This window comes from Lemur catta, chromosome 1 (assembly GCF_020740605.2).
Source record: "Lemur catta isolate mLemCat1 chromosome 1, mLemCat1.pri, whole genome shotgun sequence".
Lineage (NCBI taxonomy): Eukaryota > Metazoa > Chordata > Mammalia > Primates > Lemuridae > Lemur > Lemur catta.
Genome location: NC_059128.1, coordinates 280,650,155 through 280,794,333, shown reverse-complemented (window position 1 = coordinate 280,794,333; position 144,179 = coordinate 280,650,155). Strand labels below are relative to the sequence as shown.

At 42.8% G+C, this 144,179-nt stretch overlaps 2 protein-coding genes, 1 long non-coding RNA gene, 1 other non-coding gene and 1 pseudogene across 6 annotated transcripts; 2 read left to right on the top strand and 3 right to left on the bottom strand.

Annotated features, from left to right (window-relative positions):
• Positions 1–27,535: 27,535 nt before the first annotated feature.
• On the top strand, positions 27,536–31,432 carry LOC123642825. Of its 3 annotated transcripts, XR_006736533.1 has the most exons (3): positions 27,536–27,858; positions 29,355–29,425; positions 29,556–31,432. XR_006736533.1 is itself a non-coding variant. In XM_045558300.1 (2 exons), the coding sequence occupies exons 1-2, from the start codon at positions 27,743–27,745 to the stop codon at positions 30,046–30,048; spliced, it is 609 nt and encodes a 202-aa protein (XP_045414256.1). In that variant the 5' UTR covers positions 27,536–27,742; the 3' UTR covers positions 30,049–31,432. The 3 variants fall into 3 exon arrangements, 1 of the variants encoding a protein (XP_045414256.1); XM_045558300.1 differs by lacking the exon at positions 29,355–29,425; XR_006736532.1 differs by lacking the exon at positions 27,536–27,858 and having other exon boundaries at positions 28,270–29,425.
• Positions 31,433–85,913: 54,481 nt separating this feature from the next.
• On the bottom strand, positions 85,914–99,316 carry LOC123630751. Its single transcript, XR_006732754.1, has 4 exons — positions 99,230–99,316; positions 90,496–90,525; positions 88,901–89,027; positions 85,914–86,276 (listed from the first exon to the last, which is right to left on the bottom strand). It is a non-coding gene; the product is annotated as an uncharacterized LOC123630751 (long non-coding RNA).
• A 147-nt stretch (positions 99,317–99,463) lies between these two features.
• SH3BGR (SH3 domain binding glutamate rich protein) lies at positions 99,464–140,510 on the bottom strand. The gene is made up of 5 exons (XM_045526229.1): positions 140,190–140,510; positions 133,270–133,455; positions 123,366–123,446; positions 100,145–100,219; positions 99,464–99,502 (listed from the first exon to the last, which is right to left on the bottom strand). Exons 1-5 carry the CDS (start codon positions 140,421–140,423, stop codon positions 99,464–99,466), a joined length of 615 nt encoding a protein of 204 aa, XP_045382185.1. The 5' UTR covers positions 140,424–140,510.
• Positions 109,083–119,487, bottom strand: LOC123643309 (annotated as a pseudogene).
• On the top strand, positions 129,025–129,125 carry LOC123630950. The gene has a single exon (XR_006732877.1). It is a non-coding gene; the product is annotated as a small nucleolar RNA U13 (small nucleolar RNA).
• Positions 140,511–144,179: the final 3,669 nt, after the last annotated feature.

Here is a 144,179-nt window from a genome sequence, read left to right as displayed (position 1 = left end):
ACACTTCTGGAACACTGTTACAACTCTCCTTTCCTGTTAGGTCAAGTCCAGGGACCTAAAGGAAGAGACGTGGCACTTCATGGATCAGCTCCATGGGATATGACCTGTTTTGTTTGCTTAATGTGTGTCTTCCATTTATAGCGCAGAAATTTGCCCGGGACTTCCTTCCATTATAAGACAGGAGGGAGGCTGTGGGAAGGAGAGGCCCACCCAGCCCCTCGACCCATCAGCAGCTTTATTACCTGCCAAAAAGACCGAGCGAGAGCTGCACACGGCCAAACTCGCTGCGGTCAGCACACACCCCGCCCTCCCTGCTCCCTGCCTCTGTGATCCCTCTCCTCACCAGGCCACCTCTGGGGCAACAGACACAAAAGCAAGAGGCGGCCTGGCAAAGACACACACTACTTTCTGAACGGAGATTATTTTCCAGCTCTTAATCATCATACGCCTAACCCCTGGGACCGAGTGGCTAAATGCCGGAATCTGCATTTACTTGCCTCCAGTGTTAATGCTGCGTATGTGCCATTAGTTTCCTTGTCCCTCTTCTCTTCATAGCTTTGTATTCCCTTTGGTCCCAACATCAGAATCTTTGCTAGGGCTGGGACTACATCTTTTGCTTTCTCTTAACTCCCAGCAACAAGATAGGACAATAAAATGTGTGTTATGAAACTGACCGTGGGGTTTCTAAAATTTCCATCCATGGACATGACCCATCATAAGCCACAGAAGTCAAATAGTGGCATGTTTACAGCTGGGCAGTTCACTCAGCATCTCTAAGATTCTTTAACAGCTGGACCAAAAAGCAACCCGCTGACCCCCACTTGCTCCAGGAAATGGCCGGCCACAGAAAGATCCCTGAACCCCGAATAGTGAGCAATTCTTCCTCTTTCAAAATGCCCCCAAAGGCCCGTGTGCCCCCTTGCAGACCACTATGGGCTGCCAAGTGTGCCCAGAGACCAAATAGAAAGTCCCCCGCTTCCAAAACTGCCACCTTCAGAGAATGCCTGCCCACCAGCCCCTGTGCCGTGTTCCCTCTTTCTGCTCTAAAAAAATTCTCTTTCCAGCACCTCTGAATGCTGCCGCGAGAAAAGCTGTGGCACCTGGGTTCCCTGGTGGCAAGTTTATGAGTCAATGGCCTTTGTTAAGGTTGTCTCGGATTTAGTTTTATCTTTAACGAGAGCCTGGGCAGAGCATGAAGCCGACTGAGCAGAGTGCTGGAAGGGCAGGAAAATGCAGGGCGTAGCCCAGCACAGGCCGGGCGGGAAAGGTGGGTGCTGAGCTGTCTCCAGCGCCCGGGAAACAAACCCCCGGCAGGGCAGCAGTGGAGGAGCCTGGAAGCACAGAAGAGGGCATGACCAGGAGTGCCCCGTGTAGCTGCTTCCTGCATATAACAGGGAAGCAATGAATGTTTCAGCTGAATAACACCATTAAATTCAGTTGGCCAACATGATAAGATTTTATACGGTTGTTTTATGCCAGCAAAGGCATATTGCCCTCAACCTCCTACTTCCTCTAGTTGTGGGGAAACTCTCTTCACAGATCTCACCACACACAGCTACCTCTCAGCCCTAACAGAAGATAACCTCAAAAATCTATGAATGAGCAAAAAACTGAATCCAAATATCAACACTGGTTCACACAGGCAGGCCCACTCTCGAGACCGCCATTGTTAACTGCAGTTATCATCATTTATCTTATGCTAGAATGTGCCTGGATGGTGGGCTTCTCTGGGCCCTCAACATTGCTGCAGACAGCGTAGTCGGGTTCACAGCGGGACACCCTTGTAAAAGGTGGACAATTTCTACGTCGAGGCAATGAACACTTTCCTGTGCCCACCACTCGCTTTGGGAAAGCAGGAAGATCCCACTGCCCGGACACCAAGGGGGAATGTGCTTTGAGCTGTTTTTCTAATAGCAGTGAGCAAAACTACGTGGCATCTGCTCCTTGGGTTCAAGATCACTGGGCTCAGTCTGAGGCAGGTTCCCACACCCACACTCTGGACAACACTTTGAGGCAAAGACGCTTGGTCAAGAACCAAGAATCCCACTCATGGGGGAGGGGCAAGCCCCCTGCAGGGATCCAAACAGGGGCCTGCACAGTCGCCAAGAGACTTCACTCAAACTTCCCAGACTGCACAACCTAGACCTTCGCTTACAGAGTTGAGCGATCCACGGTAGACATTCGAAGAGAGCTGGCAGCTAGGAGGAAGGACGGGCAGCCTGAGCCAGCCATCACGGCGGACAATGGCCGAGGGAGTGGACTGAATGCAGGAAACAAGAGATGTGGCTGAGAGTGGGGTACACCACCGCCTCGTCAGCTCCCCGAGAGGTTCCCACCCTCTGATGGTCAGTGGGGCCACGTGGCCAGTTCTGAGAAACGGGCATGAGAGGCCACTTCCCGCCCACCCCACCCCACCCCAGCAACACACACCCCGTTCCTCCCCACAGCCCTTCGTTTCCGACCTTCCTCTACTCCTCAGGGGAGGAACGAAATATGCAATTTTTTCAAATTCTTCATCATGACCCATTAGAGCATCATAAAGTCAATTTGATAGGACCAGATGCTGAAAAGAAAACAGAATTAAATGAACTAAAATATTATAAAGCATGGGACGTGTCAATGCAAATATTGTAGGGTGGGTCATATGTGTGTACGGAGTCACCATGTAAAAAGGATTTAGTGTTGTTCAAAAGAGTTTTAAAAGCCACTGACTCAGAAGTAGAGCGGTGCACTGAGCCATGCCCAGACGCTTAACGACCAACACTCGGTCTCAGGGCTCCACCGCTTCCGCCATCCTCGCGATTTGGCGTGGTCAGTTTCCTTAAAGCCCTGACCCCCATCTCTTCCACTCCCACTGCTCATCTGTCACCAACGGCCTGCTTGGGCCAGGAAAAAATTAACGTGAGGTACTCAGAGCCAATTCCTGGTCCCCAGCCTATCAAGAGCATTGCCTTCGCCAGCTTGTCACTTGCGTGGAATGCTGGGAAAGGCAGCGGCGTACGAGAGGAACAGAACAGGATGGACAAGGAAGACGCGAGGTGCTGGAGGGAAGGCACAGGCCAGCGAGGTCTGCATCGGAGAGACTCGGAGAATGTGGAGAAAGGAAGTAGGGGAACACAGAGGGCTTCGGGGACAGAGAAGATTTTAGATTGTGTTAGACATCCATCCTTGGTGTTCTTTGAAAAATTACAGTAAAGATTCAGATTGCTCTTTGGATATCAGACTGGTGATCTGTGTCAGATGAGACTGACAGGAACAACATCAAGACCAGCCCCAAGGCACATGGACTTTATGAGGGCTTTACCTTCCATGACCTGTTTGTGCTGCTGAGTGTGTCTGCCCAAAATTTTCTCGTAATTGCCAAACTCCTCGACTGCTAAGCTGTGCTCCTTTCTGGCTCTCCTCTGCACTTCCTGATTTTCCACTCTCAGTCTCCTTCATCAGCTCTTCTTCTTCCTCCTGCTCCTAAAATGCAGGTGTGCTTGACTCTCTCTTCTTGTTCGACCTGGTCTTCCTTATCCACCCCCCTGGTTATGCCCCAAATAATGCCCAAATCCATACTGCCCTCCCACACTTTTTGTCTAAGCCCCACATCCACAGATCCAAATGCCAACTGGGCCTCCCAGGACTCCTCTAACCCCCCTCCTCCTTTTAGGCTCACGGGGGCATGGAGTCCAGTGTCACCAGCAGCAGACCCTGGCCCATTTCCACCACCTTGTCCTGCAGCCTGCACCTCCATGCCAGCCTCCATGCCGCCAGCCAGAAGAACCTGTCAAAATTGCACATGCAACAGTGTCACGCCAACACTTAAAACCTGCCAGTGGCAGCCCATCCCCCCCACAGTGCACACTACGCCCCGCCACACGATGGCCTGAAGTTCTGTGAACACACCACCCTGTTTCAGATCTCTGTACTGTCCTTTCCGGTCAACATGGTGAATGTCTCTTAATCCCTTGTAGCCAGTTCAAACATTGCCCTTTTGGAGGAAGTTTCCCTGACATCTCCCCCAATAAGTAGATTTGACCAATACCTGCTTCTTGGTACCCACACAATGTCTCGTGCATAACTTTACATAGCTCCGCCATAGTATATAGTTATTTGTTTATACGTCTCTACCTCCTTACTCAGGTGGCTTGGGTACAGGAAATACTTTATCATATTTCGTTAAATCAGAATACCTCCTACAGTACATTTCACATAATAGATGCTCAATAAACATTTCCTAGGGGAGTTAATATTTACTGTGATGGGTTGAACTGTGTCCTCTAAAATTCACATGCTCAAGTCCTAACCCCCGGTACCTCAGAATGTGACCTTATTTGAAAATAGGATCTCTGCAGATATAATTCATTATGAGGAGGAACTTATAATTAGGGGAAATTTGGACCCAGACACACACACACACAGAATGCCATGTGAAGATGACAGCAGAGATGGGGTGATGATCCTACAAGCCGAGGAACATCAAATATTGCCAGAAACCACCAGAAGCTGGAGAGAAGCATCTAACAGATTCTGTCTCAGAACTCTCTGAAGAGCTAAACCTGCCAACACATTGATCTCAGACTTCTGGCCTCCAGAACTGTGAGACAATAAATTTGTGTTGTTTAAGCCACTCACGGCCGGGCGCGGTGGCTCACGCCTGTAATCCTAGCCCTCTGGGAGGCCGAGGCGGATAGATTGCTCAAGGTCAGGAGTTCGAGACCAGCCTGAGCAAGACCCCGTTTCTACTAAAAATAGAAATAAAAATTATCTGGACAACTAAAAATATACATAGAAAAAATTAGCCGGGCATGGTGGTGCATGCCTGTAGTCCCAGCTACTCGGGAGGCTGAGGCAGTAGGATCGCTTAAGCCCAGGAGTTTGAGGTTGCTGTGAGCTAGGCTGAAGCCACGGCACTCACTCTAGCCCCAGGCAACAAAGTGAGACTCTGTCTCAAAAAAAAAAGAAAAAGAAAAAAGCCACTCAGTTTGTGCTACTTTGTTATGGCAGCTCCAAAAACTACTACTTTTGCTACATGGAAATAATGACTCCAAGCAGCCACTACCTGAGTATTTGCAACGCGCCATCTGTATACTTTGCTTAGCAGCAAATACAGTGAGAGCAACATGAGGTGGAATTCTACCACCAGGAACATCTCACTCAGTTGTGTCAGTACATGTTTCCTCTTTTCTCTATGAATATTTTGAAAGGAAAAAAAATGGGTTTTTTTCCATGTGATTTTTCCCCAATATATTTTTATTTCTGTCAGGAGAACACTCTACAGGCAGGGACAGTTATCAAAGGGTAGACAGACGGTTAAGCGAAAGGCCTAAAGGCAGCAGGGAGCCATTTCCACAGAGGTGTGTCCCACCTTCCTTTGGTATCCCTGCCTCGACTTACCTCCCAGGACTGCCCTCTCTCCCCTGGTCACCACTAGGCAATCACACTTCTCAGTGAATCGAGGAAAACCACCTTCGCTGAAACCAAATGAGCTTGGCCTAACGCAGCACACGTGAAAGGACAGAAAAACGCTAACATGCAAACGTCACCTCCCAGTCAAACGCAAGTCATCTCCTGTGTCTGTCACTGTTCTCACTTGAAAGCTGAAACTCAGCACAGATGCCGTGGGTTGATGGAGGAAGCCAGGAAGGCAGGAGAGAGACAGTTTGCTCACCTAAGTCACTGATTCCCAAGCGGTTCTGAGTCAGTCCCTGGAACGGGAGTGGCAGGAGAGTGTGGCGAGGACTGTCAAAGGGGGCATTGAGAGAAATAAGACTCAGATGCTCAAAACACCCCCTCCGACATTTGGGTTTCTCGTGGAATCTGCTTCCAGCTTCGCGCACATTCACTTCTCTCCAAATCTGGCTGCAAGTACACAGCTCTCACTAAAGATAACTTTGGCAGGAAAGCCACAGACTTCAATGTGAAATGATTCACAGCTAAAATATGACACGTTTTAAAAGCTTATTAAAATTGTTAAACATTAACAGGGTTGTTAAAGAGTCCTCCTGTTCCATTTTAAAAATGCCTCTTAATTTTTTCACAGGTATCTGGTTCTGAGTAGTGGTTGTTAGAAAACAGGCTGGGACCATTTCCCCGTAAAAGACAAAACTAGAAATTTGCTCTAAGAATTTTATTGAGAATATGTATTCTATTTGAATTTTAAAAATCAGTTGGAAAAACGAAAACTCAAGTTTATACTAAGATAAGTGACTTATAAGCACCATTTTCAAATCCTAGTCATTTTCACTTTACATCAATCAGCATTGTTATGACAACTACATGTACTTCTGCACACCAAGGGACTACAGACTGATTTAAGAGGAGGTGATTTAGGCCATCACCCTTGTCGGAAAACAATAAAACCAGGAATTAACAGTAAGTTTAATAAAGATCATTAAAAAATCCCAACCACTTAGAAATAAAATTAACTGTGACATAAAGGAAAAATTAAATGTACAACAACAAATTATGAAACAAATGAGAACACTAGGTATGATTCCTTTTTTTTTTTTTTTTTTGAGACAGAGTCTCACTTTGTTGCCCGGGCTAGAGTGAGTGCCATGGCGTCAGCCTAGCTCACAGCAACCTAAACTCCTGGGCTTAAGCGATCCTCCTGCCTCAGCCTCTCGAGTAACTGGGACTACGGGCATGCGCCACCATGCCCAGCTAATTTTTTCTATATATGTTTTTAGTTGTCCAGATAATTTTTATTTCTATTTTTAGTAGAGACGGTGTCTCGCTCAGGCTGGTCTCGAACTCCTGACCTCGAGCGGTCCACCCGCCTCGGCCTCCCAGAGGGCTAGGATTACAGGCGTGAGCCACCGTGCCCAATGGTATGATTCCTTTGATGCATTCAAAGTTGCTTTCAGAGGTAAATGCATAACCTTAAGTATTTTCATTATTAAAGAAAGAAAAGGACTAAGCTCTCAAAGAATTTAGAAAACTGGAGTTATAGAATACAGTAGGAATAATAAAACTAAAAGCAGGATTGAATTACTTCAAATATTCAAACAAAATATTACTGATAATTACGCACACACACTCTCCTTAAAGTGGACTAAGCTCCAATCAACATAGAGAGTTGGGGGGGAATAAAGTGAGAAATGGAAAATGAGAAATGACACACACAGAATATAATCAAGAGGTTAAGAGGTCAGCATTTGGGATCCAAGAGAACTAGGTGGAGTCCAGCCACATGCTAGTCATGAGACTGAGCACAGTTAACCTCCTAAAACTCAGTTGTCTCTGTAGTTGAGAAGTGGAAAAGTAAATACTACTAACCACCTCCTAAAGTTTTTGTGAAAGTCAAATAAGTACTTCACAATAGTCAGGAAGTAGTAATCACTGAGGTAATAATCTAGACCTGCAGTCCCCAACCTCCAGGCCAAGGACTGGTACTGATCCGTAAGTGGTGGGAGAGTGAGTGAAGCCACTTCCCATCGCTCACATCACTGCATAAGCTCCGCCCCCGGTCAGATCAGCAGGGACATTAGATTCTAATAGGAGCATAGACCCTACTGTACATTGCGCATTGGAGGGCTCTAGATTGTGCTCCTTAGGAGACCCTAATGCCCAATGATCTGAGGTGGAGTGAGGGGGTAATGCTCTGGGGAGCAGCTACAGATGTAATAAATGTAATGTGCTCAAATCATCCTGAAAGCATCCCCACTCCCCAATCTGTGGAAAAATTGTCTTCCATGAAACTGGTCCCTGGTGCCAAAAAGGCTGGGGACCACTGAGACCATTCTAAAGTCTTCTGCGATTTCATTTGATTCATAAAGCCCTGCAATCCCTTCCTACATCTGCTCAGGATATAATCCCTTGACATGGTCAATTTGGTAAACTGTGCAGGGTGACATCTGTGACTTCATCTTCAAAATAATGCAAATCATAGAAATTGGTGAAAGGTCAAATTCTTCCGTCTCCGAGTGGCCCTGACAGGGCTGTGTGGGAGCCAGTGCGGAGGCAGCCAACGTAGACTGACTTGACACGCATCGGAAAGCCCTCCAGGAACCACGTCCTCCCAGCGGTTCTGCGCTGCAACAGCCTCCCGTCAAGTGTGGAGCGAGGACGTGGTCGGAATCTGCCTGTGCAAAGAGGGACATTGGAATGGCAAGAGGGGGATATCATCTAAGAACAGAGCAATAAAGAGCAAAGAATAGAATTTAGAAAACAAGAGGCAGGAGGGAGAAAAATGGGGGCGAAAACAGACTGAATGGATATAGAGACCCGGTAAGTGCTCCAACAGCAGCTAACACTTACAAACACTTCCTGTGTGACAGCCACCATTCTAAGTGTTTTTCAAGTGATTTCCCACGGAGTCCCCAGGGCACAGCTACGAGGTAGGTGCTCATGTCCTCCTTCACTGAGGAGAACCCTGAGAGGTGATGTGACCGTCCTGGGTCCGAGAGTGAGTTCACGGGCGAAGACATTGTCTGAGGCCAGGTGCCTGCATGCCACAGTCCACACGGAAACCCTCCTGCTCACTCCCCTTCATGACATCACAGAGGAGTGTCCCAGGGACCAACAGAGCCTCAAGAAGGAAGGAGTAGTCACCAGTATCAGACATTCAGGAAATTTGGGAGCCAGAAGTCCTCAGACCTGGAAAATGCAGCTTCAGCAGAGTTATTGTGGCTAAAGTCAGAGAGCATTCGAAAGTCCTTTGGGAAGGAAAAGGAAGGTGATCATGGCAGTTGGCTTAAATAAAATCCCCCCTCCAAGGAGCCAACAGCTAAAGAGAAGAGGGCCTGAGATATGGGACGTGGAGGGAGCAGGAAGGATTGCAGGTGTCTGATCTGCATGAGAACAGGACGAACCAGGAAAGCAATAAACGATGACTACTGGAGAGTTATGATGGGGACAGGAAAGTAGAAGAGAAATGAATGCCAGTCAATCTCTTCCCAGAAGTCAAGTCCATGACAGTAGGAGTATCTTATCTGTTAAGAATTAGGAGTTTGTCAACAAAAAAACAAACAGCCCAATTAAAAAATGGGCCAAGGACTTGCTTGAATAGACATGTCCCCAAAGAAGATTTACAGGTGGCCAATAAGCACATGAAAAGAAGCTCACCATCACTCATCACTGGGAAATGCAAATCTCAACCACAGTAAGATACCACTGCATACCTACTAGGATGGCTATTATTTCAAAAAATAAAAACAGAATATAACAAATACTAGAAAGAATGTTGAGAAACTGGAATTCTTATGCGTTGCTGATGGGAATAGAAAATGGTGCGTCTACTACTGAAAGCGGTATAGCAACTCCTCAAAAAATTTAAAATAGAATTGTCTTATCAACCAGCAATTCCACTTCTGGGGATACACCAAAAGAACTGAAAGCAGGGACTGGAACAGATAGGTGCACACCCATGTTCACAGCAGCACTATTCACAATAGCCAGAAGGTGGAAGCAGCCCAAGTGTCCCCTGACAGATGAATGAATAAACACTGGGGGCAGCTGGGTCGGGTTGAGAGGGAGGAAGGACTGCAAATTGGAAAACCACTGCACTAGACAAAATTAAACAGTGCAGGACTTTTTGGAAACTACAAAGTTAATGTGCAGAATGAATCTCAGAAGGTTCATAGTCAGGATTACATAAATGTATTTGCAACTAGAACAACTTGGGAGGAACATACCCCACGGACTAAGGAGGAAATCCAACAGATAAATAAAAGATTGACCGAGTGGGGTTACACTTAGGTCATGAGCACAGGGCGTGGTGATGTGAGCAGGATGGGGACAGCCACCAGGCCTTGTGAATCTGAATAAGTAGATCACACAAAAACTGCCTTTCTAACTTCATAACTCTTCTCTAACTGTTTAGATCTCCCCGTGATATTTGGCATTATCAGTTCTCATTAGCCAGAGAAAGCTTCTCCCTTTACCTGGTGGTATAACATGCACAAAACACTTTGCATTCTCATGCCACAGTTGCTGCAGATGATCAGCGAAAGAGCTTCCATTAGACACACGTAAATGTCATGTGTGAGAAGTCGCCAAAACAGGGAACTGGGAAAACGTATGTGTGATATTAGACATAACTGCTGCACCGTAAGTCTGAAATGTGAAGTGTAGATCTGTCAAAGACCAACCCAGAGGAGACTCCTGATTTTGCATGTAGTTTAGTTATCTTTCATATGAATGATTTTCTCCCATGGGAGAGACCCAGCTGGTAAACTGAGTCTCAGAGCAGAAGCAAAAACAGGATTTGAGAGGAAGACGGGGGAGGAAAAAAAACTTTATAGCCTTGAAGCAGAGAATTTTATTTGCACATTTTTTTGAGGTAAGCTGATTAGCAAACAACTACAGAAGAGGTAAATTGGGCATTTCTGTCCTTGAGAAAGCCAAATAAAGGTATCCCAAAAAATCCAAATTCAGTCATTTATGGATTTTCCAGAAAACTCTGAGAGTCAGCTGCGGAGCCTTCACGACAGGTTGTATCTACGGAACGTTGACCACCATCCTTCCCTCAACACCTCCAGCTTAACAAAACCAGCTTTCTGCCATTTGCCCCATTCACATTTCTCAATTGCTAATTTACACCCAATTATAACAGGCACCCGTTTCTCTCCAAAGCTTCCGCACATGGGCACTGTGCCAGACTGTGTACAAAACTGAGGCACTACACACCCACTCTGACCAGCTGCTGATGGGTGGGAAAATATTAGCAGCTAGGATCACTGAAATGCACAGTGGGGCACTGAGGCATTTGTTCCCCTACTTTGTCCACACTGAAGTGAAAAAATTAGTTCAAATTGGCCAAGAATACGCAAACAGCGCTCAAACAAAGGGACACAACTCTTGGCATGCTCCTTGACATCGGTGGCCAGGGAAAAACACTGAAAACACCAGAATTTTAAATGTACCTTTCATGGGGGAGGCAAAAACAAAGAAAAGATGAGGAACTGACATTCATAAAATAGTCACCCATCCCAGGCTGGAGAAAGGTAAACAGAGGTGGTAAATAGGGACCTAAGGGACATGATCGTCTGGAGTAAAAGGAGAAAAAACTCCAGACTTGCCTTTCCACTTCCTATAGAGAGAGGGAAGGCTCTGTCTTTCCCCACAGAAAACTATCTCCACTCACAGCCAGGACTTGTCAGAAAGACAAAGGAGAGGGAGCACGTAGATGAAGTCAGCTGGTAAGAGTTCATGGAGGAAAAGAAGAGGAAAAAATATGTGAAGAAATATCAGCTCAGAATTTTCCAGAATTGAAAATATGAATCTTCATATCAAAACTGTACCCTAAATGCCCAGCATTATAAATAAAGATAAATCCATGTGTCACCACATCATAGTGAGACTTCAGAACATCAGGATGAGAAAGTCCTAAGAGCTACCAGAAAGACAAACTATCTACAATAGACTGACAATTAGACTGACGGCGATTTCCCATGACCAATAAGATGAGTGATAAGATATTTTCAAAATGCTTGAAGGAAATAACTGCCAATCAGCATATGTAACCAAAATGTTTGTACCCCCCATAATATTCTGAAATAATAAAATTAAAAACAAATAAGTAAAATTTTATACCCAGTTAAACTAAAACAAAACAGTAAAGCCAATTAAGACATTTCAAACACAGAAATAGTAAGAAAGTTCACCACCTATGTAGCCTCACTGAAAGAATTATTAATAGATGCACTTGGGCAGGAAGCTGCATAAACTCAGACATATGTCAAAAGATACAGGACACAAAAAAGAGCATAGAAATTGATCAAATGCATCATTCAATTTAATTAATTTATGCTCACAAAAATAATTAAATTTTCACATTTAAAAAGTTCAAACAACAGGGCGCAGTGGCTCACACTATATTCCCAGCACTTTGGGAGGCCTAAGTAGGAGGATCGCATGAGCCCAAGAGTTCAAGACCAGCCTGGACAACACAGCAAGACCCTGTCTCTACAAAAAATCTTTTTTAAAAAAGTAAAAAATAAATAAATAAAAAGTTCAAACTAGGGAAAAGTTATTAAATAAGGGAATGAGGTTGTTTGCTAATTAAAATATGCTAAGGTCCTTGTCATGATGGAGAAAATGATAGAAACACTGAAAAATTTTATATTATATATAATCTAAAGTACATGACTCAAGATTAAAGATAATCACTAAAAGAATGGAAATATAGTCTTTGCTACACACCAACAAAGAGAGAAAAATGGGAATATAGAAAACTTGATCAATCTAACAAGAGACAAAAAAATGAACAGAACTAAAGAAAAAAGTTACTAAAGAGAAAACACATAATGAGATAATAAAGTCCAAATGTCTCAGAAATCACACATATTATAAATGGATTAGGGCTGGTCGCCCTGGCTCACATCTGTGATCTCAGCACTCTGGGAGGCTGAGGCGGGAGGATCACTTGAGCTCAGGAGTTCAAGACCAGCCTGAGCAAGACCAAGATCCCAACTCTACAAAAAATAGAAAAAATTAGCAGGGCGTGGTGGCACATGCTTGTAGGCCCAGCTACTCGGGAGGCTGAGGCAGTAAGATTGCTTGAGCCCAGGAGTTGGAGGTTGCTGTGAGCTAGGCTGACGCCACAGCACTCCAGCCAGGAGACAAATTGAGACTCTGTCTCAATAAATAAATAAATAAATAAATGGAGTAAGCTCATTCGTTGAAGAACACAAGTTATCAGGCTGGAAAAAAGCCAGCTGTGTACAAGTTGAAAGGACACACCCAAAGTAAAAGTATGAAGATAGGTGGGGAAAGATACCTGCAAATAGTTGGGGGAGGTGGAGAAGAAACAAAGAAAAAAAGAAACCACCCCCTAGTGCAGCTGTGAGAGGCAAAAAGAATGGAAGCCAAAAACCACAGAGCAATTCAACATATAATATTATATTATATTAATAGATCCTTAGAAACTTGTAAGTCTCCCTGTTTGCACCCTTCCTTTTGCTCTCCTTTTGCTGTGACGATGAGTCCAGTCATCATCTGTGGCGTGTGTATCATACTCTGTAAACCTATATACTCTTGCCCTATAATCCTACCTTTCTCTCCTCAATAAAATTCATTTTCATGCTTGCCTTAAAAAAAAAAATAAAGAAAGAAACTTGTAAGCCTCTAGCAACATATAACAAAAAAATTAATCTAGAAATTAAAAATTAACAATAAAAACATAATGGGAAAAATTATGTTTTGAAACTTTCAAAGGCATACCTGAAATAACTTGTAGCTTAAAGAGGAAATCACAATAGATATTTTAAACCAAGTAACAATGAAAGACCAACATATTAAAACTTGTGGAATGCAAATAAAAATTACTTAGGAATAAAGTTATAGGTCAAAAAAGAAATATTTAAAATAAATTAATTAAGCATATAAATCAAGAAGCTAGAAAAAAATAAACATTTAAAAGATAAAAAAAGGGAAAAATGAAGATACGAGTATCAAGTGAGGATATATAGAATAAAATAACCAAAGAAAATATTTACATTCTCAAAAAGTGTTTCTTTCAGAAAACCTAATAAAAGAAATCTCTAGCAAGATTTAAAAAGGAAAGAGAAAAGGGACACAAATAAACCATATTTAAAATAAAAAATGTTCACAAACACAGAGAAATAAAACTTTTTTAAAATCATAAGAAAATATTAATTCTATGAACAATCCTATGCCTATAAATTTCAAAATAGATGAAATAAGTTTGTAGCAAATCATGAATTAACACAGTTCATTGGAGAAGAAATAGAACTTGAATAAACAAATAACAACTACTTGTACAAACAATGAATCTATAATTAAAAGTCTACTGCCCCTACTTCAAAGTAAAGCAACCCAGACAGATTTAGAGATGAGCTTTGCCAAATTTTAAAAGAACCAAAAAAATCCTTTTGTACAAGCTATTTCATTCAGAGAATCAGAGAATAAATACTCAACTTCAGACAAGGATAGTAAAAGAAAAGACTATAATGAATGATATCTCTTTTTAACATCAATGAAAAGTTCCCAAATAATACATAAGAAATATATTAACATATTGTATCATTAAATTAGAGGAGGAAAAAGTGCATGACTACTTCAAAACATACACCAAAAAATGTATAAAATTCAGTACTAATTCATAATTAAAAAGAGAATATTCTTAATTTAACAAAGGATATCCATCAAACACTTAAACATCATATTTAACAGTGAAACTTAAAAGCATTCCCTTTAAGGTCAAGATCAAGACCAGGATGCGCATTTTCACTGATGAAGTGTTGTGCTTGAGGTCCTAGCCAATGGAAGAGAACCAGAAAAAGAAATAAGAAATATAAGAACTGGAAGAGAAAAAACTAAGCTATTCTTGCTTATAGACAATATGATTATTGTACCAGACCAAATAGACCAGGTTATGCCACAAATAACCCCCAAATCTCAGGGACTTAACCCTGAAAGTTTATTTTCACAAAACCAAAGTCCATTGCTAATTTAGGCTGCTCTTGAAGGCAGTTGTGTTCTGTATGTTGGCTTATCATTTTCTGCTATTTTAATCTCACAGCATGTTCATATCAACATGTATTTACACAAGCAGAGCAAGGAGAGCTGGCAAGCCAACCATCTGCAATTAAATGCCTCAGCTCATATCCCTCCAGCTTCCATTTCATTGGCCAGGAAAAGTCACATGGTTGTGCCTAATTTCAAGAGGTTGGGGAAGCAAAATCCTCCCACGTGCTAAGAAGACAGTAATAGCCAAAATATCAAATACAATTATCTACATAAAACATTCAAGAAAATCTACATATAAACTATTATCAATGAGAAAATGCATCAAATTTATCAAATTTCTGTGCTAGTATTACTAACATGCATAACTAACCCTAACCCTAACTTCAGTCTGCATATAAGAAAATGTCAGGCAAGTCCAAATTAAAGAATATTCTACAAATAACTTCCCTGAACTCTCTCAAAATGTCAAGTTCACGAAAGACAAAAAAAGACTGAGGAACTATTACAGATTGAACCAGAATAAGATAACATGACAACCAAATGCAATATGGGATTCTGGCTGGGGTCAGAAAAAGGACATTAGCAGGAATACTGGCAAAATTTAAATAAGATCTGAAGGTTAAGAATATATTAAGGATATTGTATCCGTGTGAATTTCCCAGTCTCAATAATTAAACTATGGTTATGTAAGATGTTAATATTAGGGAAAATTCAATGAAAGATATACAAGAACTCTGTATAATCTTTACAACTCTTCTGTAAGTCTAGAATTCTTTCCAAATAAAAAGGTTTTTAAAAAAACAGCAACAAGGCCGGGCACAGTGGCTCACACCTGTAATTCTGGAACTCTGGGAGGCCGAGGTGGGAGGACTGCTTGAGGCCAAAAGTCAAGACCAGCCTGAGCAAGAGTGAGACCCCGTCTCTAGTAAAAATAGAAAAAATTAGCTGGGTATGGTGGTACATACCTATAGTCCCAGCTACTCGGGAGGCTGAAGCAAGAGGATCGCTAGAGCCCAGGAGTTTGAGGTTGCTGTGAGCTAGGCTGACACCACAGCACTCTACCCAGGGCGACAGAGTGAGACTCTGTCTCAAACAAAATAAAATAAAATAAATAAAAAGTAAATAAAAATAAAAAACAGCAAGAAAAATCTCATTCACAAAAGCATCAAAAACTACAAGTATCAAGAACCAAATCTAACAAAATTTGTGCAAGACTTCTACGTTACAAAATGTTATTGAAGGAAACTCAACAATATAACAAATAACAATACGATAATAAATTTAAAAGATATGAACTAGGCATAGACATACTGCATTCATAGATAGATTTATATCGTAAAGATGTCTTTTCTCCACAGACCTAAAAGACTTGGAAGAACAGCTAAAAAGTGCAAGGTGGTAACTTACCTTCCCAGAGGAAGACATATTATAAAGCCAGAGCAATTAAAACAATGTGGTATTTGGGTAGAAACTGACAAAATACACCATGACAAAACAGAACAAAGATTTGAGAAATAAACCTACAAACTTTTGGACTGAACTTGACAACGGAAGCTAAAATTCTTATGTAGAACAAAAGGCCAAAAATAGCTAAATACATTATAAAGAAAAACAAGGTAGAGAAACTTGATCTATACATCAAGACTTGATATACACTTATTATTCAATAAGGTATTTGTGAGGTATAAACAAATGGACAAATGCTATGGACTAAATTTTGTCTCCCCAAAATTCATGTGGGAGCTCCAACCCCAACCTGACTGTACTTGGAGAGAGCTTTCAGGAGGTAATTAAGGTTACGAGAGTTTCATGGGGTGGGCTTCTACTTCAGTATGGTTGGTGGCCTCACAAGAAGAGGAAGAGAGAGAAATCTCGCTCCCCATGTAAGGACACGGACAGAAGGCAGCGGTCCGCAGCCCTGAAGTGGCCCGCATCAGAGTCCAACCGTGCCGGCAGCCTGCTTTCAGACTCCCCAGCTTCCAGAACCACGAGAAAATAAACTTGTGTTGTTGAAACCACCCAGTCTATGGTATCTTGCTATGGCAGCCCAGGCAGACCAAGATATCCTATAAAATAGAATAAATAGCCCAGAAACAAATCTACACTCACATGACAGAAATGGTATTATGCATCACCAGAAAAACGAGTGACTATTGAATTAATGATCAGGGACTTACTCACTATTCACAGGAAAACATTAAATTTGAATCCCTAACTCACATCACACCAAAAATAAATCCAAGGAAGATTAAAAACTTAAATTGTGAAAATGAAAACTTTTAAGACAAAAAGCTTTTCCTTAAGAAATGGCACAAACCATTAAGTGGAAATTTGGTAAATTTGACCAAATTAAAAATGAAAAATTATTATTCAATAAAATGTAAAACTACAAGCCACAGACTAGGAGTAGATATTTGCAATGTACATTACTAAAATAAAGGATCTAGAATTTCTAAATTAACTATACAAATCAATAAGAAAAAGATACCCCAATGAAAAATGAACAAAAGACATGAACAGGTCATTCACAGAAGAGAAAACACAAATGGTTGAGATACATATACATGAAAAGATGATCAGGAAAACTCACCTTAAAACACTGAGATTTTCTTTCGCACCCATCATATTAACAAAAATTTAAAAGTCCAATAATTCTAAATGTTGGAGAAGCTATAGAGAAATAGAAACTGAGTTACTGAGTTACAAGTGGGCAGGGATATCAACTGGTACAGCCCTCTTGGAAAACATTCTTCAGTATTTAGTAGGAAAGATGCCCTTTGACCCCATCATTCTTTTCTTGGTATGTGCTCTAAAGGAAACTCATACATGTGGGCAAAAGGAGACATGCACAAGAATGTATATTATAGCATTTTTATATGAAAAATGAAAATCACCTAAACAGCCATCAACAAAACAATAGTTGAACTAACTGTAGTATAATCCTACAACATAATTTAATATAGCAATGAAAATGAATGAACTAGAGCTATGGCTCAACACGGGTAAATGTGAAAAACACATTGAATCAAAAAGAGTTGCAGCACAATACCACAGTGTGAAACCATTTGAGAAAGCTTGAAAAATTGAAAACAATAGCATAATTAATTATAGATTCACACGTAGCAGTGATCTGAAAACATGCATGGGAAAGATAAGTAAGAATTCAAGACAGTGAGAAGGGAAAGGGGGTGGAGAGGATTGGGGAGGGTGCAGAGGGGGCTTCCACCATGCTTTCATATTGTCGTATCTTCTAAATCAGAAACAAGTACAGTCAACTGTTAGGACTCAGCAGAGCTGGGATGTGCATTCACACACGGTTTGTCTGTTATTCTCTGACGGCTGTATGTTTGAAATACTTTCTAATTAGGAAAAAAAATGTATTGCCTCCAAGCTACACCCTGAATTTGGGGGCAATCCAAAACCTGAGTGTGCCCTGAAAGCACCTTTTAATAAAATTATGATTTTAATAAATTTAATAAAAATGAATAGACACTAAATCCACCAATCATGATTATCCACAGGGCCCGCTGCACCTCCCCAGCCCTCATACCCCCAGGCAACAGAATAGCAGCTAAACCAGAACAACCAGGGCACAAATGGAAGTTCTGGGAAGAAAACAAAGTTCACAAAAGGAGAGAAGCAATTAAGGACCATTCACTCAAATTGTATCTGAAGGTTCACCTGAAACTGCCCTTGTTAAACATGCTTGATGGAGAAAAACAGCAGAACAAATATGCATGAACACTACAGAAAAGATGGGGAGGAGGGCGGGGAAGGAAAAGGAAATGCACAAAGACAAATGAAGAAGCCAGTCTGGAAGAAAATACACTCCCAGATATGGATTAAAAATTTTCATGGTAAGTGACTTGCTGCTACAAGAAATTAAGAACATGAAATCAGCAAACAAGAAAGGACACATGAGGTGACACGAGACATAATTACATGAAAAAGGGAACTTGCTGAGTTCAGGAAACACAGTGATGGCCAAAACACCTCTATGGAATGAATAAATAAATTAGATACAGTAACAAACAGAAAAGGCAGAGTTGTTAAGGCAAATAGTAACACTGCAGAATGGCTTCAGATGATTATAGAGAATCAGACTGTTTGTTTGTTTTAGAAATGGGGTCTTGATATGTTGCCTAGGCTGGTCTTGAATTCCTTGGCTCAAGTGATCCTCCTGCCTCAGCCTAGAGCTTAACCAAAAGAGAGAGGGACCAAAATTTAGACAACAAACTAAATATTGTCCCTCTAATGCTGGTCATCTTATTCCAGTAATTCTGCTGTTGCTCAAAATATTTTTGGCTCGCCTTTTTGGCAATTACTTTTCAAACCACATTATTTTTTAAAATTCAATAAAAGAAAACTAGTTTTGTTTCTTTATTTCCATACCTTATTCTTGATCCAAAACAATGTTATTTACCAAGCATGGTAAAGTGCTTGGCACATAACAAGCAAATAACAATAATAACAATAATGAGTATACCCTACAAAGCACGTACATACCTGGCACTGTTCTAATGTTCTTTTCGTATATGGAACCATTTAATCCTCATAACCACCCCCTATGAAGTAAGTACTATTATTCTCTCTGATTGCAATTGTAGAAACTGAAGCATAGGGAAATTAAGTAACTTGCCCAAAGTCACATAATATATGAGCTGTTTATCTCTACAAGAGTATTTATTCAAAGAATAAATAAATGATCAGCTATTTTATTTACCCAACTTGGTCCCAAATGACTTCTGGCTTTTTGTCTTCTATTGAGGATAGGGGATGATGTTCAAAACTACATATAAAAATTCTGGTTGATTTGTTTTTCAAATGGGACTCATTACATGATATCCACGGCTCCTAATTCTGGTTTTCAACTAAAGGCCACATAAATTGTCCAAATCTCTACCATGGTGCCCACCCCTTCACTTTGCATCTTCAGACACAGGGCCGGTTAGGAGATCAGCTCCTTTCATAGGCAAAGAAAAGCGTTGTCAAAACCCTTGAGAGGCCAGCCACAAAACCTAATGAACCCTATCCTCAGGCCAAGGCAGAAGTGAAAAGCCTGGAATTAGAAGGGCTGAGAGGAGCCCTCAACCAGTCAAGCGACTTTCCTGGGAGCAGGGAGAGGCAACAGAGGAAATCAGGAGCAGAAGGACAAAGGTCAACAGAACAGCAACGTACACAGGAGGCGAAAAACCTGGGTTTACCCAAGGTACCAATCTGGGCTGGAGCCCAGGAACAAGACTGTTAGCTCCTAGTGGTTGGTTCATAGTCAGGGAGATAAGGGTGTGGTAGTTCCATGTGTGTCAGGTTCAAGAAGGGACTCCATCCTCAGCAGCATCCCAGTCACCTGAGAGAGAGGCTGGCAAGGGCCAGGCAGCTTTTCAAAGCCATTGGAACCAACATTGAGGATCAGGATCTAGTCCTGGCAGAAAACCACGCAGAAATCTGATCAGAAGCCAAGTCAAATGGACAAGCAGGCATGGAAGGCAAGCAGTTCCCCTGGGATGCCAGTGCCTGGGGTCAGAGCTCAATGCCAGTTCCATGCCCAGGAAGGAGGAGATGGAGATGCTGAAACCCTTCCGGGATAGGTCCGAACTGGCCCGAGCGGTCTGCAGCTGACAAGCGCTTGCATCAGTGGAGCAGACCCAGGAAGAAGGGCTACACTCTGGTGTCCCCTGCTGAAAGGATGAAGGTTACCACCCAAGCAGGGAGGCTTGGCCGTGGTTAAGGATGCAGAATCTCATAAAATCAACCAATAAAGGTGTCCCTTGTTCATTCACAGTACCTACTTAGAAATGCTGCAAAAGAAAGGACGGCCATGTCTGGAAAAACCTTTGCAAAGACAGCATTGTCCCTGTCAATTTTCTGAGGTGACAACATAGGGAAATAACTCTCTCTGAGATGCATTTCCAAGAGTTACCGTCAAGGGACCTCACATTGAACTCCTTCCGGAACACACCAGATTTTAGTTATTTTTAAATTTACCTTAACAAAGACAACATAAAAGATGAGCTGGCTTAAGAAAGAGAAGGAAAAAAGTGAGAGGAGATTTAAAAAAAAAATAGGTCTTAATACATGTGCAGTCATTACTTAAAAGAAAGATAGTAAATGCTCTCTCTTTTAAACCAAATTTGCATATTACATGCACCTGTTTTAAAGTGGCAACACCACGAAAAGATGGGGCATATACAAGGCCATACAATTGAACTGAAATATTTTACTATACATAAGAATGGGCAGAATCAGCATGCATTTACCCACAAATGCAACTCTAAGAATTTCCTACATCTATAAAATACTCAAAACAGCAGCCACTTCCCACCCCCAGCACTCACTGGGATATGACACGTCCCCGGATCTGTATCTTCATTAAATTCTACTCCTTCTCCCTTTCTTTGAGCAAGGACAGAAATAGTAAATGAGGGACAATGCGGAGACAAGCGGAAATATTAATATTTACAAGAAGTTGCTACACATAATATTTAAGTTTGTCATGCTAATATATAGCATGCATAGCTAATATAAAGGATGAGTGAAAATAATTTTATAACATCTGATTACTGCACATTCAGTTGTCAATTATTTGGAAGCTGTATTTATCCCCCAAAAGTCAGAAACCTAAACAAAAAGTGAAACAAAACACACACATAAACACAAACACACACACAAACACACACACGACTGGTACAGCTGTTGTTGGAAAAAATGTTGATTACTAAATCTTAAGGCACCTAACTGTATTTAGGAATGACCTAAAGAGACTCCCTGGTGGTCCTCCCCAAGAGCGAAAACCCCTGCTGTCTGTCACTCCTCAGTGAGCTGAGGTCTTTTGCGCCCTCTCGCCCATCAGCCCCCTCTGCAACCCCCACATTCTGCAGGAGCTGCTGCCGCAGGGTGCTCAGGAGTTGATTTTTTTTTTAAATTTTTTAACTGTGATGTTTCTATCGGATGTGAATTCCCGCATCTTACGTTTGCACTGCGCTCACAGTAACACAACTTCCCCTGCGTGTGGTGTGAGTAGCCACCGACTTGATGCAGGAATACACCTTCACGCCAAGTTGGATGACATTCGGTCTGGAGCAATTCTCTTTTCCTCAATTTAAGAAGAAAGAAAGAAAGCAGGAACGCACGCCCGCAGTGGGCGGCCGCCGCGGTCACCCGCGCCCCGGCACCCACGCCCCCCGCGCGCGCCGCGGGACCCGGCCCCGCGCCCCCGCGCCCCCGGCCCTTACCGCGCGCGGGGCAGCCCGGTGGCCCGGCCCGTTTGGACGCCGGAGCTCAGCGCCGCATCCCGGCCCGCAGAGGCAGGGCGCGCGCCGCTGGCCGAGGCGCCCGGGCCGGCCGAGGACCGCGATCCGCAGCGCTGCGCCCGGCTTTGAGGCGGTGGGAGGAGCGGCGCGGCGATGCGCACGGGAAATCTGATAGGTGAGGAGGCCGCGCGGGGGACGCGGGCGGCGGGGGCGCTGCGGCGCGGGGGACGCGGGGACGCGGGGCGGGGAGAGGTCCGCGCGGGCCCCTGGACGCCGCGGGACCCCCGCGCCGGGGCTGGGGAGGACGCAGGAATTGTCCGCAAAGGCGCCGCCTGCGAAGCCCCGCGGGGAAGAGCATCTTTCACGGAGCAGCAGGAATTGACGACGGTGGAATTTGCTCAGATCCCCTAGGCCGGCCCTTTGAGTTTACCTCCAGCCCTCCGGAGAACGGTCCCAAAGTGAACTTTGGAAACACTCGTGGTAGGGAGAAGGCAGCAGGGTCCCTTTCTCAACCCAGATGCCTCGGGAAAGAACACCGCACCCCTCTCCCGCCCCCCAGACCCTGACCCAGCTTTTTTGAAAAAGAGCTGCTATTTTCATTGTAAAAGATTTGGTTATGAGCAATGTGTCAAGGTCATATAGCAGCGTGGCGGGGGACCTTTAGGGGCTGCTTAATCCTTAGGACAACCGAATGAAGTAGGTACTATTGTGATTCCCATTTTACGCATGAGGAAACTGAGGCATGGAGAAGTTAAGGGGCTTGTCCTGGGTCCGCAGTTAGCCACAGGCCGAGCCCAGATTGAGTAAGAATGTAACGCGGGCATAGTCAGGGGAGTGGGACCCCACCTTTCTCTGGCAGGAAAAAATACATATATTTATGTACATTTATGCACAAAAATGTACATATATTTTTTTAAGCCTTGAGGACACACCCGGTTCAGTGGTCTTCAACCCTGACTGCACAGTAAAACCTCCTGGAAAGCTTTTTCAATGTCCAGTACTCGGGCCCCTACCCCACGCCCGGTGACTCTGGCTTAATTTCCTTCGTGTCATAACTTCCAACAGTTTCGGAACAATGCCAACCCTTATTTCCTCACGGCAGGCATGTGATCCTTCTTGCACAAAGATGGAGTGCGCTAATGGGGAGGGGGAGCAGAGCCCTCCAAAAACTGAGGGAGGTAAGAGTCCAAGCCCTAAAAGAGGTAGGATGTCTTGGAGAAAGGACAGGCCTCCTCGGAGGAGGGGAGTTGCGGCTGGGAGAGTGTGCCTGCAGTCTGAGGAGGAGGGACATAGTAGCAGTGCAGCGCAGTCACCAGCTGCGATTGTTAAACTCCCACACGATAGCGCACGTGGCTTCGCGCAGCTGCCGTTTCCTGGGGTAACCGGAGGGGCCTGGCCCATTCAGAGCCGGGCAGAGCCAGGCAGGATGCAGCCCTGCAGCCATTAAGTGGGGCTGGTACCAGCCCAGAGGGTGAGGAAGTAAGCCTGCCCGCCCTGCACACCCCTGCCCTCCCTCCCAGACCTCGGGGCTGCCCTCCCGACCCCCTTCCCCCCATGCCCACCTTCCCCAGCGCCGTGGCACCAAGCAGCACGTCACACCTGTCAGTCACAGACACCTTAGTTCAGGTGGGCACCTCAGGGGCTATGACACAAGGCAGGAGTTTTCTTAAGAGAGGTGAGGGGAAGAAGGAAGAAGCAGGACCCAGAGAAAGGGCTCTAGGGAGGATGCAACCCAGGGCCCCGCTCTGTGGGCAGGGGGCCGCACCTTAGCAGAGGCCACTGCAGCCTGGCATGGAGGGGTGAGGGAGTCTCCACAGGGACAGCGTTCAGGCTGGGACCCGGACACTGGAAAGGCCAGCAGGTGAGGAGTGGGCACTCCAGGCAGAGGGGCAGCAGAGGCCCTGCGACAGGAACTTACCTGCCCGCTGGTCGGTATGGCTGCGTGGAAAATGGGCAGATCAGACGGGTCAGTGGGCACAGTGTGCTCTCCCAGGATTCGTGGGACTCTCCCTGGCTTCACCCAGATCTCTGCTCAGACATCACCTCTCTGCCCTGATGCCGTGTCCAGCACACGCCCTCCCACTCCTTGGTCCGGCTTTCTCAACGTTGCTACCTGACATTGCAGCACACACTTCCTCATTTGTTTGTGCTGTCTCCCCTGCCAGAACGGGACTTTGGGGTACACCACTACACCCCAGCAGGGTCCTCAGCCTGACACCTAGGAATCCCCGCATTTCTGATTCAAGAACCTGAGTGGGACCAGCCTTGTGGCTGAGACAGCCCAGGGACCTTCATGTAAAGTTAGAGAATCGATCAGTCTTTGAAGCTTGGAAAATGGTTTTCCCAGGAAAGCCACTGCACTAATTAGAATGACTCTACCTGGAAGGCTTGTCAGGCTCGCTGTGGTGTGGTGAAACGTTAAACAAAGCTCACTCAGGCAGCAAGGAGGCAGGTGGGGGAGCTGAGAGCCCAGGCCTGGAGGAAGTGGCTGCCTGGAGAGTCTGCAGTGTGTGCTGGCAGTGCCCTGGGACCCCAGTGAGGCCATTGCCACACCGCCAGGCAGATACCCCCCACATGAGCTGACCCCACTCTGAAAAATAGGCCGACTTTTCCCCAACGGGGAGGAGGCCTTCAGCAGAGTGTGTTTATAGCCCCCACTCCTCCGAGGGGGCTGAGGAAGCCTGGGCCCCAGCCTGGCTGGCCACGTGGTTCCAACAGGGCAGTTGTGAGTACACAGGTGCGAGGCCATGGCCGGTCGCACCCTGCGGGTTGAGATGAGGGCAGCCTCTCGTTCCTGTAGGCAGGGGGGACCACACCCTCCCAGATGACGGAAGAACTCGCACTCAGAAGGGGGTCTACACTAGTTAAGAGAGGGTCAGATTAACCGAGGATGGTCTCTGGCCACCTCTGAAAAAATAGAGCCCTCCAGCCCTGAGGTGACACGGGAAGTACAGTAACTAATTAGTTTATTAACTTGCATCAGTACATTTTTCATTTCGCATTTTCATAGAAGTTTTTTTATTGATTTTGGGTTTATTCCAGAATAATGCAATTTTATGGCACATGAAAAACCCAGGGGCACTTAGAAAATGGTCACAGACTTTCGTTGTTGGGCTGGCTACTCACACTGAATTCTTGGCACGGAGCGCCTCCCTTCACCCAGGGCTGGGCTCTCCCTGACCTTGCCGGCTGGCTGCGGAGCATCTAAACCTGAGCCAATTCTAAGGTGTCTAAAAATCAAGGTCCTTGGCCTGATGCGGTGGCTCGCACCTGTAATCCTAGCACTCTGGGAGGCGGAGGTGGGAGGATCCCTGGAGGTCAGGAGTTCAAGACCAACCTCAGCAAGCCAAGACCCCGTCTCAACCAAAAAAAAAAAAATAGAAAAAAAATTCACCAGGCAACTAAAAATAGAAAAAATTAGGCAGGCATAGTGGCACGCGCCTGTAGTCCCAACTACTCGGGAGGCTGAGGCAGGAGGATCGCTTGAGCCCAGGAGTTTGATGTTGCTGTGAGCTAGGCTGACGCCACGACACTCCAGCGTGGGAAACAGAGTGAAACTCTGTCTCAAAAAACAAAACAAAACCAAAAAAAAAAAAACCCTTTATCATTAAAATAAAATATTATAGAATAAAAATCAAGGTCCATCTGGAGTCTTCAGGACAGAAGTTCCAAGCCAGGGAGGGGATGGAGGGGTTAAAAGACGAAAATCTCAGTCAACCGAGTTCTGCAAACTTCATGCTCTGAGTTGGTTCCACCCCTCAGTCTGCTCATCTGCCCAGTGGGTGTGTTAACGGGGTTGCTGTAAGGGTTATGGAACCGTGGTGCAAACACAGGCTGGGGGGCTCACATGGCACCCTTTCCTTTCCTTTCAGTAACACTTAATTCTCAGTCATTTTTTTGCTTGTTTGTTTTAATTTCTGCCTTTCCTGCTGCTCATGTAGTCAAGGATTGAGACTGTCTTACTGACTTACCTCTGACCAGCACCTGTCACAGTTCCTGAGATACAGCAGGCACCCAAGGCAAGTGCTAAATGAATGAATGAAGTGATGAGAGAATGAATTAATTAACTTTAAAATGAGTGAGTGATTTAAACTCTCAGCACAGTGCCATACAGAGTAAGCACCCGCATAACAATAGTACCATGCATCATCTTCAATACATATTATTTGATCTTTTGCTTTTAGAGCACAAGGGCCTTTTGAGGGTGCAGCAAGCTTGGTAGGAAAGTTGTTCACTTTAAAGATATTAATAGATGAACTAGTAGTAATATTGGGAAAGGAAACCTAAAGGTAATTTCACTACAAACAAACAAAAGCACTTTCCTTTGGTCCTTTCCATGTTTCTTCCAGAGAATAGACTGGAAAATTCAATTCTTAAAAAATGTGGGATGTCTTTCTATCTGTTGCTAGCGCTCCTGGCTTCCCTGGAATACAGCATCAATGGTGCGGCCCTGTCACACTCAGCCAACCAGCCCTTGGAGAGAGTGGATTTAAGCTCCTGCTTTCAACCCCAATCCGAGGCCGTGCTTTTGTAGAACTGCCTAGTATACCAAGTTAGACATCATATAGCTTGTATGATCGGGAAGGGAGTCAAAAATAGAATTCTGAAATAACAGAGCTGATTTTTTTCAGCCCGGGTTGCGGTATTTATGCATCCATCCTGATGCGCTGTCACGTTGGGAAGCCACACTCTCATCTCAGCGTCGCCTGCGGAACCCTTCCCACCCTCCCAGGGAACCCATGTTTTAAAGGCACACGTCATGCTTGTCAGAGAAGCTATCTTCCTAGGACTAAATGATTTTTTGATGTGTTGAGAATCAAATTCACACTCAAAGATTTTTCTGAGATTGAGGAGAGTTTCATGTGCCCTGAACTCTGCAGACGGCTTCTAAAAAGGCACATGGGAGAGAAGAGAGTGTGGGGCCGTGTGCAAGAGAGGACATTCACTGGAAATGTGCAGATTCTGGAGCGTTGGCTTCATGCATTGATCATCCTTTGGGGGGGGGGCACAAACACAGATAAAATCTTTCTCCTTCAGGAACACACAGTGGCAGAAGAGGGACCAACTTGGCAGTAACTGCCCCCTTGGGCCAGGGTGCAAATGTGAGCGACACAAGCCTGATGGTCTGGTGGGAATACAGAGAAGGGCCATTGATTCTAAGAGGGGATTGGACTTAGTCGGCTGTTTTCTACCTTTTTAAGAGTTAATAACTCGGCCGGGCGCGGTGGCTCACGCCTGTAATCCTAGCACTCTGGGAGGCCGAGGCGGGCGGATCGTTTGAGCTCAGGAGTTTGAGACCAGCCTGAGCAAGAGCGAGACCCCGTCTCTACTAAAAATAGAAAGAAATTATCTGGCCAACTAAAAATATATATACATAAAAATTAGCCGGGCATGGTGGCGCATGCCTGTAGTTCCAGCTACTCGGGAGGCTGAGGCAGGAGGATCGCTTCAGCCCAGGAGTTTGAGGTTGCTGTGAGCTAGGCTGACGCCACGGCACTCACTCTAGCCCGGGCAATAAAGTGAGACTCTGTCTCAAAAAAAAAAAAAAAAAAAAAAGAGTTAATAACTCCTTTTTCAAATGAAGTGTGTGTGGACTCTGATCTCTTAGGACAAAGTAGGTCCAAGCTCCCAGCCCACTCAATGCCCTTTCCTGCCATGGCCGCAGAGATGCCATCTTACACCAGACAGGAGGATGGGGACATTCCCTTCCAGGTGTAATCACCCACGTTGGTTAGTGTCACCCCAGCACCAAACGCGAAGAGGAAGCTGAAGGAGGTCAGAGCACAGGCGGCTTCCTGCCTCCGGGCTCTCTGCGTTCCCTCCGCCCCTGCCTGTTAGCCTTTGTTTCCTGGGTGGCCCATGCGTGGGCGTGCAGGAGCCGGCGTGGAGATGGAGGGTCACAAAGGGATGGGGTCGCACGTCAACCAAGAGCTAACGTGAGGTTCTGAGGACCTCCTGCCTTCCTTCACCAGAGCGCTGCGGCTTTCAGGGCGCTTTTTATACAGGCGCTCGCATTCACGCTTCTGACGACCCGTCGGGTACGGTGGGCAGGAGGTGTTACTGCTTCACCGATGACGCCTCTTGGCACCTCAGTGTCCAGTGTCCACAATGGAGATGGCGGGAAAAGTGCTTCGAATTGTGCCTGGCACGTGCTAAGCCCTTGCCACATGTCAGGGATGATCCTTTGGTAAGTGACCCAGGAGCACCTCCCTGGGAAGTGGGGACCGGGAACAAGGACTCCGGCCTCTACATCTCCCCTTTGGACGCTCTCCCTCGCTCTACTATTCCAGTGTCCAGCCCAAAACAAAGTAACAAGTGCCAGCAGTGCTTGGTGAGTGAGTGAGTGATGCTGTGGTGTAAAGGCTCTGTTTTCCAGAATTTATCATTATTGGTTTTATTGAGTAAAGCCTGGGATAAAGAACTAAGCAATGTCAATTTAGGAAAACTCACTTAAGTATTTTTCAGGAGTAAAATTACTTTTTATTACAACTTTTTTTAGGGATGGGGTCTCGCTCTGTCACCCAGGCTGGGGTGCAGTAGCGAGATCATAGCTCATGGCAGCCTGGAACTCTTGGGCTCAAGCCATCCTCCTGCCTCAGCCTCCTGCATAGCCATGAGCCATGGTGCCTGACTTTATTATTAATATTATTATTATTAAAGGTCTGTGCCAGTCATTACTCTAAATGTTTGACATCCATTAACATAGTTCTTTCTCACTACAATCTTGTGAGATAGATGCTATTATAGCCCCATTTTGCAGATGAGAAAACTGAGCCACAAAGGGCCCAAATAACTGGCCCAGGTAAAACAATCTCCTGACTAGTAGAAATAACCGAAAGTTATAATGTCTGTGTCATCTTGTGTTAGCCCACCGAATTCCTCTCCCCCCTCTCGTCACAAATGTTATGACTAAAGTGAGGGGAAATAATTAGAAATATAGCGCTTCTCACTTTCGCCTGAAGCCGTGGGGAGCCAGCGAGATTTAGCATAGATGTATTTCGAAGGGGGAAACCCAGACCGCTGTAATTAGCCTCTGAGCTAGAAGCCGGGTGAAATACCTTTAAAAAGGTGATAAAGAGCTAATTACCCTACCTTCATCTGAGGCAAAATATCAAGAAACAGGGTGAAGAGTAATAAGAAAAATTAATTAGAGGCAAGGTAAAAATGGAAAAGGAAGATCAAGATGAAAAAGAGAAAAGCCCTGTGGTCTATTCCCCAGATTGTCTTCCTGTTTTCTAGAGTCGACAGCATGGCTTGGGAAGGTTTGCGTGGTTTGTGCATGCTAGAGCAGCCTTCGCAGAAGTCTGTCCCCTGGACATCCAAAATGCATGTAGGAAAAAGACAAAAAACACTAAACAAGAGTCCAGGATCTCATGTACCAGCAATCTGGGGAGACCCTGTCTGCACAGTTGTTTAATGCAGGCCTTCTCAGAGCCTTTAATGCAAATTGTGAGTTAATGGTTCAAAAGGGGCAGAGGAAATGCAGCCTTTGCCAAACTCATCTGAAAATGAAACCCATTTGTCAAAGAACATGTTGTAGGACTAAAGTTTAAAAGAATCCCGTTTGGGGTAATGGTGTTCTAAAGTAAAATAAATCCCAAACAAACAAATAAATAAATAAACGTGTGATACATCTGTTTTTCTGCCATTACCTGATACCTACTTGGTGACATGAAATTCGAGTCGGTGAACACAGATGAGAGGAAGCTTGTTGAGGCCTTTGGAACCTTAGAAATGAAAGTCTTTGCATGAATGTAAGTTTTTGACATCTGTGGAGCCAGACCACACTGTCACCAAAGCCCACGGGCTAGGAAAGAAAGGCTCTGCTTGGAAACCAAGGTGCGTGTTTTAAGAAAAGCCAAGAGTGCATGTTGTGTTTTTCAGGCACCAGATCCTTCTCTCCCCTGAACCAGGAGACTCTCAGCACTTCCTGCTTTGCCACACAGCCCAAAAGCAGCCAGGGAAGGACGGAGTTCACCATAGGCCTTGTCCAAGAAAAAGCGAGAAGCTCCAGATTTCCTCGCTGGGACGAGAGCCAGGCTCTGGCCAGTGGGCTGTCGCCTGTCCGTATTACGCACAAGCTGGGAAGCGCCAACCCAAGCCGCAGCTCCTGGGACCGGGGCGCGTCTTCCCACCAGCTTCCTCACCGGCCGGCCCAACCTCCCATGACAGTGTTGCTGTCCATCCTGACAGCCGGGTCGGAAGCCACAAGCCCCCCTCTCACTCCCTCACCAAGCCCGGCCACTCCTCCCTACACCTGTCCTTGGAGTCCAGCCTCCCCTTGCACCCCAGTCGAGGCCTCGCCATCTCCAGCAGGCACTTTACCGCCACCCCGGGACTGGCCTCCCTCCTGAGCTCCACTGTGGGAAGAATCTGATCTCATTAAATCAGTTCCTAGCTTGAAATCATGACTGTTCCTGGCCAGAGGCATGCACACATGAAACAACATTCATGATCCGGCCCCAGACTGCTCCCCAGCTCACCTCTGGCCGGGCACTGCACGGCCCTCCCACCAGCCACGCTGGCAGTCCACCATTTGTGGCACAGCACTCTAGCATTATTTATTTCTATCCTTCCCACTCTTCCCTTCCCCATGTCCCTAGAAAACTCCTATTCAGCCATCAAAACCCTCATCACATGCCACCTTCTGTCCTCTGCTCAGAGTTACTGACATTGTCCTTGGGCACGTCTCTCCCTTCCTCTGCAGTAGCACTCACTACGCCACACCATGGGGGCTGCCATCTGTCACCTCATTTGGGGGAAAGGACCCATGTCATTTGTTTTCATGTCCCCGAACCTTGCATGTGTTCCCAGGTAAGTGTTAAACCGTGCGAGGGTGGATGCCAGGGAGCTCCCTGCCTGCATGCTGTGACCTCCTCGCGGCCCACTCTCTGCATCGTGCTGACTGATGAGGGAGGAAGGAGGAAGAGGCAGCAGCTCTTCCCTTTGTTCTCTCTCTCCCCCATCACTGGATACAGCCAGCATCAGTCATTCAGGTCAAAATATGGAAGAGCTGTGTGGAAACCAGAGTGTCATTTGCAGGAGGGGCTGTGTGCTGGGCACAGACAGGTCCATTTCAGTACGGGGTGGTGACTAAGGCCATAGCACTGCCAGGGACAGCAGCCTCCGGCCACAGAGAAGCTCCCGGAGTGCTCGGGGCAGCCAGGCCAGAAGCTCAGGGAGGGCAGAGAGTGCCGGGAGGGACAGGAAAACTCAAGGCCGTGTCACCATTTTGACTCTTGCTTATGGTTCATAGTTGGGGAGTGGTATTTTTGTTCATTTTGCACTTACTTCAAGCCCTGGTCACAGTGAAAGCACTTTTGGAAATTATCCCCTAAACTGTTATTTCTTGCTTATCTGCTGAATTATAATTAATATTTCAACTATATATCGTATTGGGAGCCTCATACAAACGAGTGGGATCTCTCCTGTTACCCAAGTCCCACCTGCAGGACTATAAACAGGACATTTTCATGGATTCCTGGTAATGGAATTATTGTCAGCCGTAAAAGACCTCCCTCATGTAAGAAAGCGCAGTGCCATGCAGTTCCTGAATAAAATTCTGGAATGAGTTGAACCACTGGAGTTAAATCAATACATTTAGAAAACCTAGGACCAAGTAAACAGGAGGGTAGAACTGTGCAGTGGACAGGAGCATCCGTCGTGGGGAGAAAGGGTCAAGTCACCCACCCAATCTCAAGACAGGGGCAGTCACCAGCGTTTTCCACATCAAAGGTTTTAATCTTAGAAAAAGGATCATAAAAAAGACACATCGTTCATCTTATTTTATAGTGTAAGAAAATGGCTTAAGTGTTTAATGCCTAGATTTTCCAATCTCTAAATGGAGTGCTATAAAACTTATGATGTCTATTTTTTTTTTTTTTTTTTAGCAACAATAATAGCTGTTCTGAAATGTCCAATTCCCTGCTGGTAAAAATAAGTTGCCATTCAGTAATGTACTCGGCCCAGGTCTCCGTCGTAGGATGCTACCGGACAGGCAAGGGCAGGCCCTCATTTCCAAGGCTTCACGCTTGACCTGCCTCCAGGGCTCTTGGAAACTTTGGACTCAAGAACGCGTTTATCAGGCATCCTCTGGAATCACTCTTAGCGCCCACCTCGAGTTACCTGCCCCCGAATCCAAACCTCTGCTGCAGATTCCTCCCAGCTGTACCGTATTGGCCCATCATTCCACCAAACCGATTATGCATTGTGAGTAAAAGTCATAAAACTGAAAGAGGCAGCTGCAAACAGGTTTTCTTTACTCGTTCCTTTGCTCAGCCTGCCTCTGCCAGGGAGTTAGAGGATCAAAGCACCAGGTGCATCCTGGTGGTCCTTCAGGAGGAAGCAGCCCCAGTGGTGGGGAGGGCTCCCAGCATAAGGGGGGTTGTGTGAGTCATGACACTGAAGAGCACGAGGAAGGTTAGGAATGATGTCGCTGGAGTCTCTTCCCGGGATCCCCCGCCAGGTGGCCTCCCCTCCTGGCCAGCAAGGCCAGCAGCACACAGAGGCAGCCGCTGGGCAGCCAGTGGGAAAGCTCACTCCCCTCCCCGACAGGTTCCAGGGGCTTCCACTCCATTCTGTCTGTTGTCCTCCCGTCCGTCCCTCTGACCACTCTGCACAGGGAGCCCTGCTGCCTCCTCTTGGCCACTTGGCCCCTGACCGTCCCCCCGGCTTCCGGCCCAGCCCGACTTACGTGTCTGTGCCTGTGGTCACCACCAGCCCTCAGCCCGGGGCTTCCCCAGGCCGGCTCAGGGCCCAGCCCTGCACTGTGGAGGTGGGGACACCGTCAGGGAGACTGAGGCAGCGCAGTGGCGGGACTGATGTAGGGCAAGGGGGCCGGATGCAGAGGGAACTTGAGTAAAGCCACAGGCCAGCGTGTCTGTTTGCCAGGGCGGCCGCAGCAAGAAGCACAGGCTGAGCCGCTCAGGGAACAGAACCATTTGCTCTCAGTGCTAGAGCCTGGAGATCACAGGGCGGCAGGGCTGGCTGCCTCTGAGGCTTCTGTTAAAAGGTAAACTGAGGCACAATAGAATGTTACAGTTTATTTGCAAAAACAGCACTTCATGAATCTGTCAGCTCCGAACCAGAAGAGATTGGGTGCTCTGCTGAGGGAACGCGGACGGAGCCAGTGAGGCCGGAAGGGGGTTTTAATCTTGCTTGATTTGCAAACACAAGCCAAACTATTAACAAAAAAAAAAAGCTAACAATTAGAAGCCAGAGACTTTCCAGCAGGAAAGAGCAAATAAAACAACTATTTGTAACCAATCAAATATTTTTTTTAATTGCAAGTTTCATTTATTTAATAGACACAGGACCATTAAGATGTTCTTGCTTTATTAACTAGATTTTTGGTAGTAAATTTCCCATTTCATGTTTAATAAATGTTAATAAAATTAATGAAATTAATTTTTAAAATTTATTGTTATAAAGTTGTATATAATGTCATCTTGGAATATTTTTAAAGACTGTAGCATCTGTAGAGTGATCTCCTTTTTTATTCCTGGCTTTTTGGTTATTTATGTCTTTTTGCTTTCCTTCTTGATTTTTTTTGCTAATGTATTATCAGTTTTTTTTACTTTTTTTATTTCAGGAAATTATGGGGGTGCAAACATTTTAGTTACATGTTATGACTTTGCCACATCCCAACAATGATTTGAGACGTGCCCTTTACGCCCTACAACGCTCACCATGTCCGTTAGTTGTGAGTTTACCCACCCCCCACCCCCCTACCCCTGCAGAATATTACTACTCTGTAAGCACCTTAGTGTTGATCAGTCAGTGCCAGTTTGATGGCGGGTGCATGTGGAGCCTACTCTTCCATTCTTGTGATACCTCACTTCTGAGGATGGGCTCAAGCTCTATCCAGGAAAATATAAGAGGTGCTAGATCAGCATCGTTTCTTATAATTGAGTAGTATTCCATTGTATACATATACCATATTTTATTAATCCACTCATGGATTGATGGGCACTTGGGTTGTTTCCACATCCTTGTTATAGGGAATTGTGCTGCCATAAACATTCGGGTGCAGATGTCTTTATTATAGAAGGTCTTTCACTCTTTTGCATAGATGCCTAATAGTGCTATTGCTGGATCACATGGTATTTCTATTTTTAGCTCTTTGAGGCATCTCCAAATTCTTTTCCACAGAGGTTGCACTAATTTGCAGTCCCACCAGCAGTGTAAGAGTGTTCCTATCTCTCCACAACCTCACCAGCATTTGCTGCTTTGGGATTTTATGATACAGGCCAATCTTACTGGGGTTAGGTGCTATCTCATTGTGGTTTTGATTTGCATTTCCCTGATGATTAGAGATGTTGAGCATTTTTGTATATGTTTGCTGGCCATTATTCTGTCTTCTTTTGAAAAGTTTCTGTTCATGTCCTTCGCCCATTTATTGATGGGGTTGTTTGATTTTTTCTTGTTGATTTTCTTGAGTTCTAGATAGATTCTTGTTATCAGCCCTTTATTGGATGTGTAGAGAGCAAACATTTTCTCCCATTCTGTAGGTTGTCTATTCGCTCTAATGATAGTTTCCTTGGCTGTGCAGAAGCTTTTTAATTTGATCAGGTCCCATTTATTTTTGTTGCTGCTGTGATTGCTTTCGGGGTCTTCTTCATAAATTCTTTGCCTAGGCCAATGTCTGAAAAAGTCTTCCCTACATTTTCTTCTAGGATTTTTAAGGTTTCATGCCTTAGGTTTAAGTCTGTTATCCATCTTGAATTGATTTTTGTGAGAGGTGAGAGGTGGGGATCGGTTTCAATCTTCTGCATGTAGCTATCCAGTTTTCCCAGCACCGTTTATTGAAAAGGGACCCCTTTCCCCAGTGTATATTTCTGTCTGCTTTGTCAAAGATTAGATGACAATATGCGATGGTGTAACCAATCAAATATTGTCTTTGCTCTACTTCCACATTCACCCTAGGTCTGTCTCAAGGATTAAATGCCACATTGAACATGAAGAAAGCCTTTTGGAAACTGTATGTGTAAATATTATTTCTGTCACCGTGTAAGAAGGAAGTTTTAAGAGAAAAAGAAAAGCAGTGTTCTATTCTGTTACGGCCTGGGCAAATCGTGGTTGGACACCTCCCCCACGACCCTGCGACGAGCCTGGTGTCCTGGTGTCCACGCCTCCCCCACAGACATCCACAGACGGGGAGGAAGACTCGTGTGCGTGTGTGCAGGAGGCTCCCCTGACAGAGGCACCAGGAAACCCTGCTTCCTCGTGGCTTCTTTGTTCCCAGGAGATATTAGTTCAATTAACTCTGCAAATGTTTATGAGGCACCGATTACGTGTAGCCTATAAGCTCCAGGAGAGAATGAAAGGGCCGTGTGGGTCGGATTGAGGCGTCACTGTATACCTGGCACCTAGAACACGTCTTTCAGACACAACATAGGCAGCTCAATAAATATTTGATAGACCGTCAGGCACGGTGCTAGGGACAAAGGCCATCTGCCATTCAGAGTGCAGCAAAGATGGCTGACACTGTGCCCTAGTCTAAGGTGCAGGCACAGAGAGGAAGCGATGAGTCCTCTCTGCCATGAGGAGGAGGGAAGTGCTGTCGGCAGGTGGCCGTGGAAGCTGGGCCTTCCAGGACAGGTGCAATTTTAACTAAGTGGAGAAAAAGAGAACAAAGGAGGAAATGTGTAGGGCACTGTTTCCTATGGCTGTTGTACCAAAGAAAAATCACTACAAATGTAATGGTTTAAAACAATGCAACTTTATTATCTTACAATTCTGGAGGTCAGAAATCCAGTGGACTCCACTGGCTTCTGTGCTTCAAGTCTTTCAAGGCCAAAATCAAGGTGTCAGCAGGGCTGAGCTCTGGGGCAGAATCCACTTCCAGAGTCCAGTTATGGGGGGTTGTAGGAAGAAGTCCTTGTTTCCTTGCTGGTGTTGGCCAGGGGCTGCCCTCAGCGTCTGAAGGCTGCCTGCCCTGCCTGGCTCCCAGCCCACTGCACCTTGACAGCCAGCACCCACAGGACGCGTCCCCCTCCCGCTGTGACTCTCTCCTGCCTCTTTTCCTGCCCTGCCTTCTGGCCTGTTGGCCCTGCTCTTTCACCTCTACGGGCTCTCACGTGGTCATATGGGGCCACCCAGCTCACCCAGGATAATCTCCCCACTTTAAGGTCTGTAGCCTTAATTCCACCTGCAAAGTACCTTTTGCCACATAAGGTGACAGACTCACAGGTGTCAGGGATCAGGGCACAAGTATCTTTGTGCCCTATTCTGACCACATGTGATCTGTGAGCTGGAAGAGAAGGCGCAGGGAGTGGAAGGTGTTGCAGGAAGAGAAGGAGCTCAAGGCTGTGACGCAAAAGCCTCTGACCTTCTGAAGAGCTGGAACGTGATCGTGCAGCCACTGGGAAAACACTGGAAGACTTAAAGCAAAGCGGTGGCGGACTCTTGAGTTTTGGGGGAAAACACAGGTGAAGGATGGATTCGGTGAGTCTTTGGCCTGGTGTCAGCTTTCACTGAGAGCCAAGCTGTTGTGCCAGAGGAGCCAAGCTGGGCCCCATCTGTGGTCCAAAGGATTGTTGGCCTCAGCAACCTAGTCTGCTTGGGCTGCCATGACAATGCCATGGACTGGGTGGAATTTTAAACAACAGGTATTTATTTTCTCACAGTTTTGGAGGCCAGAAGTCCAAGATCAAAGTGCTGGCAAGTTAAGTTCCTGCTGAGGGCTCTCTCCCTGGCTGTGGACAGCCCCCTTCTGTCCTCACACGGCCTTTTGTCTTGAGCAGTGGAAAGTGACAGATCTCTGGTGTGTCCTCCTGTTCTTATAAGCACACCAACCCTGTTAGCTTAGGGTCTCACCTTTATGACCTCATTCATCCCTTATTATAATACCTCTGCACAGGCCCTATCTCCAAACACAGTCGCCTTGGGAGTTAGGGTTCAACATAAGAACCTGTGGCAGGGGCACATTCAGTCCACAACACTCAGGCTTCTGGACCGAGGCTTCAGGTGGGATATGAACAAGGCCCAAAGGCCATCTTAACCTTTCGTGCCTCAAGGGTCTCTGACCACGGTTGCCATTAAATTACATCCATGCGCCAAAGGAAAAAAGCGTGAAGTCTTCCTCCATTTCTTCAATGCTTGCTGCTTGCCTTCTTTTTGATCTAGTCTTACTTTCCTGGTTTTGCAGTTTTGTGGTTATTGAATCTTAAAGGAAAAGTGAAAACACAACTTTTATTGAGAACTAATGTATGCTGGGCATACATTAGTCAGAAGAAAATCATCCCACTTATAGCAGCACTTGCCAAGTAATTATCAAAATAGACGTTGTGTTCATCTCAAATGGCTCCAACCTTCCGAAGGACGAACGCTGGAGACCTGGGATGTCAGGACCTGCTGGACTTAGCAAAAGATAATTTCCTGAAGGAAGAGCAGTGGGAATGCTCCTGGTGGACTGTGTCCAGACTCATGGCATCTTCTCATCCTATCTAAAAGACAAAAGTCCAGTGCTTGATTAGTGTGATCACCATGAATGTCCCCTTCCTAGCAGTTAAAACCCCTGTATCTTCCACTCTGCAAACTACTTGTATTATCCAGGGGCCCAGAGAGACAGAAACAATAGGATGTGAAGGGAAGGAGAGCGAGAGAAAAGGAGATTTAAGGATTGGCTCACATGATTTGGGGGGTGGGCAAGTCCACAGTCTGCGGGGCTGACGGGCAGGCTAGAGACCAGGGGAGAGCTGCATCTAGAGACAGTCTGGAGGCAGAACCTCTCGCCCAGGGAAGGCCAGCCTTTTCCTCTCAAAGCCTTCACCTGATCAGAGGAGGCCCACCCACGCTATGGAGAGATATCTGCTTAATGCAAATCTACCGACCTCTATGTTAACCACGTCTAAAAATACATTCACAGCAACATCTAGACCAGTGTTGGAACAAAGACCTGGGTACCAGGTGACGCATATCATTAACCACCACATCCCCCGGTGAACATCTGCTCTCTACCTTCCTTTCCCTGTCAAAGTAGTAGACAGCTTTGCGTTATTTAGCACGAGTGGTCTTTGGTTTACTCTTCAGCAGTCTGGAGACCCCACTGGGGTTGCCCGGCTGGGGCTAGTGCCCTGGACTTGTAGAGTAGACAAGCTTCCGGGGCCTTCCTGTGCTGAGGCTTGCTCCTCCAGCTCTGCCGCAGCCGGGCCCGGGCGGAGGCCGTTCAGACAAGAGCTCATTGAATTCTCACTGAATTTATCGTGCTGGAGCTAGGCTGTCCCAGCACCATAGCTCACGCCTTCTTGGGAACTCCGACCAGCAGTCTCCGGCGAGACTGTTTTAACTCTGGAGTTGTGTCCACTGAGGGTCCAAGCTTGGTTTGTTTTTGATTTATCTATGATATGTCAGGAGAAGAGAAACAGTTACCACCTTTCCCTGGACTTAGTCTGTAGAGGGAAGCCCTTCGATGTCTCTGTTGCGCTCCACATGGGACGGCTGTGCTTGAAATGGTTAAGCCCAGCCCCGCCACCCCTAAGGAACCTATTTCAATTCTGCAACGGTCATTGTCTGTGAACTCCAGGACTATCTAGCTCATATAGGTAGAGTGAACAGTAAAGAGAAGAAAATTAATACATCAGATGATAACTTTTTTATGATAATTGCTTTATAGAGAGCTGTATGCACTTATATAAATTTTAAACAGAATTAAAAATTTTCCAAAAGGAAGAAAAATTAACTTTAATGCTTCAAATGTTTTGGATCATCTAAATAAAACATTCTTACTGAGATTGCAGCACTGAAAGCAAAAAGAATAGTTCAGCCAGAGTTGATTAAACAGCCTTGGCTAACTACATTTGGTTTATAAGAAGGAATTGACCTGCATCCCCGCTATTAGCAATTTAAAGATATATATATGTACACACACACAGAGAAATTTTTCAAGCAATATTTTTAATAAAGATCAATCATAAAAAATTAGATCATTTTGAAAATCTGCCTTCTCCTTGATTTAATAATAGTATTAATAGTATAACATTCTAATTTATGTAACATATGTAACATATGGTTTACTTCCTCATAGAAAGCTTAATTAATCTGAACTTAAGTTTTCTATATTGGTTTTCCTCTTAAGCTAACATTGCTTTTATATGCTTTAGGATTACAAAGATGTGTTCAACTAAATTGAATTTTAATAACCATATGTCCACAAAAGGGATTCATTCTCATAACTGTTTTCCAGAGTAGCTGGACTATTTTGTTATACAATCCCATGACAATGCATGCGTGACCTGGGGTCTCCACGCCATCACCAGCACTTCCTGGTGTTACTGTATGTGCCGTGATAGCGCACTGTGGCTTTAACTTGAATTTCCGGAAAAGCCAATGATGCTGACCACCTCTCCATGCGCTTATTTGCCACCTGCATATCCCCTCCCAGGAACTGTCTTTTTATATCACTGGTCCATTTTCTAATTCGGCTGTTTATTTTGTTACTGTTGTATTTTGAAAGTTCTTTATACAAGTGCATGTATGTACGTGTATATAGTATACTAGTATTTTACCCTTATATACACTAGTTATTTGTCGGATATGTGCTTTGAAAATCTCTCCCTGTGTGTAACTTGACTTTTCATTCCTCTTTCACCGAGAAAAAGTTGTTAGTTTTGACAAAAGTCCAGTTTATTGATTTTCCCCTTTATGGATCATGCCTTCAGTGTCAAGTCTAAGAACACTTTGCTTAGCCCTGGATGGCAAAGATTTTTCTCCTATGTTTCTTTTTAAAAGTTTTATAGTTTTACATTTCACATTTAAATCCATGAGCCATTTTGAATTAATTTTTATATAAAATGTGAGTCTAAAGCCAAGCCTTAATTTTATGTCCATGGAAGTGCAATTGTCCCTGTACCATTTGCTGAAATGACTGTCCTTCCTCCATTAAATTGCTTTTGCACCTTTGTCAAAAATCAATTGGCCATACTTGTACAGCTCTATTTCTGGGTTATTTATTCTGTTCCATTGATCTATGTGTCTATCTCTCTGCTAATAACACACTATCTGGATTACTATTGCTAAATAATAAATCTTGAAATTGGGTCGGCTGCCTCTTCCCACTTTATTGTTTTTCAAACTTGTTCCTTTGCCTTTCCATATAAACTTTATAATAATCTATATTTTCTTCCTATTTGATTTGGCCTAATTATTTGTTTAGCTTCTTAAGGTGGAAGCTTAGATTATTGATTTGAGACCTTCCTTTCTCCCTAATAAAAGCATTTAATGCTTTAAAATTCCCTCCAATTATAGCTTTAGCAGAGTTCCACAAATTTTGATAGGTTGTATTTTTTTCACTGAGTTCAAAAAATATGTATTCTAATTTCTCTTGTCACTTCCTCTTCAACATAAGGCTTATTTATAATTTTCAAATATCTGAAGATTTTCTAGATATCTTTATGGTTGATCTCTGATTTAATTCTTTTGTGGTCAGAGAACATACTTTTAATCACTTCAGTTCTTTTAAATGTGGTAAGGTTTATTCTGTGGCCTAGAATATGGTCTATCTTGTTCAATAATCTGTGTGCATTTGGAAATCATGTATCTCCTGCTGCTGTAGGGTGGAATGTTTTATAAATGTCAGTTATGTCAAATTGGTTCATGATGTCATTCAAGTCCTCTATATCCTTGCTGATTTATTTTTTATATCAATTACTAAGAGAAGAAAGTTGAAGTATCCAAGTGTAATTATAGATTTGTCCGTGTCTACTTTCAACTCTATCCATTTTGCTTCACGTATTTTAAAATTTGTTATTATTTTAAAATTATTATTCTTGTTGGTGAATTGACCATTTTATTATTGTAAAGTGCCTGATAAGTTTTTTTGCTCAGAAGACTACTTTGTGTAATATTTATGTAGCCAGTCCAGATTGCTATTGATTAATATTTTCATCCTTTCATTTTTAACCTGTCATTATAATTAAAAATTAGTTTCTTGTATTCAGTATATCATTAGGTTTTGTTTTATTATCCCAACTGACAATCTCTGACTTATAATTGTTATTTTTAGAACATCTGTATTTCACATAATTATTAATATGGTCAGATAAGTCTACCATTTTATTCGTGTTCTGTTCATCCATTTGTTTCTCATTCCACTGTTTCCCCTTCCAATCTTCTTTCAGATTATTACAGTGTTTTTAGTTTTTTATTTTAATTTATCTATAGGCTTTTTGACAATATCACTTAGTATTTTTTTAGTGGTTCTAGGGATTCCACTATAAATAAATACATACATCGTTATTATATTTTATATATAAATTTTCAGATATATGTGTGTATTTCACAGCCTACCTACAGTTAATAGTTTACCACTTTAAGTAAAATGTAGATGACTTACAACCTCATAGGGTCTTTTGCATTTCTCACTTTATATTATAATTGTAATGTATATTATGTCTTCATATATTAAAACTCTACCGTTATAATTTTTGCTTTTGTCAGCCATATTTTAAAATACCTAAGAAGAGAAACATAGTCTATCGTATTCACCAGTATATTTACCATTTCTGTTGTTCTTCTTTTACTCCCAAAGTTGTAAATATCCCTCTGGTACCATTTTCTCTCAGCCTGAAGAATTTCCTTTAACATTTCCTTTAGAGCAAGTGTGCTGGTGACAAACTCTCTTAGTCTTCGTTTACCTGATAACTCTTTATTTTGCCATCAATCCTGAAGAATACTTTTCACTGGCTATAGAATTCTGAGTTGACAGTTCTTTTCTTTCAGCACTTTAATGATGTTGTTCCACTGTCTTCTGTCCTCCATGGTTTCAGATGAGAAATCTGCAGTCATTTGAAAAGTTGTTCTCCTATTTGTAGTTTCATTTTTTTGTGGTTGTGTTCAAGTTGTTTCTTCTTCTTTGGTTTTCACCAATTTTATTATTTCACATCTATATATGCTCTTCTTTCATTTTATCCTGTTTGAAGTTTGCTGAGTTTCTTGAGTCTATACAGCTATGTCTTACCAAATTTGAGAAGTTTGGGGCCACTATTTATTTAAATATGTTTGCTTCCCCATAATTTCTCTGCTTTTCTTCTGAGACTCCAATGACATAAATGTTAGACTTTTTGGTATTGTCCCAAAGGTCTCTGAAGTGTTGCTGCTATGAAATGAATGTTTGTGCCCTCCCCAAATTCATACGTTGAAATCCTAACCTCCAAGATAATGGTATTAGGAGGTGGGGCCTTTGGGAGGTGATTAGGTCATCAGAATAGAGCCCTCATGAATAGGATTGTCCCTTTTAAAAGAGATACCAGAGAGCTCTCTTACTCTTTCCACCATCTGAGGATACAATGAGAAGATGGCTGTCAGCAACCCAGAAGAGGGTCCTCACCAGAACCTGACCATGTTAGCACCCTGATCTCAGACTTCCAGCCTCCAGGACTGTGAGAAATAAATTTCTATTGTTTATAAGCCACCCAGTCTATGGTACTTTGTTATGGCAGCTCAAACTGACATTTGTTCATTTTTTTTTCTAATCTATTCTTCAGATTGGATCATATCTACTTATCTCTCTTTAGGTTCACTGACTCTCCTCTCATCTTCATTCTGATATTGAGCCCATCCAGTAATTATCTTTTTAATTTCAGATAATGGTATTTTTTAATTCTAAACTTTCCATATCACTTTTCTACTTTATTTTTAGAGGAAGGGTCTCACTGTGTTGCCCAGGCTGGAGTGCAGAAGCATCTCATTGTGTTGCCCAGGCTGGAGTGCAGAAGCTCAATCATAACTCACGGGAGCCTTGAGCTCCTGAGCTCAAGCAATCTACCCTCATCAGCCTCCTGAGTATCTTGGAGTACTGGCGTGCACCACCACAACTGGCTTTTTCATTTTTTGTAGAGGTAGGGGTCTCACTATATTACCCAAGCTGGTCTTGAACTCCTGGCCTCAAGTGATCCTCTCACCACAGCCTCCCAAAGTGCTGGGATTGCAGCTGTGAGCCACTGTGCCCAGCCTACTTTTATACTTTCTATTTCTCTGCTGAGAATGTCTAACTTTCTACTCATTTCAAGCATGTTTACATTTACTTCATGGTGTATGATTATAATAGCTACTTTAATGTCTTTGTCCATAATTCCAACATTTGGATAATCTCAGGGTTGGCATCTATTGATTGTTTTCTCTTGAGAATTGATCCCATTTTCGTGGTTCTTTGTATGTTGAGTAAATAGGCATTGTATCCTGGACAGCTCTAATATTATGTTGTGAGACTCTGGGTTGTATTAAAATCTTCTGAAGAATGTTGATTTTTTTAATATTCTTCTTATTATTTTAGCAGTCAATCTGACTAAATCCAGACCACAAATTTTGTCTCACCTTTTGTGACAGTGGTTTTAAGGTCAGTTCAGTTCTCAAAGTCAGAATTATTTCTACATTCTCCAGCGCCCAGGAGTTCCCTTTTCTATTCTTCTGTCCAGAAAGATAAATTTCCATCAGTTTTTAAGCTACTGACATTACTGCCATGCAATTCTCTGCAAATGGGGCTCTATTGGGGTAAAGCAGTGAGAAACAGGAGAGAAAAAAAATAACTCTTTAGAACACAAGGGCCCCTTTCTCCAGTTCCTCCTGCCTGCCAGAAGGATGAGGGCTCTCTCACAAGTTCAGCTGCCAATGTTGTTTCTATAAGAGACGGTTCCACACTGGGCCACAACCTGGGACGTGGTCAAGAGGGAAAAATTGAGGGGAAAAATATATGGAGGTTCATCCCACACTCTCTGGCTTGCAGAGGCCCATTTTTCAGATACTCTGGCCAGAAAAAAATGGAGCTTTTCTTCAAGTTCTTGCTGCCCACACCCACTGCATAGTGCCATGACAAGGACCACCCACAGGTCAAAGACAAAAGGTGAGGGGAAAAAAAGATAACTTACCTCATATAGGTCACTTCAAGCTTTGATTCTTCTCCTGAATTTGCCTACTATTTCTAGTTTTTTGCAGTCATCAGGTAATTGGGGGGTTTTCCTTTTATATTTAGTTGACATGTAATAATTGTGCATATTTATGGGATACAGAGTGATATTTCAATATGTGTATATATAGTGTGTAATGATCAAATCGGGGTAATCAACATATCCATCACCTTGAACATTTATCAGCTCTTTGTGTTGTGAACATTCAAAATCCTCTCTTCTAGCTTTTGGAAAATATACACTAAATTATTGTTAATCATATTCACCCTACAGTGCCACAGAACACCTGTACTTATTCCTCTCATCTAGCTGTAACTTTGTACTTATTAACCAACCTCTCCTCCTCATCCCTTCACACCCACCCTCCCTCACCTCTTATAACCACAAGTCTGTCCTCTACTTCTATGCACTCAATGTTTTTTAGCTCCCACATATGGGTGAGAATATGTGGTATTTATCTTTCTGTGCTTGACTTATTTCACTTAACATTATGTCCTTCAGGCTCATCCATGTTGCTACAAATGACAGGATTTTATTCTTTTTTATGGTTGAATAGTAGTACATCGTGTATTGTGAACTACAGTAAAATTTTAAGGCTCACCTGCCACTGGCTGACTGAATGGACCCCTTCGTGACCAAAGAAATATTCTAAAACTAAATTGCCTGCCAGGAGGAGGGAGGCCAGACATGCCTCATCCTGCCCCTCTTCTTGGGGACATCCTTTGTAACACATTAACAGGCCTAAGGGTATGCAAGACAAACCTACAGGTCCTCAATTTACATAACAAATCTATGTCCAGTGGCTTATCTCTGATAAACAGCTCCTTATGTTAAAACATTCCAAGCCTTTAGACAAAGCTTCATGCTTTTAACCAATTACAAGTCAAAGAATCTTTAAACCCACCTATAACCTGTAAGCAACCCCCTTCGCTTCGAGATGGTCCACCTTTTTGGGCCAAACCAATGTATGCCTCCCACATATTGATCGATGACTTTACCTGTAACCCCTGTCTCCCTGAAATGTGTAAAACCAAACTATAACCCAGCCACACTGAGTCCGTTTGCTCTAGACTTCTTGAGTGTGGTTCTGGGTCATGGTCCTCAAATTTGGCTCAGAGTAAATCTCTTTAAAATTATTTTGCAGAGTTTGGTTTTTTTTCCATTGACAGTATATATACCACATTTTCTTTGTCCATTCATCTGTTGATGGACACTTAGGTTTATTTCATGTCTTGACTATTGTGAATAGAGCTACACTAAACATGGAGTGCAGGTGTCTCTTCAATATACTAATTTCCTTCCCTTGGACAAGTACTCAGTAGTGGAATTGCAGGATCATATAGTAGTTCTATTTTTAATTTTTTGAGAAACTTCCATACTCTTTTCCACAATGGCTGTACTGATTTACATTCCCACTGACAGTATAGAAGAGTTCCTTTTCTCTGCATCCACAACAGCACTTGTTATTCTTTGTCTTTTTGATGATAGCCATAGCCATCCTAACTGGGGTGAGATGATGTTATTGTGCTTTTGGTTTGCATTTTCCTGATGATTAGTGATGTTGAATATTTTTGCATATACTTGTTGAACATCTGAATGTCTTCTTTTGAGAAATGTCTATTCAGATCGTTTGCTCTTTTTTAAATTGGATTACTTGGTTTTTTGTTTGGGTTGTTTGAGTTCTTTGTATATTCTAGATATTAGTCCCTTGTCAGATGAATAGTTTGCAAATATTTTCTCCCATTCTACAGGTTGTCTCTTCACTCTGTTTGTTTCCTTTGCTATGCAGAAGATTTTTAGTTCGATATAGTCCCATTTGTCTATTTTTGGTTTTGTTGCCTATACTTTCAAAGTCTTACCCATAAAATCTTTGCCTGGCCCAATGTCCTAAAGCATTTTCCCTATGTTTTCTTCTAGTAGTTTTATACTTTGGGGTCTTATGAAGTCTTTAATCCATTTTGAGTTGATTTTTTTTTAATGGTGAGAGATAAGAATCTAATTTCATTCTTCTGCATATGGATATCCAGTTTTTGCAGCACCATTTATTGAAGAGGGTATCCTTTCCCCAAGTATATGTTCTTGGTGCCTCTGTTGAAAATAAGTTGACTGTAAATATGTGGATTTATTTCTGGTTTCTTTATTCTGTTCCACTGTTCTATGTGTCTGATTTTATACCAATACTGTGTTGTTTGGGTTACTATAGCTTTTTAGTATATTTTAAAGTCAGGTAGTATGATGTCTCCAGCTTTGTTCTTTTTTTCAGTATTGCTTTGGCTATTCAGGGTCTTTTGTGGTTCCACACAAATTTGAATATTTTTTTTTTTCTGTTTCTGTGAAGAATGTCATTAGTACTTTGATAGGGATTGCACTGAATCTGTAGATTGCTTTGGGTATTATCAAATAATTGCTTTTTGTGTTTTGTCCAGAGTTTTTAGTTATAATCTGTGGTAGAAATAAGCTGTACTTGGCTTAATCCAAAACACCAGAATTAGGTGTCTTAGGCCACTTTAGATGAAGCAGTACGGATTGTTCGTCAGGAAGGGTTACTAGTCTTAATTATTTTTATGTTAACTTCCATCATGTTAATTTCAGATGCTGTATTTTCACTCTTACTAATGAGGATACCAAGATAACAACTACTTCCTGTTCTGTGGCCAATCTGTCTTGACAAATCATTTTAATATTGTTTTTCCCAAATTCAGGCCTTAAATTTAGAATCATAAAACTATTAAGATGTGCTTTACACCTAAAAAACCTTGGGGTTTTCTGGACAGCCACTAGGTAAGCATGAATGTTGGCTCCTTCATCTTATAAAAGGAGAAATAACAAAAATAATTGAGTTTGTTTGGCATTCTCCAGATTTTAATTAAGCAAAACTATCATAAGAGCTTCTGTTTATTAAACTCAGGATATAAAAAAAAAACTAACAAATTAAAAGAGAAATTTAGTCTTTCTAGCTTAACTATATATTATAGAAGCAATATATTATCAACATAGCTGTCTTAGTGATTATACACTTGGGAAGAAGGATACTCATGCTCACTGATAAATTAATTGTCTACCAACTGATTAGTTTTAAGAGAGATTTTGTTTCTACATTTAAGTACCCTTCTCATTTAAGGTAATCATAATATACTTTATGTTTTATAATAAAGCACTGGAGATGTGTCAATTAACGTGCATATACCTTAAGGGAGGATATTTTCCTTAATTGTGATACTATTTGTTGTTATAACAAATCTAAAGAGGCATATGGTTTACATTTAATTTTTCACCATTATTTGGTCATGAAACTTCTATTTCTTACTTTCCTTACCATTCTAATTCTATGACAAACTGAAACCAAGATGGTAATGCCAACCTGAAGGCATGAAAATTTGCATCAATGTCTAAGAATCATCAGAACTGACTGTTGTTTCACAACCAGTGAATAATTGAGCTTCTTTTGACAGACTTCTTTCTGCACACTTATGGGCTCATCCCACCCTGTCCAGAGAGCCATTTTTATTTTTTTTTTTTTTTTTGAGACAGAGTCTCACTTTGTTGCCCGGGCTAGAGTGAGTGCCGTGGCATCAGCCTAGCTCACAGCAACCTCAAACTCCTGGGCTCAAGCGATCCTACTGCCTCAGCCTCCCGAGTAGCTGGGACTACAGGCATGCGCCACCATGCCCAGCTAATTTTTTTTTCTATATATATTTTAGTTGGCCAGATAATTTATTTCTATTTTTAGTAGAGACGGGGTCTCACTCAGGCTGGTCTCGAACTCCTGACCTCGAGCGATCCACCCGCCTCGGCCTCCCAGAGTGCTAGAATTACAGGCGTGAGCCACCGCGCCCAGCCCAGAGAGCCATTTTTAATGCTTTGTTATCATAACCACCACGAACTTCTCTTTTCTAGCAGTTAAAAACCCCTGACTATTCCCACCAGGAAGTATAGTCATGTATTTGCTTAACAATGGGGATATGTTCTGAGAAATATGTCTTTATGTGATTTTGTTATTGTACAAACATCACAGAGGATGTTTACACAAGCCTAGGTGGTACAGCCCACTCCACACCTAGGCTGTATATTACAGCCTACTGCTTCTAGCCTATAAACCTGTACAACATGGAACTCCACTGAATACTGGGGGCATTTGTAACACAATGGTAAGTATTTGTGAGTCTGAACATACCTAAACCCAGAAAAGGTACAGTAAAAATACAGGGTTACAATCTTAGGGGACCACCATCATATATATATGATCTGTCATTGATGAAACGTGGTTATACAGCACATGACTGAAATAGACTCTGTCTTGTCATTGTTTACTTATTCCCTGACATGTACATTTTTTTCCTTTAACTCTCATAAAACCTGTAGGATAGAGAAACTGTTGTGTTCACTGGAACCTGAGAGAGGTTCTATTTTTCACCCAAGATTTGGCCGGCTGGTTAAGACAGAGCCGAGACGCAAACCCGGGACTGTCTGACTTCGAAGCTCATGTTCTCTCCTGTCGTGCTAGTACATTCGTTTCCTGCGGGGGCTGTAACGAACGACCACAGGTTTAGTGGCTCAACCCACACATATTTATTATCTTACAGTTCTGAAGGGCGGAAGTCTCCCATGGTCTCATGGGGCTAAGGTCAAGGTGTCAGCAGGGCTGCGTTCTTTCCTGACACTCAGGGAAAGCTCATTTCCTTGCCTTTTCTACCTTCTGGAGGCCACCCACATTCCTGGGCTTTTGGCCCCTCCTCCACCTTCCAAAGCAGCAACAGATAGGTGAGTCTTCCTCACAATGTCATCTGTCTGATTGTCCTCCTCCCTCCCTCCTCCACCTTCAGTGATGCCTGTGACTACACTGGGCCTATCTGGATAATCCAAGATAACCTCCCTAATTCAATGTTGGTTGATCAGCAAACTTAATTCATCTGCATCCTCACTGTCCCCTTTGCCACATGACTTAACATAGTCACAGGTTCCGAGGAATAAAATGTGACATCTTCGTGGGACCATTAGCCTGCCTCCCACACCCACATTATAGACCATCTCATGTCAACTCACCCTTGAGGTACCAATGAACCCTTCAGCTGCACTGTGATTAACCACCTAGTTCTCCACCTACAGATGGAGAATTTGCCATTTCTTTAAAGTTGTCTTTCTTTGTTTTTTGAGACAGGGTCTCACTCTGTCGCCCCAGCTGGAGTGCAGTGGCGTCATCGTAGCTCACTGCAACCTCAAACTCCTGGGCTCAAGCGATCCCCCTGCCTCAGCCTCCCAAGTAGCTGAGACTACAGGCATGCGCCGCCAGCAATTTTTTTCTATTTTTAGTAGAGACAGGGACTTGCTCTTGCTCAGGCTGGTCACAAAAAAGTTTATCTTTACAGACTGATGGTAAAGGGAGGTTACCACCTGCATTGATAATGTCATATAATAAATGACAAAGCCAGAGTGGCGTAGTAGGAGCATTCAGACTGCTCTCCGGGTGCCCTATAGCAGGATCTCTCAGCATCCCCCCCACGCACACGTCACATAGACCTAACCGACAACACCCACTTTCCCAGCACCCCACCTGCCCACCAGGTGCAGGGACTCCATTCCTCTGTTCACAGGTCTTGGCCTAGACCTTGGCCCACTGGCCAGCACACTAAGTGGCCAGCAGGGGCAGCAGAATCAAATATCCCTGCGAGCACCTCCCAGGAAGCAGGTAACTGTCCCTAGGCTCACCTGCCTACCTGGCATGTATGTTGTCACTGGAAAAAAAAGGGGGTCAGGGAAAAAAGTGACAGCTTATTTGCTGATCATCTTTCGAATTTAATTCTATATTACAGAGAGCAGGAACACTTGATGAGGCAGGACATCAAGACAGCTGGCATCAGCTAGGACTGAGCTGGCAAAACCAGGCCACAGGGGGCCCATCCCACTCAGATCCCACCGCCCCCCGGACGGCCTGCAGGTCTGGAGGCTACAAGGCTCTGTCCTGCTCCAAACCCATCGGCCCAGCCTGCTTGCCCCAAACAGAGGCCTTCCTGCTGCCGTGACCAGCTCCAGAGCCTGCACGCTCACACACGTCCCCACGGCTGTGGCCCTGCCAGGGCAAGGAGCCAGCCTGAGCTCTCCTTTCCCTCGGCCTTGTCTGGAATCCCACCTGCCTGGTCCCAGGACAGACTTAATCCAGTGCTTGGCCAAAAACATAGCAGGGTGGGTCAGGCTGCCTCCAAAAAAAAAAAAAGAGTTGCAAAAAAACGAATTACACCCCTCCCTTGATAAAATGCAGGAAATATTGAACTGGCATCAATTTAGATTTGTCAAGGAGATTAAATAAAAATATACGCTAGTATTAATAAAATAGAAGGAGCCCTATAAAATTGCCTTGCCTTAAGGTAAGACCCTTTTGTACACAAACTCATAACTTTGGGCAAGCCCCTTAAATAGTCTCAGACCTAAGTGGTGTGTAGGTTCAGTGAGAAACAGGCCTGCCACACAGTGGCTCTCAGCAAGTGCCAGCTGAATGAATAAATGAATGAATGAATGAATGAGTGTAGGATGGGCTGAGATCCAGGGCAGAAGGTATAAAACGACAGGTAAAGTTGCATTTAAATCCTTTATTGCTAACTAAAATCTTAAGATTAGGGCCAGGCACAGTGGGTCATGCCTATAATCCCAGCACTCTAGGAAGCCGAGGTGGGAGAATCACTTGAGGCCAGGAGTTTGAGACAAGCCCGGGCAACATAGCAAGACCCCATCTCTACAAAAAACTAAAAAAATAAACCAGGCATGATAATGCATGCCTGTAGTCCCAGCTACTCAGGAGGCTCAGGCACAAGAATTGCAGCCAGGAGACTGAGGTTACAATGAGCTGTGATCGTGCCACTGCACTCCAACCTGGGCAAAAGGGTGACAGGGTAAGACCCACCTCTTAAAAAACAAACTTCTCCCAGGAGGGGGGCGTAAGTCAGTGCCGTGCAGAAAGCGCCCCTTATGGTGCAAATACACTGGTGTCTCTGAGGGTCTTGGGGGAAAAGCTAAGTTCAGGGATTCCCACGTATTTAGTAAGAGGACTAGTTGCTTTTGATTTTTTCCTTTACATCAGAGAAGAGTCCTGGATCCTTTCACACGATGACATCTACTGTGTGAGAAGATAAACGCTGACGAAAAGGCTCCCAAATTTTAAATGAATCTGGGTCTTCTGTTTCATGAGGGCCTCACCACAAACTCACGCAGGAACAGGACACATAGTGCGGGGGTCCCCGCCAGGACACACACACCACGCAGGGCCCTTGTCGGAGCTCTCTGCGCCCGGGGAGTTTGGAAACTCCGGTACAGTGGAAATACCCTGGACTCTGAGTCAGACAGTTGACACTGAAGTTATTTTCTGGCCCATAAAAGCTGTGTGTGCGAGTTACACAAACTCTCTGTGCCGTTGCCGGAGCGGACGCTGGCACAGAGCAGGCCCTGGAAGGTCGGGGTCCTTCCTCGGTGTGAGGGTCCCACGTAAATCCACAAAAATAAAACTCAAGGGAAGACAATCAATACAACTGTGAATATGTATATCAAAATAATTACAGGCAAATCAAGTTTCCTCTATTCCCGTTTTTTTCCTTGATGAGTTTGGAAATTATCCTTTCTATTCTCTTGCTGGTTTTCTTTAAAACCGGACTAGGCATACGCGACTCGCAATGTCCAGAGTTAGTCGGGTCTCTCTCGTCCTCCTGTGAGAAGCAAAGACGGCACGAAGTGGACCCCGTCACTTCCCGCAGGTCACATGACGCTGTGGTCACACCTCGCGCTCTGCCCTACCTAGGGCCCAAAACTAGTCCTCCCTGTTTTTGTTATTTTAGATAGTCTCTGCTCTCTCTTTTCAGTGTTTTTTTTTTTTTTTTTCAGTGAAGGTCTACTACTTTCTGTTTGATCTGTCTGAAAACGTCTTTATTTTGCACTCACTCCTCAATGAGTGCTAGTTGGGTCCAGAATTCTAGATTGATAGCTGTTTTCTCTGGGATATTGGAAAATGCTCCTATCTGACATAATCGTTATCAACACAGGCTCAGAATCCCCGGGCTGCCAAGTTGGCTTTGCCAGTTATCAGCTGTCTGACCTCAGCAGGTGACCCAAAGTCCCTGTGCCTCAGTTTCCTCAATGGTAACGTGAGAATAATATTAGTCCGCTTCTTATAGGGTGGTTGTAAAACCTAGATGAGGTAATAAAGGGCTTAGAACACAATGCCAATAATGAGGTTAGCTATTATTTTTATTATTACTTTATTGTCTTCTGGCTTCTCTTGCTGCTATTGTGAAATCTGATGGTGTCTAATTTTTGTTCTTTTGTGTGTAACTTGACTGCTTTCTGATTACTTTTAGGATCTTTGTTTTGGTGTTTTGCAATTTCATTTCCATGTGTCTAGCTGCTGATCAATTTTTATTTATGCTGCTTAGGTCTCATTGTGCTTCCTAAATCGAAGAACTCATTTCCTTCCTTGGGATTAGAAAATTCTCAGCCATTCTTTCTTTTTTTGTTTTTACTTTTTTATTATTTAAATAGATTTAGGGGATACGAGTGGTTTTTTGTTACATGACTAACTCGCATAGTAGAGATGTCTAGACTTTTAATATACAGATCACCTGAATAGTGTACATTGTACCCAATAGGTAATTTTTCATCCTGCACCCCCCTCTCATCCTCCCTATTCTGAGCCTCCAGTGTCCACTAAGTCACTCTGCATGACCCTGCATTCCCACTGCTTAGCTCCCACCTGTAGGTGAGAACATGTGGCATTTGGTTCTTTGTTCCTGCATTGCTTCACTTAGAATAATGGCCTCCAGTTCCACTCAAGTGGCTGCCAAAGAGATTATTTCATTCTTTTGGATACCTGGGTAGTATTCCATGGCATATATATACAGCATTTTCCTCATCCAGTCTTCAGTTGGTGGGCATTTAGGTTGGTTCCATATCTTTGCAATGGTGAATTGTGTCTCAGCCATTATTTCTTTGATTATTGCCTATATTTCCTCTATTACCTCCCCCTAGAACGTCTGTTAGACAACTGTTGACTCTCTCATTCTGTCTTCCGTTCTACCTATTGACCTTACCTTTATAATCTGTGTGTGTGTATGTGTCTCCTTCTCTCTCTCTCTCTCTCATCTTCTTGGTTAATTTCTTCATATTTAACTTTTATTTCTTTTTTGTTTGTTTGTTTTTGCTCCATTCAGGTTTTAATTTCAATAGCTTTATTTGTTCATTTGTAGGAGTTCTACTTGATTCCTTTGCAAATCTTTCAGGTCTTTTTGTGCCTTTTTCTTTTTTCATGTCATTTATTCTTTCTCTTTATGTCCTTCATCATTTTGAAATAAGGATTTCATAGTGTGTAACACATGTTCTTTCACCGGAGCCCTTGGCGGTCTTATCTTGTGCTGTGTGTGTGTGTCTGCTGACACTCCTACATGGTAAATTGGTTCTGTGTGCACTTCGTCATTTTGGATTGTGAACTCATCGGAACAGACTCTCTCTGTGGTCATCCTGTGTAGTGTAATTTAAGGGTGTGTCCCCACAAAGCAGTTTGCTTCTGCTAGACACGCCAGGGAAATTATCAGCCTAAACCACCTTGGTTAATTGCTCACCTGGATGAATTGGTGATTATTAGACTCTGCAGGTAGAGTAAGTGCAAACCCCACCCTTACCGGAGGCAAGTGAACAGTTATGAATTGTCAGTGGAAACTCCTTTCTTCCAACTCATAGCCTGAGCCACAGTAGACATGCTTCTTTGCCACGTCTCCTGGCCAGCAGATTATTGTACTATGGACGCAGCGCTTTGTGAGTCATGACTCTGTGAGGAACTTTTCAGTTTGAGCCTTCAGCAGGCTCAAGCTGTTGCTTCTTTCCCAGTATGGATATCGAAATATAAACCCCCTTTTGTTGTCAAGATGAGCAAATCTCCAAGGACAACAAGAGCAACATTTCACTCCGGCGGTTCCACTTTTTAGGGCCTGCTTTTTGGGGGCCCTAAAGGTTTCCCTTACTTTCTTGCAAGTGCAGCCTTGCATTTAGTTTTTTGTTATTTTTTTATAGCAGGAGGATTTTCAGTGTATGTGGATTACATCATTGATAAAAATAGAAATCCTAATCTGTGTATTTTTAACATTTTTAAAGTTTAACATTAAATTAAAAAATAATACCAAAGGATATTTTAAAGCTCTAACTACTTAAATTATAGATATTATTAGTATTATAACTTCTAAGTGAATCATTGAAGCAAAGGAATGTTCGAATTTAAATTTCCTCTGACTGAAGTCCAAAGGAAGCACAAAAACCTTCCTGAGTCAGCATCCTTTTCTCAAAAGCTTAAATGCCTGTACGAACACCTGACCAAGGCCAAGAGCGAGAGAGAAGATATGCCATGCATTTCCCTTCTAGAGTCGTCAACCTGCCGATCTGTTACTCTCTCCAGTTTGTGGGCTAATTAAGCATCATGATTTCATTCTATTAAATATAACAATGCTAAATGTATGCATATTATGTATATTCAGGATACTTAATAGCACGTTAAATATGGCCAATTTTTCTTTGCCTAAATTTGCACTTTAAATCAATTTTCCCTATTTCTTTTCTTTAAATTAACTCTTTGCTAGGAAGAGAGTTCTCCTACCTTGACATTCTTTAAATCTGGACTTTGTTGAAGTCATTATATCATAGAATGTGGGCTTAGGGTTAGGGTTAGGGTTAGGTTCAAGAGGGCAAGGACTTGGTCTTATTCAGTCCCATAACCTTAGCCATGTAGTTTGTGCTCAACAAATATATGATGAATTAATTAAAGAACCTTTAAGCTTTTCCAAATTAACTTCCCTCCCAAGGCTGGAATCCTTTTTAATAGCATCCCCCAGCAAGCCAAACTTTGCCGAAATACTTCTAATGACAGAGCACTCTCAATGGAATGAGATGCCTGTTCTACTTATGGCTACACCTGGTTATTTGTTTGTTCATTTTTTTATTTGGGTCACTCTACTTCCTACAACTATTCTACCTGAGTCCCAGTGTATTCTTCTGCAGTAATGTTCTGCTATGGTCTAAATATTTGTGTCCCCCCAAAATTCATGTGTTGAAATTCTAACCACCAGTGTGATGGTATTAGGAGGCGAGACCTCTGGGGGTGATTAAGTCATGAGGGTGAAGCCCCATAGGAGTTTGCTCCTCCCTTCAACACAGCCGAACCAGGAAGGGGACCCTCACCAAAAACCAGATCCATTGGCCTCTTGATCTCAGACTTCCCAGCCTCTAGAACTCTGAGCAATGAATGTCTGTTGTTTATAAGCCACCCGGCTTATGGAATTTTGTTATAGCAGCCCAAACAGACAAAGACATGCTCCCCAGAGTTACACCTGGTTCTGCAGGATAACCTGTAAAAATACCTCTCCCTTATGTCATAGCAGATTCCTGGAGCTGGGCGCAATCTCGGGTTTCATCCCGGGACTCTGCAGGTTTTAGGGTTTCCTCAGCACACTTGGATGCAGCTGGGTCCTGGGCCAGCAGTGACCCAACACTCTATCCTGGCAACACGTTCACCCCCAAAATTTCTCTTCTCAGTTAAATTTTTCCCATTTCTTTAACCAGCTCTGTGAAATGACAGTTTTCATCTCCAGAAGTGGTCTAATCTGGGCGTTCCTTCTGAAGACTCGTCATGCATATGAAGGGACACCGTGCTCCAGGTGTGACCTGTCCGGCAGCGGAGGTGGTGGTAAGGAGTGGACTCAGTGTGGCCTGAGCCCTCCCAGCGCCTGACGTCGTGTCCCGTTTTTAACTGATTGTCCATTCGGCCTCAGTTCTTTCTCCTAAGCCTAGCACATGCAGTCAGGGAAAAAAGGCAATCCACTAAATGCAGAAATTTATATTTACTCTTTTTAAATCTTATAGTGGTCTTTGGCAAATGTTCTAATACTTAGATAAATTAAAAATACTATTGCATTCCGAGCAAATGACAGAAATGAATGACCCAAAAAAAAAACCCTTTATCTAGACTCAGTGCAGAATGGGTTGGCTGTTGGTTAGAGGCCTGGAAGAGAGAAACATTGGGAGATTAGAGATAAACAAATTGGAGGAAGCAGCCCGTGAATGGACATAGGGAGTAGGCACGAAGGCTGATGATCCTTAAATCACACATTAATGCCCCTGAGAGAGAGCCACCATGGAAGAGGCACTAAACAACCAAGTAGGCAGAATGACCTGGTCAGTGAACACTGGCCAGCCTCTGTCATCAGCCTCGCTAGCGGGCTCATGAACAAAGTAACCACAACGGCAAGGGTGGAAGGTATGCACGAGCCCAGCAGCACGGGCCCCTGTTCACCAGCTGATCTAACTCCTGCCGCTACTCAGTGTCCAGTCTTCCAGCAGCAAACTAACCCTGAGCCCCCTGTACACCATCATGCCCTGAGAAGTCTAGCCAGTCATTTGGTTGCAAATTGATTACACTGGACCCCTTTCTCCGTGAAAGGAGCAGCAGTGCATCTTAACCAGAAGCAACAAATTTTCTGAGTATGGTTTTGCCTTTCTTGCCTAGAAGGCTCAGCCAGCATCACTCTCTGAGAGCTTCTAGGATCTCTGATCCACCAAATAGACATCTCTCAGAACACTGCATTAGGCCGAGAGGCCCACTGTACAGTGAAAGAAGTGTAGCAGTGGATACCTGAGCACGCAGTCCCTTAGTCCTGTCATTTCACATGACACATGGAAGCTGCTAACTGAATGCAGGGTTGGAATCACCTCTTGAAGATGCAACTGAGGCATCAGCTTGGAGGCGATAACCTGCAAGGTGGGGGCCCCGTCCTCCAGGATGCAGTGGAAATCCCTCACCAAGGACCATCGTGTGAACAAAGGGTAGAAGAAGGAGTGGCCTGTTCACTGTCATTCCTGTGATCTACTTGGGAAATCTGCGCTACTCATGCCCACACTCCAGGTTCTGTGGGTATGAGGTCCTGGTTGACAGAGAGGGAATGCTGCTACCAGGGACACAGTGAGAGTCCCACTGTGGTTTTGGCTTTAAGTTTCTTATGCTAAGAGACCGACAGACAGGAAAGTATTTTGCGCCTAGCAGGGCCCATTGGCCCGGATCACTAGCAGTGGGTAGGCGGGGTGCTGTTCTGAGTGGAGGCAGGGAGAACACACTTGGCACCCAGGTGATCTACTGGGTGTCTTCTGTTACACTCCTGCCCAATCTTGACAAGTGCACAAGTGCAGTTTGAGATTAACATTTTCACCCAGCTGTTCAGAACCTTCAGGGCCGAGGGTCAGGTCAGCCACCCAGCCTGGACGCAGCGCTATCCGGCCAAGGGTGGGGAATACAGAGTGAGTAATAGCGCAGGGACAAGATGAGTTCCAGTTGCAGCTTTGAGACCAGCTTTAGCAGTAAAGACTACGGGACTACAGGGCTCTTCTAAGTTCCCCCAGGGAAAGAGAGCACCAGAACCCTGGAGCAGCAGTTTAAACATGGCTGTGTGCTGCTAAATCATGTCTTAGAAAAAATTTAAAAAAAAAAAAAAAACCTAACATATAGCATTTGACAATTATCTTGGTGTAAAAATTCCCTCCATAGCCTATCTCCAGCTACCAATGGTTTAACAACTGACTTGGAAAATTCCTGAAAAGTCTAACAACCTACTCTCACAAGCTGGTTTTAGCACACCTTTGGAAGAGTCGCTCTGTGAAGCAAGTAGATCTGTGAGCAGCTTGAGGAATGTGCGACCATAGACAGGTCTCCTCCACCCTCTGTCAGTGCTCACACCTGAGCCCTCCTGGAATTGCCCTTGGCAAAGGGAGCTGCCTCTCCAAAGGTTATGCTGGGGCCACCTGCATCCAATGACAAGTCGGTGCAGGGGCACGAAGACAGCTCCCTCGCCTCAGTGGGGTCACTCTTAAGGGCCGTCCCACCTCGAGTGCTCCTGGTAGGATCAACTGAGGGTCTCCATCCAGCTAAGGGCAACTGTATCACAGTTCACCTTCTCCCTCTACCAAATTGTGCGTCTCTCTCCCCTTAGGAGGAAACATTCTTCAATATATCCCCAGTGTGCAATCTCAGAGGCTCAAACTCCATTTCCTAGACCTACAAAAACAAAAAAGACACACTTTGGGCAAAAATTATCAAAACAGAGAGAGAAAGAGAGAGAGAGAGAATACAAATAAATATAGAATAAAAAGAAACAACCATGGCAAGATGAAATGTAAAATAGTGTAAGAACACCTGTATACTCATAAATTTGGGGACCTAGATTTAAAAGGATCAATTTCTTGAAAAAAGATACACAAATCCCAAAACTGAAACAAGAAAAAAGAGAAATAGAGAGTAAGTGTTAAAGAAACTGGAGTAGTGGTCAAAGACCTCTGCTACCAAGAATCTCCAGTCTCACATTCAAAAAACTATGCATTCCTATCTTATTCCAAGATGTTCACAAAATATTAAAAGAGCAAAATCTGACAGACTCATTTTAAGAGGCTAATGTAATCTTAATTCTAAAACCAGAAAAAGACAATGAAAATTTTATATATATAAATGTGTATATATAGAGGCCCATCTCAATCATTCTTGTAAAAATTCCAAACAAAATATTAGCTAATTCCAACTGTATGTGTTTTTTAAATACATTATTATCAAGTAGAGTTTATTCTAGGAAGGCAAAGGTAACTCAACACCAGAAAAATCTATCAATACAATCCACATTTATAGACTAAAAGAGAGTACAATCACATGATTATTTCAATCCGTAATGATAAAGTACTTGACAAGTTTCAATGTATATTTTATCACTAAAAGGTCTCAGGAATAGAAATAAACTTCTTAAACTTAATAAGGCATATATACAAAAATCTTATAGCAAACATTGATGGAGAGATGCTAGAAATACTTTAAAATCAGGAATAAGACGAGGCTGTCCATGGTCACCATTTCTGGTCACCCTGTAAGGAAGGAAAAAGCAACAGGAGGTATAGGAATTGGGAAGCAAGAGCTAGATCTGTCATTTTTTGTACCTCCTAAGAAAAACAAACAGAATCAAGGGACAAACCCCTGGACTAGTGAAAGACTGCCAGCAACGAACTTACCCTGCAAAAATGCAGTAGCATCGCAACTAGAACATGTCGTCAAAAATCAGATACCACTAAAAAAGAACTATAACTCCAAGTATCTGGATGTTAATCTAACCAGGAATTCACAGGATCTCTGGGGAAGAAAAAAACATTAAAACTCCTTAACATGACACAGTCACTCATGCAACAAAAACCGCTACACGCCTACTCAGTGCCATGCAATGAGTCTAAAGGCAGATCCATAAGTGAAGTAACAAAAAACTCTCTGCCCTCATGAAGTTAAATGCTAGTAGGAGATAGAAAATAAAAAATAAATTTAATAAGTAAATTCTATAAGGTAGTGTAAGAATGTAAGTCCATGGGATAAAATAGAGCAGGTGAAGGGAATTAGGTTTTACATGAAAGCGGTTTGCCCTAGTAGGCCTCCTACAGAGAGTAAAGACTTGAAAGAAGAAAGGGAATGAGGCGTGTAGATACCTGGGGGAAGAGTGTTCTAGGCAGCAGGAACAGCCAGTGCAAAGGTCCTGGGGTGGAAAAGTGCCAGTGTATTCAAGGAGCAGTAAGGAAGCCAGCGTGGGTGAAGCAGAGTGAGTGCGCTGCAGCTATGGGAGCGGATCGTGGAGGTCCTTGTTAGCATGCACAGCAGTGGCGGCTTCCTTCTAAGAGAAATGGGGAGCATCTGGACAGAGGAAGGCTGTGTTCTGACTGACATTGCACAGGATCATTCTGGGTAGAGTGTCAGGAAGCAGGGTGGAAGAGGGGACCCACAGGAGGCTAATGGAAACGTTGAGGAGCTGGAGGCTGGGACCACCAAGGTGGCAGGAGGACAGGGAAAGCGGTCAGACTCTGGACAGATTGTGACAGTTAACTCGACAGGATTTCCTGACTGATCAGCTGTGAGGTGTGAGAGAAGGAGAGCCGTCCAGGAGGACTGTCGGTTTCTTGGACTGAGCAGTGGAGCACAGCCGTCACTGAGGTGGGAAGAGCCAAGTGGGGAGGGAGACTCTGGCTCCGTTTGGACATGCTGAGCTTGCATGTCCGCCGTCGCCATCCCAGCCAGAGCTCGGGCAGCAGCAACTGGGATCTAGGTGTCTGGAGTTCAGTGTGTCGTGAAGTGGAGATGAAAACGTGTGAGTTGTGTGCGTGTAATTCATACTGAAAGCCATGAGCTTGGAGGAGCAGGAGCAGGTGTAGACAGAGAAGAGGTCCCAGGACTGAGACCCAGGCAGGAGAGGATGAATCAGCAAAGGGACCTCAGCAAGGGCAGCTGGAGAGGCAGGAGGAAAGCTCCAGGCAGGAGAGCCCCGAAGGCCAGCAGGCAGGCAGAGGAGGAAGGGTCAGCAGTGTCGTGCACTGCCAGCAGGTCCGGGAAGGCGAGGGCTGAGACAACAGGAAGCTGGAAACATGCCAACAAATGACTCCAATGTGTGACCAGGAAATTTAACTAAGTGAGGAGCAAGGAGAGGCTGCAGACCAACAGGGGAGGGGCAGTGGAGAGGCGTAGGGCCAACAAATTGTGCTCAGGGTCCCAAAGGGTCCAAGGATTGGCAGAGTTGAGGCACTAGACAGAGGTGAGTGGCAAGGCCAAGAGGTGATGGGCAGAGAGTGGGGGACATCAGGTAGGGATTACGGAGGTGTTGCAGTTACTGGTAGTGACAAAGCCCAGAACAGCACTAGGAAGCTCCAAAAGAACCATCTGGCATGGTAGAATTGTGCTATATCCGCCCTAGCCAAAATGGTAGCCACTAGCCACAAGCACTTGAAATGAAACTAAAAAACCAAATTTTTACTTATTCTTAATCGTAATTCATTTAAATTTAGATAGCCACAAGTGGCTAGTGGCTACCAGATTGGACGGCAAGGTCTAGGGTGTTACAGACCGTGAGGGAAAGAGTTGGGGAGGCAGAGCAGGGCAGGAGCACTGGAAGACGGGGACTCGAGGAACCAGGAAGACGCTTATTGGAGGAATCAACCACGTGCACTGAAATCATACAGCAATAAGGCTGGAGTGGGACGGAGACAGTGACAGCGAAGCAGGAGCCAGGTCACTGGGAAATGAGTGGTCAGCAGACGACCGCGCCAACGAGAGGGAGAGAGGGAGGGAGGAACATGGCCTGATCAGAGGAGGTTCAAAGCCAAGGAATTTAGGGGGGTCTGGAAGGGGGCAGGAGGGACCCCTGCCCCAGCCCCAGGCCCAGCAGAGGGTGTCCCGCAGGGCACAGTGGGAGGGTGCAGGGCTTGGGCAGGAATGGGACACACAGACCATGTAGGGGCTAGTGACACACCCACCCGTGGAATTAGGAATGAGGAGAAGCGGAGTCACCTGGAATGCCAGGTGACTGGTCTTGCGGTGACTGACACAGATGGGTCAAGGACACGGGGCCAGAGTGTGTGTTGAGACTGTGGGATCCAGACTCCCGGGAGCCCCCGCCCCCGCCACGAGAGGCCGGGGCCTGAGGGCAGCCTTCCTCCCGCAGCCAAGCCGCTCTCAGAGCCTGGTGGATGCCTCACCCACAGAGCTGGGGAGCCCAGGAGAGGGGCGCTCCCTCCAGCCCCAGGGACACCCCACTTCCACATGCGGGGTTCACTCGTACCCCTTGTTAATGGGTAAGAAGTCAGGAATCCATGAAAGATCATGCTTAGATGGGGAAACAGTAGAATAAAAACGTTATTCTCCCTGCATTACCTATAAATGCAAAGCAATCACTATAAAATTCTAGGTGGGTGTTTTGAGAAATTCAATAAACCTTTTTTTTTTAATTTATATGGAGGAAGAAAGGTCTGTAAAGAGCTAAGTCAACTTCCAAAAGCCAGGTGTCTGTCAGGGTAAACAGCTGGTTAAAAAGAGAAAAGAAGAAGAACAAACAAAAAAAATTAAATAAAAAGCCAAGTGAGGAGACTTATTCTATGAGATGTTAAGACACAACACCTCAAAGTCATTGTAATGAAAAGACTGTGCTATCAGCAGAAGGTAGAAAATATGTCAGGAAGACCGGAATACACAGCGTAAAATCTGTGTCTAGAAGGGGTGTACTGTATGGCAAAGGCGGCAACACAACTCAATAAGGAAACAGCACATTGGTTAGAGATACTGTTGGGGAAACTATGAGATTATCAACCAGGATTATCAACCGGACGAATCTAATATCTACGCGAGAAAGGTAAAATGGTGACATTAACAGAAGATGTAAGAGTGTATCTTCATGACTTACAGATAGGGTCGGACTTCTTAAAACTTCAAATGGATAGAAATATTAATAAATTTGATTACATGGAAATGAAGGATTTTCGTTCAGAAAGGTCACCAGGGAAAAGGGTAATACATGACAGACAGAAAGAAGATTTTGTGACAAATAAAATTAACAAGACGTAAAAATCTAGAGCAAGAAACCCTTGCAAACCAACAAGAAAATTCCAGCACCCCTCGCAGTGAAATGAGTACCAGCCGAGTATGGGCGCACAGGCTGTGAATGGTGGCATGCTTTGGGCGCAATGCCCAGCATCGCTAGTAGTCAGAGAAATGCAAATTAATACCATGGAAAATCACTTTACACCTATTAGCCTAGCACAGATCCAACAGCCAGCTGATGCCAAGCGTTGGCAGGGGCATGAGGACACAGGAACGGTCCCTGCTGGGGGGAGAGCAGGCTGGGCACAATGTGGCCCAGCTCGGCCAGCACCCGTAGGACCTGGCACTTCTGAGCCCAGGTGTAGAAATGCTCACTCGGCCCCCCGCGGAGATGTTTGGGAATGTTCGTGTGTGTGTGTGTGTGTGTGTGTGTGTCTCCCTCTCTCTCTCTGCGTTATTTGTGGAAGCAGGAGCGGGAGGCAGCCTGCGGCTGCCCCTGGGAGAGAGGGCAGGCAGAATGCTGTCCTCCGGGGAAATCGGGAAGCAGCAGGCTTCGTGAGAAGCAACAGATTAGATGCGCACGGTAATGCGGATGAATTTTAGGCATACTGCTCATCGAAAAAATAAGAAACAGAGAGATTTATGACAATAACTTTGCACTTATTTTTTTTAAATGTCTACAGAACAATGATACCTGTTTTATAGAAACACATAACAGAATGATATACATTAAATCAAAGGTTGCGGGAGGAGGGGTGAGGGAGACGGTGCAGAACCCAGGTCAGGGGTCCCACGGAGGCAGACCCCGGGCTGGCCCCGACACCGTGTGCCGCTCGGCAAGTTCCCTGGGCTGAAGCCACCATGGTAACAACCGCAGCTCGTTGAAGACGGGGGCAAAGAGCGAGGAAAGTCCTTAGAACAGCACTGGCCTGAAAGCCACGCTGGAAACGTCTGGCGACGGCTGTTGCTCTTATAAAAGGGAATTAGAGAATAAAACAAGTGAGAGTCCTTGCACGAAGCAGCAGCAAAAATGTGCCAGGAAGTGAGGAGTGTGAATAACTCAGCCTGTGAACCTGGTGTCCAAGCGGGAATGAGAGGGAGAGTGAGGGAGGAGGGAGACAGATCAGGGAGGAGGGAGAGAGGGAAGGGAGGAGGGAGAGAGAGAGAAGAGGAGAGAGAGAGAAGGGAGGAAGAGAGAGAGAGAAGGGAGGAGGAAGAAAGAAGGAAGGAGGGAGAGAGAAGGGAGGAAGGAGAGAGAAGGGAGGAGGGAGAGAGAAGGGAGGAGGGAGAGAGAAGGGAGGAGGGAGAGAGAAGGGAGGAAGGAGAGAGAAGGGAGGAGGGAGAGAGAAGCGAGGAGGGAGAGAGAAGGGAGGAGGGAGAGAGAAGGGAGGAGGGAGAGAGAAGGGAGGAGGGAGAGAGAAGGGATGAGGGAGAGAGAAGCGAGGAGGGAGAGAGAAGGGAGGAGGGAGAGAGGGAGAGAGAGAAGGGAGGAGGGAGAGAGAAGGGAGGAAGGAGAGAGAAGGGAGGAGGGAGAGAGAAGGGAGGAAGGAGAGAGAAGGGAGGAGGGAGAGAGAAGGGAGGAGGGAGAGAGAAGGGAGGAGGGAGAGAGAAGGGAGGAAGGAGAGAGAAGGGAGGAGGGAGAGAGAAGCGAGGAGGGAGAGAGAAGGGAGGAGGGAGAGAGAAGGGAGGAGGGAGAGAGAAGGGAGGAGGGAGAGAGAAGGGAGAAGGAGAGAGAAGGGAGAAGGAGAGAGAAGGGAGAAGGAGAGAGAAGGGAGGAGGAGAGAGGGAAAGGAGGAGGTCCCACAGGTGAATACGGGCAGCGGAGGGGTGGGATGCAGGAGGCTGACATGAGCCAGTTCTGCCAGATGCTGCCGGTGAGAACAGATGCCACCTGAAGGTTTCGTGCAGTTCCAGGAACTAATACTTAGTCCGCTGGCTGTTCTCCAGGAAGACTCACAAAGGGTCACATCCTCTGGCAACAGGCAATTTGGATTGTTTATGTGACAGAAGCCCAGCAGTAGCCTCCTATCAGGAGAGCTCCGGAGGATCTGTCTGGAGATGAGGAAGGGTGTGCAGTCATACCTAAAAGTCCATTTTCCACAACAATCTTTTATGCTTTGCCAAGGTTGTGAGGACTGAACTCTGATCTTTTCTCTTTTGCCCAAACTCCTTTCTAAGGGGCCCGGTGGGTCACGCCTACAAATGACAAAATCTCACCAGCCAGGTTTTGTTAACCCAATATAATGTGGTTTACTGCCGAGCCTGATTCCGATATAGCATCACATGAAAGACAGAAGAACTTCATCTTAACTCAAGCATTTCCTTCCCACTTACCCTGGGTCTTTTAGACAAAGCTTCACTCTTTCAGCTAACTGTCAACTAAAGAATCCCTAAACCCACCTATGACTGCCTTTTCGGGCCAAACCAATGTATTGCCTTCCATGTACTGATTTATGACTTTATGTGTAATTCCTCTCTCTCTGAAATGTATGACACCAAACTACAACTCAACCACAGCAAGTCCACTTGCTTAAGGCTTCTTGGACGTGGCTCCAGGTCGTGGTCCTCAAACTTGGCTCAGAATAAACCTCTTTAAATTATTTTAGAGTTTGGATTTTTCCATCCATGGTTGCCAAATGCCATGAGTTCACCGGTGGCAGTTGGTGGGTGTTAGTGGAGGGTGTGCCAATGTGCAGTCCTTGCAGATGGTGCCATGCCATTGCTGGGTATTGAAGAGCAAGGCCATCTATAGAAGAGAACGTTCCACATTCTGACAAAGGACCTAAGATGACAAAGAGGCCAAGTCAGCTCTTTCCACATCCTTCCCAAGACACCCCGCTGTCTGCACCTTGTTTTCTGCCCCAGGGAGTTCGCTTTCTTGGGGGCTGGGTTGACCCCACACACACCCCTAGTGATCAACAAGCTCCAGTGCTCTATGGTTTCAAGATGAGCTTGGCACAGGAGAGCCCAGCAGGAGACTGGCAGAAGGAAGAACAGTAGAATCCTGGCACTCGTTCCTTTGACTCCCTCCTGCAGGGTGGCTGGGGTCACTGTCCCTACTGAGGTAGCCTTCTCTACGTGGCCCTCTCCTTCCCAGTCCCTTTGGCCCTAAGGGTGGTAACAGCTACTACACCTCCTGCCCCTTCCTATTACTGCTCTGAGCCTGGTGGTTTCCCCAGCCATTTATACTTCGAGCTCTGCTTAAGCACTTCTTGGGTTTCCTTGATTTGAGTGGGCCATTTCCTTCCTGTTGGGACACTGATTCTGGTACCCTGTTGTTAAAAGATCCAACTATCTCTACTTCTATGCCCGGGCCCTGATACAGGCTTATTTCATGACTTCTTTTTTAAGAAATACCCACAGCCCCATCATTTTCATTGTATATGCTGTGCTAGAGCCTTTTCTCAGTTATTAAGATTTTTAGAGTCATCCTTTATTAAGCATTTGCTATATTCCAAGTACTGCACCAAACACTCCAAATGCATTTTCTTATTTAATTCGCACAACTCCAATAAATAGATCATGTTGCCACCATCATTTTATAGATGAGGACTCAGAGCTTCTTGGCTGAGATCACACAATCACTAAAGGATCTGCTTACCTATGGGAAGTTACCATTTGCTCAAGATCTTTACTGATTTTGCATTATCATTTTGGGGAAAGTTCTGCTGGTGGTAAGTTTCTTCTCAAAACAGTTCAGGGAGCTTGTGGTACTATTTCAAATTTCAGTCTCAACAACGCCGACTCTGCACTGGCTACTCGAAGCTCTCAGCTGTCAGAGTTGAAAATCAGTCTGTGTTGCCCTGAAGTTGTGAGATCATTTGCCTCAGTTGGCATCGTGATCGAACAGCGTCCTCCCAAAATTCACGTCCACCTGCAACCTCACAATGTGACTTTATTCAGAAACAAGGTCTTTGCAGATGTCCTAGCTTTAGGTTGGGTCCTAAATCCAGTGGCTGGTGTCCTTGTACGAGGAGGTGAGAATACTTAGGGACACCACGGAGGGGAAGGTCATGTGAAAATGGGGCAGAGGTCAGAGTGAGGCTGCCACAAGCCGAGAAACACTTGAGGCCTCCAGAAGCGGGAAGAGGCAAGAAAGGACTCTCTCCGGAACCTTCGGAGGGAGTTCGGCCCTGCCAACACCCCGACTGCGGGCTTCTGCCCTCCAGGACTGGGAGAGAATATGTTTTTGCTGTTTTAAGTCACCAAGTTTATGGTAATTTGTTCCCTAGGGGACTAATACAGTTGGATCAACAACCTGGACACATGAACCTTATTTGAACCATCACAGAAACACTTTTTAATTTAAAGCAATTGATCCAAAAGAATAATACGAATTAAGGAAAACTTTGGTGATTACCCAGGAAACATATGTGGTTTGTTAAATGATTACTTCTAAAGACTGAGAAAAAGATCAGAGGAGAAAGGAAATTTTTTTACTTTCTGTGCTGTTTAGATTTTCCTTTTGACGTGGAAATGTGTTACATCTACTATGTTTTAAAAAGATGACGCTGATGTCGAGGCAGACTGGGGTGGGGAGGTCTCACCTGGCAGGTCAGGGGCACTTGGTGCAAACTTAGGGATCTGCTCCTGTAAGTCCCTGTTTACCGACATCACAATGTAGTTCATACCCATACATGGGGTCCTTGCCCCTTCAAGCAAGTTCTTGACCGGCTGTGGATTGACATCATAGCTGTACGAGGTTAGGTGGGTGTTTTGGAATGCAGCATAACTTGCCCCTGCCCTGTAGCTTCTATTGCTGTGTTAGAGAGAGAGAGAGAGGGTTGCAAATGCCTCTCTAGCCCCAGCCAGCTTTGCACAGGTGTGGGGGTCCTATCAGTGGGACTTCTGAAGGCATTAGGGACCTAATAACCCTCAGTACAGCTGGTTACTTTTCCCAAGGTTGTTGCCCAGGGTGATTCTTCACCCATCAATGTGGCCCTGGGAGATGGGGGAGACGGCGCCTACAGCCCAGGATCCCACAACTCTCCCCAGCCGCCCCTGTGCCAGCCCACAGGGAACTGGCCTGATTCGGAGCTACAAGCAGGAGTTGAGGCAGGGGTTGAAGGGCAGCACTCGCCTTAAGGCAATTAGAGACCCCCAAACCACTTTAGGAACCACTGATGCCCAACTTGAACGGAGGATTTTGTAGGCACCATGAGCTGTGCTAAGCCTTTGGATGTATTTTCGTAGAATCCTACGTCACCCTTGTGGGTTCAGTACTCATGTTCTCCGTGGCTCTCTTGATGACATAGAGTCTTGCTCAAGGTCATGCAACCGTTAAGCAGAAGAGCTGGGAGGCAGACCATGCCCTTTTCCCGGGCACTGGAGCCCTAGAAACAAAACCACACAAACCCCTGGAGATCCTGCCCTTGTGACTTTAAGAACCAAAAACCAAGCCATCCACTGGGAGATGCAGCCAGCCCTTCATCTATTTTCATTGCTGAGTTGAAGATCCACACGGTGCCCTGGTGTCGGAAACCACGACCACAGTTCCGGAGGTTCCAGAGCCTAGGTGGGGCTGGGGCCGGACCTGGCCCACCATTCCCTAGCCTTGGCCAATTCGCCTGGGTGTTGTTCCCTTGTCCCTGGTCTAGACCCCAAGCAGGCAGCTGCCGAAGGAACTCAAGCAAGGACAGCCAGGGTGAGCTGTCCCGACTGCAGTCCTAATCCTCCTCTATAGGAAGAAGGACGACACACTTCAGTCCCCAGGGCAGGACATTGTGTATGAAGCCAAATAAATGACCAATCTCACAGGGAATCCTATGGTGATCTTTAAAGTCCAGAAGTTTAAAACCAACGTCTTGAATAACTTCAAACCCAAGCCAAGAGTTAACGCTTACCGTACCCTTCCGACACATTCTACCGTGCAGCAATGCTCTCCAAAGAAATAAGCACGTGGTCATACTTGAACCATTAAACACAGATAATAAAACATATAGAACAATGTTGAACCCTGACAGGTCACAAAGCTAAGTGCATTGCATGAATTATCTCATTTAGTTCTCACAACATTCTGAGATATTACTTTTATCCCCATTTAGGAACTGAAGAATCACCCAAAAATAGGTTTAATACTTTACCCCAAATTATACACCCAGGAATAAGAAAACTGAGATCTAATCGCAAAGCCTAGGATGTTACCATTGTCACCTCCATTGTGGCTGTTGTCGTAGATCAAAATGAACCAGAACGTGGACACATTTCACTAAAATTTCCAAACTAAACACTCCTCTTTCTCTAGAATTCAACATTAATCCTCTTTTTAGGTTCAATACTTTCCACCCCAAACGTTTTATTAACATGGGATCTATTTTCTCTTGAATTTATAACACTGATTAATTTTCAGCTGACAATTAAATATTTTTAATAATGTGACCACAGTGGACAACCTCAGGAATCAAGCACCGTGACGCATGTGCCACTTGAAATCCTGCTTCACGTCTGCGAGGGGAACTGATGGCAAATCCAACCAACCCAGCAGCTAACGGAAGGATAATATTCTAATAGTCGGGGAGATCTTAAACAAACTCTGTAGAAAGGACGGCTTAGACAGTCCCTTTTAGATGTTCAAGACAGCTTTGGTGACTGGGCACCTCGTACCCGGAATGAGAAACGTTTAAAGAACGTATTCAGAGTATTTGAACAATGAGCATCCATTGCACTTATGCAGGAGCATGCTGAATGACGAGGTGGTACAGTTGCGGGAACCAGGCTGAATCATACCTGTCATGTTTCTGAGCGTTTCTCATTCAGTGTTCATAAAACAATTAATGGCATGAAGGATAAGACTCACATTTTTCCCTCCCGGATCTTCGGGCTGAAGGTTTGCTGTGGCCACCATCAGTACCAACGGCTTTCCTGTGCCTGGCTGAACACAGAAAAGGCTTTGTTGTTGGAATTAGCCTCCGGCCTGAGTGCCTTGGGCTCCTGGAGCCACTTCATTGATGACAGTGCCGTTGCCATAGTTACCAGGCTCCCCTCCACAGTTCCTCTCTGCACCTCACCACAAAAGCTCGAGGGGAGAAATAAAACTTAAAGTTGAGCCATGTGCTAATCAATTAGCCTGTATCATTAGTTGTTGATGTCAAATATTACAAAACCATTTTGGAAGAGGGTTGTAAATATGAAAATAGGATTTTGGAAAGCCGTCTGTAATTGCTAAACCGTGTGGATTTTTAAAACTGAGCAACAGCTCTCCAGGGAAAATAGGGCACTTCCCAGGTTACAGACAAGGCTTCAAAACACGCTTGTTTCTTGGTTTATAGTCACACAGTTTCTGTTGGTTTAATTCTTGGATTAAAAACCAGCATGGGGTCGGGTGAGGTGGCTCACGCCTATAATCCTAGCACTCTGGGAGGCCAAGGGAGGACAGCTTGAGTTCAGGAGTTCAAGACCAGCCTGAGTAAGCCAAGACCCCATCTCCACTAAAAAATAGAAAAATTAGCAGGATGTCATGGCGCACGCCTGTAGTCCCAGCTACTTGGGAGGCTGACACAGGAGGATTAGCTTGAACCCAGGAGTTTGAGGTTGCTGTGAGCTATGATGACACCACTGCACTCTAGCCAGGGTGACAGAGACTCTGTCTCAAAAAGAAAAAAAGCCAGCATGACCCTCTGACATCAGAGAATACGTCATCTCAGTCTCAGTATTCAAGAGCCCCGTGAGCACCGCGAGGCCTTCCCAACAGCTGCCTATGCAGCTGGGCCTTGGGAAACGGATTTCATGCCTTTCCCTAAAAGCCTTTCCATTATGTCTATTTCATGTCTTGGTGGAGCTTCCCACCAGGGAATCCTATGACAAGTTACTTCAATAAGAGAAATAAAAACCACCTTCAAACATGTTTTATTGACATAATGAAATAAAAATAATGGTGACCAATTAAAAGCCATATTTATGTTTTATAGACATAAATTCCTTTCCAGAGATCAGAGTGACTTCAGGTGAAGCCCAGCCATGCCATCTTGGGCCCTAAAGGAAAGCAAAGGTTTTGGGGGGGTAGCAGCATCGCTTGAGGCTCTGCAGGAGGGGTCGCTCAGAGAGTCAGCAAGACCCGGCCCATGAGCCAGCTGTGCAGAGCCCAGCATGTGCAGCAAGAATGGCCAGCTCAGTGTGGGGACCAGGACCTTGACTCATCATACAGGCAAGGTCAAGTCTCTCTACGTGCGTGTGAAATGACACCAGGCTGTTATTATCTACCTTGGAATTTTAAAAAACCTGCAAGAAGGCCTGAGGACAACTAACCCAGGCCAAAGGTGCTTGCTTCTGCACAATTAACATACAGATGTGTAGACATTAAGGAGTTAAGAGCTCTAGGTTTGAAGTCAGGAAAATCTGGGGTCCAATCTCAGCCCTGTGCTGGCGGCGAGAGTTCAGTGAGCCGCGTAGTGCTTCTGAGTGTCCGTTTCCACCAACTGCGTGACTTAATGAGATACTGTGGGTGAGGTGCTTGAGACACGCTGGGACAGAGGGGACATTCAATACGTGGTAGTTATTCTGATAATAAGGAGAAGAAGGAAGAAGGCAGTGGAGAGGAAGGAGAAGGAAAAAGAGGGAGAAGGACAGAAGGAAGAGGGGGGGAGGAGGAGGAGGAGGAGGGGAGGGAAAGAAGGAGAACGGTGGTGGGAGTATTTATGACATTCCCAACAGCCTGTTGTGTATAAACAGGGAAAGAAAAGAGAGTCTTGGGCTTCAGACATGAAGTGACCTGGGTTCAAATCCTGCCCCAACATGTAGATATTCCCAACCACTGCAAGATCTCTATGAGTACCAGAATTTACCATTTGGCCTACCCCTCAGACCAAACTCACATTTTTGTTTATAGTTTGGATAAAGAACAGAATCCACCCCAACCACCTCCCACTTAAACAGGAATATGACGTCAGAGACCAAGCTGAACTCCTGCACAAGGCAGCTTTAGAAGCTGTGTCTCACCTTCCTACTTCCCCTTCCTGTCTCTGCAGAACAGTCATTCTGCAGTGTCCATTCTCCTGGGCACGGCCAAGAAGAGGCCCTCAGAGGCTGGGTGTTTGCTCAGAATTACTCAGGGCCACCTCACCACCCTCCTGATAATTGATGGCCCCTCCAAATGTCACCAAACAACAAGATGCAATAAAATCAGGCACTGACTGGACATTAAGCCACAGGAAATGTCTGAGGTCATCACTGCCATTTGCAGCATTTGTTGGCTTTAGAGCTGGGCCTGGGACGCAGGGAGTAAAGATTACCGAAGAAACAAGGGTTGGGGAAACAATGCTGCCCTGATTTTTTAATCTTTTGCTGAGATATTTCCCCAAAATATTTTCAACTAAGAGCCAAGGTTATTTCTCTGATTACTAGAGCAGGGTAACTGTGCCATTTTAGGAATCTGGAAAGACAGATCCAACCGTGTGTGTGTGTGTGTGTGTGTGTGTGTGTGTGTGTGAGAGAGAGAGAGAGAGAGAGAGAGAGAGAGAGAGGGAGAGAGAGAGAGAAAGGGAGAGGGAGGGAGGGAGAGCTGAGCATTTGAAATACAATTTATGGATTGTTAGAGACCAACCCTCACTTTTCACACCTATCGAACACTTTATCCAATAAAGACACCTACTGACCAGAATAACACAGCACTGCGTGCACTTGGCCTCCGCATGACAACTTGCACAGGGCTGAAGGTATGTGGAGTGATGCCCCCTGGGTGTTGGCTAAAATTTTAGTGAGGAGGTCATAGTTTGGTGTAATCGTTTCACAGTGTGCCTTAAATAAATAACAGTTAAGCACCTATGCACGATCCAGCCACTACATGCACCAGTCACACTGCTGTCTTCCAGTATCCATTCCGTATCCTCGTGGGCCTCAGGCTCTCACGGCCTTGCTTGTCCTGTCTGGCCGTAATCTTTGCCTTTCAATCCCAGCTCCTCCACGCTTGGCCATCCCAAGGGCAGGGAACCTCTTCAAAGATGGCCCCCTGCCCATTTCAGCAGTCCCCCAAAATAGCTTTGTGTTCCCAGAATAAGGCACTTCAGGACCATCTTGGTTGCCAGGATCTAAGAACTAGTGCTATTTACCCTCCAGGTGCATTAACCATGTCTTGTTTTCTGTATTCTGATGCTGTGGCATCTGGGGCCTCGCTGACCCTGGAGGGACTGCCCAGCCAGGGTTATCCATTTCCTAGAGCTAGGGAACAACGTGCCTGAGAGCCTGCTTTTCAGTGGGACCCAGCCAATCCGTGACCCATGCTCCCCAACCACCTCCTTCCCTGGGCTCTCAGACTTGGCCACAATCCACTTGCCATAATCACCCCAGGGCCAGGTACCAGACGACTAGGGGCAGGCCCGATGCCCCAGGGTCTGCTGAAACTATTCTGACTGGCCCATCCTAAGCCTGCTTGTCCTGTCTCATCCATTCTGTCCCACACACAGAAACCCACCCCTCGCCTCCAGACCAACCCCGTGCAGCCTGGACGGCCCCCACCTGCTTCTTTCTCCTGGGAACTGTGAGCGACACGCTCTCTTTCCAACGGCGAGCACCTCCTGTTCTGTTGGCCTTGGTGCACCTCAAATTTTCTGTTAATACACTGTATCTTAGAATTTCAGGGAGACAAACTTTCTTGGGGGAAACGAAGAGCAAAGGACCGAACTTTAGTTGCTGGAACCACAAAATTCCAGGCCAAGTGATCCCAGAAAGGAGTCCTCGGTCACTCACCAACAGAGCAGAGTCTTGCATCTAACAAAGCCGTAAGTCTGTGCTAAGGTTTTCAACCGACACCTAGCTTCATTAAATTTTTTTCTTACATTTATGTAATATAAACGTGTCTCCATTTTTATTCTTATTTTTATCTGAACAATGATCTTTTTATCTTTTTCAAAGGACTTCCTAGTGCCAGCTTCCATGTACAAATAGTCACGTCTATTCCATCACTTGCTCAACATAGAGTAGAGCACCTACTGTATGCACTGTTCCAGGGCGGAGGGACACGAGAGTGAACAATATAGGCAAAAACTTCTGATCACATGGAGTTCATAATCCAGTGCAGACGGACAGACAGACAGTGAGCAAAATAAATCAGAAGTATGTTAGGTGGGGAGTAGCAAGAAAATAAAGCAGGAAAGGAGAATAATGAGTGTCAGAAAGACAGGGAGGTCCAACTTTTCTATAACAGCTTTGTTGAGATATAGTTCAGATACTACAAAATTCACCCCTTCAGATGGTTCAAGCCCGTGGTTTCCAGTATTATTTAAAGAGTTGTGCAACCAACACCACTGTCTACTGCCATACATTTTCATTACCAACATGCCCCCAAAACAACCTACCCATTAGCAGTCACTCACCACTCCCCCTCTCCCCAGTCCCTGGACACAACCAATTTACTTTCTATGTCTATGGATTTGCCTATTCTGGACATTTCTATAAATGGAATCATATAACCCGTAGCCCTCTGTGTCTGGCTTCTTTCACTTAGCATAAGGTGTCCAAGCCCACCCATGTTGTAGTGTGTGTCAGCACTTGATTCCTGTTTGGGGCTGAATAATATTCCACTGTATGCATTGAATCTTGTTTATCCACTCATCTATTAATGAGCATTTGAGTTTTTTCAGCTTTTGGCTATTATAAATAATACTGCTACAAACATTCAGTACAAGTTTTTATGAGGACATAAGTTTTCATTTCTCTTGGGTATATACATAGAAAGGTATTATTGGGTCATATGGTAATTTCATGTTTAACTTCTTGAGGAGGGAGTTTTACTTTAAATCGAGTGGTCAGAGGAGGACTTACTGGTAAGACAACATTGAGTAGACACCTAAAGGAGATGACGTAAATAAGCCGTGTTGTCCAGGTATAGTGGCTCATACCTGTAATCCCAGCATTTTGGGAGGCAGTAGGATAGCTTAAGGCCAGTAGTTTGAGACCAGCCTGGGCAACATAGAAAGACCCTGTCACTACAGAAATATATATTTTTTAATTAGCCGGGCGTGGTGGGACTTGCCTGTAGTCCCAGATACTCGGGAGACTGAGACAGGAGGATTTCTTGAGCCCAAAAGTTTGAGGCTGCAGTGAACTAGCTGCAGCCTGGCTGATAGTGCCACTGCAATGCAGCCTGGGCAACAGAGCGAGACCCTGTGGGTGGAGGGGGAGCATGCCAGGCAGGGAAAGCAAGGCCTAGAGGCAAGAACATGCCTGGAAGGTCTGAGAAACAGTCAAGTACACAGTGTGGCTGGACTAGTGGGAACAAGGAAGAGCCGACATGCTGGCCTACAGCGCTAACCTAAATATCATTTGAAAGCACCACATTTAGATGGCAATCTGTTAACACATTTTTGAGCAAATGGAGCCATGTATTCCAGCCTCCAGAACTATTTAACTCAATTTATTTGTAACAGTTTTAATAACTGACAGATTCTGATTTCGTCCATTTGCATCCATGATTTTGTCTTCTCCTGACATGTTTTATAAAGGAATGGACAAAATGTAAGTGTGCAATGATTATATAACAAAGACTAAATTATTGGGGTGTTTCTGTGTTTGGCAGAGCACAGCGTAGGTCCGTTGCTGCCCCTGCAAGTAAAGGAAGGCAAATTGTTTCCCGCTCTAGCGAAGCAGACATTCAGGACTAGCTTCAAGGTCACAGACACCTGCAGGCTGAAGCGGTGGTCTTCTACAGCCCGTCTCTGGATCACCGCTTCTTCCTGCGCTTGCCAAGCAGGAGAACTAAACGTTAGCCAATGGGCTTCTCCTGGGAGTCTTGCTTGCTGTGACCGTCTCCTTGGTTTTTCCAGGATAGCCCTTCCAGGGATATGGGAACTATAAACAGTGTGTGAGAACCGCCGAGAGAAGCTAATTGGGCACAGAAGAGAGGTCAGGGAGGGCCTCACTGCGGAACTGGTGTCTCTCCTAAAACACGAAGGATGAGCGTTCTCTGGGTATGAAGACGAGCAAGAGCATTCCAGGAAAGGGGAAGCAGGGACAAAGGCTCAGAGGCGAGAGAGAAAGTGGGATGCTTTTTTTAAAAAAAGCAATGAAGTATGGCTGCAGCATAGAGCAAGATGGGGAAAGGCAGAGGGGTGAGCGGCTTTGGAAAGCAGAGCCTGAGATGTGGAGCCTTTGGTTTCCTGGCCTTAGAGGCTTTTAAGAGTCTACTCCGAGATTCCTTATGAAAAAGTTCCAAGTTAAAAACAGCCTCAATGGCCAATCTCGATTCTTGCTGTACTTTTTGCAAATAATCAGGCCAAGGATAGTAAGTCTAAGACTTATTTTGCAAATAAATTGGTCCTACTGTGATTTATCTTTGGTAGAAATGGGGGACTGGAAAGAGAATAATTATGTTTCTGATGAAAACCATAGCACAACTGTTATTAGATTCTAGCACTGAATTTTTTTTTTTTTTTTTTTAGTTTTTATTATTTGTCTACAGTTTGGCCTGAATCTTGAATTCTTTTCTGGCTACAAGTCTTCAAATTAATGTTTCCAATTTTTCTTCCATTTTTCTGACTTGAAATCACTAAAAAATAAAACTGCAATTTTTCTTGAAGTACTAGAGGCTGAAACTAGACAACTTGATATAAACTGGGGGAAATCACTGCTCATGTAGAGACTGCTCAGGAAGTGCACTGGAACACCTAGTGCAAACTGCAAACCTGGGCACCTCTGTCAGATTGTCACTATGAGCCCTCACTTCGTCTGGACATGCTTTGAGCCCAACATCTAAAAATCTTCTCCACTGGCTGTTGAGTTTATAGTTTGTTCTAACCATTAACCTTCGTTTTTCTTTTACTTCCACATAAGTGCCTCTTATTAGATATCTGATTGCTCAAATCATATTATAGAAAGGCCAGACTTTGGTAGAAGGCCGCCTGCAACACCACCTCCTGAGATGATACCTAGTCCCAGGACTGTGAAACTGGTCCCATGGCTTGTAAGGAAGTCCACTAATTCAATTTCTGGACTGTGAAACTTCTCAGGGAAGTTTCAGACCAGGCAATGTTGGGACTCAGAAAACAATACCTCAAAAATTAAGGTCTTAGAAGCAACCTCAGACGCAAATGTTTTTCTCTCACCTTCTCTCCTACCTTCCTGACTCTCAGACTCATTCTCCCCTAAGGCTAGTCATAGAAACCAGAACACCTTTTTCCCCAAAGCCTGCCACAAAACCTAAAAATATCACGCTAACTTTTTGTGTAAAAATTGGCCCTAAAGAAATTATCAGACCTACCTCATTTGATTGTAGGTCATAAAACTCCGATTCCAAAAAGGGTGCTGCCCCACACCCAAAAGGAAGGAATGCTTCGCAGAGAGACCAAGAAAAATCTAGACACACAGGCGTTGCTGGGTTTCCACACTCAGTCTGTTAGCATGAGGTCATACTCTTTTTCCCAGTTATATTTCTACACATCTGTCCATACTTTGTGAACCTAAGCATAAAAATAGACAGTTTCACCTGTATCTTTGGGTTGGCATCCTAAAGGCTCACACGTCATGTAAAATCATGATCAAATACCTCTTGTCGGCCGGGCGCGGTGGCTCACGCCTGTAATCCTAGCTCTGGGAGGCCGAGGCGGGTGGATCGCTCGAGGTCAGGAGTTCGAGACCAGCCTGAGCAAGAGTGAGACCCTGTCTCTACTAAAAATAGAAAGAAATTATCTGGCCAACTAAAAATATATATACAAAAAAAATTAGCCGGGCATGGTGGCTCATGCCTGTAGTCCCAGCTACTCGGGAGGCTGAGGCAGTAGGATCGCTTAAGCCCAGGAGTCTGAGGTTGCTGTGAGCTAGGCTGATGCCACGGCACTCACTCTAGCCCGGGCAACAAAGTGACACTCTGTCTCAAAAAAAAAAAAAAAAAAAAAAAAAAACAAATACCTCTTGTCAGTGATTTTCAGTGAACCTTCAGAGGGCAAAGGAGAAGTTTTCCCTTGGCCCCAACAGTGTCCACGAAGGAAATTCTCATATATGAAAACGATTACAATCTGGCTGGGCACAGTGGCTCATGCCTGTTGTAATCCTAGCACTCTGGGAGGCCGAGGCAGGAGGGTTGTTCGAGGTCAGGGGTTCGAAACCAGCCTGAGCAAGAGCGAGACCCCGTCTCTACTAAAAATAGAAAGAAATTAGTTGGACAACTAAAAATATATAGAAAAAATTAGCCGGGCATGGTGGCGCATGCCTGTAGTCCCAGCTACTCGGGAGGCTGAGGCAGGAGGATCACTTGAGCCCAGGAGTTTGAGGTTGCAGTGAGCTAGGCTGATGCCACGGCACTCCAGCCTGCACTCAACAGAGTGAGACTCTGTCTCAAAAAAAAAAAAAAAAAAAAGGGAAGAAAATGATTACAATCTCAGAAAACCATATCCACCATCTGTAATCATTTCTTTTTGGGTATGTGTGATCAAGGGAAGAACCAAGTCATTCAACAAACTGCCGCAGCAGGAACTGTGTGTTCCGTCTGGAAGCCCCCTGCTCTCCTTTTCCTGCTCAGTGTTTCCATCTCCTTGGTGTTATGATTTTCGTTACATACGCATGCACAAACTCATGCTCACACACACACAGGCACACACCACAAAGCCTGGCTGTTCATCTTCATCCCCTGGCATTTTCAGAATGAAGACTGCTATTGCTTTTGCTCCCAAGCTGTGCCTGTTCTTTCAATTCAAAAATACAACCTTATCAAGAAAAAAAAAAGGCTGGACTGAATAGGAATCACTATGACTTGTCATTAAAAGACTTAAAATCAAGGGTTTAAATCCCAAGGCACTTGCCATTTTTCCTGCCCTGAAAAGCTGCACTTCTTTGTGTTCAATTGATATGACATGCAAGACTCATAGCAATCGCCTCCTTCCCTCCACGTGCAGAGTCAAAGAGAGATCCAGATTCAAACCTCAAGCATTAAGTTTGTTTTTCACTCTTACAACCAGCTTTTTCTTTTTCTTTTTTTTTTTATTTTTTATTTTTTTATTTTTATTTTTTTTTGAGACAGAGTCTTGCTCTGTTGCCCGAGCTAGAGTGAGGGCCATGGCATCAGCCTACCTCACAGCAACCTCAAACTCCTGGGCTCAAGCAATCCTTCTGCCTCAGCCTCCCGAGTAGCTGGGACTACAGGCATGCGCCACCATACCCGGCTAATTTTTTCTATATATATTTTTAGTTGGCCAGATAATTTCTTTCTATTTTTAGTAGAGACAGGGTCTCGCTCTTGCTCTGGCTGGTCTCGAACTCCTGATCTCAAGCGATCCACCCGCCTCGGCCTCCCAGAGTGCTAGGATTACAGGCGTGAGCGACCGCGCCTGACCACAATCAGCTTTTTCTTTACTTCTTACTATTTTAAGTCAATTGTCCATTAGGAAAAGAATCTCTCTGCCACAAAAAAATAAAAAGAAAAGAAAAAAGAAAGGCATGGAGTTGAAATCAACTCACACAAAGTAAGGTTACTCTAAAGCAATAGGAAGAAGCTCTTTTGGAATTAACAGCTATAGCCCCAAATGTCTTAAGAAAGTAACACTCAGCATTAAATGAATCCACCAGAATTTACCTGAAATATGTAACAGTGGCCGGCATGTAAGGAGCATTTGGGGCAAGGTCTTTACACCCAGCAACTCTTTTATCCCTAAACAATTATGGAGTAGGTGTTATCCATTTTACAGATGAGAAAACTGAGGTTGTACGACTTGCCATAACTCACCAAAGAAAAGAAAGACAAGACATGCTGAGGAGCAGCAGAAACAAAAATCAAAATTGAAGCCTGTCTGACCCCAAACTCCATGCTCATAATTGCTATAATGTCTGTCTAGCTTGGGCATGACCAGTACAGGAGGCCAGAGTGTGCACCCTGAAATATAACTCTAGGAGACCAGAAAATGCTACCCCAAAATATGACTCTAGGAGACCAAAATATGCCATCCCAAAATATGCCTTTTTGGCATAAGGATTATTTTGAGAAACTGTTAACAAAGAAGCAGCTCGGAACACACAGTAGAAATTACCCTGTTGTGAGGGTAATTCACTTCCATAAAGGAGTGCCAATCGTGAGTGTGTGTCCCTTTCTGTGCCCAAATGAGGAGGATGATTCAAATCTGCTTTAGAAAACTTACCCTTGTTTAACTCTGATTTTCTGGGTTACCTCCCGTACCTGCCCCCACCAACACCCTTCTTTCTTTGTTTCAGTTGAAGATGGTATTTAAGTCACCTCTCTGAGATTTATTCAAGTCTCTGGGTAGCTACCGCCTACGCGTGATGTGTGCATGTTAATAAACTTGTTTTTGTTTTTCTCTTGTATCTGTCTCTTTTTTTACAGGAGTCTGTCCCAACTAAGAACTACAAAGGGAAGAGGGAAACTTATTTTTCCTCCCCTACAGCAGAAAAACTTGGAAATAGACTTTAACCAAATTGTTTATGCTTAAAGTATGTATATGAATCATAAAGGTAGAAAGTAATAGCTTTTTTAAATACAGTGGTCCCCCTTATCCATGGAGAGTACATTCCAAGTCCCCCAGTGGATGCCTGAAATCTTGCATAGTGCGGAACCCTACACATACTATGTTTTCCTACACATACCAACCTATGATAAAGTTTAATTTATAAATTAGGCACAAGAGATTACCAATAACCAATAATAAAATAAAACAATTACATTAATGGAAAAAACTGCAAACTCTATAAAATAATTTCAAGAGGTTTATTCTGAACCAAACATGTGTGACTACAGCCTGGACAGCCACCCAGAGAAGCCTTGAGTAAGTGGTCCTGAAGCATTTTGGTTTGGTTTTATACATTTTAAGGGGACAGGAGTTGCAGGTAAAAACATAAATCAACACATGGAAGGTGTATACTGGTTTGGCCCAAAAAGGCGGGACATCTTGAAGCAGGGGCTTATAGGTTATAGGTGGGTTCAAAGATGCTGTGATTTGCAACTGGTTAAAGAAATAAGGCTTTGTCTAAAGGCTTTGAGTGTTTTAAGCCAAGACAAGGAAGTCTGTAAATCAGAGCAAGGCACAATAGCAAATTGCTGGTCCGCAGGTGTGATTCATCCTTTGCCCTGCGTGGCTTTAGGTCCTGTTGATAATTTAGTATCTTATCGTCACAAAGTCTGTTTTGCCAGTCTTATGACCTCTGTTTCAACAAACATTAATGCTGGTCAATTATATCTATACTCCAAAAGTGAGTTTAGATACACGGCCAGGATCGCAGTTTGAAGGATTTTTCTGGGGTCCTATTGGCCAAGAGGGGGTCTGTTCAGTCAGCAAGGGGGGTGAAATTATAATAATATTCTGTAATAAAAGTTATGTGAATGTGGTGTCTCTCTCTCTCTCTCTCTCTCTCTCTCTCTAGAGGATCCTGGTTTACCAAGGGTACCTAAAACCTTAGAAAGCAAAACAACAGGTGAGGGGACCATAATATTATACTAAAAAGTGGGATAAGAACATGGTCGACCTGATGCCTGTAAATTTATGTTTTGAAAATAACTTTTAGCCAGAAGTCATAATCAAACTATTTAACAGCTTCATGTCATGGGGCCACAGGGTGGGAACGGATGGTGGCCAAGCCACTGGACCGGGGTCCAGAGGCCCCCTGCGGAGATGGGTGCTAACCCTTATGATGGAGACGACAGTGTCCCAGGGAGGAGCCAGGGCAGCCTGCAATTTTCCTGCCAAAACACAAGTATTTCAGTATTTTGTTCATCAGTGTGGACAGCCCGGGGCATTCCGGCTGCACATGGGCCCTGTCTCCTGCCCACTCTGCCTTACCGGGTGCCATGATGAACTCTGCCGGCCACCACTCTCCTGAGCCACCCCCCGTGGAGGGGATGAATTGCTACAAAATTCTAAAAAGGCCTAGGTCCCCTCAAAGTTCTTTCTCTCCAAAAGATTCCCGCAGTTGAGGAAAAAGCCAAAATAGCCTGTGGATTTTGTGGAAGTGTTGCTTATTGTGAGTCAACAACACATAAAGAGCTCTATGATTAGCCTAAATTTCTATAAGGTGACAGTAATTATTTCAATAGCAAATGTTGATATCATGGAAAATGCAGCTGGATTTTTAAAAATTCAGCTAATGAGATCATTTGTTTAACGGTAAATGACATGACACACTGGTCAGTGTCCCAGAGCTATAGACTGACCCTTAGGCTTTCCTGTAGCGGGATCAGACCCACTTCAGCGGCCAGGAAGGCTCTCTGATCCCACAGAGGCTCTCAGGAGAATGTAAGGATTCTCCCGCAAATCAAATCAACTTAGCTGTTTGGATAAGCAGCCAAAAATAGTAGGAAAAAGTCATCCTGGTCTTTGGAGTCAAACAGAAAGTCTGAAGCCTGGTTCTACATCTTACTAGCTGTGTGCGCCTAGGCAGGCTGCTTAACTTTCCTGAGCCTCTGTTTCTCCAGTTAGAAATAAAACTGTAAAAATAACACAAATGGCATACAGTTGTTGAAAGGACCAAATATGACAATATATGAAAAAATCTTTTAAAGGGTATCTGGCAATTAGTAAACATACACTAAATATTCATTCCCTTTTCCCACCAAGGTTTTGCCTTCATGCTTAGCCTCAAGGCACCGCGCTCTGGGGCACAAAAATGAATGGGATGTGGATTTTGTCCTCAAAAACCTACAGTCTCAATTTACTACTTGGTATTTACTCAAAAGAAATAAAAACATCCATGCACAAAAATACTTGTCCACAAATGTTTGTGACGGCTTTATTCAAAATATCCCCAAACTATAAATGACTCCAATGTCCATCAACAACAGTATGAATAAACACACTCTGGTAAGGCCATACTCAGCCACAGAGAAGAACAAACTATTAATACTTCTCAGGAATTCCCCCACATGGAGAACCAAGGAGAGGTACGTCCAGGGGCCACTCAGAACCCCCAGTCTTCTCCCGCCTAAATGTTCCACAGAGAAGCTCCCTAAACCACGGAAATCCTACTTCTCACCACCCTGAAACACCCTCAAGGTGTATTTTTAGTGGAGTCGATCTAATATTATTTCAAGGTTTAAATCTCTTTATGAATCAAGTTAAAGGCTGGAGAAAAACATCTCTACTCCTTAGAGAAAAATAAAACCAGGTTGCATTTCTCTCCAATTTATTTTTACTGAGTCTAAGGAGAAATTAGACTATGAATGTGATGTTTTTAATATAAGCTTTGTTTTTCTCTCTAGATAACTTTCGTTTCTTTCCAGGGGCAGACAAACAAATATTTTTTTTAAAAGACTACAGAGAAATATGACCTGCTACAAAACAAACTAAAATTCGTTTCCTAGGACTAAGATGTATTTCAGATCATTAAGTAATCCCCAGCTAGAAGGCAGAAGGAGCCATTCCCTCAGCTGAAAACACCCTGAAGGAACTGGCTGTGACATGGGCACGTCATCGGTGGCAGTTGACAGCTAAGCACCAAATGAGATCTGAGTGTGTCCTTCAGCAGCAGTGGGCAGGATGTACCCAAGGACAGCCAGACTGGAAAAGGCAGGTGGCAATTTTAGTTTTTGCTCCCTGCAACCTAAGACGAAGGATCTGAGGCCTCCGGCCAATGTCTAGAGCTCTGTGGGCTGACGGTGATTCAATTCCCTCTATAACTGCAGCGGGTGGTAGCCACGTGGGCAACCCAAAGAGCTGCAAGAGGAAGGTAATGGAATTGCTGTCTGACGGTTCAACTAAGAAAACAAAGCATGTGGCTCACAGGCAGGAAGCACAAGTCATCTTGCTTCAGAGTCTAAAGGCAGAATGCACGGACGCGAGGAGACCCAGGACGGAGGTGCTCCGAGGGCGAGGTGCACACTGCCCGCTGCCCAGCCGGGCACCGTGGGGGGACGGGGCTGTGGCCAAGGATGGGGAGGGGAGGGCTTGTGGGGGAGGCTGCTCCTGGATTTGGAGAGGGACACAGGTACATCTCAGCTCCAGCTCGGCCATTTCCAGAGAACTGTATGCCCCATGCCTGTTTCCTCATCTGTCAAATGAGGATGGTGTCCACCTCAGCAGGTCACTGCAGCGATTACATGAAGCCCTTAATACAGAGCCCGACTCATGGCAAGCTCTCAATCAGTGTCAGCAAATAAAAATAGTACGGAAGGGCATAACCTGATTTTAATCCTAGAGCGTGGCCTTGATTGACGGGCGTGCGCCTGAGAGCAGGCTTCATTCTCCCGCACTGAGCCGAGCTGAGCCTGCAGGACTCTGGGCTTGCACAGTCCCCGGAGTTGAGTCCCCACCCCACACCCTCTGTGCTACTCACACCCACCTGGCTGAGCCCTTCCCACCTCGAATCGTCCACACCTGAGAACGTTACCGCATCTCTGAACAAACTCTGAATTTCTAGTTTAGAAGACAACTCGACGCATTTTAAAGATTTCCCAACTGGGTTTTTCTACTTCCAAGAAAGTCCTTTCAAAACAAAGAAGTAAAAAGGCCAAGTACCCTAGACAATTTTGAAAGGCATGCCTCTGTTAGGACCATGAATATATTTCCAAATATCTGGACAAATGTTCTGTTAGGACTCAAAGTCTTGCAGCAGGGAAAGATAATCGTCCCCTTCCCCAATCACGGTTCTGTTTATACTTCTATGATGATAGAGCCATTCATGGACTAAAGGAAGATGCTGCATCTTTATCAAAATTGTCAATACGTAATCAGTCCTCCGATGAGTTCAGACTCCTTTTGTATAATGCAAGGGTGCGAGATTCAAACAACCAATGCACGTTTTGCCCAAAATAAGTTGTCCTGGATAAAAGCATTATAAATGAGACACTAATTAATTCACCAATTGGTGTGGAGGGATTTTTGGTTTTCCTCCACCTGGTTGACAAATATCTTATTCTCACCTTCTAATTTCAACGTACAGTACCCAAACTTGGACAGGCGGCCACGGGGCTCGGGGGCAGCAACACCGTATCAAGAAGCTTGTCTTTTGTCACCACCCAGTGGTCACACTCTACTATTTCACGCTCCAAGTGCTTGCACAGGTTTAACAGTGAATTGGGTTTGAGAGAAAACATTGTAAATATTCCCCAAGAACCCTGCAGGCACTCCGTTTCATTCTCTTCCTGCACCTCTCACACTTAATGAGAAAACTACAAACTCAGTGACAATCCTTGTACCAAAGGAATATTTTCATCCAAAGAAACGGAAATTAAACCCTGTAGGGAAAAACAAGGAGTGCGGAGGAAGGAGCATGTATTGTTCAGCGGCTAGAAAAAATGCACTCCGGCTTTTTGTAGTTGCTTTTCTAACTGAAAAAAGATAAGAAATAATTACCTCGAATGTTCAGGCTTCCTTTATACTAACAACTCAAACTCTGAACCTCCATTAGCTTCGGATCATCATAGAATTTTCCCATTATTCTGATCTTTTCTCTTTTTTTTTTTTTCCCCAAAATGATTTTGCTTGTTCACTTAGGGTTTTCTTTTGAATTATTCTTTCTCACATATTCACAATGCTACTTAGTTTCTAGAAGCTTCCTATATTAAAAACTGTGTGGACTTTTTAACTGTATTTTGGTCCACATTTGGAATTTTCCTCACTATACCACTGGATCTATTAACCACTGAAGGTTGGAGTGATGGGTGGAGCTGAAACTAGAAGAACACTGGAACTATTTATATGGTGTTAGATCTAATGATTTTTGCATTTCAATGATATTTTAAAGAATATTAAATGGGAGCAAATAAAGATACTCTTCTAGAACGTTAATTTTCTGATTACAGGAAAACAGGCAATGTAAGAAAAACACTCGATTAAAATAAGTGATCTGATTTGATATCTTTGCTTATTAGCACAAATATTTATTTTCATTTTTAAAAATATGAGAAATACAAGGGAAATTGGCACCTAGCATAATCTATCTCTATCATATTCTATCACAGAAGAGCTAAAAGTCAACCCTAAGCAACAGCAAGAAGCTTAAGGCCTATTTGTGTGTAGAGTTGTTAAAAAAATTATGCAGGTATTTTAGATAGGTCATAACTGAATGCAATGAAATAAAAAGTTGAAATTAATTTTTAATTATATAAATTTCCATTTTACTATACTCTTTTGCCTTATTTTTAGCAAAGAGAGAAATGTTTTTAAAGTTCAATGATTTGGAACAAAATAACCTAATTCTATTCAAAATGCCTCTTTTTGTTACTAGGGTAACAAGAAAAGAGCTGTTTTCTAGAGTTCACGAGAGCCACACGACTTCTGCAACTGTAGAATACATTCCCAGCTGACACAAACAGGCAGACGCAGGAGGGGGAAAGTTGATGGCCGCTCAAGTGGAACTGCCATAATCATCATAAAATACGGAGACAGCACGGCGTGCAGACAATGCTGAAGCAACGCCTGCTGCAGGAAAAACACGAGGAAGAGCACACGTGCAAAATCATACAAGAAAGAAAAGATATCTGTGGGGAGCTGAGGTGGGGCAGGTGAGCAGAGAAACGCCGTCAACCTACCTGGTGTTCACATCATCAGGGCTGGACCAGCTGTTGGTGACCACACGCTCCTGGCCATCCGGTGGCAAAATCGCAGTCTCCGGCTCCGCAGCCACGGCTACAAATCAGTCAACACGGGAGAAACAGAGCAGCCGCTCCCTTCAGCTCAGACACATGTAAAGGGCACTGGGCTGCAAATGTCCCTGTCCTCACCATCATCCCTACACAAGTGGACGGTGGAGTCACAGGCAGATAAGTCTTCCACGACGATGGGCACGGCCAAACGCACAGTACAAAATATGATGGGACTAGACGATCAGTGCAATTTGAAAATGTGGACCAAATAATCAGTGCAACAGAAAACACCCATCCTGATGCAGACAGGAAAGCACCGCTGAGGAGTCAGACTTGGCAACAGACAGATCGAGTTCAGGCGTACACAAGCAGAGACTGTGAATAACGAAATCACGCTCCTTGGGACAAGATCTTTGTCTATTAATCTTTATTTATATGATTGTTCTCTGGAAAGCACTTCATGTTCAAAGCTAATTGTGAGACAAGTAGCATAAGGCACATACAAAGAAATACTTTTATTGTATCACAAAGAGAAGTTCCACACCTTGAAATCGTGTTTTTTCGAGTATTAATAAGAAGGTCTAGTCATGCAAAGCAAAAAAAAAAAAAAAAAAAACAACTTAGCAAAGGCCAAGAATGTCAGTGTCAGGCACATGGAGCTATGCATATGCTATGTTCACATTTAATTTCATACTGCTGTGATTAAGGAGCTATATCCATGTACATCTAACCATGTCAGATAGAGTACGTCCTCGGTGAACCCCGAATGTACTGAGAGAGCTGTGCTAGCTTCAGGCCAAAGTATTTCGTAGAGTTTGGTTTGTGGGGAGACATTTGAAATGTTGCTTCACGGCTTGGGTTTTCTAGAAGAAAGGGGAAATGTTAGGGAAAGACTGTTAAAGAGAGATAGACAATGTTTACCTCAAGCTTCACTATTTAAATAATAAGGAAAGTATTGCCTTTTATTCTATAAACCACTAGTCATCATTTGATTTGTTCCCCCATGCAAGGACAGGAAAATAAATTTTTCTCATGGAAAACCAAGCAGGTGTATATCCTTTCTCTGTACTGACACATACCACACACCATAAGGGGGTCAACATCTCGATTATAATTTCCCGCTGCTTTTTCATGGAAAGTAAAGAGGCTGAATTTACAGCTTAGTCCTGGAGGAGGAAATTTCAATGGTCCTTGGCTAGTCTAGAGGATAGCACTAAGTGGCAACCTTCGGGGATGTAAAATCCAGAGTCTCATATTGTACATTATTTGTCCTGGGACTTAACCATCAATTCGGATTCTGACTCCAATTCCAAACATGGGAAATGAGAATTCTTCCATAGTTCCATTCATTGCCATGTTCTGCCTAAAATCGTCTTCTCAAATAAGATGCACAGACTATCCATGAGCTATGAGATGGGTTTGTCTTTGGAAGCCAGATGGTTTGCAGAATGCCTGGTTGCAGCTTCATGCAGCATTTTAAAGAAGGTTATTGAATCTCTCCAGGGGTCAAGGGTGGGATTTAGGGGCTGCCTGGTTCACTCCTTCACTGTCAGGCATTTTGGCCTCACAGCAGACTATTATGTACTGGATTCCAAACTAGAACCATCACAGAAACAGGCACAATGTGCTAGGCACAGCTGTACTTTTCTTTTTCTTTTTCTTTTTTTTTTTTTTTGGAATTGGCCTATAAAGAGCCGTCTGTCCACATTAAGGACTCTCTCTCAGCTGTGCCATTTCACATTGAATACTTTTTTATAATTATCACATTAAAATTGCATAATTTTTAAAGCACTTTCCAAGCAGAGTGAACAGATACAGACTTAAACAGTATGTATGAGTCTTTTACTGTGGGTTTTGCTGTGTTTTGTTTCTGGTATGAGGATAAATATCAGCATATTTTCATTTCCTACTATTCTGCAGGTAGAATTTCTTAAAAGTAGATTTGGCAGTTTAATTTTTTTCAAAAATGGGTTCCAACCCATTCCATAGAAATGGAATCATGACCAAAGTGACAAGCAGTAGTCCCTGAAGTAGAGTTTTTCGTGTCCAGAGCATGAATGAAATCATCGGGAAGACATCAAATCATGGGCTAGACTCACTTTGTAATTTAAGCAAATGCATGATAAAACATTTATGGTCTAATAACAAACTGTGATGACAACTCTCACCAGCTCCAAGATGCCCGAAAAATATATTAAGCAGTTTTTATATTATCTTTTTATTTGTAAGCATATAAAGAAGGGAGGTCCCTACTATTCAAATTGGTCTTTCGTGCACAGAACATTGCTATTTGCTAGCCAATATCTACAGAGCACCAGGGATTCCTCTTCTTTCTCCAGGAGAACCCTTCTGTCCACCTTGTCTGGACAGACACCAAGTGTTATCCCAGACCTTAACTGTGCTTGTGGGTGCGTAGTCCCTCACTGTCGCCTTCCTGGCTGCCCAAGAGAAACAGCCAAAAACTCTGACATTTTTCAGTGGAGGCATCATATGGACAGTAAGGAACTAAAAAACTTGTTTTAATTTAAATTTTTTTTAAAAAACTCTTATAGCACTAGAGCAAAACTATAAGCATTGCTGCCCTAGAGAATAAACTACCACCTCAAATTCAGTTGCAAGACCATGTTACTATGAATACAACATATACATAGGTGTGTGCCAAATATCTGGTAAAGCCAGATATTTTTATACCACTTAACGGTCTTCAGGTGTTTCCATACATACTGTCTTATCTATAAGCCTTACAATATTTAAGCATACCCTCATGTCCTCAGTATCCATTATCATCAGATTCTATCATCTCATTAACCCTTAATAAGTATGAATTATGTGGCACTTATCAAACTGTTAAGAGTAACAATTATTTTTGTTACAAGCAGCAAAAGCTTACTTGTCAAAGATACCTAAAGTGACTTCACCATAATCCAGTGTTTCTACAGGAGTGTTCTGGTTAATATTTAATAAATGAAAATGTAATATCAAGCACTTATGACTAAATCTCTGGCAGCAATAATTTCCCTGCATGAATCAAGAGTCAACTTTGTGATTTTTTTAGTGTTATAATTTATTGGCATCATTCTGAACATCACTTTTCAGTCCCCTCCAGATGTGCAAGTGTTCAGTAGAGGAGTCTAGATAATAGAGTGATGATAAGAGAACACTTGCTGAGCCTTCCCTTAAATCAAAGTTACATAGAGTAACAGGAGGAAGCAAAATAAAACTCTTCCTTGCCTCGAAGGTACACCTTTTCTAGAAATCCTATCGCCCGCAGCCCTCCGTGCGAGAGCCCAAGAACTGGGCCCGCTGAAGGTCGCCAGCCCTGCAGCTCTAGAAAGGGGCGTGGCCACCGCCAAGGTGCACAGAGCCAGTCCTGGGAAGGGAGGCAGGTGGCTGTGATTGGGATGCCCTTTCTCTATTCCCAAGTAAGCATAACGCAGCTCACATCCTGTAACAAACAGGTGCTGCAGCCCCGGAATTCTGTAGCTACCTGGAAACGTGGAAGAAATTGAGCGTGGAAAGGCCTAAGAATCTTCTCCTTCCTCTCCTGGCTCCTCTTCTTCAGCTTCCTCTTCCTCTGCTTCCCCTTCTGCTCCCTCCTCGGTTATTTCTTCCGTCTTGTTTTAACCAAAATGGCATTGTTATCGAGAAGCGTAAGGGCCAAAGATACAGAAATGGGAAAAAGAATATAAAATCTCAGACTAGAGTTGAGAGCCCCCCCACACATACCACACACCCCACACACAGACACTACACCACACATACACCCATACACACACCCCACACAACACACACACACAAACACACAGACATCATCCTTCAAAACACAGGCTTCACAATCTGGAATCGTGCCTCAGAACAGCGCCTTCATTCTAATCTATCATGATTTCTCTTAAGCATACTCTTTACTCATCTTAACAAACTATTGTCATCAAATAACCTTTACAAATTCAGAAGGTATATAGTTAGAAGAATAAAATACAAAAAGAATCTCAGCAAATAGAATTTTGTCGGAAAGGATAAGCTTTTAAATGTATGAGTTGGTTATATTTTGTTGTACCAAGCTAATTTCTTCAAGCCAAAGTTATCAGCAGCCTGTACATAAAATCTGGAATGAATTCCAAGTTAATAATATGTTTTTGTCCTATTTTTATATATAAAAACAGGATTTTCAAAAGCGGAAGCTTGCCTAACAGGAGAGAAACAAAAGAAATAATTATTGGAAAGATATAACTTGTAAATAATGAAAACTCATGATGTAGAATAAGTTAGAAATAAGCTTTAGGTCTAAGAATAGGGATTAGTTTGATATATTAACATTAAAAATAAAGCCACAGATCTATATTTACTACTCTCCCAAAGTACAGATACATTACACGAAAAAAAAAGTAGATTTTATGAAAGAGTATTCACCAAGATTTGATAATCACATGTGCGTGTGTGTGGATAGCTGCTAGTGGTTATCTCTGGGTAAGGGGGTTTGTAAGCTATTTTAATTTTCTTCTTTTATCTGTATTTTCTAAATCTTCCATAAAGATCATGAATTATTTTATAATTTCAATAATTAACAAGAGTTGTTTTGGGAGGATTTCTTCTGACATTTGGGACTTTAATGTTGATGACCCTGTGTTGAAACACCTAGACAATACACGAGACTTTTGGTAAATTATTCTCCCTATCCTTGTGTTCTCAACTTTTATTGACTTCTCTGATTAGCATTTTAAAGTGATTAATCCAAAAATGTTCAAAAACATAAAAGCGGGCAGGAGAAGGAATCTCCACTGACTGCCCTGGCCCAGCCTGGCCTGCGGCCAGTGAGAAGCCACCGAACACACCTGCAGCCCAGGGGCCCGGGAAAGGGTCCTGGCCAAGCCCTGTCTCTCTTCCCACCTCCCCTGGACACATTTTCCTCAGCTTACGGCCCTTCTCAGCAGGCTAAAGGGGGATTTTCTGGGTGTGTGGGTTGCATCAGCGCCCATATCTTACGAAGAACAAGGGGACCGTGGCTAAAGCTGAAATCCTCTCACCTAAAAGATGTTTTAGTCAAGCTGATTAAGCAAAACTACTAAAGACGACAGACCGTACCTCTTCTGTTGCTGTCTCTCCCTCTTCTTCCTTTGGTTCATAAATAGAAATTAAAGAAAGAAACATGAATTCAAGTAAATTTTAAGTTGAATCTGAAAATGAAGCAAACTATAACAAAATACAAGCTAATCAAAATAAATAGCATATTAATTTATCCATAAAATATGAAAATAGCAAAGATATGATAACTAGGTGATCCCTATTTATTTCATGCTTTTTTTTTTTTTTTTTTTTTGAGACAGAGTCTTGCTCTATCGCCTTGGCTAGAGTGCAGTGGTGTCATCACAGCTCACAGCGACCTCAAACTCCTGGGCTCCAGCGATCCTCCTGCCTCAGCCTCCCGAGTAGCTGGGACTACAAGCATATGCCACAACACCTGGCTTATTTTTTTATTTTTAGTAGAGACAGGGTCTCCTCTTGCTTATGCTGGTCTTGTACTCCTGATCTCAAGCTATCCTCCAGCCTCGGCCTCCCAGAGTGCTAGGATTACAGGTGTGAGCCACTGTGCTTGGCCTGTTTCATGCATTATATTTCAAGCTCTTGGAATATTAGGAGATTAAAGACATTTTCCCCATCACTCGTCATTATCATTAATTAATTACTCAAGATGTAATTAATTGGTAATATTGCTTAGTAATATGTACAATTCTGTCTCTGTTTCCAACACACCACAGATCTGTAGTGCTATCTAGTAAAATTCAGACAGTATATGCAAGCAATTAAAAATTTTGAACAAAAATGTCTTTTCTGCCTTTATGCCCCCATAAGGATGCCTTTACTTCAGCTTTGAACCAATTAATAAAAGTAGAAAAAAAAAAGTTTTCCTCTATTTGAAAAAAATGATAACTTTTCTAAACCACACAGTGTTTAAATACTGATTTCTGGGTAAAGAAAAAAACTTGCAAGGCACATGTGAGTAGGGTCACCAAAAACTCAAACACGTCTCTACTCTGCAAGCTGCCAACCCAGATCAAAGCAAGACGACCAGGTTACATCTCCTAAAAATGCAACTCCAAGAAGGAAATAAAAGCATTTCCATCCCTTCCCAAAATGGTTCAGGGGCCAGTGATAAAATGATAAACCTCCCCAGGGCCAGAGTGCTACAATGGCTTTAATTAAGTAGAGAGATGTGGTTCTTAAGAGCAGTCCCTAAAAACTTCTAATGCCCCACAACTTAGGCAGTGAGCTCAGGGAACCAAGAGCGGGAGGCGTCGAAAGCAACCCTGCAGTCACACGTATCTTCTCACCCTTCTTTGGGCAGATGAGGGCACTGAGGCCACGAAGCGACGTCACCTGCTGAAGGTCACAGGGCAAGTAATCAACAGCACTGGGACTTGCTCTGCGTCTCCCGATCCTTCCTACTCCACAGGCTGCCTCCCAAGTCAGCACAGACGGCAAGTCACAGACGCCCACACACTGCCGCCTCACGGCTCGGCCTGTTCCGGAACGACACCCCCGGATTGCTGAGGCTGCCCCTGAATGGGAAAGCTGACAGAGCTGGCCAGGTCCGAGTCAGGCCAGAAGGATTTTGTCAGCACTAACCTTTGCGTTAAACCCCAAAGTGACACGCCAGGTCTTAGTGTTAAAATAATATCCAAGGAAACGGAGTCCGGCACTTGTTGCAAAATCTGGGTGTTGCTTCCACGGTGATGTTTCCTGCCTGGTCCTGCCACATCCCGTCCCTCCCCTGCCATGACTGCCACCCCTGCTCACCTGGGCTGCGGAAAGGAGCCCCTGAGGAGCGATCGTCACCTCCGCTGGTCTCCCTCCTCTCCCATCTGCTCTACCCTGTGGCCAAACGGCAACAAACCTCACCGCGCTGCCCTCGTGTTTAGAAACTTCTATCTTCTCAAGATAGATCTATACTCCTTGGAATGGATAAGAGACCACCTGGCCCTGCTTCCCCTCTGGCCCCACCTCTCAGCACTCTGTACTTCAGCCGTCCTGAATCACATGCAACTTCTCACGTCGGCCACAGGTCAAAATGACAGTTCCAAGGAAGAGTTTCCTAACCCACAAAGTTCAGTCAGGGGAACTTCTTATTTGCTCCCATAATCATCACTGCTTATCTGTCGCCCTAACGAGTCTGTGTGCTTGGGGGCATGACCTGTGTCTCACTCATTTGGGGATCCCCAGGGCACAGCCACTGTCTGGAACCAAGGTACGAGCTCAATAAACGTGTGTTAATGATTGGCTGCGAGAACAGGTGCAATCTGCTGTTGACTCTTTGTATCTCAAAGAATGTTAACTTTCTTCTTAGCCACGTGGGATCAGATTAAAATTCACCATATGCAGCATAGATTTACTGATTATGTCAAGTTTTACATTCTTCCAAATCTAGTTATTGTTATTAACTGTATTCAGCTGAAACAAATGAACTAACCAGATACACGCTATTAACAAAATGGGGTCAACCTGACAGCTAGCCTGGAGGGCAGGAGCAAGTCTAACGGAACATAAGTCTCAGCTTTTACAGGTGAGCTCACAATTGCAGAGGGATCTAACTAGCACTCTTTATCAATATTCGAATTGACCTTAATTTCTTGAAAGATGTGTTAAGTAGAGAAAGTAAGTGTTCAGAGAATTTATAGAAATGCTTGGACTCAGAAGGTCAGGTAAGCTTTGGAGGACTTTGCATCATCTGTCTCTGCCAGAACATAAGCTCCAGGGAGTGGGGACTTTGTCATTTTTGTTGCTTCCTCCCCAGTCCCTGGAATTGTGCCTGGCACATGGCAGCACTCAATCTGTCCATAAAATCTTGAATGAACACATTTATGGAATGCTATCCTGCTTCAAATCCCTCTCGGGATGAGGTGGAATATGTTAATTAAAAAAAAAACTTACACTTTCAATCTTAGCTCACAGAATTATAAATTATCAGAATTGGGCCTATCCTTAAAAGTTATCTATGTAAAATGTTTGAATTAATTTTTATGGTTGGCCAATAATTGTATTGATAAAAGCCCATTTATTTAAAGATAATTAAGCCAAGGCCGGGCACGGTGGCTCACGCCTGTAATCCTAGCACTCTGGGAGGCCGAGGCGGGTGGATCGCTCGAGGTCAGGAGTTCGAGACCAGCCTGAGCAAGAGCGAGACCCCGTCTCTACTAAAAATAGAAAGAAATTATCTGGCCAACTAAAAATATATATAGAAAAAAATCAGCCGGGCATGGTGGCGCATGCCTGTAGTCCCAGCTACTAGGGAGGCTGAGGCAGTGGGATCACTTAAGCCCAGGAGTCTGAGGTTGCTGTGAGCCAGGCTGACGCCACGGCACTCACTCTAGCTGGGGCAACAGAGCAAGACTCTGTCTCAAAAAAAAAAAAAAAAGATAATTAAGCCAAGATCTGGCAAGATCTTAGGACAAGGTATGAACTGTTAACTTGAGAGAGCATCCACCTTAAAATAATTTCACCTTTTTGTTCTTCTGAGAAAGCTAGAAAGGGGAAGCAGGAAGTCTTAGAAGCGTCCACAGCAGCTATTTTCACTGGGAACTTGGCCAGGGAAGCAGGCTGCTGACGTGGCACGTGGCCAGAACTAAGGACAAGTGTCAGTGGTGGTGAGTGTCAGGCAGTGGTCGGTGGGGACAGGTGGCCAGTGTGGGAGACCTGTGAGGGCAGCTGGCCTCAGCATGGCAGGGGCTGAGAGGACAGGAGCAGGGTCCTCTCAAGCTTCAGACACGCCAGGGACCCAGCCTGGGACTTGCAAACTGCTCTCGCAAACCAATACCAATGTTTGCCACTTGGAAGAGGAACGTCCCTCAAGCCTGCTGTTGGAGAAAGCCAAGAGGGGTGATTTACAGACCATAATCATGTCATCAATCAAGCCAAGGGCTTACAGATTCTTGGATTGGATAACTGGGTTTGCAAAGCATACAATTTAAAATCATTTTACCTTGCTAGTAATATAATTTCACTTGAGCACAACCAAACACAAACATGAACAAGTTGCAACGTTTCTAGCATCTTATAAAGTTATGATGTCCCTGGTCTGCAATTCCTTTCCTGGAGAGTGCCCAGAAGCTGAGATGACCTTCTGCCGTCCTCCCTTCCTCCTCACAAACCTCCCCTCTCCTCCTCAGCCCCTCGCCCCCCTGTGGGTCACCAGACCAGGGCCCATGAGGTCCCCTTTTTCCTGAAGTTACCAGGTAAGATCTTCCCAGGCACGAAGTGACGGTCTCTTCAGTGTTCACCTCCCCGGCCTCCCAAACGCTGCCCCAGTCTGTTATCAGTTGGGGAATATACATCTTGGCATCCTGTGTTTAAGAACAGGCAGCTGGGCATGGTGGTCCACACCTGTAATCCTAGCACTCAGGGAGGCCAAGGCGGGAGGATTACTTGAGGGCAGGAGTTCGAGACCAGCCTCAGCAAAAGTGAGACGCCGTCTCTACTAAAAATAGAAAGAATTAGCCAGGCAACCAAAATAGAAAAAATTAAAATAGAAAAATTAGCCGAGTGTGGTGGCACACACCTGTAGTCCCAGCCACTCGGGAGTCTGAGGCAGGAGGATCACTTGAGCCTGGGAGTTTGAGGTTGCGGTGAGCTAGGCTGGGGAGGTGGTCAGGGGACATCCATATCATTAAAGGAGATAATGGTTTCTGTTTCCATCTCCGTTTTTTAATCAATGTGAAACACTTAGGTAAATATCCTTCTACATTAAACAGAATGGTCGCAGTGCTTACTCGTGTGCACTGAGGGTGCACGTGTAACAGCGAAATCAGGTGAGCACTGACCAGTCACTTACCCGGTTCATCACCCAGCTGAACACTGCCAGCTGCCAGAGGAGGGTCTTGGTTTGTTTCTGTTGTTTACCATTGCATACTTTAAAATTGTTTTTAACACAAAAATGAATTCAGGTTAAAAAGCAGTGAAAACTGAGTAGGGTTTGTGGTTTAGTGAACAGAAATACACCAACCAAGTCACACTCCTGGTTTTGCTGTTGTACTACGGCCAGATGGGATGTCACCACTGTGGGAAGCCGGGTGAACGGCACGCAGGACTCCGATATCTTTGCGACTTTCTGTGAATCTATAATTATTCTGGAACAAAATGTTTTAAAAATGTTTTTGTTCCTTCGCATAACAAGTGTGGCTGAATGCCAGGACATGAGTGTCTGTTTTGTTCTTCCTACTACACAGAGCTTGGCAGGGGGAGTACGAGTTCTTTTCTCTCCCGCACTCCACCTACTGGTTCCGGCTCCCCAGCCCTAGGAAAGAAATTATAGGCCCTGTTTTTCAAAACCCTGGGCTAACAGCGACAATGAAGCAAGGTGGGCTCTGAAAACAAAAGAGCTTGGGACTCGGGGCTGGGAGTTGGCAAGACTGAAGCGGCCAGACTGAGGAGAGAAGGGGCTTCAAGGAGGGCACTGCCCAGGCCCTGCCCACACACAGAAGCCGAGCCGGGGGCCATGGGGGCATTTCAGGCAGCACCTGGGCACTCTGCAGGGGTGCCAGCACCTGCAGTCAGAGGGCCAGCCGCTGCGAGGGGCAGGTGCGTGTCCAGCCAGAGCAGAGGGCCTGACCCACGCCGAGGGACAGGCAGCAGAAAGGCCACCTCGGACAAAGAACCAGAGCCCATTCCTGCCTGGTCACCACTGGTGACTCCACAATGGCCGTAAGACCCCAGGAAGGAGAGGGTCTCACACCCCACCTGGCCTGAATTTCTTGCCACCCTCAAGGTGGGGCATGAAGTGGGAAGAGGGACAGTTAGAGAAGTAAAGAAAGCTGACGTCCCCTGCCCGTGAACTCAGAAGCAAATGTAGGCCAGCTAATGTCCTCAGCTTCACATCCATCACGGGGTGTCGGCTAAGGTGGGGAGCGCAGGGCACCCCAGTGTCTAACTACGAGCCAGGAGGAGCAAAAAGGACAAATCCACAGAATCGCCTCAAGACAGTTTTCGACAGAGCCAGAGGGGTTAAAGCCTTAGATTTACCTAAGTGTGACATCCAGATGAAACTACCAGGTGGGTCTAGTACTTTGAAAATCAGTGTTCAAAAAGCACAGAGATCGAACCTGCTTTTCTGATTACACACAAGCCTGTCTACGCCTAGGCTGCGCCGTGAGCAGTGAAGTCATTACAAACAGCCTGAGATGTCGTCCCATCTCAACCTTTAAAACCAAACCCAAACGCCATAAAGACAAACCAGTAGGTTCTTTAAGCCCAAAATGCAAGCAAGCATTCTCAATACCAGATAGTTTCTGCCTCCTTTTATAATTTTCAGTTTTAGTCTATTTTCACACATATTCATGAAAGCTAACCATATTATGTTACTTTTCATTTATTTAATGACAAATCATGGGGTTTTTTCCTATTTAATTGAATTAAAGCAAGTCAAGGAGCAAGTGTCACTTGTCAAATGAGAAACAGAATCTGTATTTATATGGAATAAATATTATCAAGCGGTTGAAGAGTGATAATATAATGTTAATAATATATTTGTAAGGCTGGTGGCAGGTACTCCTCCCTTCCCTAATGAAAAAAGAAGAAGCCCCTCCTATTCCTCAATACCCGCCCCAAAACTGAAACAAAGAAATTCCTTACTCCTCGCACCGACATCTACTGGCCAAAGAAGCTCCCACCTCCCATCCCTAAAAACGTATATAAACCCACTCAGACTTCTGGGCAGGGCAGCTTCTCTGGTTCCACTCGTGGGACTGTGAGGTTCGCCTGGGTCCCTCTCTCGGGGACTCGTTACCCCCACCCGGGAGCGCCCCAATAAAGCCTCTTTACTTATCCCTTTCAACTCTGCTCGTCTTTCTTTCTCTGGCGCCGGCCACTCCAAAAAACCTTACAGTATTCACCCACAATAAAAGTATCTTTCACTTAACGGTCATTTCTTCATCATAGCCTATCCAAAAATAACTAAAATGATTTTTAAAATTCCTTTCAGGATTCACAAGATTATAATTTACTTTGTCAAGGGTTCACGAGTTTTAAAAGTAGTCACAAAGAGAACCGCCAAGCTGGTTAACCCATTGCTTCATAGAACTAACCCAGCCCAGCGGTGGAGCAGCTGAATCAAAGCCTGCCCTGCTGTCGCCAGAGGTATCTGATGATAAAAGTGCTACCTTCCTCTGGTCTCAGGGGGCAGAGGGGTTGGGCTGTAATATCTTTCATCTTTGTCGCTATGTCACAAACAAGCAAACTGAACTCCAAAGTAACAATCAATAATACTGTAAGAGTACATTAGGCAATTCATGCAAAGTTCAAATTGTAAAACACAGATTTTTTTTAAAAATACAAGATAATGAAACTATCACTGTATTTAATTTTCAAAGTATTATTCCTGAATTTTACAGACTGCCATGAAACTCCATCTAACTTCTAGGTTAAGACTGAGGATTTTGGACAGGCATGGTGGCTCACACCTGTAATCCTAGCACTCTGGGAGGCTGAGGCGGGAGGATCGCTTGAGCTCAGGAGTTCGAAAGCAGCCTGAGCAAGAATGAGACCCCATCTCTACAAAAAAAAAATAGCAAAATGAGCCAGCATGGTGGCATGCTCCTATAGTCCCAGCTACTCAGGGGGCTGAGGCAGAGGGATCTCTTGAGACCAGGAGCTGGAGGTTGCTGTGAGCTAGGCTGACACCACTGCACTCTATCCAGGGTGACAGAGTGAGATTCTGTCTCAAAAAAAAAATAAAATAAAAAAAATTGAAGATTCTGTCTGTCTTCAAAACAAAAAACTTCAGAGTTGTAAATTATCAAGATTTTGAAATAGCAATCTATGCTCAATATAAGGCTAAACAGGAGGAAATTTGCTACCCTGGCCCCTCCCAAATTTAAATCCCCAAAGATAAAAACAAATGGATGCCCAGCCCCGCACGCCCACTTTCCACGGTGTGGCTGTCAGTCTCAGCCCCTTCCTAGCCACGTTCTATCTGCTGGGATGAGGGTCCAACTCTGTAAAAGCTTCCACACCTCTCCTGGAATTAATAAACACGCAGACCACCGGGGTTTGATAAACAGTCTTTGCTACAACTGGCCCAGTGGAGAAACCCACTGCTATTGTGCTACGGGGAGGCTCCACCGGACGCCTGCACCCCCAACCCCGGCCCCTGGGGCTCCCTCTGCAGCCAAGGCCTCCCTGTGTGCGGCTTCTCATCACATTTGCAGAATTCCTTGAATAAGTGGCCCATCCGGTCCCCCATTGTCTGATGCTTACAGAACCACAGTCTCCCTCCCCTACCCCAACCTTATCCCACTGCCCGTGAATGGGAGCTCCTTTAGAATTAACCATGTAACTTCGCTGGGATCTGCTGTTTCCCTGATTGGACTTGAATCTAGTGTCAGTTTCCCTCCCCAAGGCCCCCTTTTTATCCTCCAGTTCCTGTTGTCTTCCCGCAGATATGCGCCCCCCCAGCTCTGCTTCCCCGCTAGGCAGGGCTCTGGGCTGGGTGTGCGCTAGGAGTCGGTCCTTAATCCTGACCAAGCAGTAAGGTTGGTAAGGTAAAGAACATGCACCGGCCTAACCATAGCAACGCCACGACAAATTAGAAAGCCCGTCTAGCCGGCTGCCTCCAGCCTGGACTCAGGGTCCTTCCACTGTCCTTCCTTTAGCCCTCTCCGCACCTGGACCACAGGGTTAGCGCACAGGTGAGGATTACCTGCCTCCGCCCCGCTGAACTCCCAGCCCCTCACTTCCTCACTGCTGTGTGCCCATGTCGAGCAGCAGAAGCCCAGTAAGTGCCGAACGGAGCGGAATCCAAGGAAACCAGCATGAAAAAGCAAACACTCACCTTCTGGGGTCCAGGGAGGTTGCCGGCATCTTCTCCATCCGCTTTTTGTGCCTCATTCTCTCCACTGTCTTCAGCCTTCTCTGTGCCCTGGTCAGAAAGGAAACCCAGGATGTCACTCACCTTAGAGAAGCTCCCGAGGAGAAACCAGGCCACCACGATGTGGCTTTCTTATTTAGGGACGTAACACATAAATGAAGCAAACACAGACCTCCTATTTATTAGTTCACTCAGCTACTAGAGCATGGAGCCAAACCCCAGAACTGCCGATGGGATCTGCGGGGTAAGTCAATAGATCCGATCTACCCTGTAGAGTGATAAACTGCTTGAGCAAAGAGTTTCCATTCACCCATTTAAGGCTTATGAAGAGAACATCAAAGAAGTCGATATTTACAGTGTTTGTTTTCCAGTGTTTGTATGAAGGGAGGCTTTATAATTTTAGAGGCTGAAAATTAGATAAGGTAGACATACATAGATAGAGGGAGGGCGGAAGGGAGGGATGAATGGACAGACAGATAGGGTGGAGAGACAGAAAGGCAGACAGAGAGAGAAGGATTAGGACCAAATGGACATTCTGCAGAAACGGGTATGGAGGAAGAGTTCAAAATACCAGCACTGGTGGGCGCAGTGGCTCACACGTGCAATCCCAGTGCTTTGGGAGGCCAAGGGGGGAGTTCAAGACAAGCCTGGGCAATATAGCAAGACCCCATTGCTACAAAAATAGAAAAATTAGCCAGGCGTGCTATTGATGCACACCTGTAGTCCCAGCTACCTGGGAGGCTGAGGCAGGAGAATCACTCGAGCCCAGGAGTTGGAGGCCGCAGTGAGCTATGACCAGGCTACTGCACTGCAGCCTAGGCAAAAGAGTGAGACCTTGTCTTTAAAAAAAAAAAAAAAAAAAAAAAGCCCAGCCCTTACCTCTGCGATGCTCTGTGCCTCTCCCGCTTCATCACCATTGGGAAGGGAAGATGCTTCCTCGGGCGATTTTTCTACCTGCGTCATATAAATTGAGAATGTTGGAGAATTTTCTTGAGGATGATAGCTTGCATTCCAATGTCTTTTACCTATTCAAGTTTTTTTGTCTTCATCCTTCATTTTATCTTCACAAAAACACTGTACCCTAAGTAGGTAGGACAGTCATTAACACCCACACATTAGAGACAAGAAAGGCAGAAAATGTCATATTGCAAGTTAGGGGCAGGGCTAGGTCTACACCTCCTACTTAATGCTCTTTTAACTTATAAAGTAGGTCCCAGCCTTTTAAAAATATCAGGTTATTTTTATCACAGAGGCACTGCAAGCTCATGAGAACGAATTAAGTCACACACACACCCTCCAGTCCCACCCTCCTATGATAATCAATATTAAAAATGTGATATGTACCTAACTCTACCCTAATACATAAAGGCTATTTTGGAGGGCTGGTTGTTATTTTTTACTTTTGTTTTGCTTTTTTTAGTGGAAATGGGAACATGCTGTGCACAACTTCATTTGTTAGCTTCATATATCATGAACATTCATCCAGCTTAATTCATACAGTTCTAAAGCATTCTTTTTTTAACATCTGCTTAATATTGAATATATAATTTATTAAAACATTTCCCCACTGATGGATGATCAGAATGTTCACGTATTTGTGCCTCTACAAATAACACTATGCAAAGCTGAATAAAATGGTGCGGTTATTTTTATTAGGTTATTTTTCAAAAATGTGACAGCCATTCACATTCCTGCAGGAGTGTGTGAATGTCCCCTTCCTGTCATCCTCACAACCAGGACAAATGACTGCTCTTTCTAATCTTTATCAATATGTTGAGGACAAACGGAATTTCATTTTGTCTTCATTTACATTTTCCTGATTACTGGAAAGGAAAGGCATATTTTTTACGAATGTTCAGCCACTTAATCTTTCCTGTTCACATAATTGCCTTCATATGTTTTGCCCATTTTTTACTTGTGTTGTCTTTTATTATCAATTTTTAGAAGTTCTTGATTTAATAGAAATTTTAGCCATTTGTTCCATGTTACAAATGTTTATTTCAAGTCTATAATTATTTATACATTTTGGAGTTTTTTTAGTTTTTAGCCTTTTCTATGGACAAATTTATCTAACTTTTATTTTCCGAAATATATTATATTTCAATTACTTTGTATTGGTTATTAATATCTAGAGCTTTAATCCATCTGGAATTTAATTTTGCATATGATATAAAGTAGAGGTCTAAATTTGTTTTCTTTCAGATAGAGGGCAAATTATGCTTATAACTACATTTAAACCATTATTTCCCATTAAAATATTTTTGTCATGTATTAAGATATATATAAATGAACCTGTTTCTGAACTATTCTATATATAAATACTTAAATATATCCATGGACATATTTATCAGCTCCCATACCAATATACTGCTTTTATCACTGTAGCTTTTAGCATAAATTTTAATATTCAGGAAGGCAAGTTGCTGCACAAAGTCTTCTTTTTCAAAATTTTCTTGGCTCTTCTAAGACATTTATTACTCCAAATAAATTTTAAGATTTTTCCTAGTTCCAAAAGTTTTTAAAAAATAAGATTTGGATGAAAATAGCACTCAATGCTTTCATTAATTTGAAATTTTTTCATTTCTTATCATTAAGTCATCCTATCCAGGAATATTGTAGGTTTGTTTCTTCAGTATTTGTTAGTGTCTTTCAGAATAAAATTAAATTATGTTCTTCATATGGGCCCTATATGCTTCTTGCTTGTAATTTTAATAGATGCTTCAATAGTGCATGGTTCCTTATGATACCCACAGTTGCCTTTGGATAATTTTTTTTATATTTAAGTAGTTTCCTTCCACTTATATTTTAATCCATTTTTATTTTAACTATGAATATCTGACGAGTTGTATCAAATATCTTCTTGGTATTTATGGGTACAATCATATGGTTTTTCTCCATTAATCAGTTCATGTAATAAATTATGATGATAGAATAAATTCTGTTTGATGATGGTATATTATCTTTAATTCACTGCTGAATATAGTTTACTAATATTTTATTAGATTTTGCCCTCTGTAATCATAACTGAGATTGATCTAGGTACAACTGAAAGTGTCCCAAGTAACATATCAACTAGTTAAAGGTTTTGTCTATTTCATTTGTCTGTTCAAACTTTATATATATAATTTGAATACATACACATTAACTATATATACACTTTATATATTTACATTTCTATTTATATAAATTATACACACACACAGTCATGTGCTGCAATGACAGAGTGATCCCATAAGATTATAATTCCATATTTTTACTGTAACTTTGCTATGTTTAAATCCACAATTACCATTGTGTTACAGTTGCCTAAAGTATTCAGTACAGTAACATGCTGTACAGGTTTGTAGCCTAGTAGCAATAGACTATACCATCTAGCATAGGCATATATAATAGTAAGCTATATCATCTAGGTTTGTGTAGGTGCACCCTATGATGTTCCCACGATGATAGAATCACCTAGCAATGCATTTCTCAGAACGTATCTGCATCACTGAGCAATACATGACTGTATGTATACACAGACACACATAAACATGCACAGATGCACACTTTCTCTCTTTTGTATTTAATTGATTTGGGCTTTTCTTTTCATTGGTTCATACTGCTTACTTGTAAATTTTGTTTTCTTTTTCCTAATTTTTTAAGTTAAATATTTATTTTAGTAATTTTTTACCTTTCTTCTTAAATTATAAGAGTATTTAAAATTATCAATTTTCCTCTGAATTCAGCCTTAGATGTATATTGGGGTTTGGGTATGAAATCATCTCTTTTGTTTATTACTAGATAATTTGCAATTCCAGTTTTATTTTCTCTCCTATACAGGGTTATTTAAAATGGTATATATTTATGTCTTAAGTGTTTATGATATTTCTCTTTCAGACTGTAATTCTGTATTTGGGATAATAATATAGTCTATAAAGTCACACTATTTTGTAATTTATGAAAGTTTTCTTTGAGACTAAGTGCATAACAGTTTTAGAAACTGTTTAATAAGTATAAAAGAAAAATACATTCTATTAATATGTATTTATATAGGAGTATATATACATATATCCTGCCCATATCTATTAAATTAAGTTTGCTGATTATATTTGTGTGTGTGCTTAAAGCAGTGCCTGACACATAATAAGCACAGTGTAAGTGTTTATTGAAAGGTGTTTTTTTAACCAGTTCTGAATGTATTTCTAGGTGTTTGTGAATTATGCATTTGCCTGCCATGTAGCATGATACATAAAGATTCATGATTATAATATTTTCTTCATGGATTTTACCATTTTTTGTTACATAATACCTCCCTTACCTAGTTAATCTTTTGCCTTGAATTCTTCTTTATCTGATATTAATAAAGGCACTCCAGCTTTCTTTTTGTTTGTATATGCCTGTTGTATTCTCATCTCTTTGTTTCCATTTTTCTTTGAATAGTTGTTTCATTGTGCTCTTATAAATAGGATATAGTTCAATGCTTTTTAAAATCCAATTTCACCCACAACTCCAATTCCAGTTATAGCTATGCGAGCTCCCATTGGACCCAACCCTTTAACAGATAATGACTGTAAACCCTGGACAAAACAAACAAACTGAAGAAATGAGAAAACAAGAGGAGAATTACCAAAGGAAGAAGATTAAAGAGAGAGTTAACACCTAAAAGATAAGAATGATTTGCAGACCTATGTTCATAGCAGCGTTATTCACAATAGCCAAGAGGTGGAAGCAACCCAAATGTCCATCAATGGATGCATGGATAAACAAGACATGGTACATACACACAATGGAATATTATTCAGCCTTGAAAAGGAAGACAATCCTGTCACATGCTTTAACATTGATAAACCTGGAGCACCTTATACGAAGTGAAATAAATCTGTCACAAAAAAAATGAATACTGTATGATTCCACTTATATAAGGTATCTAAAATAGTCAAATTCATAGAACAGTAAGTTTCTATGCAAGCTTTTTGGTGGTTACCAGGGGCTGCAGGAGAGGAGATGGGGAGTTGTTATTCAATGGTTATAGAGTCTAAGTTTCACAAAATGAAAAAGGTCTGGAGATCTGCTGTTCAGTAATGTGAATGTGCTTAACACTAACGAACCGTACACTTAAGAGATAGTTAAGGTGGTTTAAAAAAACAAAAAGATGAAAATGACACGGGGTGGGTTGCTATTCTCAGGGTTTAAGCCTGAGAACAAGCAAAGCTTATGGGGGAGACAAAACCAAATAGAAAGCCCATACTTTTTTTGTTTTTGTTTTTGTTTTTTGCCTTAAGAATCAGAAAGCAGAATTTGGGGCAAACCACAGCCACTAGAAAATAAGAACAGAATCCTGGACAGGGGAAAGCCAAAGGGAGCCCCAGATTTGGTGTATAAACTCTACCCAAATCTCCAGATGAGCCCTGAGCCATGCATGTATGGAAGTGGTGTCAGCAAAAGAATAAAAGAACTCAGTGGAAATTTCAGCTGCTACTAAAAACAAAGAGTTTGCCATTTGAGTCCAACAGAATAAATGCCTGCTGAATCAAACAAAATAGGAAACACTTTTCAAAAGAATGTAACAAAACATAGTCTCCACAATTCAAAATTAATTATGTCCAAGTTACAATTCAAAATACTTAACATACAAGGAACCAGGAAAATGCTACTTACCCTCAAGAAAAAAACAATCAGTGAAGACCACCACAGAAAGGACCCAGATGTTGGAATTAGCAGACAAGGATTTTATAGCACCTATTACAACTATGCTCAGAGATGTAAATGAAAACATGTTTGCAATGAGTGAAACAATTGAAATTCTCAGTAGAGAAATAAAAACTATGAAAATCAAACAAATTAAACATTTCAGAACTGAAAAATACAACATATGAAATAAAAAAATTACTAGACTAGATGCAGAATGGAAATGACAAAAAATAAGTGAACTTAAAGATCAATCAATAGAAATTATCCAATTTGAAGATCAGAGAGAAACAAGACTGAAAAAAATTTTAAAGCCCCTTAGGGAAATGTGGAATAATAACAAAAGATTTAACATATATGTAATTAGAATGACAGAAGGGGAAATGAGAGCAAATGAGGCATAAATAATGTTTGAAATTTTCCTAAATTTGATGAAATATATATATTTACAGATTTAAGACTCTCAGCAAACCCCAACAATAATAAATACAAAGAAAATCATATGTAAGTATATCATAATCAAATGGCTGCAAATAAAAGATAAATAGAAAATCTTGAAAGCAGCCAGAGAAAAATGACATATTAAGTACAGGGAACAAGGATTCAAATTATCCTCATGTCTCATCAAAAACTACAGAGACCAGAAGACAGAAGGAAAAAAATATATCTATGGTGCTGAAAGAAAAAAAACTGTCAATTAAGAATTTTCTGTCCAGTGAAACATCCTTCAAGAATGAAAGCAGGCCGGGCGCAGTGGCTCACACCTGTAATCCTAGCACTCTGGGACGCTGAGGCGGGAGGATCGTTTGAGCTCAGGAGTTCGAGACCACCCTGAGCAAGAGCGAGATCCCGTCTCTACTAAAAATAGAAAGAAATTGGCTGGACAACTAAAAATATATAGAAAAATTAGCCGGGCATGGTGGCACATGCCTGTAGTCCCAGCTACTTGGGAGGCTGAGGCAGAAAGATCGCTTGAGCCCAGGAGTTTGAGGTTGCTGTGAGCTATGCTGATGCCATGGCACTCTAGCCCAGGTAGCAGAATGAGACTCTGTCTCAAAAAAAAAAAAAAGAATGGAAGCAAAATAAAGACACTTCAGATAAAATAAAAAAACTAAAAACTCATTGCCAAGAGACCCGCATTACAAAACAATGCTAAAGGACTAAAGGAAGTTACTCAGGCTGAAAGCAAATGGCACCAGATGGAAACTTCATTCTTCACAAAGTATCAGAAATTTAAAAATCTGGGTAAACATAAAAGATTATTTTACCTCTTACTTTCTTTAAAATGCATAAGACTGTTAAGTGGGAAAATTACATAGTAGAGTTGGTGATCTATGTAAATGTAAAAAATACATGTGATACACATAGCATAAGGGATGGGAGACAGTCAATGGACATATATGATCGGATGTTTCTACATATTACATAAACTGTTAAAATATTAATTCTAACTAGACTATTAGATATTAAGAATATGCATAATAGCCACTAGAACAACCACTACAAAACAACGCAAAGAGGTATAATTAAAAATCCAATAGATAAGTTAGAAGGTAATTCCAAAATATATCCAATAACCCAAAAGAGAGCAAAAAAGTATAAAACAGTGAAATAAAAACAGGAGACAAATAAAAAACAATTAATAAAATGGTAATTCTAGACAAAATTATATTAATGATTACTTAAGTGTTAACAGACTATGTAACCCAATTGACAACGGAGATTATCAAGATGAATAAAATGCACAAGACCCAATCCTATGTTATCTCCAAAAGATACACTATAAAAATAAACACATAGCCAGTAAAAGTTAATGGATGGAAAAAGATATCACATGCAAAGAGTAAGCATAAGAAATCTGGAGTGGCTTTATTAATATCATATAATACAGATACAAAGACAAAGAGTATTACCAGAAATAAAAAGAGACATTAGATAATTATAAAAGGATCAGTCCCTCAGGATGCCATAAAAATCATAAACATGAATGTGCCTATTAATTGAGCTTTAAAATACATGAAGCATAAACTGACAGGATTAAAGGGAAGAACAAAATATTCACAGTCAGAGATATTCTCATCAATTGTAGAATGATGAAAAAAACAAATTTTCTTTCTTTTTCTAGGAAATTTCACCCTCTTCAAATTATTAGAATAACTGATAGAGTTAGTTGAATTCCTTCCACTCTATTAATTCATGATAGCCTGCCTTCTCTCTTATGCTTTTCCTTTCCTTACTTTTGCTGGCTAAAGTTTTTCTTTATTCTGTTTTCCCCAGCTCTGCCCCTTGCCTTAACATAAACGTTCGCAAGTGTTCTTCTATTTCACTACTGTTTACTTTCCTATTCATAATGGTCATCATTAATCTTAGAGTTCTCTATTAAGGTATCACAATTACATAATCCATGTGGTCCCCATCAAGATGGCTCAGCTGCTACCCCCAATCGAGATGGCCCCTTCCGAACACCTGCATGTCCCTTCTTTTCTCCATATCCCCCACCCATAAACAGTATCCCTGTAGTGGATATTCTCACATACCTCCTTTCTCACATACCCCCTTCCACAACACCTAGATTTTTCTAAGACTGTTTAAAATTCTTTTTGTGTGTGTGTTTTTTTTTTTTTTTTTTTTTTTTGAGACAGAGTCTCACTCTGTTGCCCGGGCTGGAGTGCTGCAGTGTCAGTCTAGCTCACAGCAACCTCAAACTCCTGGGCTCCAGCAATCCTCCTGCCTCAGCCTCCCAAGTAGCTGGGACTACAGGCATGCGCCACCATGCCCGGCTAATTTTTTATATATATTTTTCAGTTGTCCAGCTAATTTCTTTCTATTTCTTTAGTAGAGATGGGGTCTTGCTCTTGCTCAGGCTGGTCTCAAACTCCCGAGCTCAAACAATCTTCCCACCTCGGCCTCCCAGAGTGCTAGGATTACAGGCTTGAGCCACCACACCCAGCCATAAAATTCTTGATTTCACTATTATTAAATATTTTCTTTTACAGAAGTGGTTCTTGACATTAGTAAAATGTTAAATTCACCTGGGCACTCCTTGCCTGCGGATTTTGTCTTAAGTGATCTTGGATGTAGCCTTGGCATTTTACAGTTTTACCAGCTCCCCAGGGGCCTCTAATGTGCAGCCCGGGTTGAGGTGCACTGCCAGCATCCAACATTCTCTCTGCCCCTCTTGGGTGAGAGCAGCTCCCCGGGGGCCTCCCATGGCCCCCGGCAACTTGCACTCACTGCTCTGCCCAGGGACAGACCCCTCTCTTGGCCACTGCTGGGACTCAGGGGCACGATGAGATGGAGCGAGAGGGCTCTGTCTTCCAGGATGCTCCAAATTAGTGCCCAGGCCCCCCTCCTGCAGCCGAGAACACACCAACTCAGGGGCATGGAGGACCCTGAGAGCCACTCCCACCTTTGGCAGGTATTTGGGCCTTGATGTCCTTCTTCAAACCAAGTGTTTTTGCTTTCTATCTTTCAGGGATTCTTCCATAGTTCCTGGTCCTCAGGCAGCATCCTTTCTGGTTTTCCTGCGCAGTCATAGGACAAGGGGCTGGATGGGGAGGCTGCAGCAGAGGCTTCATCTGGAAGATGCTCTGGCATCTCTTAAATTATCAGCTGTCTTCTGTCTGGTCTTTTGTTCCTTCTGGAGCTCCTATTATGCACACATCAGGTCTCCTGCACCTGACTTCCATACTCTTGCCTTTCACTCACAGTCTCTGTTTCTTTTTTTTTTTTTTTTTTTAAGACAGAGTCTCGCTCTGTTGCCCAGGCTAAAGTGCCATAGCGTCAGCCTAGCTCACAGCAACCTCAAACTCCTGGGCTCAAGCGATCCTCCTGCCTCAGCCTCCTGAGTAGCTGGGACTACAGGCACGTGCCACCATGCCTGGCTAATTTTTTCTATATATATTTTTAGTTGTCCATATAATTTCTTTCTATCTTTAGTAGAGACGGGGTCTCGCTCTTGCTCAGGCTGGAACACAGTTTCTGTTTCTTTGTGTTTTGTCTCATGTTTGATGTATTTCTCCCCCTCGTCTTCTTGAACCATAATGAGGGCCTCAATGGCGCCCATTCTCTCTGTTCCTCATCTTGTGGGTTTTGTTTGTTTGCCTGTTGTTGTTCTTTTTCTGGGGGAACGGCACAGAGAACAAGTTTATTTGGTGAATGCTGCTGGCAAACATCCTCCACTAGAGACAAGATGGGAAAGGTGCTGTGACAAGAGAGCCTTCGGGGCCAGATACAGAGTCTCGCACAGGGCTCTGGGGACAGGGGGAATGTCCTCACCAGTGAGCACCATAAAAATGAGCTCTTCATAGTTGATACAACCACTGGCATCCTCGTGCCCTGCCACCAGCATCTCCACCGCTTCCTCTGTCATCTTCTCACCCAATGTGACACGGATGTGCCAGACTTCAACACCCATGACAATGCCATCCCCATCCCTGTCAAACACCCAGAAACCTTCAGTGTAATCCCCATAGGAGCCCTGGTCCCCATCCTTGCCCACGGTCTGCAGCATGAGCAGGAAGTGCTCGGGGTCCAACACCTGCACGTTCATCTCATCAGTCTTGAGGTCCCCCAGGACCTTCGGCACCTCGGCATTGGTGGGGTTGTAGCCCAGGGCCCTCCTCGTGTCCCCACGCTGGCTGTACAGGATCTTGTCATCACCTGTTCAAACAGCTGGGAGGCCTCCTTGAATTCTGTAGTTTGGTCCTCGGTGGAGTCACACACCTTGGCCACTCAGCCTTGGGGGGACCCAATCCTGCCATAATGGCCCATCTGGTAGTTCGAAATTAGAAAATTCCTGAACATCTTTTTGTGCTCTAAATTCATATCTTTTATGGCTCTCATCAAATGTTCCTCCACATCTCCCTCTGCTTCTTCCTTTCGCAATCCTCCAATTGAAGAAACCTGTCATCTGTTCAGTCTGGGTTTCCTCTTTTGGGGTCCTGGGAAATGCTGCACTTACTTAAATATTTCACTGTTACTCAAAGTTGCTTTCAACAGGAATTACTAATCATACCAGAAAATGAGTATCAAAACTTTTAATCACAAGTCATTTTTAGCCAAAACTTAAATTATCCAGATATCTTATTTCTGCCTTATTCATCAGACTGGAATGTGTTCTAAGAGAGAATTCATCTTCCAATGGAGGAGGTTACCATGACTCCAGTAAAGGATCTGAAATCTCTTCGGGGCAGCGCTGGTACGACTGTTGAGAATGCAAACATTCCCTGAGGTGGCTCCCACGAGAAGGACTCACTGGGATGTGCAAATTCTGGCACTAAAGAGTCACCACCAACAGCAGTCTGTAAATGTCATGCTTTAACACTGCTATGCCTGTATGTATCTCGACCAACTAGGGGGAAATCTAATTATATATTAATATATAACTGAATATTTCCCATTGGTTTTTTAGTAATATTCCCCCAACTAAAATGACATATAAAAAGACATTGCTCTGGCTGAGTGTGGTGGCTCATGCCTGTAATACCAACCCTTTGGGAGGCCCAGGCAGGAGAATCACTTAAGGCCAGGAGTTTGAGATCAGCCTGGACAAGATAGCAAGACCCTGTCTCTACAGAATTTTTTTTTTTTTTTAATTAGCCAGGTGTGGTGGCGCTGGCATGTAGTCCTAGCTACTTGGGAGGCTGAGGCAGAAGGATGGCTTGAGCCCAGGAGTTCAAGGCTGCAGTGAGCTAGGATCACACCACTGCACTCCAACCTGGGAGACAGAGCAAGACCCTGTCTCTAAAGAAAAAAAAAGAAGACATTGATCTCGGTGCTGCTTTGCCTGATATTAGACAACGATAGTTTAGGTTAGCAGTCATAACTTCAGTTGCTTTTTGTGTTAACTTGATCATATCTCTACTTCTTTAATATCAGTCTAGCATGTTCTAGCACAGTGCTTTTCAATGGGGGACTTCCATGACCTACTCATATAGTTTTATTAATATATAGTTGTTGAGGACATACTCCAGACCTACTGAATCTTGTTACTTGATATTCTTACCATACACCTAGAATATTCATGGTATATTATGTCTCTGAATAATTATGTTATATCAAGATTTTTCCTCTGTATTCATTTATGTAAATTAGATATGTTTGCTGTATTCTTTGAAAATAGGCTTAATGATTACGTTTATAAATAATTTGTCTCAAACTTCTTTGGACTGACTTTATTGTCTTGTTTTGCACGCCACAGAAACGACCAAATTGTCTCACCAGGTACATTTTTCTTGTGATAACTCTCATCAAGTCTTTCACTTTTGAAAATTATCAGTAATAAATAAACCACATGCATTTTAGACTCAGTTTGTCATCTACAGATATTTTTGTTAGCTTGTTTTACTTTGATGCTTCCCTGGAAGTTTTTTACAATCAGCTACCGGCCAGAATGCTTCATCTTCCGTGAAGAATGACTGCTCAGAGCCCCGCAGGGAAGGATTATATGCCAGATACTTTGGGGTGCAGCTTCCTGATGGCATTGCTTAAAGAACTTTGAGATCATACCAGCAGAGTGAGTAGAAATTTCCAGAACTTTAGCGGAGAGAAGCAGATGGGTTCACGAGACTAGTACCCCAAGATCCAACAGAACAAGAATTTACTACATAAGACTAAATGAATTGGTGAGGGATGGCGGTCGTTTATGTTTCGAACATTGTTGATGTTGTTTTAATGTCCTATTTTCTGGATATATAAGGAAGCCCTTTGTCTCTCCTCTTAAGCTTTTTATACATCATAACAATGTAGTAGAATCTGCTTTTTTTGAATTGCAATGAAACATTTGGAAATGACATCTTATTCTCCCTGCCTGACCCCTCCAGAATTCAAAAATTCTTATTGAATCTGTTTATTGAATTGGAATATATATTTTATTTTTATGGCAATATAGTTATTTTCATAGCATCAGTTAAGAATCTGCCTTCTTTCTTGGCAGGGCATAATTGAAAACATTGGTTATATAACCAAGGTCTTGCCTGGAACATCATATTAAGAATGATGTGCATTTAATCAGATATGACCAGATGCTTTTAAAGAACTCAGGTTGACCTTACGGAGCCAGTGCTTAGTTACGAAGCCCTCCTGGGAAAACGGGCTGGGCCTTGGGCCTGGTACAGCCTGCCTAAGACAAGAAAAACTTTCTAAAGCAATAATGCTTCTTATGATGCTTAATATCATCTTATAAGCATACATCTTCCACATAATTGTCAAGTCCTATTTTTAGCTTGAGTGAGATTAATTTTCCTTGCTGACACTTCTCCACGATGTTGTTTACTACAATATGACACTGTGACAAGTTATACTGTTTCCATAAATCAGGTGTCTGTCTTTTCAAAGGATACTTGAAGTACTTTCCCCTTGTGCACATGCATAAACACCTACAAACCCAAGCAACGCTGACAGCACCAAAGGTTCTAGCACAGACTGTGCTGCTAATTAGTGGGGTATCTTTGTACTAATCACTTAAACTCTTAGCCTTTGAATTCCTCCTCTGGGAAGAGTAAATCTGGACTAGATGGCCTCTCAGGCCTCTCCAGGCCAGGTTTTATAAACCCATGGCCATCCCTTTCTTCCATATAAGGAGAATTTTATGCAATATGATGACGCCTAAGGACAAATCAGGGTAGAATCTAAAAACTAAGATTAGGTATTAAAAGAAAAATGGGATAAGATGAGATATTGCAGATGCTGAAATAAATTTACATGTATTAGTACAGATAGATCTCAAAACATTATGTTGATTTTTTTTAAAAAAAAAAGCAAGTTACTTTAAACAAATCTATCTCAGTTTAAAGAATAGTATTTAATATCTCCTGAGTGTTGCACTTTGATATCTCAGTTAATTATTGCCTCCAGTTTCAGAGTTGAACACCTGCTACGAGTTATGAACTGTATTTGGTGCTGAGGATGTAGACATGAGAGATATAGTTCTAGGTGCCCTATCTTATCTCTAACAACCTTCTACATTGTTGAGTTAGAGGTTTTGTAAAACATAAATCACTCTGCACTCACCTTTTCCCATCAATTCTTGTTGCCAAGAATAGAAGTCCAGACACAGACGGCCCTTCGCAATGTCGGTCCTGCTAATTTTTCTGGCCTCACCTCTTGTCTTTACCCCTCCTCTACCCTGGATTCTACTGAAACCTCTGCATCCCAGCCAAAGGATGACTTCACCAAATGGACCATCCTCTCATAAATTTCATGGCCTTCACATGTTAATTCATTTTCCCATGGTGTCGTTACTGTCTTGTTTCACTTGCTTAGCTCCTACTAGATCTTCAAATACCAAGTGAGATATCAACTCTTAGGAGAACTAATCCTAACTAAGGCCTGAGATTGGTGGTCCATCTTCATACTCACATACAAAATTATTCTGTCTACTGTAGGGTGCTAACATCTATCTATCCCTCTAGACCATAAAATTCCTCCAATCAGTGTCTGACCAGTATATGTTCATATAAATTATCTTTAAAGAATAAACCATTAAATAAATAGCCCTAAGAAGTTGATGGTCATATTTCTCTCTTCATTTTATAGCTGAGAAAACATTAAAAATTTCACCTCCAAATGCAGGATCAGTAGGTAAAGCACATAAGGTTTTCTGACTAAATCAGATGTTCTCTTCCACTGGAGTTCCTCTCCATTTCATGCTGAAGGAGAGATTACAGACGGGGAGGAGTCCAGGACTACAAAAGCCCCGGTGAGAAGAGAGGTGAACCTGTGGTTCGTGATGGTCTATCTACCAGCATACAACACTTCTCAGGAAAAATGCCAGGGAAGGGGTATAGGAAGTGGGATGCCCCTAGACGTGAAATGGCAAGCCATTGTCCCGAAGAGATAAGAATGGCAGTATCTATGTTGATCAACTTCACCAGTTTATTTTATTTTATTTTGTTTTTGAAAATATGAGATTGCTCCTGGACACTTTGCACATTAGAATATAAGTTCATCTATTCTATCTTGTCCACGGAGTCCTCTAAAGTCCTTTTTATTTTCCTTTAAAACTTAAAGCAGCTTTAGACACTGGTAACTTTGGACAGAGCCATTTGCTGTCTGTGTCCTCTGCCTTGAAATAAGTTTGAGTTGTTTTCTTCTCCGTTAAGAGCAATTCTCCTCAAGCTTTGCCTAGGACATTTTAAGGGCTAAATAATAACAAGACAGGCAATATATCATTGGCATATGCTTATCATCCAATATTTTTCCAGTTCTTCATTATAAAAATTTTAAAAAGATAGAAAAGTTAAAAGAATGAATCACACAGATTCAACACTTGCTAGCATTTTTCATATGTTTCATGAAACTTCACCCTTAAATAATCGAGTTCCTAAAAACAAAAGCCTTCTTTTACATAACTCCACCATTTTTATTACATCTAAGAAAATGAACAATAATTCCCTAATGTCATCTAATATTCAGGTCCTTTCCAAATTTCCTCAATTACCTGCAATAAATGTCTTACAATTACTTTTTTCAAGACTTGGATTCTCTTAAAATTTATTCATTGCATTTGGTTCTCATCTCTTCAGGCTATTTTACTCTAGAACAGTTTCACCTCTTTTTATTTTTATTTTTTTAGATTGCCCAGTTTATTAGTTTAAATATTACGGAAGTTTAGAAAATTGTCGTTATATATATGACATTTACACTATTGAGGGGCAGAAATTTGAGGAAATGAAGTGGGAAGGGTCTATTGTAACCATATGATTATAGTCACAGAAAAGGGCCCATTCTGGCATTCTTCTGGTTAGACAATCAGTCTTTCACTCTTTATAATGATCTCTCTTGAGCACTTGTGATGTACTATGAACTAACATTCTCAACAAGAAATAAGCATGAAGGTGTTGTTAGAGTGGGGTCGCAAGATGTGATTTACCGAAGGTGCAATGGCTAAATAGGGTTACACTGAATACTAATATTGAAAACAGAGACCTTTAGTAACATCTGTAGAAAATGAGTACACATTTCAATAGTGCTTTTCTATTATTTTTGGTTATAAAATGTTTTATACAGCAAACAATGTGCACAATCATATTATTCTACATACATGCATATAGACTGACATACACCAAGAAACACACAGGTATAAACTTCAAAGAAAGTATAACCAAACAATACCTATTCTCACTATAGGAAGTAGACATTTCCTATTCTATTCAATTGCATTTTATTTATTTTTTTTTTTAAAGAGGAGTTGGGAGGGATGAGACTTTCTATTAGAAATACTATGATTTTGCAGAATAAGAAAATTCTAGCAGTTTTTAATATTTAAACAATGGACACATGGATAATTCTTTTGTAAGTCCCTGTTTAAAAATAACTGGATTTAGAGAGAATATAACATGAAACAGTGAAGTCACTGAAATGTAATGACTGTCTTTCCAGGAAACTTGTAAAACATCCCAAGACCATGGCAAACGAAGGGAAAAATTTGAGGGATTAGGGACTCAGTGAAGTTTGGTTATGAAAAACTTATTCTGTTATCATGGTTTACTTTTGCTCATATTTTTTGACTGTGGCCTTCCTGACTAAAACAGCAAAGTCTATTTGTTATAATTTATTGTTATTATTATTATATCAGATATCCTACATTGACCATTTACTAGAGATGGCAACTTTCAGCAAGCAGTTAGACATGTTCTCATATAATGCACTCCATATCCCAATAAGACGCAATATTCTATAATCTCATTCTATAGCTAGACGAGTTAAGTAAATATTATCAAAATGAATCAATAGGTTATTAGGAATTTCAAGAACATGACCTTTTATTATTTCTTGTGTATATTGCATTTATTTATTTGTCATGACATTGAATGGTTTAAGAGTCTAGGTTAGTTATCATGCAGAACGGTCCCAATTTTTATTTTGTCTGGTTTTTTCTTTGTGGTATCATTTAACTTGTTCCTCTTTCTCTGTGTTTTTTACAAACTAACTTAGAACTAAAGACTGGATTAGATTCAGGTTAAATGTTTTGGAAACACCTGACAGGTAAGACTATATATAACACTTCGCGTTTACAACACCCCAGGCAGCACATGTCATCAGTGAGTCCCACTAGTAGTGATGTGGGGTTTGGCTACTTTGTATAGATTGTAATCAACAGATCTCTTCGTTATAAAGATCAGTTTCCCCTTTGAATTTAGCAAACAATATTGGCAGGGCAGGGTAATATTTTACCATAGGAAATTTATCCAATTCCCCCAAAACCAAATTCACCTAATGCCTTTATGAGTAGTTTTGTTGTCTATTGGTTATCTATGCTGCAATTAGTTATTACATTGGAGTTTGCAAAAGGGTTTTGTTTTAATTCTATCACTTCTTTGATATTTGATTGTGAAAAAGAGTTTTCTCTCAACAACCAGGGATGAATTATAGCTTCTTGTTTAAAAGGCAAAAAATATGTTTGGATCTTCTCTTACTAATTTCAGAATAAAATTTGGGGTGATAGTTATCTCCATATATGGCAAATGAGTTTTTTCAATTTACAGTAGACTTAAGGATAGATAGGTTTTCTATAAATGTACTACCTCTAAACATAAGAGTAAAGAGGATATTGGATTAACAGAAAACATTGAATTCAAATTCTAGGTCCCAAGCTTATGAGCCCTGTGATCTGGAGCAATCAACTTAAACTTTTCTGGCCTCACTATTCATCTAGCAATATATTTTATTTGACATCCATTAAATGCTATTTTATGAGTCATATCTTTCCAATGGCTAGAATTCCATTTGGAGCCTCCCAGAATCTATTAAGTCACAAGCCTTCTAGGAGTTTGCTGCTGCTGCCGCTGCCACTGCTGTTTGGAAAGATTAATAAAACTTCTATGATGTCTTCCCAAAAAAAAGCAAGTTGCATAACATTCCATAGAATATGATAACAATTAGGCATTAAAAACACAAAGCAGGCCAGGCTGGTGGCTCACACCTGTAATCCCAGTACTCTGGGAGGGGAGGCAGAGGCGGAAGGATTGCTCGAGGTCAAGAGTTCAAGACCAGCCTGAGCAAGAGTGAGACCCCATCTGTACAAAAAAAAAAAAATAGAAAAATTAGCTGGTGTAGTGGCGCGCATGCCTGTAGTCCCAGCTACTCAGGAGGCTGAGGTGGGAGGATCACTTGAGCCCAGGAGTTTGAGGTTGCTGTGAGCTAGGCTGACGCCACAGCACTCTAGTCAGTGACAGAGTGAGATTCTGTCTCAAAAAAAAACAAAAACAAAACAAAAACACAAAACAACATGGTATCTTGCTTATGGAGGAAAGAGAGAGAGAAATAACAAATCCATAATGTTGGTGGCCTCCAGGGAGGGAAAGAAACAGGAGTGGGAAAGGGAACCAAGTGACCTTACAATTTCTCTGTAATGTTTGAGTTCTTTAAGGAAAGCAAATCTGATCACATTCGTTCTGGAGATGCATATACATGAATATCAGTTAAATGAGTCTCGAGTACAGCGGTTGTTAAACAGAAGTGAGCATCAGAAGCAACTAAAGAATTTTTTATAAATTTAGATCCCTGGCCCTCTCCCTCAGTAACTCAGGGTCAGTAAGTTTGGAGTAAAAATTCAAGCATCTGAATTTTTAAAAATTATCTGAGAGATTTTGATGCACAACAGCTGTAGTAATACTGAAAATGAAATTAAAAGATACACAAATGCTCATAGTAGCATTATTCATAATGGCTCAAAAATAGAAACAACCCAAATACCCATCAACTAATACATGGATAAATAAAATGTGATATTCCCATCCATGCAATGGATATTACTCTGCCCTAACAAAGAAAGAAGAACTGACACATGGTACAACATGGATGACCCTTGAAAATATTGTGCTAAATGAAAGCAGCTAGTTGCAAAGGACCACATATTGTATAATTCCATTTACACATATTAAGTGCCCAGAGGAGGCAAATCTATAGAAAAAGAAAGCATTTTAGTAGTTCTCCAGGGCTGGAGGAATGGCTGGATTAGGGGATGATAGCTAAGGGGTACTGGGTTCCTTTTTGGGGTGACAAAAATATTTTGGAAGTAGATAGTGATGATTGTTGCACAACTCTATGAATATACTAATAGCCATTGAATTGTATGTTGTAAATGCATAAATTGTATGGTGTAGGAATTATATTCCAATAAATCTGTTTTTTAAAAAAAGAACAAAAAATTAAACAAAAGTGGCCAATTTAATCTCAAATTACATAACTAAAAAATAAATTAGGTACAATTAACAGACACATGGAAAGAACTTAATGGAAGAATAGGGGATGATACTTCCTTTTCAAAAGATTGAGGTCATTGAAAAATAAGGGCAGTTTCTAGTTAATCTTGGGAAACTGAACACAGATACTTGCTTTGCCTGCTTACCTGGACCCAGCTGATAAGACAGTAAAGACATTAAAAAGAAAAGGATAAACCTATAAGGACATAGAGAACAGGCAAGAAGGCTATTGCACAAAAAGAATGTCCACAAAATTTCAAAGTCAGGAAAGGGAACAGTTGAGTAATGATTGACTTAACCAGGAAAATTCTGAAACCCAATTGCTTACAAAGAGGATGTGGGGAAAGAAGAAGCAGGTAACTGTCTCCTCCTAAATAAGCAGTCTTAGTCTCTGCAGGAGTTAAACCAGAGGGAATCTGACCAGCTGAAGCAGGGAGCCACACTGAGAACAAGGGGTCTCTATGAGAAATCCACATTGTGAAAGGAAAAAACGGCCCATCTCCTTTCCCATTTGCTTTCCCACGTGCTCCTAGCAGCCAGATTTACTGCCTGCTTACCATGACGACCACCACCACCACCACCACCATTACCATCATTTACCATCACCACCATCACTTACCACCACCACCACTACCAACAGCAACACCACCACCACCATCACCACCTCCACCACCATCACCACCACCACCATTACCATCACTTACCACCACCACCATCACTTACCACCACCACCATCACTTACCACCACCACCACTTACCACCACCACCACTTACCACCACCACCACCAACAGCAACACCACCTCCACCACCACCACCTCCACCACCATCACCACCACCACAATTACCATCACTTACCACCACCACCATCACTTACCACCACCACCATCACTTACCACCACCATCACTTACCACCACCACCACCAACAGCAACACCACCACCACCATCACCACCTCCACCACCATCACCACCACCACCATTACCATCACTTACCACCACCACCATCACTTACCACCACCACCACCACCACCACCACCATTACCATCACTTACCACCACCATCACCACCACCACCATCACTTACCACCACCACCAACAACAACAATAACAACAACAACACCGCCATCACCACCACCACCATCACCATCACCACCACCACCATTACCATCACTTATCACCACCATCACCACCACCACCACCACCATAACCACTACCACCACCACCACCATTACCATCACTTACCACCACCACCGTCACTTACCACCACCACCCCCAACCCCACCACCATTACCATCACTTACCACCACCATCACCACCACAACCACCAACACCAACACGACCACCATCACCACTACCACACCACCAACACCAACACCACCACCATCACCACCACCACACCACCACCACCATCACCACCACCACCATCACTTACCATCACTACCATCACCATCACCACCACCACTACCACCACCATCACCATCACCACCACCATCACCACCATCACCCCAAGAGATGGAAGATTTCTCTCTAAGGAAACTCACCTAAACCAGTAGGAAAAGCCCACAGTTCAGGATCCCTAAAAAAAAGCCAATGTTTCATCTTTACATTTTCCTATGGTGAAGCCCACCATACCCATAGACACAGGACTTCTAATCAACTTTTTAGTACTCTGTCTTAGATACAAACAGTCAAGGGTCACCAGACATCTGAGGGAAACATCTTACATAAAAATAAAAAGGAAAGCAAACAGAGAAAAAGGATACTTAAAGAAAAATAGAGAATGTAATGAGTTGAAGAAGATATTAAAAAAAACAATACTTAATAAACTCAGAGTTAAGAAAAATAATGAACCATATAACAAGAATGGAAGCTATTTAATAAAAAAAATTCAGAGATACAAAAAAGAGCTTTAGAAGTACAAATATGATAGGATACATGGAGGAAAAAAACCAATATAGGAAAGATAAAGTAGAAAGTTGAGGAAATATGGCAGAAATTTGAAAAGGACAAAAATGGGGGGGGGGAGATAAAATTAGAGAATTAATAGTCCAGGAGGTCCAACATTTAAATAATAAGAATTCCAAAAAGGAAAAACAAAGGAAAGGAAAAGGAAATGAATACCCATAAAAATAGTCTTCCAATATTTCATTCACCAGAACCAAGGAATGTGACTTTCCAGGTTAAAAGGTCCCAGCAAATACCCAGCACAAATTATGAAGAAAGAGCTACACCAGGCCCCCAACATATAACTTCAAAACAAAAAAAGAGACTTCTAAAATCTCCCAAAATTGGAAAAAACAAAAGTAGGCAGACAGAAAAGACTGGGAGACAGACTGGCATCAGATTTCTCAAGAGCAACTGTGGGAGCGAGAAGAGAGTATGGAGTGGCACTTTTTTCACCGTTCTGAGGCGCAATAGTGTCCCACCTAGAATTCTGCACCTAAGCAAACTGTAAACAAAAAGAAGGAAAACAAGACATTTGCTGACACTCCACGTTCGAGCAGGCCTGCTGTTTTCATAATAATCCTTGTAGGATGACTTGACCTTTCCAGTATCATACATGTAATAATTTGATAAAAATTAACTTTTTAATATCCAAGAAACAATCTTTTCATAGAGAAATGAAAAGACCCATTGTTAGGAGAAATAAGTTCAAGAGATCTAGTGAACAACATGGTGACTATAATAAATAACAATGTATTGTATTTTGAAAATCACTAAGAGTAGATTTTAAGTGTTCTCACCACAAAAAATGATAAGGATGTGAGGAAATGCAATTAGCTCAATTTAGCCAATCCACAATGTATATTTATTTCAAAACATCATGTTGTACATGATAAATATACAGTATTTTTATTTGTCAATAAAAAATAATAAAATATCAAACAAAAAAGAAAAAATACACATTGGGTTACAAAGATGCACTCAAGACAGAAATTCATCACACCAAATTCTCTCTTCCTAGCACAGTAAAATCAGAAATAACTTTCTAAAATAGAATCTAATGGTCCTAAGACCAAGGAGATTAAACATGCTCATCTCTGGAAAGTACAGGGAAGCTGGTCCACGGCAGTGCGGTGGGATAAATACCGTAATCCTTTCAGAAAGCAATTTGGAGGCACATTTCAAATCCATAAAAATATTCATGCATATCTGTCTCACTGAAAGAGCTACTGGGAATTTATACTATGGAAATACTCCAAAATAAAGAATCCCATTTCTTTGTGACAATCAGTGCAGTCGTTTATACTACAAAATGATGAGCAACCAAAGGTTCAAACATATAAGCACAGTAAAGAAAAATTATGGCACATCAAATTGATAGAATATCACACAAACTATTTAGATGCCCAATATGAAACTATCACAGTATAAACACATTTATGATACAATAGTAAGTAGCAATTAAAAATACAGGAATCACTAATTAGGATACATCAAGGTGACAGAGTATTAGACAAACATTTTAAATGATCATTATGAAGACTATAGCCACATTTTTAAAAATCCTAATGTTACAAGAAAAGAAATGAAGAAAATAACACATTTTCCTACCACCTTCTCTCCCTTCTGTTGACTGTGACTCTCAGTAAAGAGGGTAGCTCTAAAAATGTTACCTATGAAAGGTCAAAGAAAAGCTCTCATTTCAAAGCTTTGTCACATTACTACTGACCAGGGACAAAAAAAGTCCCTTTTGTTTAGAAACCCCTTCATGGGCCTTTGTAAAAACTGGACCCTCCCACCACCCACACTGGTGTGGGGTCTGGAAGGAGGGGATGATAAGCAGTAGGAATGTGAGAGATGACTGAGAGAGAGAGACTTTGGGTTAAGAAAAGAGGTGAGAGAACTCTCTAGAAGGTAGGCAGGAGAGAGGAAGCTAGGCGACCGGCAGCAAGCAGGACTAAAGTGACTCTGCCAAATGTCCAATGGCGGGGAAAGAGCAGGGCACTTTTATAAACAATGACGCCTCCCATTTATCTCCCCTTCACAGTGAGGTCCCCCCCAAACAGCCACACATGCACGGTCCCTCCCAGCCACTAGTACTCCCCCTTAGACCACTCTGTCTAGGCCACATGGCCTCTGTCTCCACCACTCCTCAGAAACTACTTTGGTCACAGTCACCAATGACCTCCATGTTGTCAAAGCCCACGGTCACATTTTTGCCCTCATCTGACTCAATCTCGGCAGCATTTGACACAACTAACCTCACCCTCTTCTGTGAAGAGCCAAGCTTCTCCTGGGCTTCTCCCCACCATGCATTTCTGGGCTCCTCTTGCTTCTCGGACTCCCCACCTTCACCTCCTCAGCAGGTTTCTACTTATCCTCCCTGAACTTTAAGCTTGAAGCTCCCTGCCCCGGCTCCTTGTTCTCAGCTCTCTCATGATTTGGTTCCATGCACTTCCCACGACGTTTACTCCATCCACGTGCTTGTGGCTTCCACATGTGCATCTCCAACCAGACGTCATTGAGACGCAGATCAACACGCAATCACCTACCTCGCTGCTTCACTCAATACCTCACTCAAACTTCGTATCCTCCCATAAGCTTGGTCCTCCATCAGCGCAAATTTCTATCATTGATTCCACCCCTACCCACCTACAATCCATCAGCAAGTCTTAGCAATTCTCGTGAATCAAACAAATGTGTACACAAGTTCAAATTCACAGTATTGGCATAATTCTCTAATTTTACACAGAGTCAAAGATCAGACAACACTGGAGGAAAAAAAGCCTGATGAAATCCATCTTGTTCTTGAGTCTAGATCTTACTTGCCCCCTTCGTATGAAACCAAAAGGCAAAGTTTAGTTCATTTTGAATAGAAACAATTAACATAGGGGCATATATCATTATGAAATTAACCAACATAAAGCTATATGAGAAGTGAATTCGTAATAAAATAATTTCATAAACCCAAACTGGGAGCTTATACTTTTTACATATTTAATTAAAGCACTTATGATTATTGAATGTTATGGTATTTCTTAACTTAGGTATTGTAAAATTGATTATAACAAGGTAAAAACAGCATAAATATGAAATGCATAATTTTGGAACTTTTTTAGAAAAAATTCTGCATTATCTCTATGTGTAAGATTTCATCAGAATAGGGAATGTATTAAAACCATGTTAATTCAAAGATCATTTATTAAAGTGTCTTGGATGCTAACTTCTACCTTCATTTATTATAACCTATACCGAAGCCCAGTGAAGTATTCGAGCTTACCTTTGAGCCTGGAGGGGGAGCCAAACCAAGGAACGAATAAATAATATTCTCTTCTTTTGCAGAGAAGAAAGAGTCAAAATCCTTAAAACAAAGAAAAAGAAAGTTTAAACCCATTGCACACTTGTGAGCCAGTCTATTTACCCAAATTGATCTTTTTTACTTATGACTCATTAAGTTAGGAGCTAACAGAAAAGGTTATACCAGTTTGCTTTGTCAACGATGATAAACCCCAAAAATTAAGAAATCTGTGAACTTTACATTTGCTTTTGTGCACTTTCACTGTGCCTGTACAGCACAGGGAGAACTCACACGAACATACACAAAACTGCTCGTGCACAAGAATGGCTCACAGACCCAAATACACACCGTGAATAGCTGTTCCAAACATTCCACATCCTTAGCTGGTTTACCTATAATTTGGCCCTGTAGATTTGGACCCCAGCCAGCTGAGACTGAGGCAACACAGGATGTCCCTACTGTCACTACAGCAGCTGGAAGGGCCAGACTCATCTCTGCCCTTCTGATAAGAGGAGCCACAAGATCGTGGGGGGCACATGTTAACTCTAGCTCTTTCTAGGAAGAGATCATTCCAATCTCACCCAAACTCTTCTAAGGAGCATAAATTAGGGTCTGGGCTGGGCGCGGTGGCTCATGCCTGTAATCTTAGCACTCTGGGAGGCTGAGGCGAGTGGATTGTTTGAGATCAGGAGTTCGAGACCAGTCTGAGCAAGAGCGAGACCTCGTCTCTACTAAAATAGAATGAAATTATATGGATAACTAAAATATATATATAGAAAAAATTAGCCGGGCATGGTGGCACATGCCTGTAGTCCCAGCTACTCGGGAGGCTGAGGCAAGAGGATTGCTTGAGCCCAAGAGTTTGAGGTTGCTGTGAGCTAGGCTGATGCCATGGCACTCTAGCCTGGGCAACAGAGTGAGACTCTGTCTCAAAAAATAAGTAAATAAATAAATAAATAAATAAATAAATAAATAAATAAATAAATAAATTAGGGTCTGACCAAGAGACAAAAGTCACACAGTGATTTAAACATGGAAAGTTTAATATGAAGATTTTGATGATAGGAAAGCAACAATAAAGGAGTAAAGAGAACACTAAGGACTCCCCTAGGGCCAAGGGAGAGCAGCTGGGGAAGGAATAAACTTGGAAGAGGGAGGACCTTTTCCCAAGTCTAGGATTCAGACCTTGCAGGAGAAGGGGTGATTGCAGCCCAAACCATTGTGAGAAGTCCACTGGGTTATCCTCGGCCAGAGCTGGTCTTAAGGCACTGGGCAAACTGGCAACAGTCTTATGGGTGCAGGTGGGCCAAGGCTGGTGAGCTAGCACACAGTGGGAGTCAGGGCATCAGGAGCCTGGCCAGGTGGTGGGAGGCCTGGGGTGTACGGTGTCCACGTCAGATGGACCACGATGAGGTCACCAGGCTGGGGCTCGGACTGCAAGCTCTCCGAGGGGCTTTATGCTCTGGGCATGTGATGGAGGTAGAGCACCACAGGACATCTCACACACGTCGTCACATGATAGGAGGAAGAAGCAAAAACACATCTACTGGGGAATCAGGAAGAAAGGTCCCTTCTTCCTGCAATGTCCCTCCAGCTGACAAAACTGGACACTGTGCTCACTGCAAAGGAGAAATGCTTACGGATCCAGCTCCACTATCACAGGGGAGGTGGTGACAGATGGGACTGTGGCTGAGAGGCAATGAGTTCATAAATGGCACACAAAGAATAGAAAAAGAAGGAGTATTCCTACAACTGATTTAACAAGGCCGATCTACCTACTCTGGATTCCAAAATTAGAGAACAAAAAATTGATTTCATTCGGTCTCTTTCATGCACATAGATTAAGAATCCTAAATAAAATATTAGCAGACCAAATCCAGCAATATATAAAAAGTTAATATATTACAACCAAGTTTCTCCCAGAAACAAAATGGTGACTTAACACCAGAAAATCGATAAATAAAACTTACTACATTTACAGATTAAAGACGCAAAATTATTTGTTTATATTACCAGGTACACAAATGTTAATTGAACATCTATTAATAATTTTTTAATGAATTTGTTTACTAAACTATGAAACTAACCTGATAAAAGGAAACTACACAAAACTTTAGCAAATATCACACCTAATGGGAAAATATTGAAAACATTATATTTAAAATGAAAAACAAGACAAGGTCACCTATTATATTATTTCTGTTCAGTATTGCTCTAAAAGCTCTCACCAGGGCAGTAACTCAAGGAAAGACGACAGGGAGATATTGTAAAGGAAGAAACAAAACCGTCCTTAAATAATTTATATATCTCCCAAAATAGCCTACAGATAAATTATTATAATGAATAAGAGTTTAGCAAGGTTTCTGGACACAAATATTAATATGAAATGTTATTTTATATCAGCAAAAATCAGGGAGAAAATTGTAATTTAAAGAAAGAGATGGCATAAAAAATGTGAAGTGCTGCCAAAAAAAATGACAAAACACATATAGAGAAAATGTAAATATTACAGACCTAAATAATGATGCTATAGACACATCTTTAGATTGGACATCCCATCTCTATAAAAGCATACCTTAAAGATGCTAATTTTTCCCAAATGATCTACGGATTCAATACTTTCTCTCAAAATTTCAACAGGCATTTTTGAAAAACCAAGTAAGATAATTAATCTAAAATGGAAGACAAAGGGCTAAAAATAACCATGAGGAAGCAGAAGAAGATCATTACAAAGCTGTGATCATACAGTGTGACACTGTACACAAATAGAGAGACAGGCAGACATGGTAAATAAACCCACACACAATACACAAATGATCACAACAGAGCTGGTGTTGTAGTGTCAACCCAAACAACCGCGACAGGCTCTCTAAAAGAAAATTATACTTATTTGGGAACAGGGCATTGCAACGGGGATACCTTTGCCACAGGAAACTATGTGCATATTTAGGGAGGTAAAGGAAAACAAAGATCTTTAAAGAAAAATGAGGAGGATCACATAATTTTTTGAGATAATTATCCTTGGCCACAAGGATCAATAACAAGGGTGACGCCAGTCCAGGAATGAACAGGCAGTTGCTGGGCAGATGTCCCTGCAGACGTATCTGTTGGGTAAGGTTGTGGTGGCCTTTATGTGAGGCTGTGGTTTTTGCAGGGTCTTTTGTGATCATTTTATCAGGCACACAAGCACGAGGACCCTCTCTTCATGGCCTTCCTGGCTCTATTTGTCAGAGGCTTTCTTAACACAAGTGACTCCACTTTGATTCTGACAATTTTCACAGCAGTCCAATGGAGAAAAGATGGACTACTTAATGAACATGGATCAGACAGTTGGTTATCCATTTTTTTTTTAGATTGAAATTACGTCTTTACCTTTATGTCATATTGTTCACTAACAAAATATTAATTTTAGGTCCATTAAAGAAGTAAATGTGTGTGAAGCCAAAACTATAAAAATTTCAAAAGACAGAAGAAGAGAATATATTTTTTATTTCAGGTTAGAGGAGAATAAAAAAATCAATCATGAAACTGAGAGAAGATATCTGCAACACATACAATCAACAAAAGCTTAGTATCTTCTACACTGTATAAAGAACCCTTGCAGATCACAAGGAAAAGGCAAAAACTTAACAGAAAAATGTGCAAAAAAATATATAAAGAGGACATACAAACAAAACACGGAGAGCCACTTATTCTCATTAGTAATCAGGGAAATGCAACTTAAAGGCCACAGTGAGTTACCATTTCGCACGCCCCAGGTTCACCAAATGTCAAAGTTGGATAATGCCAAATGTTGATGAAGATGTGAAACACGGAAAACTCTCACCCACTACTGGTGGGAGTGCAAATTGGTAGAACATTTAAGAAAACACTTTGCATTATCTATTAAAGCTCAACATGCCCATACCTATGGCCATGCAATTCCACACCTACTTATTAATACAAAACCCAGAGAAACTCACATGTCACTAAACCTGCTGAGATCATTTGTTTAGCAGCAATGTTCATAACAGCCAAAAACCACACAATGGGCCTTTCTGGAGCATTGAAAATGCACAAACTATGAACAACACTAATTCATATGGATATATCTTTAATATATGTGGGTAAAACAAGCAAGTCCAAGAGGAATACGTAGAGTGTGAATCCATTTATGTAAAATTCAAAAATAGGCAAAGCAAGATATTGTTTAGGTATATATACATGGGAGATAAGAGAAAAAGAAGGGGATGGTAAACACAAAATTCCCTGTAATGACGGTCTCTGGGGCAGAGGGAGGGGATATGAGAAGGGCAAGGGCGCAGTTGGCTTCTAAATTCCTGGTACTAGTACACTGTACTTCTTACACTGTTCACTATATCATTCCTCTTTAAACTATATATTTTTATCATATATGGCATGTTTCAAAATAAATTGAGAACATAGAATAGTTTGTTCAGTAACATCACTGCGTTGAGAAGCCCTCTCCCTTCCCCTGCGCCCACCCCCCAGACTGGGTTTGCATCCTGTCCATCCATACAGCCCTGAATACCCAGAAATACTTTTTCTCTGCTGAGTGGGCGCCTCTCTGTTGAACGGTCAAGTTTCCCTTTAGCTGTGTTCGGGCCAGGCTTTGTTGGTCCCAGGCAGGATCCCATCATTTTACCTGGGCTAAAATGCACAGATTCCTACTTGTCATCGGCAGACATGTCGGCTACTTTCAGTTCCTGTTCTGCTGCCAGGTGCGTAGCCTGGCCTTGCCTGTGCCCGGCTTCCTGTCTGGTGTCTCCTTGCTCTATCTAGCAGTCGCCTGTCATGGCTCTCGGGATAATATCCTCATCTATTCTGCCTAGAGCAGCAGGAGTTCAAACTGGCAGGGACACGAGGGTCCTGAGACTACCCCTGACCTCTAGACCTCTCACTGCCCTGGTGCAGAGAAATCTGCTGCTTGTCTCTGAGGTCTCCTCCCAGGTGTGGCCATCATCAGGTATGGCACGTGGCTGACCATTCAAGAATCCTCAGAAACCAGTGCGATGATGTAATATTAGTTATATACATCAAACATTTTAATCATGTGAAAAGGGACATTGACTGACTATCCAAATTTATACCATTTTAAACCTGACACACCCTTCAGAACTTTTGAGTGTCCTTTTAAAATCTGACCCTATAAGACAAATAATCATTTTTACCTACTTTCTGGAAACAAAGCCCTCTTGAATGTACTTTTGTTAAGTGCATCTATAGACTGCAGAAAAGCAAATTAAGCAAAGCTGCTCATAAGATAAACTACTAATGCCTTTCTGAAGGCATAAAAGATTTAAAAAATAGTTAAACATAAAATGATTTGTATACTCATTTCATTAGATTCATATTTGTAATAGGAATATATATCCTAAAAATACAAGTCATTATTTGAGAAACCTGTCTTTCTCCTCCACAATTAAAATGAAAAAAAAATTGCTAGATCACAGCAAAATGGGATAAGAGATGCCTTTGAGGTTTCATTTTTATAGCAGAAAATAACTGTAGCACTTTCATCCTAGGAGTTAACCTAGCTGGAAAGCTACATACTTCAATATTATCTATACTGTAACTAGCCTAAATTGAAAAGAATTATTAAAATAAGCAAAAGAAGGATATTTAAAATACTATTTTTTTGATCCTATTGTAGTTCATGAGCATGATGATTGGGTTTTCACGTGCATGCGCAAGCTATGCCTCCCTCAATCCTTATTACGTCGGCACATTACCCCTCTGACTTGAAAGAAAAATAAAAAACTATTTTCACTGGAAAAGTACTAGAAAAAAACATGAGATGATTCTTTTGGTAATTTTAGAGTGCAGAAAGCTTTTCTAAACAAGATTCAGAGTGCAGGAACCATAAACAGAAAAGATTAATAACTTTGTCTACACAAAAAAGTTCTGTATTGAAAAAAAAAAAATCCCTGCTAATTTTTTTTTTTAATAGAGACAGAGTCTCACTCTGTTGCCCATACTGGAGTACAACGGCCCAATCATAGCTCACTGTAACCTCCAACTCCTGGGCTCAAAGGATCCTCCCACCTTAGCCTCCCAAGTGGCTAGGACTACAGGCACACGCCACCATGCCCAGCTAACTTTTTAAAAAATTTTTTTAGAGATGGGGTCTCACTACGCTACCCAGACTGGTCTCAAACTCCTGGCTCAAACAATCCTCCTGCTTTGGCCTCCCAAAGTGCTGTGATAACAGGCGTGAGCCACTGTGCCCAGCTAAAAATCCCTTTTAAAAGCCAAAACCCAAATAAGAAATGCGGGGGAAATATTTGCAAGATCTATGGTAGACAAAGGGCTACCTTCCTTCCTAGGAAAAGACTCTTACAAACTAATAAACATTACCTATAACCCAAGAGAAAAATGACAAAGAATTATGTATAGGCAGGTCACAGAAAAAACACAGATAGCTTATAAACATAGTTTAAAATGATGTTCAACCTCACCCATAAAGAAAGAAGTCTAAGTTAAAGCAATGAAAATTTATGTTTCATCTAACAGATTGGCAAAGATCCAAAAGTGTGCTACACACGGTGTCATCAAAGTCACAGGGAACTAACCACTCTCAAACTTGGTTGATGGAAATGTAAATTGGTACAATTGCAACTGAGGGCCATTTGCCAAAACCAGTGAAAATGTGATGGCTCATGCCTGTAATCCTGGCACTCCGGAAGTCTGAGACAGGAGGATGGCTTGAGCTCAGGAGTTTGAGGTTGCAGTGAGCTATGATGAGCCCACTGCACTCTACCTGGGCAACAGAATGAGAGTCTGTCTCAAAAAACAAAAAAAAGTGAGATGCATATGTACTTTAACTCAGCACATCTTCAGGAACTTATCCTATGATATCATACATACACTAATACTGGATACAAAGATCTGTACGCATAAAGATGATTTCCACAGCTTTGTTTTTAATGAGGAGAGGCTGAAAACAACCTGAATGTTCTCCCCTAAAAGACTAAGACAAAAAAATTATGTCACATAGGATGGAGTATTTGCAGCCATTAAAATAAGGGGCATGTGCAGCTATACAGTGATCTCTGAGATGCAGTTATCGAGGGAACAAAACAGAGTGTATATAGTACACTCCTCATTTGTTAAGTGATAGTCAATTGTAAATCTACATAGAAAATTTCTGGAAAGCCAAAGAAGAAATTGCCAACATTGGTTGCCTCAGAGTATAACCAGCTAAGTAATTTGCCAAGACCAATGCGAAGTGAAAACATGGGGCCCTTTGTTTGAAAACTGTTCAGAATTGCAAGATGGCAACAAAAGAGTACTAAGCCAAGTACAGGAGCCCCTTGCACATGGAGCCCTGTGTGACATCGCAGGTCACAGCCTACGGAACCAGCCCAGCTGCAGGGAAGGAAGTTGGAGTGACAGGGGTTAGAAATGGCAGGGGAATAATTTCCACTGGAACCATTTTGGGTCACTTTAATTTTCCAGTGGGTGCATGTATTAATTTTTTGATTAATAAAAGAAACTATCTTACAAAAAAATAAAATCAAAATTCCTTACCACCACCATTACCACCCCCAACAAGAGCCACAATTCTTAGAAATATGGTCAGGTGGAGGTGGGATAGGGAAACGGCAGGCCCTGCTCATCAAGACTCATAAGACTCAAGCCAAAGTCTCTGATAAAACAGGAGAAGGCAGAGAAACCTGCCAAAACCAGCCAGAAGCCAGATGGCCACGAAAAACCACAGCTACCGTCACTACTCATTATATGGTAGTCACCATACACCAGCATGCTCAAGGAAACTCCCACCAGCACCATGACAGTTTACAAATGCCATGGCAACACCTAGAAGTTTCCCTATATGGTTCAAAAAGAGGAGGAACCCTCGGTTCTGGAATCTCCCCACCTTCCCTCTCCCCTTCCCAGAAATCCTGTGAATAATCTTCCCTCCACTTAACATAAAATTAAATAGAAGATACAAAATAAGACCCCAGCAACTCACCAAGTGCTACTCTCCGTTGGTCTGAGAGAGAGCCACTTCCCTATCTATGGGGCAACCTCCCTTTTTTTCTTTTGTTATTTCAATAAACTTTTGCTTTACTCTGTCAGCTCGCTCTTGAATTCTTTCTTGCAAGAAGCCAAGAACCCACCTGGCCTTTAAATGGACCCCAGTCCTGGGGTCCACTTTCCTGTATTGGAGGGAGGTAGGGAGGGTGTGGGGAGGGTGTGGGGAGAGCAGGAATGTAGGGTGGAGAGGAAGGGCTCCTCCTCACAGAGGAAATCCCGTCTACACTCTGGGAAGCCCCAGGTTAAATTCACCTGAGAGTTGGATTGAACCATATGTTCCCCTAAGTATGTGCTTACCACAGTAAGATTGTTTGAAGACACTGCCACAGCCACAGGACTGTTAGCTACGCCTCTGAAGAATGTAAACGCAGCCATGTGAATTCCTACAGCCTTGAACTGGATTGAACAGGGTCCCCGACAAATCCATGTCCACCTGGAACCTCAGAAAGTGACCTTATTTGGAAATAGGATATGTTATTAGTTAAACTAAGGCCATGCTGGATTAGGGGGAGCCCTATCCCAGTGACTGCTGTCCTTACATGTGAAGACACAGATGGACACAGGGAGAACACCGTGTGAAGATGGAGGCAGAGACTGGAGAGAGACGCCTACGAGCCACGGAGTGCCAAGGATTGTTGGCAAATTTTAGAAGCTAGGAGAGTGGCATGGAACAAATTCTCCCCCAGAGCTCCAGAAGGAATTAACCCTGTGTCAACAACTTGATTTCAAACTTCTAACCTCCAGAACCGTGGGAGAATACATTTCTGTTGTTTCAAGCCACCAAGTTCATGGTACTTTGTTACTGCAGCCCTAGGGAAAGTAACACGAGCCTCAACAACTAAATAATTCATGCTTCAAATCAGAAGTCTGCAAACTTTTCTGCAAAAGAGCAAATAGTAAGTATCTTTGGCTTTGTGGGTCATGTGGTCTCTGCTACAACTACTCAAATCTGCCATGATGTGAAATCAGCCACAGGCAGTAGGTGAATGAATTGATGTGGATGTGTTCCAATAAAACTTTATTTATTGAAACAGGGGCAGGATTTGTCTCTCGGGCTATAGTTTGAAGACAGGTGCTTTAGAGGAAAAACATAATAAAGAAAACCTAACCTAAAGAACCAGCAGTTCTGTACAGCAAGAGAAGAGGTGCGTTAAGATTCCCATACCCGGTTCCAGCGCACAGAGGCAGCGCCACACTGAGCAGTCCCCCCCGCTTCCCAGAGCCCTCCTTTCCTCATCTGAGACACCACCCTAGTTAACTTCAAGTTCTCATAGTCTGAAGTCCTTTTTTTTTAATATGCTTCTTTTCACTGATTTGATTTATTAAGTACAATGTGTAAACTCTAAGGAAAAAGTGATTTTTACGGTGAAATGAATTATTAAAAATATAAAATAAAATCACTGTTATAATTAAAATGTACAGAACAGTTTTTAAACTAATTAAATAAATTTATCTTGTATCTATAGTAAGACCTTACTAATGCAAATCCATCTTTATAAAAGTGGAAACTTACCATGTGTTAGTGTAGGTGCATGTGTGTACACACTGCAAGGTTGACAGAATTCCTTTTTAACTAAACGCATATCTCATTTGAACAAATGACCTCAATTCTTCAAAATAAAATAAGGACTTTAAAATAACCCAAAAAACTTCTGAATCATTATGTTATTGTTTCCATCATTCTCTAAATCCTGAATATTGATTCTCACAACGGATCTACCATCCAGGTACTGGATCACGACCTGACAGTTGTGAACAACTTCAAATCCTGCCTCAAATTAATTGCTTTAAACAATTTCGTATAAACACACACAGAGAAGGATTTTCAATGAAACCAAATACTCACCCCACAATACTGCTCTTCATTGAAGATCTGGGGCGGCAAAGGAATTCCATTTTGAGGCTTTTTCTCTCCAGGAACATTCTCTCTCATCCACTTCCTATTGTCTTCATCTCCAGCTATATCTAATTCCTTAAAGTCAATTTTATTAGCTTCCAAAAAGCCCACGACTTCTTGCTGTTTCTTCCTAATCTGGTCAAGAGTAGAGAAAGATCATTATTAGGCTGTTTGTGAAAAATATTTTGCTTATATTTACATAAGTTAAATCCTCTCTCCAGCTATATCATACAACACAAATAATTTTGTTAAGCATTCAAACAAGGAAAATAAGAAAATCACACCTTTTCATTATAAAGGATCAACAGACTATTTAAAATCTGAAATTTTAATAGCATCAACGTTTAAATCATTGTATAATCAACTGTTAAACTAAATTTGAGCTTTAGAAGCCTCCACAGGAGTTCTATGTAAGGAACTGCAACCTAACTTTGTACATACACAAACTGAAAACCTAACCCAGAAATTTGCCTCTGAAACAATAGCAGAGTCTCAGCCAATCACAGCAGCTGAGCTTCAGCCAATCATAGGCAGCCAACTGTTCAAATAAGGCAACTACCCAGTTATAACCAATCCAGCTGCCTTCCTACCTCACTTCCCTTTTCTGTGTGTCACTTCCTTTTCTCTGGCTATAAATATAACCCGCACGTGGTGGGGCAGAGCATTCTGAATCATTTTTGGTCTGGACCGCTGCTAGATTCTAGAATTGCAAATAAAAGTCAATTAAGATCTACAAAACTAGATTTGTTGTAATTTTGTCTTTTAACACAACCTAATTAGAATAAAGATGCTCTCATATATTTTATTTGCCGTCTTCCCAAAATACTTTTAATTTTTTGCAAAGCTTCAATGGCCAAAAAGTAAATGAATTAGTTAGGAAGAGAAGAGATCTGATTGGGAAAAGCGAAAGAAGAGAAAAAAGATAATTTACTATGAAATTCAAACACCAAGTATACCCACACTAAAATGCATTTCAGTCAAAGTTATGAAAATAGGAGTATGAGTCACATTAAACTAAAAGTAGCTTTAGAAATATTACAGGGAATTGAGAAGCCCACATGGAGATTATCTGAAGAGAAGGGCAGAGGAAAGGCTAGAAAAAGCTGGTGGATATTTCTCCCAGCACGTAAAAGATTAACACAGTAAAATAACCCTTTTTGCCCACAGATTCCTCCTTTCCTACTCACACCTGACTCCTCTCTGAGAGTGTAGCGCCAGCCACACCTAAGAAGAAATGGTCCAACTCCCTTTTCCCAACCCACAGTTCATGTGCAATGACTGTACGTACTGACTGCTGTTTCCTTACAATTTGGCCATCCTTAAAGCTTGGACCTCTTTCCCCATAAACTATAATAACTGTCACCAAAGAATTCACGCCTGACAATGTGTGACGCCATCTTTTATAAACACCAGTAAACAAGTTACAGCAGACTCTGCAGACCCCATTTTAAGACCCCCCCACCCCCGAGAGAAATTTCCAGATAGTGTAATCGATCAAATAATCAACAGTTATTTATGGACTGTCTACTCTGCACAAGACATTGTGCCAAGTCCTTCAGGTGGACATATTCTTAAACTGTCTATTTGGATGAAAACAAAGTACAGAACTAATCTGTACAACATAGATACAGAACACACTGAGGACAATAAAGAGGCAAAGAGACAGTCTTTTTTTAAAAGTAAGATAAAATTTTTAAATAAATAGTTTCTCTGACATGAAAATATCTAATATCTGAATTTTTTAAAGTCCTCTGAATAAAATAATGAAAATAAGGGCCCCTTGTCATTTTCATGTAATTTGCTTACCAGAAGGACTAGATTTTGAGGGTTCCAAGTAAATGCTATAAAAGGCACATGCCTGTCCCAAACCTAATGTCTAGATTCAAACCCTCTTTTAATTCAACCCAAATCCTTTCTTAGAGATCTGTATATTAAAAAATATCTATTTTATTCACTTTTGCCAAGATGAATGACTCACATATACGGTGTTTCTTAATATAAGGAAAAGACAGACACATCTGGAGGCGGAAGCCCTGGAATCAAATCACCACCAAGATCAAATTGTACATAAATCTTATATTTATATATATAATTTATATATAATTTGGTCTTGATGAAGATTTGATTATATAATATATAGTATAAATATCAAGTAATTTTAACTTTTTTAAAAATTAACATAAGGTAAATACATATAAATTATAAAATTATATATACATATATAAATTACATACATATATATAAAAGGTAATCACATTTGATTTTTTAATTAACACTTATACCATAATAAAGATAATGGGACTAAAAGCATTAGATCAATAAATTAAAGGTTCTGTTAGCTATAACACAACACTTACAGTCAGTAAGACTCAGGCCAACATATATATTTCAGTGTGGGGCAAGCATGGACCAGAAAAAAAGAATTATACAGACACGTGTGGAATGATGGCATTTCCCTTAAACTTCTGGCATAAGGACTCTGGCAATTCCCAAGTGTCACACGTATGAGAACCCAAAGCAGAGCTGCATGTGTCCCACCAAGGTGCCCTCCTTCCTCTGCTCCTGCACGTGGAAACTGCTCCAAATTCCACAGCTTCACGGTTGAACTTTTTAATATTACAAAATCCCATCAGACCTGATGACAGGCTGCTGGACACACCATTACTATAATTAATCACACTCTCTATACATCCTTCCCAACCTGCCCGTAATTATTCATGCCATTTTATAAAGTGCTTAGATCATTCCAAAGATAACTTTCCTGTTTTCAAGAGTAGAGATGCCTTCATTTTAGGCAGTTTTACTTTGTGAATACTCAGAAGGCAACCTCCTCTATTCCGTCCAAACCCGTCTGCCTTCCTCCAAAGCCCTTCCCAAATACCCTCTGGGGAGCCCAAATCAGCCTGGGCCACCTCCCCGGCTTTATTTCCGTCTCTGTCAATTATACCTTAGGACTTGAGATGGGGTAGAAAAAGGATTCTATTTTATTCTGCAATTTCTGAATACATGGGAAACAATTTCCAAAAGTCCTGACTTATATTTCTTCTATTAGAAAGGCAAACAGCGATGGAGAAATAACAAATTAAATTCATTGAGAGGGGAAGATCATACAATGGCATCCAGGGAAGTGAAGTGCCTGCTGGAAGCATGGCATCGTGTTAAGTGCTATTTCTCAGTGTCCACCCCCAAAAGAAAGAAAAAAGAGGAAAAAATAAAATAAAATCTGTTCGCCCTTGTCCTCCCCAAACACCATTCACTTATCTGGGCTGAGTGCATTGCTCATCAGGCCATCCGGGGCTCTTGAGTTCTGCCTGGGCTGGGATCCCACAGCTGAGGGAGTTAGGGTCGACCCCAGGAGAGGGCAGAGTGAAGGGAGCATGTGGGCTGTTGTCTTTGTAGCACCTCAATTCCCTGACTCCAGCACGGGAGTCTCTCTCCCCCTTGGGGGTCCCTATTAAGGAGCCCCTCTGGGCCCAAAATGTGCCCCAAGGACACAGCATCAGCTCTTAGAGGACTCCTCCCTTTATGGCCCAGGGGAGGGGTGTGCAGGGCACCCCAACAGTTCTCATCACAGACACACTCCTTCTCTCCACCTCTCCCCCTTGCCCCTTCTCTACTCCGCAGGGTGCCATGGCCAATGCTGGCCCCACAGGCTGCACTATCTGTCCTGGGCAGAAGCTCTGTAGGATCTGGGGGTACCTGGGGTCTGTATCACTATCTGGAGCCTTTGGGACGTCAGCAGAGACTCAGAGGACTCTATTTTCCTCTCCTGTTACATTTACTTATAAGAAAATGTTGTTCTCTGTCCTGAAGTCACCCAGCCACTGTTAGCTACTGTAACGTGTCGGAAGAATCCAACAGCAGTGCCTCTTGGTGCCACTCACTTGGCACCTCCTGTTTATTGTCCCGTACAGTTAGGAGCCTTTCCAGCTGAGGTCACTCTACTGTAGTAAATGTACACTGGATTCGAGTCAGAGACGACCTGTGTTTCCGTCCTAGAAGGGTGCTGAGCAAGAGCTCTGATCTTCAATTTCCTCATCTGCAAAATGGATACAACGCTGCTGTCCTTATGGGGTTTTGGTGAGAACTGAAGATGATGATGCACGGAAAAGCATTTTGTACCACAGGGCAAGAACCTGCACTGTCAGATACCCAGCACACCATTATCCCAGCACGTCATCACACTCGCCATCCAGGTAGGTATTCTGATCACTATTTTAAAATAACACTGAGGCTCCAATGAATTAATGGATTTTCCAAGATTTATACACAGATCATTCTAATTCGACAGTCCTATTTTGCCTACCATACTTGCACTGTCAATTAAGACACAGAAAGGACTGAGAAACTGAGAAACTTAGGAGACACCATGAAGGACGGTCCTTAAAGATCGTAGTTTCGTAATTTCGGAGGCTGTGCATCTTGGAGGCAGCAGGGACTGTCCTCTCTCCCTTTGCCCTCCCCCTACCCACACTGTGGCAATGGCCTTCGGAGAGAGAAGAGGGTGGTACTGGAAGTCATACACCTTCTCCTGCTCCCCAGGGTCCTAACCCAAACCCCTCTGGAATGTGATAAAAATGTGTCACCGCTCTTTAGAGTCAACTGTTAAAGTAGAGCTATAATACACAGCTGCATGTATTTAATTCCTCAGAAAGAGATTAAAATTTGTTTTTCCTTTTTTATTTATTCCATTCATGCAACAGATATCAGAATGCCCTCCTTGACTAGGTATCAGGCAAGAATCCATTTTTAAAATATGTAAGCTGAAGAAATGAGTAGGAAAGGCTTTGCAGTCCGACCACCACACATGCAGCAAGAGTGAGAGAAGCTGCTCCAGGGTTCTTCCTGCCGAGAAGCCTTTGGGTGAAATTCCTCACCCACAACGTCATTAGCACCTGCACCATGGGGATAGTCAGTTCTCACTCTTTAGGATAAGACAGAAATTTTTCCATTTATGTGGTTTTGGACAATTCTTTGGACACATAGTGATCATAGACCCAGATTTACTAAATAATATTAGCTAATAATTATAATAATATAATAATTGTAACAACTGCAATGCTAATTAAAATCAATTAACAATAACTATAAAATTATAGTAGCAACTAATATTAACTAACAGTAGCTGGTAATTATAACATTAACTATAACTAATAATATTTCTTGAGCTGTTATTAAACACCTGACACCAAGCCGGGCACTCAAGCATGTTATTTCATAAGCACTCACGACAACACCCTGAGGTGGGTACTATTCTTATCCTCCTTTTACAGACACGGAAATTGAGGCTTAACAAGGTGAAATACCTTTCCCAAGGTCACACAGCTATGAGCAGCACTGAAACATTTGCTTAGGGAACTAGAAGTAACTTGGCTTTTCCAAGATCCTGGAATGAATGAATGCTGCCTCTCCAGTTCCTCCAAGGCTAACTAAATTATGCTCCCAAACTTCAAGAAGGTAGGACATCAAATAAACCCAAGAAATCCATAAATGTATTCGTTGTCTGCTGAAGAATACATAGGTCCCCGCAGACCAAGTCTACAGAATACATAGAGGTAAGCGACAAAAGTTTTCAGCAACGAGTGTCAACAGCACACACAAAGCCTATCAAAGCTAATTTCCTCCAAAAATTATTTTTTATCTAAATAATCCAAAAATGTACTCAGTATACATTAACTAATACTTCCTGCAGTCATCGACAGCCACAAAATATTCTGGAGAGTTTTACATTTGCAATTGGTACGCATCTCTTTCTGCCACGCTGTTCTAGAGATCACTAAAACAATCGCTGATCAGTTGTGCTCAGAAGGGACGACCAAGCTATTTTGTCTTGTTTTCTTCTCACCTTCTCTAGAAACTGCGTGAACTTTCAGGGCTGGGAGTGGCTGCCTTTGGAGCTGTTACCCCAGCCAGTGGCTGGCTTAGGGTATTATCTCTGGCTAAGTGACTGCTGAAATCCGAGCTGCAACCTGAGATTCTCCAGGAACCAGATATAAAAGGAAACAGCCCCCTCACTGGTCTCCAACCCCTTGGGATTAAAAAAGCTGTTTTCTTTCCACAGACTTCCTCCCTTCTGCTAAAATGTTGATCAAAATATCAGTCCCAGACAGACAGACTAAAATCAAAGCCTGAACCATCTCCAAGGAGAAATGAGTCACTCTGTTACTCCTATTTCTTAAGGCAGTTCTAACCTGCACAGAATGAAGGCCAGAATTGGAGAGGTGGATGTTCTCAAGGAAATCAGACAAAGCAATGCTAAGGAGCTCAGCTATTAGCTCCTATTTTCAGGCTGTTTGAACGCCTGGAACATTTACAACTGTTGCGGTAGGGATGTTCGCTTTGGTCACTGTGACATCATTTTCCTCATATAATAGTATTACACATGCTAACTTTACACTTTCGGTATGGTTACATTGCATATACAAGTCATTACATCCAGGAGTCATTTTAGCGATCTGGTTCATCATCTATTCCAAGCAGTGTTATGCAAAGTGTCATTTATTTGCAACTTTAAATTAGCTTAAGTTGCAGAAACACTCCAAAAAATAAAAAAGTCTGAGATTCTATATCAATGCAATGCACCCAAATCCTGTGTTAAGAACTCCAGCACCAAGCACGCCTCTGTCCTCAAATCCCCTCTCACTCCCAGCTATCTGGATTACACACTTTACAAGCTTTTTCAACGCCATGAAAACAAATGCGGAAGGCAAAGGGCACACACGCTTACTGCAGAGCCACAGGTGACTTACACACAAAAAAAGATATTTAAGGCCAACGCTTGGCCATCCCAGCGCCTGCTTCCAACCCTGAGTTAGTTATTCAGAAAATAGTCTAGGAAGAAAGCCCCGCAGAGGCCACCGGACACCTACCGCTATGGACCCAGAAGAGGTGGCAACAAACACTTTGATAACCATTTCGAAAGTCGGAAAGAGGACTCCCCCCAACACACCCCTGTTAGGGAACGCGTCGCTAGACAAATCCTGACAGTGACGCGGGCGAGCAAGTGCCAGGTCGGAGCTGGCGGCGGCCCAGGTCCCCACTGAGCTCCTGCCTGCCTGCCCCAACTTAAGAGGCTCTGCCGCTCCGCGGAGCCACAGAGGCATCTTGGGCTTCCCCCTCCATTGGCCCAGGAATATTTTGGGATCCGTCAGGAAAATATTTCATTGGTTGATAAAAGCAGCCACTGGACCCTTTCCCTATCGCTTTAAATGCCCGACAACAGTCCCTAAAAGGCCAGGCTGCGCTGCGCACCAATCAGAGACCCGGGCCGAGATGCCTTGGGCACAGGGAGGGGGGGCCCACGGGAACAGGGGAGAGGGAGGCGAAAAGGAGGGAGGGAGGCGCTCTTTGGGGCTGGAAAAGCCCAGAAAACACCACCTCAGTCCAGAGTGAGGCTGGTTTTCAGGGCTTTTGGCAAACACACTGAAAGGGTCAGAACAGCCCCAGAAGCCTTTAAATAAAGAGCAGCTTTCTTGTTTTAAAATTTTCTGGCACGTTAAAAAAAAAAATCAGTCAACTGTCATACAATAGAAATTCCTTTATGAGTTGGCCTGCTTCCAGTTTTCTCTTTACCACCTGTTTCTCCTAAAGAACAAAAACTGACCAGCCGTGGGCCATGTAAGGTTTCACTGCCATCCCAGGCAAGGCAGGAAAATAGCGGCTGGCTTTTCAGTACTGATGACTGCAACAAGCAAACTGTCCTATTTTAAAGATTTTGGGGCGGGGCGGGGGGAGGGGATGACCTGTTTGTAATTGGTTCAGTCCTGTCTTATTTATATAGGTAATTTGAATTGTGTTAAAAGTTAGAAGGAATGCAAATTTAATAAAGAACCCCAAAAGCTAGCTGCCCAAACTCTTCTGATGGGCTTCAAAGTCAAGACCAAGGCCATTAAAGACCTAGTCTTTCAAGAAGCACCTGGCAGATGTTTAGTACTCTTAGATAACTGAGTCTCTCAGCCTCTCTCTCTCTTTAAAGTCCCTTGCTGTTCATCATGGAGATGACACTGCTTTCCTGGACCAGGAAGGGATCCCTCCGGCTTCTGCATCCACCCCCTTAACCAGAGTCCCAGAGGCCTGTTTGCTTCCTCTCCTCAGGTGGGTGCCTGTGATGAGAAGGTACACGCCAGGCCCCAGACTACAGATCAAATTCATTTACATCACGATGAATAACTGACTGCCAAAATTTAACTTTTGGCTTCAACATGCAACATTACTCCAAAAGTTAGGTCCTTGTTTACGATGATTAATGGTTCTCCAAATTTAAGTCACTACAATTATAAATTTGATTTTAAAGCCCACCAAAAATTATAGATCATTTTACTTTTATTATTTTCTGTATTTTCAAATTTTCTATAGTACTATTTTTATACAAAAAAAATTATATATTTCACACCTTAAAGTCTGCCATGTAAGCATGCTATTTTTCTCCAAATATTATTGAAAAAGTTGTAAGCCAGGCAAATTTCCTAATGGCTTTGTAAGTTAGTAACATAAACTATAAACTATAGCTGGATTCTCCTGTATGCTAGAAAATATACATCCCATGATCAGATAAACTGAAAACTTCCTTCAGTAATGACACCTCCTCCATCTGCAAGCCCTGGGAGAAACAAATTTCCTACTGAAATAACAGCTAACAATTTTTAGGTGTTGTCCATGTGCCAGATCTGCTCCAGGTGCTTTGCATAAACCACTCCTTTATCTGTACAACCACCCTAAAACTGGATTGCATATTACCCCTACTCACAATGAGGACATAGAACTGGAGATGATGGGAACAGGAAATGGCTTGAACTCGACCCATTTCCCTCCACACCACATAAGAGAAGCTCCTGAGATGCTTGCTACCCTCCAACTCCTAGTGCTCCCTTTTTTCACTATGAATTGTTTGTTTTTTTAAAGTTTATGCTTTTATTTTATTTTATTTTATTTGTAGAGACAGGGTCTTGGTTTTGCTCAGGGTGGTCTCGAACTCCTGAGTTCAAGCAATCCGCCTGCCTCGGCCTCCCAGAGTGCTAGGATGACAGGCGTGAGCCAAGTTTATCCTTTTAAAAAATGACCATAGAAATGTACAAATTAGAAATTTGAATACTCTCGCTGAAAGATTCCTTTTAATATATTACAGTGACACAAATGAGCTTCAAGATAATTAATAAGAATACCAAACATTCCAAACCAGTCTTAAAATAAAGCTCAGTAATTCTCTGACTTACAAAATCCACTTCAGAAAGAAGCTGTGTAATCTAGCGAAGATGCAGGCAGCCAACCATTTAACATCTCTAGTACTTGCTATGTAAGTCACATAACAACACTTTTTGATTTGGCTAATTTTGATCATAAAAGTATGAGGAATTGGCTACAAACTTCACAGAGATCCCCAGATGATCCTATAATAAATGACACCAGATGTTATGTTTTGATTTACATAACTTAATGGGTAAACTAAAATGACAAATAAAGGCATATGTTTATTATACAGAATGATGGGAGTGATTACCATAATAACTATAGTGGGTTGAATAATGTTCCCAAAATTCAACTTCACCCAAAACCTCAGCATGTGACCTTATTTGGAAATAGGGTTTTTGCAGATGTAATTAGTTGGCAATCTTGTGATAAAATCATCCTGGATTTAGGGTGACCGCTAAATCCAATGACTGGTATCCTTAAAGAGAAGACATACAGAGACACAGAGAAGCATACCATGTGAAGATGGAGGCAGAGATCGGAGTGGTGCTACCACAAGCCAAGAAGCACCAGAAGCTGGAAGAGTCAAAGAATTCTCCCTTGGGGACTTCAGAGGGAGGACAGACTTCCGGACACCTTGATTTCATACTTCTGACCCCAAGAAGTATGAGCGTATAAAGTTCTACTGCTCTAAGCCACCAAGTTTGCCGTAATTTGTTACAGCATCCCTAGGAAACTAATACTGAGAAATAAAGGTATATGTTTACTACACAGCATGATGAAGATGATTGCCATAACAAAAAGGCCATTGCTTTAGTTGTGTACCTCAAGGACCTCTTCCTCTTCCACATATGCGCAGATACAAAAGAACATCCCCTTCAAAAGTAGAGGCAAAGACCATTCATTTTGAAACAGATTCATATTTATCATGCCTGCAGACACTGGGAAAAGCTGGTAGAAAAAGAGGAGACCATTAAGATGCAAAAAGTGCTGAGGAACCTCCACTTTTCAGTTCCTCCAGTCCTGATCACCAGAGTTGGGATTTCCCTTAACAACAGTCACCGTTGTTACAGTCATGGGAGCACCACCAGCCACCAAGATCAGCTCATTTTGCCAGAAATGTCAGGTCTAGGGTGACACTTTAATGTCTGCCCCACTGGAGATGCTGCCCAGGCCACCATCACCACCAAAAACAACCAGCGCCCATCTTATATGGATAATGCCTCACCTAAGGTTCTAGAAATGCATGGCCCACCAAAATCGAGGGTGGGCACTCTACCAGCAGATGGAGGAAGGGATGGTGGACAGAAAGCTTGTCCCAACCCAACCCTACCAAAGGAGAATTAAACAATCTGTTTGAAGAATGTATGCTGTTCCTCTTACATAAAAACCAAATGTAGAACCTATAAAGGGAAAATGTGATAAATCTTATTCTACATAAATACCAAAATACATTGTAAACAAAATCAAAGGTAATTGACAAACTGAGGAAATATTTGCAACATTTATCACAAATCAGGTTTTCATACATCATAAGTTCTCACAAATCAGTTTTTATTAATACAAAGATGAACACCAAGTTTAAAAATGGGCAAAAGGTGGGAAAAGGCAAACCACAAAATAAGCACAAATGTCACCAAAGAGAAGAAAATATGTCTATCCCTCTTACAAAG

Coding starts and splice junctions, on each gene's coding strand:
- LOC123642825 (XM_045558300.1), top strand. CDS start 27,743: ATGACGCCTCTTGGCACCTCAGTGTCCAGTGTCCACAATGGAGATGGC. Junction 27,859..29,555: donor ATGTCAGGGATGATCCTTTG/GTAAGTGACCCA, acceptor TGTGTTTTTCAG/GCACCAGATCCTTCTCTCCC.
- SH3BGR (XM_045526229.1), bottom strand. CDS start 140,423: ATGCCTCTGTGGCTCCGCGGAGCGGCAGAGCCTCTTAAGTTGGGGCAG. Junction 133,456..140,189: donor CCTCTTCTGGGTCCATAGCG/GTAGGTGTCCGG, acceptor ACTCTTGACCAG/ATTAGGAAGAAACAGCAAGA. Junction 100,220..123,365: donor CTCCCCCTCCAGGCTCAAAG/GTAAGCTCGAAT, acceptor TATATGACGCAG/GTAGAAAAATCGCCCGAGGA.